Source organism: Monodon monoceros, unplaced genomic scaffold, assembly GCF_005190385.1.
Source record: "Monodon monoceros isolate NGI ecotype Baffin Bay Population unplaced genomic scaffold, NGI_Narwhal_1 Super_Scaffold_14, whole genome shotgun sequence".
NCBI lineage: Eukaryota > Metazoa > Chordata > Mammalia > Artiodactyla > Monodontidae > Monodon > Monodon monoceros.
In genome coordinates, this window is record NW_021703770.1 from 39,576,760 (window position 1) to 39,720,938 (window position 144,179).

The 144,179-nt window shown below is 37.4% G+C and overlaps 3 protein-coding genes and 1 pseudogene across 5 annotated transcripts; 2 read left to right on the forward strand and 2 right to left on the reverse strand.

Annotated features, from left to right (window-relative positions):
* Positions 1 to 7,773: 7,773 nt before the first annotated feature.
* On the reverse strand, positions 7,774 to 50,750 carry TMEM67 (transmembrane protein 67). Its single transcript, XM_029223222.1, has 28 exons — positions 50,454 to 50,750; positions 48,545 to 48,633; positions 46,780 to 46,873; positions 45,747 to 45,846; positions 44,208 to 44,277; positions 44,041 to 44,115; positions 39,123 to 39,185; positions 37,489 to 37,643; positions 37,266 to 37,374; positions 36,344 to 36,430; positions 35,955 to 36,020; positions 34,113 to 34,269; positions 33,617 to 33,740; positions 31,885 to 31,990; positions 29,125 to 29,181; positions 27,960 to 28,058; positions 25,980 to 26,078; positions 25,638 to 25,724; positions 24,031 to 24,130; positions 23,797 to 23,936; positions 22,115 to 22,255; positions 17,857 to 17,937; positions 17,252 to 17,368; positions 13,475 to 13,591; positions 13,264 to 13,368; positions 12,610 to 12,712; positions 9,281 to 9,423; positions 7,774 to 8,343 (listed from the first exon to the last, which is right to left on the reverse strand). Exons 1-28 carry the CDS (start codon positions 50,677 to 50,679, stop codon positions 8,263 to 8,265), a joined length of 2,991 nt encoding a protein of 996 aa, XP_029079055.1. The 5' UTR covers positions 50,680 to 50,750; the 3' UTR covers positions 7,774 to 8,262.
* Positions 19,382 to 19,694, forward strand: LOC114895659 (annotated as a pseudogene).
* A 13,654-nt stretch (positions 50,751 to 64,404) lies between the features above and the next one.
* RBM12B (RNA binding motif protein 12B) lies at positions 64,405 to 72,832 on the forward strand. Of its 3 annotated transcripts, none has more exons than XM_029222690.1 (3): positions 64,405 to 64,539; positions 68,363 to 68,410; positions 68,995 to 72,832. In XM_029222690.1, exon 3 carries the CDS (start codon positions 69,023 to 69,025, stop codon positions 72,005 to 72,007), a length of 2,985 nt encoding a protein of 994 aa, XP_029078523.1. In that variant the 5' UTR covers positions 64,405 to 64,539; positions 68,363 to 68,410; positions 68,995 to 69,022; the 3' UTR covers positions 72,008 to 72,832. The 3 variants fall into 3 exon arrangements, with proteins under 3 accessions (XP_029078523.1, XP_029078524.1, XP_029078522.1); XM_029222691.1 differs by having other exon boundaries at positions 64,419 to 64,771; XM_029222689.1 differs by having other exon boundaries at positions 64,419 to 64,771; positions 68,363 to 72,832.
* A 3,751-nt stretch (positions 72,833 to 76,583) lies between these two features.
* On the reverse strand, positions 76,584 to 101,203 carry FAM92A (family with sequence similarity 92 member A). The gene is made up of 9 exons (XM_029222693.1): positions 101,053 to 101,203; positions 100,282 to 100,516; positions 97,972 to 98,040; positions 96,898 to 96,999; positions 93,985 to 93,990; positions 92,684 to 92,788; positions 83,735 to 83,848; positions 78,772 to 78,891; positions 76,584 to 76,822 (listed from the first exon to the last, which is right to left on the reverse strand). Exons 1-9 carry the CDS (start codon positions 101,076 to 101,078, stop codon positions 76,736 to 76,738), a joined length of 864 nt encoding a protein of 287 aa, XP_029078526.1. The 5' UTR covers positions 101,079 to 101,203; the 3' UTR covers positions 76,584 to 76,735.
* Between the last annotated feature and the right edge of the window lie 42,976 nt (positions 101,204 to 144,179).

The window sequence follows — 144,179 nt, forward strand, 5'->3', positions numbered from 1 at the left end:
ATTATTCCCAATGAGAGCTGGCTTGAGAAAAGTTCAACAGTGACATAAGGGGAAAAAGAGCTCTATAATTTATTTTAAAACTATTTTTTAAATGCCCTGGTCTACTAACAGCTGTTTTTTCCTGCTGTGTTAGTGCTGTCCTTCAGCTCCTCACAACAAGAGTGGCTGCAAAAAGAAAACTGCTAACATGAAAACATGATCGGAATAATAGGCGACCCCCAGCAAGGAGCAGACCTTCCCCAACTAGGACTGGAGCCTTGGCTTTGGCTTTGTGTTCTGAGCTTGGTCTCTCTCTCTTTTAGGTAACAATCCTTTGAAAATATGTGTGATGATGGATTTGAGAAAGGCTCCAGAAAATGAGAACTGTCCAGTGGATGGAACCACATTTAGCTAGCTAAATAAAACAAACTAAACTAAATCTTGCTCTGGTTGCTGCAACGGGGAAGTAGATAGAATCCAGAACTTAAGTTTTTTCTTGCTTTGAAACTGTATGCTTGACTCTAAGCAAATCCTCTCTCTACTGTTGGTAAGTTCTGTCAAATGGCCCACCCCGAGCTCCTGTAAATGGAGTTGCCCCTACCTCAGGGCCTTTGCACATGTTCCTTCTCTCTGGAAATGTTCACCCTCATTCCCACCCCATCATCCTGGCTGACTTCTGCTCATCCTTTATATCTCTGCTACCCTCCCACAACAGGCCTTACAAGGCTACCCAAAATATTTTAGGTGTTGTAGGTTTTATGTTCTTTTACCCTGTACATTTTCTTTTAATTGCTTGTGGTAAGCAGAATAATGCCCCCTTCCAAAGATAGTCATGTCCTAATCCCCAGAATCTGTGAATACATTACCTTACATGGTAAAAAGGACTCTGAAGATATGATTAAGTTAATGACCTTAAGATGGTGATTATCTGGTGGGCCCAATAATCACAGGAGTCCTTATAAGTAAAAGAGGTAGGCAGGAGACTCAGAGGCTGAGAGGGATTTGAAGATGCTACGCTGCTGGCCTTGAAGAAAGAGGAAGGAGCCAAGAGCCAAGGAATCCAGGTGATCCTAGAAGCTGGAAAAGGCCTCGTATCCTTAGGACCTAGCCCAGTACCTGGCATGTATAAGCACTGGATAAATATTTGAAAATTGATTATGCTCCACAGGAGCAAGCAGTAATGGCATCACGAGGTCTCCCCCAGTCTTCGTGATAATAGACAATAACTCTGACCAGAATACCCCTTCATTCATTCATTCATTTTCATTCCTTCACACATTTGCTTTTTTTTTTTTTTATTTTATTTTTAGCTGTGTTTGGTCTTCGTTGCTGCAAGTGGGTTTTCTCTAGTTGTGGCGAGAGGCGGCTACTCTTCATTGTAGGGCGCAGGCTTCTCATTGCGGTGGTTTTTCTTGCTGTGGAGCACGGGCTCTAGGCGCGCAGGCTTCAGTAGTTCTGGCACGCGGACTCAGTAGTTGTGGCGCACGGGCTTAGTTGCCCTGCGGGCATGTGGGTTCTTCCCGGACCAGGGCTCGAACCCGTGTCCCCTGCATTGACAGGCAGATTCTTGTGCCACCAGGGAAGTCCCTGCTATTATTTTCAAGGTGCAATGCCAGACAATTGGGATAAGAGAGAAATCAAAACAGACCTGATCTTTCCCTTAATGATGAGGCTAAGTGGTGCCACCTGCTACCCAGGAGCTTCCTTTTCTGTCACACGGTTGTGCCCAAGTATCCAAAGTGATTGATTGTGGGGCGGGGGGGAAACACAAATCTTTGGTGAAAAATCTTGTTTATATTTGCTATGTCATTTAAACATGGATTTGTAACGGAAGATGTATATGAGAAGGCTGTTTGTAAGCTCATAGTTATAGGATGTAGTTTTAGTAAGCAGCAGGTCACGATATATAAATTCCATCATTCTCTCCCCAAGGAAAAGAAACAGGTACAAGTTAAAGATGATCAGACTGGTAGAGACCAGGCCCAGTGACAGGCTTGACCATGGCTCTCTCAGTCAGGTCAAGACTGTGTGTGACTATTTTTTTCTGATTCCATCAAGTAAAAGAATAAATATGAGATATAAACTAGAAAACTAATAGCATCATAGTATTAAAAAGTACAAATATTGCATAAACAAAAAATAGGGGGGGAACATACACGTGTCATCACACTTATACATGCTGAAAACCTCTCTTGTAATCTTGCTTAATATACAGGCCTCACTCATGTAAAACAAACTCTAAGAAAATCTAAGAAAAGAACGTGGGCTGCATGGTTTTGGAAACTATATTGCCTTTTGATGAAGGTTTATTGCCACATTAAAACATATAACATATAGTATTAACATACAACATAGTATGTCACATTTTACATTATGATATATTGTGTATCATAGCATATAAGGAAAATATCATACAGAGTCCCATTTAGTGAGATTATATTTATAAAAGAGGCCTTACATACTCTGGATAATGTTTTTTATTTTATTTTATGATTTTAATGTAAATGTGTATTTTATTAAAATGAAGGAAGATTCCATAATCATTAGATTTTTAATGAGCTTTTTTTTCCTCGAGACATGACCTGTTTTGTGATTCTCTCTCTTATATTTCTACTTTTAGCATTCAATTCCCAAACCTGGGTTGAAAAAACCTCAGCATTACATATACAGGGAGGGACAGTAGAAGTGAGGAGCGGTGACAAGGTCAAGGTCCTGAAGTGCGGCGCTAGGGAACCCTGTCCCCAGGCTCTGCAGCCCAGGGAGCTCAACACCCTGGAAAGCCGGCCAGAGTTCAGCATGCGCTCTACTGCCATCCGCTGTCACCGTTGCTTCAGTCAAACAGGGCAGAGACGTCGAGTCTTAACATCTTTGAGATGCCTGGAAAATAGTCCAGTCTAATAAGACAAATCCTCTCGCTTTATATAACATAGTATCAGTCATTTGTTCCACTTCCTTACCAACAGTTGGTATTTTAAGTTTTAAGATATTAGCCATTTTGATGGTTGGGTAGTCAGTGGTATCTCTTGATTTTATTTTGCATTCTCACGATGACTAAGGTTGAGCACTTTTCACATGTGCTGGTTGGTCATTTGCGAACCCGGTTTTGGGAGATGCATACTTCAGGTTTTTGCCCATTTTTCCATTGGATTGTCTGTCTTTTCCTTATTGATTTGATGAGTTCTTTATTCTGGATGGAATGCTTTGTCAGATATATGTTTATAAATTTTTTTCCTCATATTGAAGTTTGTCTTTTCATTCTTATAATGCTATTTTCTGATGAACAGAGTTCCTAATTTCAATGTAAATGGAAAATTTACATTTACTGTAAATATGCATAATTGTAAATTTAATGTAAATAGTGAAGTCCAACTTACCAATGGTCAGTGTTTTCTGGGTCTTAAGACATCTTGGCCTACACCAATGTTACGAACATATTTTCCAATGGTATCTTCTAGAGGCTTTATCATTTAAATTTTCACATTTAGATCTACCATCTGCCTGAAACTGATTTTTGTGTGTAACATTGGGGTAAAGATTCATTTTTTTCCCTTGTGATATTCAATTGAACATTGAGAAACCACCCTTTCCTCACTGCACTGCATGTCACCCTTGTCATAAATCAAGTGACTGTATACCTGTGGCTCTGTTTCTAGTCTCCCTCCCAATGGTCATTTGTTTATCCTTGGGCCACAGCCATGTATTTCTTTTGTAATAATAACTATAATAGAAGGAAAGTTACTTATTAAATCCTACAGACTGCTTTGATTGGGCAGTTTGTCTACTGTTCTAGCACTCCCGGCAATGTGACAGTGTCTTAATACAAGCTCCCAGGGGACTAATCTGGGTCTTTCTTTCATAATTAAATATTCATGGGACTTACTACCACTACTACTACTACTACTATTACATAGCTAACATCTACATAGCATTTACTATGTGCCAGGCACTCTTCTAAGCACCGTACACACGTTAACTCATTTAACCTTCCCAATAACTCTATGAATAGGTACTATTATCCCCTTTTACAGATGAGCAAGATACCCCAAACCACCCAGCTACTACGTGGTGGTGCCAGGACTTGAATACAGGCAGTGCGGCTCAAGAGTTTGCGTTCTCAGCCACTATCCTTTACTGCCTTACTGTCTCTCTTATAGGCAATGTATTTTCTTGTGAACCATGACATGCAGCCAGACAGTCTCCTAGCCCATGGACCGTCAATTATACCAGAGCGATCTGACTGTGGAAGGTCCCCTCTTGCGCCTCTGTCCATTCACTTACTCTTCCGGGTACTGAGTATTCATTTGTAGGTAGGCTGGGAAACTTAGCTTGGTTAAACTCTGCATACACTGTGGCTTGATGTAAAAGCCTTTAATGATATGGCTCCTGTTTTCCTTTCCAACCATCTCCCTCCAAAACCCCCAAATGTACTGTCGTGTGTTCCTTTACGGGACAGTCAGTCAGGTTCGGCCACAAGAAGAGACACAGTAGAGGCTCAGGAAAACAAAGTTTATTATACTCACAGGTCAGAAACAGGAGGCACCCACGCCATGCAGAGCCACATGGGGAAGCGCCAGTGCTGGTCAGGAGGCAAAGGGACAGGAGCGAGGGGAGAGCCTAGGCCATGGCCTTTATTAGTTTCTGCATTTCTGCAGGAAAGGCAAGGCAGGGCAGGGTAACAACTTAGGACTGGTTACTTTGAATAATTACAGCAGGCTCTAAGCGATAGGAGTGGTCCCTGGTTGCCTGGTACCTGGTCCTGGGATGACCAAGGCAGAGGAATATTGCTTCCGGTGGGGGTAAGGGCCAGATGGTGCAGGTATGGCTCTGGATTGGTGAGTTTCCATATCAGAGGCCTGCTTCTGTGTGGGTCCTTTGCTACCTCTAAGAATTGGCTAGTCCCAGCAGGGCAGTCTCTCCCCAGTCCGAAAAAAATTTTAAGATGTTAAAACATCATAATATACAGAATATTGTTTTAAATATAAACAATATATGTATTCCGTATTCAAACAATCTGTAGTAGCCAATGGCCATATGCTTCACCTCAGAGCATATATTGTTCCTTGCTTTGATTGCACTTGTCTTGTTTATCTTTAAATCTTAGATCAAATACCACTCTGTCAAGTCAAAGCCCTGATGACCAGAGATGCGCAGTTACGAGCTTTCCGCACATCACACCCTAGTGGCTGCAGCACTTTTCAGATTGCTGTAATTATGGTTAATATACCTGTTTCCTCTACTAATTGTCTTACCCTTCTGAGGGGCCAGGGAGTGGGAATGGGTAGAAATGTTGCTTGAATGAATGTATAAATGAATAAGCAAATGAAATAAACCCTCCCTTCCAGAGACAACATTCCACTCTCTACTCTTTTCTAATCTGTACCACAAACCACACCTACAAAATGGGGTAACAGCTCCTTCTTGCCTCCTTTCACTAAAGGTCTGACATCTATCAAGGCCTCTTCCTTGTTGAGGCTGGGGTGACTGAGGCAGAAGTAAGGTCCAGGATTTTCATTGCTTAGTTACTGAAATCAGTAATCTCAGTTTTAATATCATAGAATTAATTTATTAGCAAGACAGAATATACATTTGAAGGCACATATTTCAAACTAAAATATTTTAAAATTCCAGTGTTCATAGTTTACCATTATAAGCCTATCTTAACGAATTAATCCTTACAAGTGGTAAGCAAAGGATATTATTTCCATTATAAAGATGTGGAATGAAGCTCAAAGATGCCAAACAACTTGGTGTAAAGTCACAAAGCTAGTAAGTGACAAAGGGCAAAATTCTAATTCAAATCCATGGCTTCTGTTACTAAATTTGGAGCATTTTTCCATTAAGCCACACTGCTCTTCAACTTACATTTATTTCCTCTCAGCTTTTATTGTCAATGTTTACCAACAACAAAAAGGTACATGTTTCAAGCACTGTGTTAATGGTCATTTTGAATGCTTCTCAATCTAGGTAAACAGCAGAGCCTTCTCAAAAGCCAGTTTGCTAGGGCAGCAGTATGAAAGAAGTAAGCGAGTATAAACATCTCAAATAGAGAGACTGATCTGCAGAATTATTTCAAGGGCCTATGCATTTCTAAGGAGTATAGGACTTCCCTGGTGGCACAGTGGTTGAGAATCTGCCTGCTAATGCAGGGGACACGGGTTCGAGGCCTGGTCTGGGAAGATCCCACATGCCGCGGAGCAACTGGGCCCGTGAGCCATAACTACTGAGCCTGAGCGTCTGGGGACTGTGCTCCGCAACAAGACAGGCCGCGATAGTGAGAGGCCCGCACACCGCGATGAAGAGTGGCCCCCGCTTGCCGCAACTAGAGAAAGCCCTCGCCCAGAAACGAAGACCCAACACAGCCAAAAATAAATTTATTTTAAAAAATAAATAAATAAATAAGGAGGATAGAAAGCACACAGCAGCTTGTAAAGAACCTCTAGGTGAACCTAGGGTTATTATGAAATGACCAAGAGATTTATCAAATGTTTCTATGTAATCAGTAGAATTAAGGATATAATATACAAAATACAGTGGGTTGGTTTTACAGAAATAGACAAAAGATTATGGGTCTAGTAGAAAATTAAGCACATGATCACAAAGTTTAAATCATGGAAATATGAACACAAGAGTCAATAGTATATGAAAGCCTGTACACCCTTTTATGTATCTAACCAAAATAAAAATAATATTGTACAAAACTACTTTCAAATGATTTTTTAAATGTCTTTTCTCTGTCTTAATTTATCAGCAGGTGAGCCAACAGATCATATTTTTTGAAATTTCCACTTAGATACATTCACACGAATATTAACTTCTTTTATGTAGAATGAGAGTCGTATTTCTTTCATAAGCTTCTGAGTAGGTAGCTTTAAAAATCCATGCTGGTACATTTACTTATCTCTGAGGCTTTTAGAAAGGCATTTCTGTACTGTGACCCTTAAGAAACCAGAGTTTCAAATCCTCAACTTATTAGCCTCCCCTCTTCTCAGTCATCCTCAAGATTCAGAGAATGTAAAGGATTCAGCTTTAGCAATGGCTGGGGACACCCGCCCCAATACTGTTGTATTCCTAAATGCTATTTCATAAAATACATATTAATAAAACAGGAAAGAGAAACACCAAATGTTTTATTCTATATTTTCAATTCAGTAATATAAACAATATTTACATAGCATTACATTTAAGTATTTACACATTAACATAGAAGGCAGTAAGAAATGTTGCTTTGGGGGTTAATGACCATTATACTTGAAATAAGGTGACTTTCAAGTTCATGGTACACAATGAAAAGGATTATTAAAGAGCATATTGAAGAAAAATAATATCACGGAAAACTATTAGCTACATGGCTCAGGATTTACATTAATTATATTTTGGCTCCTCATATTTTTTTCCTTATTTTTAAAAAAAATACTAGCCTACTAACTTATGAAGCCTAAGTTTACTTTCAATAAATCACCTTGTTAACATAACTTACAGTTTGTTATTTACAATCTTTAAACATAATTGAAGAGCAAAGCTTTGGGAGTGCTCTTAAAATGTTAAGTAATGAATAAATGTATAAAAAACTATACTGAGGAAAATGTCACATATTACAGCTCAATAATGTAAATGATATTAGAGAGATAAACATACTTCATGGAAAGAGTATATTGACCTAATAATACAGGTATACAAAGGAATGACTATGTACCATTTCACGAGGTGCCTATTATTCCAATAGTGAATCAGTCCACTGCCAAACAGGGTGAACAATTAAAATGAGGCAAATTGATTCAGCCCATATACAATTTCAAATTTCTAAGTAAACTTGAAAATATTTTCAACATTTATTTAACCATAAAATATGTAAAACAAAATACTGAATTGAAAACTAGGCTTGAACTTGGAATCAAAATTCTTTTTCAGTGTGAGAAAATATAGGCAAAACTAGTTCATAAAATAATCTACAGAGACAAATGATGGGGACTGTTTTGAATATCATTAAAAAAATGTTATGCTGAAAGCAATATTTAGATTTTTTTTTGTCCCATTGTCAGAGCTATCTAGTCTATAAGCTGGTGAATTAAATACCATGCATAATAGGAAAATAATATTTTCCACTGTATCACACTACATGTTCACAAAGCAAGTTATGTATCTACAAGTTATAAAAATAAATCTGTAGATTAAAAAACAAATAAAATAATTTGTATTACAAGTTTTAAAAAATATGGCAAACTAACCTGATAATCATGACTTTGTTTTTGCCATGATTATAACTGTCTTTATCTAGTCAATAAATTAAATCAGAAATCTTTGATCCACCAGTGTTTTGGATGCCAAATTCTTCTGTCCTACTGTATTACGAATAAATCTAAAAATCTGAAAAAAAAGTAAAACAATCCAGAAGGAAAAAAATATATATAAAGGAAATTAATTGTGCACATCAATTAAAATATCTAAATTAAACTAGCTAATTCTCTCAACTATTTTCATGTATCAGACATCTGAATTCCATGGCAATACACAAAATTATTTCAAGACAATTATCATCTTTCATAATACTAAAGCAGTGTGCGTCCCTATTCAGAATATATTTTTATAAATTAATAATACAAATCCCCTTAGGTTCACAGGAATATACTTTTAAATATTTGGCAAGACAAGTTTCCTCTAGCTCTAAAAGCTATGGAAACGTCAAAAGAACTGTTAGGAACAGAAGTTGTTCTAATTCTAGATCCCTATCAAAAACTAATATATCTTATTAACTCATATACTTCTTTGACATAGTGGGGAATATTTGGGTGTTATGAATACTAACATTTCTAGAACAAATTTGGTTTTTCTTGAAGTCTCCATTTCAGGCTCCACACCCATCCACGCAATTGTTTTCTAATCCAAGCAGATAGGGGATGTGTGAGAGTTACAAGTTAAAGTGGCTGAGCCTCGAGCTACATCTCAGAGCTTGCCTTTTTGTTACAGTAACATCTGGTACACAGGGTGAATGGGACTCTAATTACTGCTCACTGCTGGCATGTAGGAGAGATGGATAATTTAAATGTCTTCCTATTAGGTTCCTTTCACATTTGCTCAAGCAACTTATGCCTTCCCCGAGACCTCAGTACTTCATTGACCCTGAAGGAAAGTGTAGAATGAACCTCGTTGAAATGTTTTTCCTTTTTTTGGCAGGGCGAATCATATTCTAAATCTTTATAAATTCCTAGTGAGACTATATATTGTTACTCTCTGCTATAAAAATAAATATCTACTTCTAACATACTTCTTTTAAATGAAACCCAGAAAAAATTCTTAAATTTACCTCTTGCTGTAGGTACGTAAGGAAGGATGCTAAAATAAAATTTTGGCAAGCCAAATCCACAACACAGAAGAACATCAGATCATAAATAAGAAGAGTGGCTTCATTTCCATAATACAGAACACTGCTGAAAGAATAACTTTCATCTATCAAAAAAAAAAGCAATTTGTAAGACATAAATTAGAAATTTAAAAATAGAATAAACCTGTGATAAATTTCTGGTGATAAAACTTGGATATTTAAAAACGACTAGTTACTATAATACTTCATGGCTATTGTATGTCAATTATACCTGAATTTAAAAAAAGAAAAAAATACTTCATGGTTTACAAAAAATAATGGGTATTAAAATTTGCTAATCTAAAAGGTTAATCAAAGAACTCTGCTCATAAAAAGCAGTTTTATCATTTGCACCAAGGGTTGTAATTGCTAGTAGTTTAAGTATACAGTCAATATCTTTCAATGATCAGGTAATGAATATCCCTTCTCTGTTTATATAACTAAAGGCTAAAGAATCTTAGATTCTCTGAGATAGATTAAGTTTAAAAAGCAAAACACACTTTTCTGTACAGCAGAGAATTAACACAGCATTGTATATCAACTATACTTCAATTAAAATAAATAAATAAAAAGCAAAACAAAACCAGCAAGGACTAGAATAGTGTGCTATAATTTATGTCTCAAGTAGCCCCCTAAGGTTCTTCTCTGAGACCTTTTCTCTTCTCACTCCCCAAGTAGGGGTTCATCCTTTTCGGGATGTGAACACCCTTTTAAGATTCTAACGAAAGCTACAGACCCTTTCACGAGAGGAAGTGGGGGAAGTACACATATAGAAATCTTGCACACAATTTCAGGGAGGTACAGAGAATCACTTCAGTGATTCAGCTGCCCATGGATACCCAGTTAGGACCTCTTGTTTTATACAAGAGGACATCAGGCTTGCTGTTAACATTCTTTTTTGATCAGGGAGTTAGTTATAGGAATATATTCAGTTTGTGAAAATTCACTGGCCATTAAACTATATCCTTACAAGATATGCACTTCTGTACATATAGTTGTATACATATTTTAAAAAAATAAACAAGCCAGCAATATACAATCTTCGTGGGTGACCTTTCACTGCCATCGCTCCAGCAATGATCTCATTTGATGAGACTCCCCAGCTTACTGTGTGCCTTTACTTTCTCCTAAGATCCAGTCCCCTAGTTCCTTACATTTAATGGCTTACTGGACATCTCTTCCTAGATGTCCCAAAGGTACCTCAAGACACAACATATTCAAAACCAAATTCATCCTCTTTCCTTCAAAACCTGGTCCTCCATCTGCACTTCCTGTCTCAGAGAAGGGTGGCACCACCACCAACCACCTAGTCACACAAGCTGGAAATCCGGATGATTTTTGACTACTCTTTCTCTCCTACGTTCTTTTCCTTAACATCTCTGGCAATCTCTTCTTCCTCTTTATCCTCATCACTACTGCCTTAGCTCATATTCTCCTAATTTCCCAATAGAGATGAAGAAATTGTTGATGATGATTTTATTATTATTAGAAACGGTAACATCATTTTTCTGAGTGCCTACCCATACCAGGTTCTTTACACAATGATTACACAGGTGTAAATGCAACCACCTTTAGAAGGTTATATTTAATTTTATAGAGAGGGCATTAAAGTTCAGAAAGGGTAAACAACTTTCTCAAGTGCACAAAACTAGTAGTCAGATTTTGAACCCAAGACCAGAAAACTTTATTGTGAAAGCTATATTCCTAATGACTAAGCTATATTCTTTAATATGAAAGCTATGTTCTTAATGACTAAGTTATATTGTTATAGTCTTACATCTGTTTAACTCAACCTATTCACTACTGCCAGAATAATTCTTCCAATTTATAAATCAGATATGCTGAAGGCTTTCTGATGACATCCGTGTTCATTAGCAGTGGTTTCCAAATTGTTCTGATCATGTATCCTTATCAGAATAAAATGCTGAGCATGCATCCCATAATAGGCGTAGTTTATTAATTACTACTACATATAATTTTTCCAAAATATAAATTAAGAATGATGGAATTGCAAATATACAAATAGACTTTTTAATATTTTCTTCTCACACCTCCATGGATCAACCTGCACACACCTTGTAGGACAAAAATTTTTTTAAAAATGTTTTTGGAAACAAGTGCTCTATAGGATAAAGCAAAACTCCTTAGGGTGTCAGACAAGGCCTTTGGGATTCAGTCTCTGCCCTCTTTATTGTTCATGCACTCTCTCTCACTGACCCACTTCATTCGAGGCTTCAATCATAAAGTTCCTTAAGTGTATAATGCCCTTTCCCCCTTCTGTACAAACGTCTTCACCTCTCTTACCTGGACCCTCCTGTTTGACACCACCACCTTATTTTTTAAGACCCAGTTCAAACTTCACCATGTTGCCTCTCTGGCTTCACCCTGTATCTAGTTAGATTTTCTACTTTCCTTTCTGCACCCAGTGCAACCTGCATCTGCACAGACTTCTATCCCAGCATCACTCCACTCACCCAATCACATGCCTACTTTCCACAGTCTACTAAACAAGATGCCCAAGGGAGGGACCATTAGTCTGTGTATCCCAGGACTGACACAATATGTGACACTCAATAACACAAGGGTAAGTGATATCTAGGCCAGGACACTGGTTATACCATTTCCATTCTTCCCAAGCCACACAAGAGGTTATCAGTCACATTGACAGTGACATATATACTTCCTTTTTAATGATAAAAAAACATGTTTAGTCACTATTCCTGTCACACAGATACATGCAATTTTTAAGAAGTTGGATAAAATGAAAAATTAAATGTTAAAGATAAATCATGAACATTATTCTTAAGTGTTTCATAAGTGTGCCACTGAATGAACAGTCCAATAAAATCTGAACTTTATGTATTTGTTTTACTATCTCTTCCACGTCTACCACTGATTTTGTTTTGTTTTGTTTTGGCCGTGCCGTGTGGCATGTGGGATCTTAGTTCCTTGAACCAGGGATTGAACCCATGCCCCCTGCATTGGGAGTGTGGAGCCTTAACCACTGGACCACCAGGGAAGTCTTGTTTGATTTTGAAATTCAGCTTTTTTTAACTTTCTTGTAGAATAATTATCTTTTATATATTTGTTTCTTGCTATTGATACATGACATAATAAAACGGGACACAGAAAACTACTGTAATTCCTTGAAGTTAACTAAGTTCATTATGTTTCCTATATAAAAGTATAAAATCAAAAGACAGGAACTACAAGCATGTTTTTTCAAACTTGGAAAATAATAATCAAGTTCAGCAAAGGCATTTGAAGGATACCATTGTAAAAGATGCTTTTTTCCATTGGTTCCATGAATTCCATTCCAAGAATTCTTTCAAGAAGCAATTTATCTTTTATAAAGTAGTCCATTTCCTTATGAACCTAATATAAAAAACGAGAGTCATTTCAAAAATAGCAGTGAAATGAATGCTTCCCAATTTTTGTAAAGTCAGAAGGAGAGAAAAAGAAAAATGAATAGGACACAAAGAAAATCTGTTCTTCAAAGACAATTTACTACGCTGGACTTTATAACAAAATACTCTTTAGGAATGTTTTAAATTTTAAATGCTATTAGTAGTACTTAGGACTAGATATACTGAAAATCAATTTATAACAAGCTTTTTAGGAATACAATCATAGCATATTTCTACAATAAATAATTGATAATATTTGTAAAGTAACAAAATTCCAGTACAGACATATTTTAAGGTAATCATCATGCTAATAGACAGGTAAAAATCTTTTCCTTTTACATAACTTAACTCCATTCCTAAGCCACAGTATTAGTTTTTACAGCAAAAACAAACAAACAAAAAAACCCCACAAGGCATAAGTCCATTGACTTGGTTGACTGAAGAAATAATTGACGCTCCTCGTTAACTTTTTAAAAATTGCATTTTGATTCTAGCTTAAAAATAAATGATGATACATACATGATCGATGAAAGAGCCAAGAAATTTATTCATAGTATGATATGCTTTTATGCTCTGCTCAAAAGTACTTCCTGATGAACTCAATAGTCTAGCAGGGCCATTTTTCTAACGTGAAAAAGAGACAAGGATAAATGCAACATGCCTTACATCCTTGGTATCTAAATAACATGAAACACTGACAAAATATATGTGAATTGTACTTTATACAAACCCTTGTTAGTGTCTCATGGATTCTGTCATACTGTTGTCTCATTTGGCTAGAAATAGCAATTTGAAAAGTTTGACCATCTGTATTGGGTATCAAACCTCTTTGGCTACACAAATTTTCCTGAAAAGTTAAAAAATTTAAATTAAGATCAAGATTATGAAAATTTTGCCTATCTTAAAAAGAAAATACAATATTTAACATTACAAGATTTGGAAGCCAACTGAAATTGTACTGAACTATTATATTTGAGACAATGAGAGCCCAACAGTATTCAAGGTTCCCACTCCCCTCTAGGTTTTACTAATTTCTATTTCGTCATACTTACTTGCAGGTGCTCTATCATCTCCTTTACTCTGCCTACTTAAAAAAAACCTCATACTAAGTTCACTGTATATTGATATTCTTAGTTTTTTGTTTTTTTTTAAAGGGCTTCAAATGCTTGGCTTTTTAAAAATTTATTTATTTATTTATTTATTTATTTATTTATTTATTTATGGCTGTGTTGGGTCCTCATTTCTGCGTGAGGGCTTCCTCCAGCTGTGGCAAGCGGGGGCCACTCTTCATTGTGGTGCGCGGGCCCCTCACTATCACGGCCTCTCTCGTTGCAGAGCACAGGCTCCAGACACGCAGGCTCAGTAGTTGTGGCTCACGGGCCCAGCCGCTCCGCGGCATGTGGGATCCTCCCAGACCAGGGCTCGAACCCGTGTCCCCTGCATTAGCAGGCAGACTCTCAACCACTGCGCCACCAGGGAAGACCATTCTTAGCTTTTTTATAATTAATTTATTGCTCTTTAATAAATGACAAAAAGTCTAGTCTTAGAATTAGCTACTTTTATAAATGGTCTTTTTTGTTTTCTAAACACTTTAACATGCTTCCTTAATCAATTCCAATAAAAAAGGTAGTGATACATGACCCAATGGTTAATGTTATAGACCAGATTTCTATTTCATCTCTTTCTTTTTTAATTATTATTATTATTTTTACATCTTTATTGGAGTATAATTGCTTTACAGTGGTGTGTTAGTTTCTGCTTTATAACAAAGTGAATCAGTTATACTCAGGTCTCTTTGACACGACTTGAATCCTGAGAACCATACGCCTGTCAGTTTGCCCTACCCCCGACCTAGCCAATTCTCATAGACGCTTTAGGGTTCAGCATAAGTATTCTTGCCTCCATTCTCAATTTTATTTGCCTACTCTGGAGCTTAACATTCTCCTCCTTTATCTAAACCTAAGCTGGAAACATAATATAACACTTGGTTTTCTACTGACTTAAAGGCAGTCTATGTGTAGTGAATTTCTCTATTTAAAAAAAAAATTTTTTTTCCTGATTAAAAAAGCACATGCTGCTACAGATAATTTATAAAATATGGAGAAATACAAAAAAAGAAAAAAAATCACCTATAATCTGAACACCAAGAGATACAGGTATTTTAAGGTATTTCATTTCCAGTTGTTGTCTAGGCATATACATATAGATGGCATAAAACTGGGATCGTACTGATTTCTTTTTCACTTAACATTATATCCTCAGCAACTCCCCATGTCATTAAATGTTCTATAAAACATGATTTTTAATGTTTACCTAGGGTTTCACTGTATAGGTAAACCAATTTACTTAATATTCTCCCATTTTTACATATTTTTTGCCCTTATAAATTAAGCCCTGTGATGAAGATCCTGAACCTAAGTAGTTTTTCACATTGCTAATTATTTCCTTGAGTTAGATTAATAGAATCAGTAAGTCAAAGATAATGAACTCTTTATTTTTTTTAATTTTTGGCTGCATCAGGTCTTAGTTGCGGCACGCCGGCTCTTCCTTGTGGTGCGTGGACTTCTCTCCAGTTGTGGCGTGCGGGCTTCTCTCTAGTTGTGGCATGCAGGTTTTTCCTCTCTCTCGCTGTGGTGTGTGGGCTCCAGAGCACATGGGCTCTGTAGTTTGCGGCATGCGGGCTCTAGTTGAGGCACGTGAGCTCAGTAGTTGTGGCGCATGGGCCCAGCTGTCCCGCGGCATGTGGGACCCTAGTTCCCCGACCAGGGATTGAACCCACGTCCCCTGCACTGTAAGGCAGATTCTGTACCACTGGACCACCAGGGAAGTCCCAAAGATAATGAATTCTTAAAAAACTCTTGCCAAATGCTTTCCAGCAGGTTTGTAAAAATGTATTCTGAGACCAGTGCCCATTTCACCCTGTCCTTGATTCTACTAACTATTAGCTTTTTAAAAAAAAGTTTGGTAATTTGAAGAAAGTAAAAATGTTATTTTTACATTCATTTCTTTTATGATTTATGAGGTGAATATTTTTTAGACATTTATTAGTCTCTTCTGTTTATTTACATATTAAAAAAATCTTTTTGTCATTTTTCCATGGGAGTTTTTTGTTTTGTTCTGTTTTGTTTTTGTTTTTTGGCCGCGCTCTGCGGCATGCAGGATCTCAGTTCCCCAACCAGGGATTGAACCTGTGTCCCCTGCAGTGGAAGTGTGGAGTCTTAACCACTGGACCACCAGGGAAGTCCCTCCATTGAGGTTTTAACTTAATTTGCTTACTGATTTATATGACTTTCAATAGCTATCAATATGTTTGTCATATTTACTATGAGAATTTTACCCCATGTCTTTTATTAATATAATTGTTGTCTACACAAATGTTCTACATTAATAAAGTAAAATCAACAAATACTTTTTTGATGCTTTCTGTATTTTATGCTTAGATTGTCATCTCCCAATCTGAAATATTCTTTTCTAGGTTTTCATAGTTTCATTTTTAAATTTAACCTTTCAGTCCAGGTATAATTTCTAACAGTTAACCAACTGATTCAGTTCAATGTATTAAACAAATTGTTCTTCTCTGAGATGTTGTTATCATCTATTAAGTTCTTGCAAGTCACAGGTATAGTCCCTTAATCAATAAATCCTCTTGGTTTTTCCTCTTAAGTACATATTTTTCTTTTTAAATTCTTATGGAAGTTTTCTAATATACATAGTAGAAAGAACAGCAAACCATCCATCACCCAACTTCAACAATTACCAACATTTTACCAATTTTCATCTATCCTCTCAACTTTTTTCTTTTAAAGCAAACCCCAGATACCATGTTATTTCATCTGCAAATACTTCTGTATGTATCTCTAACCAATAAGACCTTGAAAAAAAATGCCATTTTCACACCTAATAAAATTAATCTTTCCTTAATATAATTTAATATTTAGTCTATCAAATCTCCAAGATTTTTCCCAAAGATTTTTTTATAGTTGGTTTGTTTGAATCAGGATCCAATCAAAGTCTACATATTGTATTTGATTATTTTTTTTTCTTAAATTTCTCTTATATCTAACAGTCTTCTTCCACCACCACCACCACTTCTCCTTTTCTCTTCATGCCTTTGATTTGTTGGAGACACTGGGTCGTTTGTCCTGTGAGACATCCTAACATTTTGCATCTGGCTAATTGCTTCCTGTGGTATTATTTTGTCTCTACCCCCTCTATTTCCTGTAAACTGGTGGTTAGAGGCTTGATTACATTCAGGTTCAATTTTCTTAGGCAAGAATATTTCATGGGTGATATTATGTACTTCCCTACTGCATCATAACAGGAAGTGCATAATGTCAGTTTTCCTAACTTTTACTTGTAGTAAGGTTGAGCCAGTGTGTTCAGATTATATCAACCTGATTCCTCATTATAAAGCTCCCTGTCGTCCTTCACTTAATTTTTAGCATCCCAGATTAAGAGAAACCACCTCTCAACTTAAAAAACAAAAAGATATAAAATACGTTCATACCGCTTCTCTTTTAAGATTCATATTCATTTCTTCCATATTAGTATCAGCATGCCCATGTACTGATCTACCATGAATGTAATAACCAAAACATCTGTGGGATAACAGAAACACTGATATCTATCAAAAGAGAAGAAGAAGCAGTTAGCAACTCATCTGCAAAACAATAAAAATTAAGTTCTTCTTAAAATTGCTTCCTTTCTCTCAAAATAATGAGGGTTGAATTCTTGGAAAACATATAAAGAGAATAGTAAGATAATAAAGGATAATGAGGTTATTTTAAAAAGTAGATGCAAAAGAGACTGGAGACACTCCCAAGAAAGGAAGAAACAGGGTTGATATATGAAAACTTTTCAGGGACTCAGGCTGAGTCAACTGTTTGGTGGCATAAGCAATTCATAATTAAGAAACTGCAAATAAAGAAGGAAAAATTAAGACAGTAAATATTAACTTGTAGCTTGTTATAACCATCTCTGGAATTAACCACCAGTGGAAATCAGACTAAAAATACAATCATAGCAAATCACTTTTAAAGCCTCTCTTAGTGTACTCATGACCTTTAAAAAGGGAGAAATAACAGTTGCAAGATAAAGTCAGAAAGTACTTACATTGCTCATACAGCACAAATCAACAAACTGTCGAATTTTATCTTCTACAAATCTCTCATAAAAGACAGCAAAGAACACAATCTGAAACATTAAGCCAAGTTTATGTTTATTAGATTTTAGGATTTAATTTTCTTTTATAGCCACAGTATAGTGTCATAAGAAAAAAGAAGTTCCAACCAAGAACATAGTGGCCAATAACAATTCCTGTGGAATAAAATCCTACTTATCATTTCTGATTCTTCTGTCAAAGGAAGAGTGCTTTGCAATTGTGTTAAGATTCACTGAGGGAGCTTATTTTGAATTTAAAAAACTCTTCTGTGTCATTAAAATAAGATAGGACAAACACAGGGGGAGGAAGTAAGGGGCTTTAAAAGCTTTAGGATAAACCAATGCATTAATGGCCAGATTTAGGTCTGGTTCTGCAATTCCGCTCATCTCCTAAATTCAAAAAGCCACTAGAAAAATTGCTGTTTTTCAAATTAATCTTCTCTGAAACAGTAGCACATAAAAAGCATATGTCAAGTATTCTGTTTCAACTACAGATGTGTTAAACATTCAAATGGGATGGTTTCAAGTGTTTTCTTAGATAGATTTAATAACAATACTACAAAGGGAAGTTTTATAAATCACAAGAGAAAAGTTTACATTGTAGGCCTTCTTAGATACACTTCAGAGAAGGATAACATTTCCTAACCACCCAATACAAAGCTGTCGCCTGCTGTCGCATTCCTAACTTCCACTCCCCTTCCACTCCCCCTCTACTCACTATCTCATCTCCCTGCTGATGCCCTTCACAGCACTTGTCACAACTGTGACTTGTTCTTGTTACAGCATATCTTTGAGCTCAGCACGGTGCCTCGCACATAACACGTACTCAGATATGTAAACGAATATAGCAGGTGAACACTGAAAAGACTTTCCTAAATACTCAATGTACACATTTTAAAACTCCTTTAAATGACATGAAAAACAGTAACATTCAAAGTTTAAAAACTAAAAGATGCCACTTAAAAATTGAAGAAGCTGGGTTTGGGGAAATATAAGGAGTGAACAATAAAGCCTAATATTATGAGAATCAAGAAGATTTTGTATTGACAAATTTATGGAACTGTAATAGGCTAAAGGAACTTTTATGGATATTTTAGGAATAAACACTGATAGTTTGAGAATGTGACCATGGTATCAAATGACAGCAAAGTGAGAAACAAAGAACGAGGTTAGACGGTAGTGCCCAAGACAGCTAGTTGCTGCCTGAACAATCCTTTCCCTTCCCCTTAGTAACAGACCCCTTCTTTGAGGGGGTCTACCCAGCTGACAGTGCAGTGAAGTGTGGCCATGTGACCAAGTTCTGACCAAGAAGATGTCAAAGACACTTCTGAAAGGGCTCTCAAAGAGGAGAGGGTGAGCGTCCATTGCACTCCCCGGATCGGCAGGCCCACCAATCTGCACACAGGACCAGACCCCGGCCCCTATGGTCCTTGAGTTTGGGCTGCCCTTGCCCCACTGCCCACCTCCTCATCCAGTCATGCTGGAGCATCTGAGCTCGCTGCCCACACAAATGGATTACAAGGGCCAGAAGCTAGCTGAACAGGGGTTTCAGGGAATTATTCTTTCCTGCAATACTTGGATTTATCGATGGGTATGTGGCTGAACAGTCTGGGTGGACTACATAGTTATGGCAGGATTTGCTTTTTCGTGTTTGCTGACATTTTCCTTCATAGCCCATTTATCACTGACACCCCCTCAAGTGGTTCGAGACTTGCTCTGTTTGAGACTCCGGCACACAAGACAAGAAACCAGGGGAAAGACAAATTAAGAGGCATGCTAAAAATAACTGATAGGGGTTTTCATGATTCAGATTTACTACTTTACCTGCTTGTGTTTCATGTGAAATGAGCTAAATTGTTTTCATACCTAAAACGTGAGCTAAAAACCACCTATGCTCAGCTATATATAAATTTTGTTCTCTTTATATTTTACTTCTCAGTTGGGTTTTGATTTATAAAACTTTTAGACTTTCTCTTAATAATCTTCCTCTGAAATGCAGAACAGAAAACAACACAAGTATGCAAACTTTCTTGCAGGTCTACAAAATAAGGAAGAATAAATGCCTCATAAATGATAATACAATTTAACTATTACAGTTTCATAATTCATTATGAGTAGTTAAGCTGTTTTAATGTTTTCAGTTAAAACTCATAGTGAACAAATAAAGAGGAAAGGGTGAGGTCTTCTCCCCTGGCTCACCCCTGCAACTCCATCAGCCATTACGGACTGCGAGGTGACCTTAGAGGTAAAGTCCTGAGGGGCAGAGCAGAACAACAGGCATCTGGGCCTGACAGCAGCCACCCTGCTGGCCCTGCATTGCCGACCTCTGCTCTTCTTTCTCACAGGAGACAGAAAACTCACTTTTATTTCAGCCACTGCTATTTGGGGTTTCTGTATTGTTGTACTCAACCAATACGAAAAGCTTCAGATGGTATTCCTTTAAATTCTCTACACCCAGATAAATCTGATCTATTCACAAAAACTTATATTGGTATATGTAAAAATAAATATTTTCTTACTATTATACTGATGATAAACATCAAACCCCATAATACGGTTGACAGACAGTAACTAGACTTATCATGGTGATCATTTTGAAATGTATAGAAATATCAAATCACTATGCTGTGTTCCAGGAACTAACATAGTGTTGTAGGTTAATTATACATTAAAAGCAAACAGACAAATGAACAAACTCTTAGAAGAAGAGATGAGATTTCTGGTTACCAGAGGTGGGGGCTGGAGGGGGAAGTGGGGGGAACTGGATAAGGACAGTCAAAAGGCACAAACTTCCAGTTATAAGATAAATAAGTACTAAGGATGCAATGTGCAACATGATAAATTAACACTGTTTTAGGTTATACATAAAAATTAAAAGAATAAATCCTAAGAGTTCTCATCACAAGGGAAAAATATTTTTCTTTTTATTTCTTTAATTTTGTATCTGTATGAGATGATGGATGTTCACTAAACTTATTGTGCTAATCATTTCATGATGTGTGTAAGTTAAATCATTATGCTGTACACCTTAAACTTACACAGTGTTGTATGTCAGTTATATCTCAATAAAACTGGAAGGGAAAAAATCAAACCCCATATTCTTTTAATCGAATTTTATTTCAAATCCTAATTTCTGTCTCTCTTTTCCAATTGTCAAACTATCCCTCACTAGCTCTATCCTATAGCTTCAAGTTTGAACAAGTCTCACCAACTTAAAATAAATGCAAATTTAAAGAGTCTATTCTTAAGTTTCAGAATGACACCTGGGTCCAATTCTGTAGGAATTTTGGGATTTCAATCCCAAAGATTTTTTAAAATAAGCTTTTAAGGCAAATATTTGCTCTCCAGTTTACAGGAAGTTCAACCTATTCTTTCTAGAGGTCCCACCTTCATTTGCTTACTTAAAAGTTAGAGAGATCTTAATCAAACAGAAAGCCTTTTTCCACTCATGGGAGTGTCTGTAAGCAAGAGAAAGAAATGCAGAGATCAGAGTTAAGCGCTGTAGCTGCTGCTTCTTTCTTTTCTTCCTTCATTCTTTTTTTTAAAGCTTTAAGAAGATAAGGGAAGTAAGCACAGAAAATATCCTCTGCTAGAGCCCTGGGACCTGAGAAGATTTATTTTTAGTTTCAGCTATTTCAATAAATATTTCAGAGATTTCAGAAGGGGTACTGGTTTTTGAGAGGTTTAATGATATATAAATAAATGTAAACTATAAGTTATATTTCAAAAGAAAAGATTAAGGGTACCTTAGCAATTCCTATCATTATATATAAACTAAATCCTGTGACTAGAAAGCTGCAGACTCTGAAAGACCCTTCAGAGACCCACTATTGAGAAGAAATGGACTCTGAAATCAGATCGCCTGGGTTCAAATTCCAGTTCTGCCAATTTCTAATTGCATGACTTTAGGTAAATATTTAACCTTTCTGTGCCTCAGCATCCTCAGCTATAAAATGAGGATACTAAAAGAATCTATCTCTGAGGGCTACTATAAAGATTAAGTAAGTTACTTTGTGTAATGCAGTAAATTAACACAGTGCCTAGATTATCATACTATGTAAAAATTAGCTATTAGTTATTATTATTGCTGTTCTTGTCACCTTCTTTATACTATAGAAATCATGTTGTGGTCAATATTTGAGGATTAGCATGTAAACCGAGTTAAAAATATAGAGAGGCAATGTTGCTTAAAAGAACAATCTCTTGTTACCTGTATAATTCCAATGACTAGCCAAAGAGCGGTAGACACCGCATATCTCAAAATGCGGCTATAAGGAGCTATGTAGCTAGGTGGGCTTCTGGAAAGACTAGAAGATGAGTCCATTAATGCTAAATTCTTGAATCCCACAACCTGAAATAATAAGAAAAAATAATTTAAACAGACATAAAGAAAACTCCTCTAGTCTGAAAATAAGACCCTCCTCTCTACCCCTTACCTTGAAAAACTAAAGTATTCAAGTTTGTATAAATGGTAGAAAATCTAGATAAAAATAATTATCCAGTATTTTAATTACAAAGTATTTAATACAAAATATTTAGCTAGTTCATTTGGTATTCTCTTCAATATGACTAAAGGCCAAATATAACATTATCATATACACAGACAAAGCTCAAAAATTTCTGTCAAGAGAATAAAGCTTTCTTCAGTAAACTACCAATGAACAACCAGTATTTCATGAGTTTTAACATATGCCAGGAACTATGTAAAATACCTTTTATACTTTAAAACAGTATTTTGCAAAATGTCTTTTGAGGAAGATACCATCTTTGATAAAAGGAAACCATGATCAAATAAGTTAAGTTAGTATATTATACTCACCTCCATGCTTTCCACTCTCATAGAATAAAAGCTCTGGAAAGTTTTATGGTAAAGGAATCTACATGACTTTATTGAATCCAGTGTTTTCCAAACTTACTTCATTATAATACTTTTTTCTCACATAACACCTTTTAAAGCTTTAAAAAGCACTACTATAAATCAATTTTTGAGACAGTGTTCATATATCCTAGGGACACACACATTCCTCTAGGTTTAAAAAGGAAAGGAAGGAGAAAAGTGGGAAAGAAGGAAAAAGGAAGGCAGACAGACATACAAGTTAATAATTCATATGTAACCTTACTTAAGCAGCTAATTCTAGAGAAAACCTGTTACTCATACAGGTTCCATATTTCAGTCTCATATTCAGTACTGAATACTTCTTTAATAATTCTACTCAGACCCATGAAATAACTGTAAAGGGATCATAAGCATGTACCCATTCAGTGTGTCTTGTTAAGCTACAGCTCCAGCTCTTAAGACAGAACACAGTCCATAGTAGGTGTTCAATGATAATTTATTAGAAAATTTCAACCTTCTAATAGTGGTTCTAATACAGGAGTGAGAATATGAATAATGGGGTGGGGGTTTCTTAAAATACAGATACCTGAGCTTGCCTCAGAGCTACGGAATTGAACATAATCTCGAGGGGTGAGGTAAGGCATAGGTATTCTGCAAAAGCTTCCTATGGGGTTCTGCTACAAACCAGTGGTTTAAAAATCACTCCTTACCTACAGTAGACAAATTCAAAGAGACAGAAAGTAGAATGGTGGTTTCCAGGCGCTGGGGAGAGGGGAGAAGACGGAGCTGTTGTTTAATGGGTACAGAGTTTTAGTTTTGCAAGATGAACAGAATTCTAGAGACTACTGCACAACAATGGAAATGTACTTAACAGTACTGGACTGTATACTTAAAATGATTAAGATGGTAAATTTCATGTTATGTGTATTTTTTAATGGCTTGATTACAATATTTTAACCTTTAGAAAACTCTTCCACTGACATGAAAACTTAGCTGGAATTATATTAACATTCATGAGGTACCCATAAGTTGTATACAATTACATCAGTTTATACCTCCAAAAGGAAGAGGACAGTAAGTACTTGAAAGAGTGGGTTAATTTTTCTCACAGTCTGAATTTCATTCCATTCATTTGCCACAAAATATGTTCTCCATATGCTTACTGGAACGGTAGCACTCCGAACACCACCCTCACCTGGTTGGGGAGATAAAATGAGTAAAAGCGTTTCACCTTCTTTGCTCTACAATGGTGGCAAAAGAATCTTGGTACAAATGGTTACTTTCATTACCTTCAACAGCTTTAAGAACCTTTCCTTTAGGTCGCTCCCAATCAATAAAGAATATGTCTATGGTAATCTGGGAGATGAGCTTATGCAAAAATTGCAGAGCCTGAGAATGACAAACAAAGCACCTTAAAGTATCTGCATTAAGCCTGCTTATGAAACCAACAGTGATTCTTTAAGAATGTCCATCGACAGATGAATGGATAAAGAAGATGTGGTACATATATACAATGGAATACTACTCAGCCATAAAAAAGAACGAAATAATGCCATTTGCAGCAACATGGATGCAACTAGAGATTATCATACTAAGTGAAGTAAGTCAGAAAGAGAAAGACAAATACCATACGATATCACTTACATGTGGAATCTAAAATATGACACAAATGAACTTATCTACGAAAACAGAAACAGACTCACAGACATAGAGAACAGACTTGTGGTTGCCAAGGGGAGGGGGGCAGAGAGGGATGGACTGGCAGTTTGGGGTTAGCAGATGCAAACTATTATATACAGAGTGGATAAACATGATCCTAATGTATAGCACAGGGAACTATACTCAATATCCTGTGATAAACCATAATGGAAAAGAATATAAAAAAAGAGTGTCTCTATGTGTATAACTGAGTCACTTTGCTGCACAGCAGAGATTGGCACAATGTTGTAAACCAACTATACTTCAAAAAAAACAAAAGAAACAAACATACTGTAATCACAAGAATATATAACTTTTACAAGTTACAAACTTGTAATACCATTAGGAGATCAACAGAAGCTCACGAAATAGCGGAATCACCAAACTCACAGAATTTTTATATACATATTAATTCGACTTCCGTTTTTCTGTCTTTCTTTGAAATAGGGATATGAAAGGAGACACACTACCTCCTCCTCATACAGGGATCTTGCATTAATTGTCTCTCTTTCCCAAGGTTTCCAAAAGCATACTTTGTTTTCTAGATCATCTAACTTCTTTATAAGTAAAGGTATTTCCAACTATAATTTGCTTGTCCTACTTAAAGTTTTAGTATGCTCTCACTGTTGTTTTTTTTCCCCTATTTCTGGTATTTTCATTTACAGAATATGTTTAAACTAAGGCTTCCTCCTAGTAGGTACATTATTGATCAAACAAGGGATAAAAATCTAAGTATGGGATGATTCCTCTCTTCGTGGAGCTCACAGATCAGTGGGAACATCAGACACTTAATAATCACAACACAATTGGATGAGATCTACCACAGAAGCATGTAAAGAGCTTCACATCCATCGACAGAACAATGAAGTAGGGAGGGGGGTTGCCATGGGAAGAGGAGGAAAGGAATATGGAGGCAGAGAACAAATGCTAAGAGTTCAGCACTTTATCCAGCATGGTACCTTTTACTCTCAATTAACAGGTTAAATTAAATAATAAAAAAATATTTAAGGCAGATCTTCAGAATAAGATATCTATTATAAATAAAAGTAGACTTCCTAGTAAAACAGAATTAATTCATGCTTTCTTCCAAAATTAAACTAAATTTTACACCAAAGATTTTGAAAGCAGTTTAATTTTAAAGACTTATATGCTTATTAGCAGGTCTTTTAAATTCAGTAACCCGTGCTTTGAAACTTACCTTCAGAGCAAAGGCACATCCCACATAAGTAACAAAACGTTCTTCCTGAGCCGGCATTGGTAGCAAAACAGAGACAGACTTCTGTGCCTATGATAAAAATTACGCTGCTAAACATGACCATACAAAGTTTTTACTAAACACAAGTTATAACCCAAAGAAAGCGTAAAAGAGGAAGGTGGTGATGCACTCAATAAACATAGCACACTCAGGGAATGGTGAGTTTAGCATTTGCCCCAATACTCTTGATCAAAAATATCCTCCACTAAAGACAGTTCCTTTATAAAGAAAGCTTACAAGTTATTCAGGTATTGGCACTTAGGTTAAATTCAGAAAATCACTTACTTTGAAGAAAATAAGCCAGTAAAGACCTGTTCCCACAGTGATGATAAAGAAAACATTGGCCAAATCACCAGCATAGTAAACCAAGAATTTCATAACTGTCTGCAATTTAAAAAGAGAATTACAGCCATTATAGACACAATCTATTTATACTATTACTTTTAATAACATGTTATTTACCCAGTTTCTCAAGCTTGAAGCCTTGTTTCATGTATACGTGGATCAGTTAGAAAGACCAACTGCAGCCACTTCCTAGACACCTTTTGGGTCCTAACCTTTTGATCCATTCCCAATAGCCTCTGTCTTATTCAACCCTTCTCATCTTTCACCATCTAAGAAATTTAGAACCGCTTCCTAATTTTCTTCGAGTCTGGAATCCTTCTCTCCAATGTATCCTCTATACTACCATCAGAGTTGGCTTTCTAAAATGTAAATTGGATTGTGTTACTCCCCTTCTTAAAAATGTACAGTGACTCCTTATTAACATATAAATTCCTAACTCACAAGGTCCTCCACAACCTAGACAAAAATTAAATATTTAGCCTCATCTGCCAGTTCCAACCACTTACTCAATAATTAACTATTCCACACTTTCATCTCAAATGTTTTGGGGAATGAAATGGGCACTGATTCTACAAATATTCTTCCCTTTTTATCTCTGGCAAACTCTCATGAGCTCCGAGGGCAGAGACGATGTCTCTCTTTGCTCATTATCACAATCCCCCCAGTGCCTAGCAGAGCACCTGGCACTCAGACAGTAGGCTGTCAGTGACTATCTGTGGAATGCGCAGATAACCCAGCTTAAAGTTCACTTCTCTTGGAAGCTTTTCTTGACTATCCCAGAAAGTAAATCAAGCCCCCCTCCTCTGATTCCTTGGCACATTGGCTCTGGAGTCAGGAAGACATCCCAGCACAAACAAATTTACTACGTGCTTTTCTCATGTTCTTTATCAGTGAAATGGAAATACCACCTATTACTTTGTTGCTATAAAAATTAAATGAATAGGGGCTTCCCTGGTGGCGCAGTGGTTGAGAGTCCGCCTGCCGACGCAGGGGACATGGGTTCGTGCCCCGGTCTGGGAAGATCCCACATGCCACAGAGCGGCTGGACCCATGAGCCATGGCCGCTGAGCCTGTGCATCTGGAGCCTGTGCTCCGCAATGGGAGAGGCCACAACAGTGAGAGGCCTGCGCACCACAGAAAAAAAAAAAAAGTGCCTGGCACATAGTAAATATTCAAAAAATGATAGATAAAAATAAAAACAAACATAAAAAAGATTAATTGAGAAGAGAAACTATAAAGTTAATAGAATAAAATATGGGCGAATACCTTTTTGATCTTGAGATAGGGGAGGCTTTCCTAAATAAGATCCTAAAAGCACATGCCATAATATGAAAACCTACTCAGATGTGACAATATTAAAATCAAGAGTTTCTGTTAAACAAAGTAACACATAGATAAAATAACATATGAATCACTCTTGGAGAATAAATTTCAACATCAAAAACCAAAAGTGGATTTATATTTAGAAAATACATAAAACTCCAAATAAATAAAATATAAAAACTTGTTTAAATAAACAAGAAAAACTGAAAACTTAATTAGAAAAATGGGCAAAGGATACAAACAGGAAGTTCACAGAAGGGGAAACCCAAATGATTAATAAAGCATATGAAGAGTAATCAGAGAAATGAAAATTAAATCAAGAATAACATACTACTTACCCCACCAAATTGGCAAAAAATGGAAAGACTTGAAAAACAGCAAGTATTGGTGAGGACGTGAGGAAACAAGAACAGCTCTGCTGTTGTGTGCAGACTGGCCCACAGCAACGTGGGAGGGAAATGAGCATACACCTCTCATAGTCATATACACCAGAGAAACTCAAGGCAACTTTTGACTCATTCTCTAGCTGTGTTTTATTAGAAGGATATAAAATAGCCAAAAGATAAAAATATACTTAAAAAATTCCTATGATCATACCTGTAAATCGATCATGGGACTCCCAATGCGTCTCTTCCAACCTGCTGTCTTCAAAAGAGACAATAAAACAGCTAGTCCACCCAACACACCCAAAGCAATCTAAAGGAAAAAAAAAATTGGAATTTATGCAATTTCATAATGTAATTTCATCCATGTTCAAAGATACTGTAAATAGAAAGTAAGGAAGTACTCAAAAAATGGTGGTGGAAGGTGGCTAAAAGGACATAGGAGCCAAATCTAAGGAACTCCCAATGGTCAAATCTGGGACAATTTGAGCAAGAAAATAGACAGTAATGAATTATTATTGCTAGAATAAATAAATATCCATGAGTCCATACTGATTTAAATAAATAATTGAATAAATAAATCAATATGGACAAAGGGACAGTCCCTCCTTATAGCAGAACTTGAATTAACAAATATAGAAGAAAAGATGGAAATACACAATCACCATCAGACAAATGTCACAGTAACACTTTTTACTGGCAAGAATTAACAATGGGTGCTAAAATTAGAGGGCAAAAGAATAATGAGGAGCAGGATATTTGCATAATCTCAAGTATCTCCTCACAAGATACAAGATACTTATTAATTGTACGTGGAAAAATACAGTGGAGAACTCTGTGGACACCATCTTAGCCATATGATCGAAGGTGACATCACTGTTAATAAGATACAGTGACATCAAGTATCTTCTGATATGATTTGCTGAGAAGGGTACAACATCATTTCTGTGGCATTTGTGCTAAAACTACCTTTAATCATGGGAAAATATCAGATAAACCCAACTGAGGTCCAAAATACCAGTGTCAGTCATGAAAGACAAAGAACGACAGAGCACCTGTCACAGATCTAAAGATACACACGATGGCTAGAAGTAATATGTGACCCTGGACTGGGTCCTAAAACAGAAGAAGGATAGTGAAAAAAATCTGTAAAATCCGAAGAGTATTTAGATTAGTTAACAGATTAGGACTACATCAATATTAATTTTCTGATTAACATCACTGTACTACCATCATGTAAGATGTTAACATTAGGGGAGGCTGGGTGAGGGATATATGGCAAATCTCTCTATTTTGACAACTTTCCTGTACATGTAAAAACTTTTTTTTTAATTAAAAAATATACTGTAAGTATTTTTAACAGGTTAAAATAAACTCACATCTGTCTGGACATGTGCTTCTCCTTGATCCATTTCATATGTGACCGAGAAAGAAACCTGATATTTAAAAGAAAGTGAATTAGCCATACTGAAGTTATATAATACAAACCTACTTTTACTAGAAAAATACATTTGTAACTGAATTTTACCATAAATGCCATACTTTTGAACTATCAATGTTACTAGAGTTGACCCTTATTTGTATCAATACATAAATGAATACGCTCTTGGGAATTATTCATGCTACTTTAAACATCCCTTTTGAACACATGTTAAAGAAAGAGGGCTCCATTAGGAGCTAGGTTAGGTCCATTAATAGCAGTCAAGCCAAATTAACCATATTTCATTTTCTGATAGGTTTCTGTAACTGAGGAGTGTGACTGATCTTACATATCAAGAATTCAGCAACTGGCTAAACAATCACAGCCTAAGATGGCAGATTAATCAAAGGGCTGAACAAGAATCTTAGGGATACCATTATATTGAGACAGTAGAAAGAAGAACCAGTAAAGGGTTAAGAGAAACAGGGGTATGTGAAGTAGGAGAGGGAAGATACCTAAGTCTTAGCAAGGTCATAAACAGGGAGTTTCAAAAAGGAGGAGGTCACCAGTAGTGTCAAATGTTGTACAACTGGCCCTTGAACAATGCAGGGGTTAGGGACGCCAACCCCTGTGCAGTCAAAAATCCAGATAGAACTTTAGAATTGCCCCTCCGCATCCATGGATTCAACCAACTTCATGTAGTGTTGTGGTACATATTGAGTGAAGAAAAAAAAAAACCCATGTATAAGTAGACCCATGCAGTTCAAACTCATGTTGTTCAAGGGTCAACTGTATAAGTGTCAAGTTAAAGAAATAAAGCCAGTGTATGTGGAATTCATTGCTGACTTCATGAAACAGGTTTTCAAAGAAGCAAATGGCAAGAGTAAAACTGCAAATGATGAAAGAGTAAATGGTTGGGAAATCAAGGAAAGACACACGATAGCAAGCTGTACAGTTGGCAGAGTTGATGGATGATTTTACTGTTTGGTTATGTTAGTTTGTTTTTAAGATGGGGCAACCTGAAGGGTATTATAAGCAAAGGAAAGGGACCAGCAGAGAAGCTGGCTGAATAAAGGGTTGTGGGTGAAACAGGATACTGGAGGAAGTACCCTAAACAAGTACAGGTTGAAAATTAGCTTAAGAAAGTGGGAAGGGTCCTTTTTTCTTAGAAATAGCAACAGGAGTTAGGAAAGATAATGAAACAGAGATACTTAAGTATTAAAGAGGAAATCTGAAGGAATTCATATTGGATGGTTTTGATCTGCTCAGTAAAATACCAAGATAGGTTATTTGTCTTTGGTGAGAGAGCAGAGATGTAGCTGGATACTTAAAATGAATGTAGAACTTTTACAATAGCTGTCATGAGAAATTAAGAAATGATGAAAGAACTGTACATTCTACAATTAGAATGAATTTGAGGTGGACTTCCTCAATATGGTTTTATGATTCTCTCAACTTTTTTTCCAATTTGTCAAGACTTAGTTTAGAATATTTTGGACAAGAAAAATATTTAAAGAAAACACCCAGAAGTGTTTTATGTTAAGATAAATATATTCTTGACTACCCAAGAATGACCATTCCAGGAAGACATAAACCAGGCAGTCTTTTGTTGTTACTAAGCATGTTTCTGGATTTTCTTCTCCTCTCACTATAATGTATACAAATACAGGCAATCGAAGCTAATTTTAACATAAAATCAGGTAATACAAATGAGGATGTGAAATCTTTCAGAGAAAAGTTATTTATGTGCCTACTTTTCACTTAACGAAAGCCTGAATCCAATAGTAGCTGAGCACACGTACAAGTGCAACAGAGAGGCCAAAAGCACTGGCTGAAGAACTAGAATTTTAAAATCAGAAAAGTAAAATAATAGAAATTAAAAGCTATTAGTGAGTCTTGGAGTAAGGAATGCTCACCTTCCAATTCTCATGTTTCTGGAGAGGACAGGGAATGAGGAAGAAGTATAGAAGGATTGGCCTGCTTTTGATCTCTATCCTCTCTCATTTACCCCTCATCAAAGCAGGGATGCTTCATCTGCCTGGCGAGGTAGAAAGGAGGAACTGTGTCGTGCAGCTCGGCCTTTCCCAGGCTCATTCTCTTTGGTGTAGCCCGTTTTCAGTGTGTACATGGTATCGCTTCCATATACAGGTCCTGCCAGGCAGGGGAGGATTTTAGTTCTGTGGTTAAACTTAACTGAGCTGGGAAATAGCAGAAGACTAATTGGCTGCAGGTCCAAACTGCATTCTCTAGCTCACTTTAGCGCTACTAGTTATAAAGCTGATAATTTGATTCTCTTTCTGCCTGTTGAATTGTGTCTCTATCAAGTGGGCAAGACTGGTAAGAAGAGGAACACACATGCCCACTTAAGGTTTGAGTTCCTGGTTTAGTTAGTCAAGGAGGCAAAATCTTAACAGAAGCAAGGTGGCCGAAGAGGATGGGAGCAGATGCTGCATGGGTCAGCATACCCCAGGATACTGACAGGGAGGCCCAGCTGCTGGTGACGCTGTCTACTGACAAACATAATCCTTGCCTTTTTATACCCAGGATCCATAAGAACTCACCTCTTACCACTATTAGTAAAAAATAATTAAGTCTTGACTATATAAAGTGCCATGTTTATTTAAAACTTTAAAAAGGACTAATTGTCTTTTGATCATAACACAAACTCTATCAGCATTATACGAACACATAGAGAGGCAATGATTAGGAAGGAACTCACCTTCACAGACTGGCTGTTGGGATCTTTGATATCAATGTCACTGTAGGCAATGGTAATTAAGGGAGGGTAGATATTTCCATTTTTTGTGTTGGGTACAAGGCGGATACTGTTTAAAAGAAAATTCATTTTTAGTTATAAATACATCTAGGCCCTTAAACATAAATTTAACTTATTGTTTCTTCTGAATTGGATATGGATAGTCTTGGTGATCTCAGAACTACCAGTTACTAAAAACTAGAGGTCAAACATAAACTAATGGTAACAACATAGGCTATTTGAAGTGGTCAGAACTTTATATTGAAATATAACCTCTGAGACAAATTAGAAACTCTTGTTGATCTAGGTCCTATGAAGTTTACAAATGAAATCAGTGAAGTACTGTGCACCACTTTTGAGGACTACTCAAAAGAGAAGTGTTACATGAAGCCTAGAGGAAGGCAGATAATATCCTAATTTTCAAAGAAGATGAATTCTTAACAAAATACTGTGTCATATCTAATACTGTTTAGGGCACATAATGGGGTACATTTTGCTGAATTCAATGCATTAGTAATGTAGTTTGTAAACTCAGAAAGGAAAATGCCAAGCACCAGTGGCCAGCATAGTTTCTCCAAGAGCAAATCAGGCGTGACTAGTTTCAATTTCGTTTTCACTAGGGATACTACATTAGATTGAGGGACTGCTAAAAACAGCACAGTTGGGTTTCAGCAAGGTATATGACAAAACTTCTGTACTGCCTACCTGATAAGATTATCATAAAAATCAAAGTGAAAAAAATAATGTATGTTGAAGTGCCAGAAAGAAGATGGTGTTGATTTTCATCAGTGTATTCAAGGTGCACATCATAAAATATTGGAGTGGGAAGGCTGGTTAAGGTCTCAGAGATAGGAATCTCACACTGGAGAAGACGCATGAGGGCTGCAAGGCACTACCCTAAGGCAGGGTCATCATTAAAGTATCCTAGGAAGGGACTTCCCTGGTGGAGCGGTGGTTAAGAATCCGCCTGCCAATGCAGGGGACACGGGTTCGATCCCTGGTCCGGGAAGATCCCACATGCCGCAGAGCAACTAAGCTCGTGCGCCACAACTACTGAACCTGTGCTCTAGAGCCTGCGAGCCACAACTACTGAGCCTGTGTGCCACAGCTACTGAAGCCCGCACACCTAGAGCCTGTGCTCCACAACAAGAGAAGCCACTGCCGTAAGAAGCCTGCGCACCACAATGAAGAGTAGCCCCCGCTCGCTGCAACTAGAGAAAGCCCGTGCACAGCAAGGAAGACCCAACACAACCAAAAATAAATAAATAAATTTATTTTAATAAAAAAGTATCCTAGGAAGAGTGAGGTGTTGATAATTAATGAGGGCCAACCTAGAACAGTAGCTGTTAAAGGAGATGGAGCCGCAGGAGGCCTGCCTATTGCAATCACCTGGCAGGCTCTAACATACCTGCTTCAGCCCACTGATCTTCACTTTCCCCCTCTCAACCAATTCTAATTTAGCAGGTCTAGAGTGGGCCTACAATATGAATTTTGGCAAAAGTCCTTAATCTCTTCTGACGTAATTTTCCCCTCTATTAGTGTATCCCAATCTATCGGGACATCTAAAAACACAGTATGTATTGTTCCAGTTCAGGTGTTCTTATTGTTTTCACCTGATAATTACAGGTCAATACTTTCACTACCACGTTTTCCCATATACTCCAAGCCTCATTTAGTGCATTAGACGTTTGTTTACCTCAGTGATATTTGGGTAGCAACTCGAATTAATCTTGGCTGACTTCCTAAGTCATTTTCTCTTCCACTTAGTGCATCCACTAAGAAAATGCGCCGAGTCAGAAGCCACTTGCCAGAGCTACTGTCTTTTATAATGATAAAAAAAAAGAGATGGCATTTAAAAAATATCTTCAATTCTTCAAGATGGCTCTCAAGGAGAACTTTTTCCATTCTACTAATTTTTCTATTAAAATTAGCCCTGATTTTACAGTTCTACTAATTTTTCTCAGGATACACTTTTAGCAATAACATAATTTCTTAGTAATAAGCCTGATATATTTAGTAAAAATTTCTAAATATACCAGCAACCTTACTGTTTTAGGCATGCTATATAGAAATTTATACTCAGAGAGAATCTATGACCATTCTTATAATCTGTGATTTATTAAATTATCATGTTGGTTGACTGGTTAATTGATTTCAGCTCAGAGAAAGAGTGGTATGTATGGACGCCTTACCTTGGTTCACAAATATTTTATTGTGCTGAAGATTTAAGTTTAACACAGGCACAGCCCAAATATATTGGTGTTGATTTTCATCAGTATATTCAAGGTACACATCATAAAATGTAGGCATGGGGAAGTCAGTTAAGATCTTAGAGATAGGAATCTCACACTGGAAAAGAAAACGAAAAATGAAAGTATCCAAACTGAAAATTAGAAAGCATATTTATTATCTTTAAAAGTTTTTTTTAATTGTAAAATGAAATATCTTTCAGTTACCTTGTTTATCCACATTTCCATGTGTCTTTCAAAACATGAATACTATGTATGATTCTTTTATAAGGGCCAAAATAACTAACAGTAAAGAACCACCTGGATCTTGTCCTACAACCCATTCATTCTCAACAGTAAGTGTACAGTGAAAAGGTTTAAAAACTCCTATCCTATGGGATGAGGTCCCAACTCTTTCTCCTGATGTACACTGCTGTTTATGATTTGGCTCCCCTTAACAGAGCCAGCTTTATCTCCCACTGCTCCCTCTCTGTCTATGGTCCAGTCACACTAATCTACTTACAGTCTCTAAATATGCTATGCTATTCTACATCTCTCTGACATTGCAAATGGTGTTTCTGCTTGAAATTCCCTTCCTCACTGTGCTCTCCTGGCAAACTCATATTCATTCTACAAGCTCAAGTATCACTCACTCTGTAAAGCCTTTCCATATTTCCCTAGGAACTGCTAATGAACCCTCCTTTGGACCAACATGGTACCTTGTTCATATCTATAGAACAACACATCACATTCTTTGCAATTCTTTGTCTGTCTATATAGCTGTTTTCTCTACTAGGCTATGAACTCCTTGAGAGGCAACCAGGTTCAATGGAAAAACCATGATTTTCAAGCCTAACAGAACATTTACTTGATGCAACACCTTGAGTAAATTACCTAATCTTACTGAGCACCATTTCCTCATTCATAACACACAAATAATATGTATTTCACATAGTTATTTCATGGATCAGATGAGATAAAAATGATAAAATGCTGAGCAGACAGCAGCGGGCATTTAACAAGTGTTGATTCTCCTGGCCCAAGGTAGACACACAATAGCATTTTTTTAAAATAACACAGAAGTCATTTCTGATAATAAAAGTAAATTCACATTCATGATAGAAAATTTGGAAAATATAAAAAAGAGAGAAAATCACCTGTAATCCCACCATTCAGAGATAACCACTGTTAAAAATGTTTATCTTCTTCTAATCTCTTTTCCCTGATAGTATTTTTCATTGTGGTTTTAACAAAACTGGAAGCACAGTTTTGTTCTATGGTGTACGTATATGCATTTTATCAAGAAGTATTTTTGTAGACTAGTGAATTTCTTTCAAACGTTTAATGGCTCATAATATTCCTTTGTACCATACTGTAGTTTTAAAATGCATCACCAAAGGAAGGAAGGTCAGGGAGGGAGGCAGGGAGGAAAGCATGGAAGGAGAGAAAAGGAAAGCATTTTTATTTGTTTCTGGAGGGTAGAGGGAGGAGGGAGTGATAACACTTTATTGTTCATTAAAAATGAAGTAATACTTTTGCTTTATTCTAAAATGCTCAAAAGTAGAGATTATTTTTATGACCTATATGCCTAGAAGTAAATAAACAACTGATGATGATGTTTAAGACTCTATCTATGACAAGGTACTCTTTTCATGCTGATTAGATTAATAAAAACTATATCAATCGGTGAAATTATTCATTACTACAAAAAAATTTCCCATTTCAAAAATTCAAAGATATTCCAAATATTGCTGATGTGAAAAAATGAAGCTAAAGTACAGACTGCTTAAAATAGTTCCAACTTACATTCTGCTGATAGGTTGTTCCAAAGGAATAAGCAGCATTTAATCTTGTCTCTGTGTCTGGACAAAGCTACAGCAAAAGAATACAACTGATAAATATCTCTCACAAATGTTTTCTTTGCTTATAGTCAAGGGTTATCAACACTCAACAGGGACTTATACTTTATATAATACTCATTCAATGTATTAAGGGAATGAAAAGTTAAGGGAGCATCTTTGTTATAAGTCATAACTTAAAGTAGTTTTAAGAAATTCCAATTTAAAACACATGAAAAAAATCAACTCTACCAAGCAACCAATGCTCTATCCAAGCAATAATCTAGTTTTTTTCTCATCTTTGCCTCAGTCAAAAATAAGACACGTTAGGAATCCTCTAGCTAGAATCATACTCACCTGTAAAACACCTCCTTCTAAAGTTTGCCACTTGAGAAAATTTCCTTTTACATCATAAGAAGCAGCAACAAACTTAAGTTTTGTATTCTGATTAAAGAAAAACAAGAATAAAATAATGTCACATACTCTGAACCTCTATAAATATATATATTACATATAACAGTCTATACAAACTTTCAGAGTTTAGACTTCCAGAGTATATATTCAGTAAAATAGTCTATAAAATTTTTTTCATTGTTGATTGATCTTTTCTTTTTCCAGAGATCAAATATTGAATTTAACTATGTTTACTTTGAAGCAACATTAAACTAAGTATCTCTATGATTAAACACACCAAAATAAATGGACTGGGTTTTCGCACAAAAACTATTATTTCAGAATTGAGAGGCAGTGCTGGTGACAGATAACTTCTTTTGAAACCTGTTAAATGTGTGTGTGTTTGTGTGTGTGTGTGTGTGTGTGTGTGTGTGTGTGTGTGTGTGTGTGTGTATGGGGGGTGAGTAGGGGAGGGAAAAATCTGTTCTTTCATTCTAGAAGGTCAAAAAGTTGAGGTAAGAATTTGGAGCTGTGAAGTGCTAAGGAAAGGCATAAGAATCCCAGTCAATCTTTGGAAGCCCTTTTTAAACATGTGGAGATACAGGACAGAGATGGCCTTGCATTTGGTGATGAAAACTGTCCTTCCCAACCCCACAAGTACTACTTGCTGCCATACGATGCCATACGACATAATCCAGAGGTATCATGTACTCAAGTAAGGCAGCTAAACTTTATATTTTTAGTTCCTCAGCAGCTAATATTTAGATTTAGTTTAGTAATTAAATTTTTAAAAGCCTATCAAGAATTATGACTAGTAATATTCTTGTTACCTTTTAAAATTGTAAATCAAAATGTAGTTATCCTTTAATAATATAGTGACTTGTACCTGGTTTTCCCCTTTAAAACTGAAATTTGTAGGAAGAGGTGTAGTACTGAGTACTTGAGGTGCTAATCCTAGCTGGTCTCCATAGAACAGCCATGGAAGATTCTGTCTCCTATAAACAATCACAATTGTTTTAGTAATGGGGAACAATTCTTAATATGTATTTGTGAAAGTAATTGCATTGAATTTCGTCAAAATGATGGTTCGTCAATTAGAATAGCCTTACCAAAATGAAACAGAATGAACAGTGCCCAGTCCAGCAGTATTTTCAAAGATAAACTGAAACAGTCGACATGCATCAAAAGTGGTAGAGTCATAAGAATTCATATTCATCACACACATATTTCCAAGAGCTTGGCAAGATGTTAGATTGGCATACACCTACAAGAGAGCAATGACAAGGAAATGTATGGACTTTAACATCCTAAGCAAAAGCTGACATAAAAATTATGCTTGGTTTTAACTTTACCTATTCTGCAAATTCTTTTTTTGGATATTCTTTTGCTTTTAATACCTTTCCTCTAATTTAAGTAGAAAAGAACTTTCTATATGGCAGATAATTTGTACATTTTAACTGTAAATTTTAGGTGGAAATATAAAGACAAGCAATTAAAAGAAGAACAGCATGACATTTAAAAAAACTATTATGCAGAATAATTATTTTTGAAAGAATAATAATTTGTTCCTATATTAGAGCTTATGCATATAAATCTAATCCATTTTAAGTAATTTGTTTATGAACAGCAAAATAAGATCATTTGTTGAGTTTGCCCCTCAAACTTCTTTTTCAGTTTTCCCTTTCAGGAAAAGACCACTCCATTTTTAGTTATTCAAATAAAAATCACTGCAGTAATATTCTTTCTCTCCCTTCTTGTATCCAGCTCATCATTAAATCCTATTGGCTCAATCTTCAAAGTATATCCAGAAGCTAAACATTTCTCACACTTCCATGGCACCACCCTTGTCCACGAGTCCACTTTCTCTCACTTGGATTACTCTAATGCTCTCCTAAATGGTCCCCCCGCTTCTGTCTTTGCCCCAACAAAATGTGCTCTCCATATTAGAGTGATCTTTTCAAAACCTGAGGTCAACCATTGTCTTCCTTTGCACAAAATCCTCTACATCCCTTCCAGTAAACTCCAAGTCCTCACCATAGTCACTCCCTTCACCCGTGAACTCATCTCTCCACTTTCCCTGCTCACTCTGCTCTAGCCACTCAGGTCTCCTTCCTGTTTCTTTAGCATGAACACCAGAGAACTTCTGCTTTGGGACCTCCGCACTTGCTGTAGTCTCTGCTTAGAATACTCTTCCCCTAGATATTTACAAGGCTCTCTTCTACTTCCTTCAGATCTTTACTCAAATATCACGCTCCCAGAGATGCCTGTCCTGACCACCCTCCATAAAATAGCACCACCTTCCACTCTCTATGCTCTTTATCCTGATTTATTTGTCTTTATAGCACTTAGCACCACCTAACATTTACTTACAATATGATTCCACGAGGGATTTTTTTCTGCCTTTTCCTGAAATAGATAACTTAAAGATTTGAGAACAGGGCCTGGCATACAGTAGGTCATCAATAAACATTTACTAAATGATAGTATGAATCCGTTTCCCCTAACATTCAATTTCTGCTGAATAAGTTTGGACACATTCAAATTACGAATAATGAAATGTGAAATGAATAACATTTTCTTTAGTATTCTCTTTCAGTCCACTTAGAAAGGGTTTATTTTTCTTATAGAAAATGACCAAGGAGATATATCTACTTAGAGAGAAAAGTTTTATTAAGTGGGGAAAAAAATGGTATCACAATTCTTTGAAATGGAATAAAATTATTTTCTAGAAATTCAGACATACCCAACAAGCAGCTGCTGCCGATCGCAAATACTCTGCAAACCATTCTGAAGTGAAAGACACGCCCTGTAAACACGAAGATGAATTTTAGTTTTAAGTTCAAATAGAAATTCCTTAACCCTACACTGTTTGGAAGACATTAATATGCATACTGCTGCGTCGGAAATAACTAACATAACTTTCTCAATATTATCAGAAAAATAGATTCTAATGGCAATATAAGAATTAATTCTAAGCAATGTCAGTAATTACAAATAGGACTGAATTACAAAATCACATCACTTAGGCAAAGGATATAAGGAAACAAAGTATGTCTATAAGCAAAAAAAAAAAAAAAACAAACAACAAGAAAACACTATTATGCCCATTTCACTAAAACAAAAATCAAAGTGCAAAAAAATAAAAGAAAAACTAGATTCTGACTTAGTATTGGTTAATATTTGCTGATTTAGGATTATTACACTGTATTAAATTGGCAAGTAATAAAAAAGAAATATTTGTGAATGATTTCTGAGCAACTGGAGACTGGGGATATACAGAGTAACTAATATGTAAAATCTCCAAAGTGGTGATTCTCAAACAATGATGGGTATCAGAATCAACTGTGGAAGTTCCTAAAAACAGAAAATGCTTGGCTTCATTCTAAACCAAATGAAACAGAATGTCTAGCATGAGACCAAGGCATACATGTGCTCTGAAAGCTGCAGATACAAGCCTCTAGTTAAGCACCACTGCTGTAAAGTTCATCTGCATATCTTGCTAAAAAATGAGACACCGAGAAGCACCATTCAGAATAAATTCTCTGAACATGGACAATGGAGATAAAACCAAATTATATGAATCGTGACACCACAACTGTCAAAGAAATCTAAAATAAAATTATGAGTCACTTCATTATTCATTATTTTCATCTCTTCAATAAGCAAAAATTCTCATTTTGTAAGAAAAAAACCTATGCATAGAAGGTTGACTAACACACACAAAAAAGCTGAGCAAAAATGGAAAGCAATAACAACAGTACTGGCAAATGCATGTAAAATGAAGCCACAGACAATGCCAGTGATAAAGTTGTATGATCCTTTGTAAAACAATATCCACGGAATTTTTAGAAACACTTAGGAAATTTGTCTTAAGGCAATAATCTCTCCAAAAGGAAAAACACATCTTTGTGCATAAAATGGTTGACAGCAATATTATTAATAACAGAAAACCTAAATAGTCAATAGACATACGATTACATGAATTTCAATGCATAAACTAGAGTATTACGTGACTATTTAAAATTATAATTACATTGGTTGAGCCTGGAACACAGTATAGAGAAACTAAGGTAGTGCCTAAAGACTGAAAGAGACATGTCAAAATAACACAGGGGCTATACCAAAGGGAAGTCCAAATTTGAGGCAATTTGAGCTTTGAAAAGAAGAGTAACAGTGACAGATTATAACACACTCATGATACCTGGAGTTAGTAAAGCTAAAAAAAAATAAAAGCACAGAGAGAAAAGAAAGCACTCTTTATAGAAGACTGCTAACTAAAAATATAAAGGGAACAACAGAATTGTGAAATCATTTTGAAATAACCAATTTAATAATTGATTCAGGTAAGGTTCATCAATGGCTGCTAAAACAGATATGTACATAGTCTCAAAGTAAAATCTCAGACTAACTTATTAGTCACAGTACCTTTCCAATGGAGAGAAGTGGCAGACAGCACCATGACCAGGCAGTCAATTTAGCATCACCACTAACTGGACATCCTGACCTTATGTGCTCCTTGTTGATGCAATGGGCTATTCCCAACACCTATATCATATTTTTGCAAAAAGACATTTCACTGAGTCTAATCATGAGAAAAATACAGAGTGTGGGATGCTCTACAAGAAAGCTGGCCTTGACTCTCCAAGAGTCAATGCAAAAACAAAACAAAACAAAACAAAAAGCCGAAACAAAAAACCCAAAAAGCAAAATAGAACAAGGGTCTCTCTGTTCTAAATTAAAGGAGACTAAAAAGATTAACTCAGTGCGGGGTCTTTCACTGATCCTGGGTCCCCCTTGCCAAAAAAAGTGGGGAGGGATAAAAGACTTTATTGAAACAAGTGGGGAAATTTGGGTATGAACAGTATATCAGGTAATTCTATTATATTAATTTTAATCTTATTAGGTGTGATACCAGAAAAATGCCCTTGTTCTTAGGAGCTACATAATAAAGTATTTAGGAGTGAAATGTTATATAGCTACAAATTATTTTCAAGTGGCTCAGAAAAAAATATGGATGTGTATGTGTGCATATGCATACGTTCACATACACAGAGAGAGATAAAGCAAATGTGGCAAAACATTAATAATTGGTTAAACTACTAAAAGATACATGCACAGTTATTATTTTTTTCAACTTTTCTGCAACTTAAAAATTTTTCAAAATTAAAGTTGGGAAAACAAACCAAGATATAAGCTGTTTTTGGAAAAAGGGAATGGGAAGACACTGATTCATATATTTGGAAAGTTTTTATTGATTGGTATATTACTTGAGGAGGATTGGCTGTCTCTTATACAATTATATAAAACTATAGGATAAATACAGAAATAGTTATAGACATGTGTATGTATATACATAATGTGTGTATATATTTTCTAGCTATGTCTGCTAAAGAGGGCATACTAAGCATGGTAAGCTTGGTTTCTAAGTATTATCCTTAAGAGCTTCTTAGAGAAATAACTGTTTCCAGGGCTGAAGCAGGAAAAGTACAAGATGAGCCTGGAAATCTTATTGTGCCAGAAAGTAAGGAAATGCTCAAAGAATGATAGAGGTACGTCAAAAAGACATAGGAACCAACTCAACGGGGCTTCTAATAATGGCCAAATCTATGACAATTTGAGCACCAAAACAAATAATAAATATACTGGATCATAAAACATGAATAAAATAGGAACCCACAAATCCATACTGTCCTTACTGAACAAATAAATGTATAAAGGTGAGGAAGGGAAAATTCCTTACAGTAGAACATTAATAATGTGGAAGGAATGATAGAAACATTTGGCAACCATCATACTAGTGGTTGATGAAGGCAACTGACATCAGTGGAAACTAAAGCTACTTACTTCAGAGAAGGTTTAGAGAAGAAGAAATGTAACCTTGGAAATTCTCCTCAAAAATACTACCAAATACAGGGGCTTCCCTGGTGGCGCAGTGGTTGAGAGTCCGCCTGCCGATGCAGGGGACACGGGTTCGTGCCCTGGTCCGGGAAGATCCCACATGCCGCAGAGCGGCTGGGCCCGTGAGCCACGGCCGCTGAGCCTGCGCGTCTGGAGCCTGTGCTCCACAACGGGACAGGCCACAACAGTGAGAGGCCCGCGTACCGCAAAAAAAAAACAAAAACTACCAAATACAAAGAGAAAATGGTAACTTAATAGCAGATGTGGTGAGTTTACAGCAGGGGCTGATGGTTAGGTTGACACCACCAGTGGTGGGACAGATGGACAACATGTGTCTCCTGATGTGACGCAATGGATTGAGAAGAGCACAACATCTTTTTTGTGGTTTCCTGCCAGGCATGTCCTGATTATGAAAAAAAACTGGATGGACCCAGGTTGAGGGTCACCCTCTGGATTGTAAGGCCTGTAGTCTTCAAAACTGTCAAGGTAGGGGACTTCCCTGGTGGCCTAGAGGTTAGGATTCTGGGTTTTCACTACTGTGGCCCAGGGTTCAATCCCTGGTCAGGGAACAAGATCCTGCAAGCCATGTGGCATGGCCAAAAAAAAACCATAGTAAAATGACAAAACTGTCGAGTTCATGAAAGGCAGGGAAAGACTGAGGACCTGTTCCAGACTGGAGGAGACTGAAGGGGACGTGACCTCTAAATGACTGGTAATCTGAGACCAAATATGAAAAAGAGACATTGTTGGAATTTTTGGCAAAATTATTTTTACTTATTTTGAAAAGGAAAACATGAAAATTAAAGGCCTGCAAATTTGATAATGGTATATGTCACCATAATCAGAGACTGGAGAAGAATGCCCCAGAAAACATGAATCTTACTACAAACGAGCCAATATTTGGATGATCTTAAGCTCCCTATGTATATGTCTATTTTAGTGTTTGTTTTTCTGCAAATATTTGGTACTTGCCTATAATCCCACAAGACTATACTGGAGGAGAGGAATTTTTGCTTTATTCATGAGGATTCCAGATTCCACCCTCATCACGGCTATCCTTACAGCCCCCCTAGTCACTCCCATTTATTCAGTGATGATTGTAGCAACCAGATCCTAGCCTATCCACACAAGCTCTACTCATTAACTGACTCCTAGTTAGTCATCTAACTCCTATTCTCTTGGACTGATGACCTCTTCAGTTCCAATTCATCCACTTCCCATTTTACATCCCAGATCTTGTTATCACCAGATTCTGTTGCAAAAGCTCTATCTGCCATCACACTCTCATCTATAAACAAGGAACTTGGCCGGATACAAATAATCCTCAAATCTCCAGTGACTACCATGTACAGGCTCTGGGAGGTAGGTATTATTATACCCAACCTACAGACAATAAAACTGACGTTTAGAAAGTTCAAAGGTATAAAACTAATGACTGGTAAATCCAGGGTTCAAACCTAGAGTCTCTGGTGCTCTTAACTATATTATACTGCATTCTTTATAGGATCTATAAAAGACCTTTCCAGCTTAAACATTCTGAGATCCACTGAAAAAGAAATGAGCTAAGGTAGAGAAGAGAGCAAACTGTACTTATAAATTATAATGCTGAGTTGTTGTCTAATGTTTCTTATTGACTGATCATTTCTATTTTAAAGTGATTTACACATAAATGTTTCTCATTTTAGCCCCAAATTAATTACCAAAGGAAGAAATGCAGAAATATCCTTAACAATAGAACAAAAAAAAAACTGAAGCATACTCACAAGATCTCCATAACGTGCAGCTGAAATCATACGTGGAGGGAAATTCCCTGTGCTGCTGAAACATAATCCCCCTGTCTTCATTAATAAATAAGAAAAAAAAAAGTTTATGGAAGAATATAAGTAATTTAATTTAAAAGTATATACATTACCAATTTGATTAGACTTACTAAAATGTTAGGTTCTGAACACACACAGGACCTGCTGGTATTAATGAATGTTGGTTCACATTGGACACACCTGTCAATATAACAAAAATAATTTGTTAAATGTTAATAAATTACACTAGCCCTAATTTAATTGAGAACTTGTCTTCCTAACTGATTATATTAGAATAGATTCATTCAACTAAGCAATTACTTGTAATAAAGTAAACATATTAAAAGTATTAATGCTGATATACTACTCTTCGTATTACAAGGCAAGGTATAAATAAATAAAATTAACCAATAATAGGCGAATATTCTTTTGAAGCCACAGGTAATATAAAATAAATAGTATTGAATAGCAAAGATGGTTAAGTCACTCAAATAACAAAAGAGCCCAACAAACTCATATAAATGAAACCAAATCCATTTTTATAAGTAGTTATTATCGAATATACTTTCCTTATTTTTCTGCCACAAAGCAAAAAGGTAACATATGCTGAAAAGAAACGAGTATCTATACCCTCATCAAACCTACAACAAACACTCTTAAAGTCTTTTCATCGTCTTTATTTATTTTAGGAAAATACTTTATATTTTTCATTAATGAATGATATAGAGGGAGGGAGGAAGGGCAGTGGACTAGTGGGGACACTGATAGGTTTCTATGGGTACTCATTACAAAACAGAACAGGTAGGAGGAGGAGCTGGGGCACAGCACAGAACTCAAACTAGGCTTAGGGAGGTATAAGAGGGGAGGAACGGGGGATCAACCCAGTAGTCTGTATTAGGATGCTACAACCTAGGTCAGCCTGAGAGAAAAGATGATCCAACACTAAGTATCCCCAGGAGAAACTGCTCAAGTATTTTCTATCTCAAATTTGGGAACTGAAGAGAAAACAGTATTTAGAGGGAGGTCAGCATGTGGGCAACTAAAAAAATTGAAGAACTGGAATAGGGATGATGTATTTGAGTTAAAGAAAGGGAGGGGTGTGTGTGTGCTGTGCAGGTATGCATGCATAAACGGGGAACAGGAAGTGAAGGAGAATAAGGCTATAAACCAGGATACCTGGGTTATGATAATTCATCACATTTATTAACATATTTTTATGTAATATAATATATAAAGATAGTACCTAGTATATAATAAGTAGATTGCAAATAAAAGTTACTATTAAATACTATGCATTATATCATAGATTATGTACAAATTACATGACAAACAAAAATCGCTACCTTTTACTGAGCACTTACTCTGTAGTACTTAGCTAAGAACTTTAGATATGTAAAGTATGTTTCTGAGCTGTGGTAACAGCCTATGAAGTGGGTGATATGTCCCCATTCTGAAGACAAGGAGACAGACTTATCAAGCGAGGTCAAACAACCAACAGGACACCGAAACAAGAATTAAACCCTATTCTGTCTCATTTTCTGGGCCTCAGCTTCTTTACCTGTTTATTTGTATCCTTCCTTGGGTTATTGTGAGGAGCAAGGAATCTGATAGGAAAGGCACAGATTCTACATAAATATATTAATGAAGTCAGCACCCAGCATACCGCTTACCTGTTTCCTAAAGCATTTGCTATCGTAAAAGAGTTTTCACTTTCCTCACAGAGCTTACAAGTTGCTTGAGACAACAACGTTCCATTAACATCTCTTTCCACTAAACAATTTAGAAACAATAAGATGTTAACTCATAGTCAATATATAAGCTTCTATACACTTAGTAAAACCCAGTTGTAATTATTATTCTAGTAATTCTCAAAACAACTTGTTTGCATAAAGACATGTCAAGCACCATCCATAATAAAGTATCAAAAAGTGAAGCCTTCCCCATTCCCACATAAAAAATACAGAAACCAATTTCCAAATCATCATCATCATCTTAAATTAATATATTTTCTCAGAGAATTTCTTACCTCTTACCTGCATGTTCCTGTTACACTGGATTTGGGGAAACAAGTACTTTCATAGACTTCTGATAAGTTTCACAACTTAGAGGGCTTTTGGTGGTATCTATTAAAATTGTAAATTCACATACCTTATAATACTACAGTTTCATTTTCAGATACCTAACCCACAGAAACACTTGAAGATGTGCATAAAAATATTCATCAAAACATTATTTGTGGGCTTCCCTGGTGGCACAGTGGTTGAGAGTCCGCCTGCCGATGCAAGGGACATGGGTTCGTGCCCTGGTCCGGTAAGATCCCACGTGCCGCGGAGAGGCTAGGCCCGTGAGCCATGGCCGCTGAGCCTGCACGTCCGGAGCCTGTGCTCCGCAACGGGAGAGGCCACAACAGTGAGAGGCCCACGTACCGCAAAAAAAACCCAAACATTATTTGTTAGAAAATAATCTAAATATTTTAAATAGCACAATGCTATGAAATACCATGGAGTGGATTAAAAAGTATGTGGTAGATCTAATAGATCATACCATTAACTGAAAAAAGTATGCTGGAGAACAATGTTTTTGGTATGAAATATTTACATAAAAAATACCACTTATATTTCCTGTGGTTACAATGTATACAATGTACATTAAAAACAGGAAAAAAAAAGTCTATAAGGACACATTCTAGAATCTATTTCTTACCTAAAATATGGCCAGTGGGACAGTGGCATTTTCCTTCTGCAGTTAAACCATCAGGGCAAGAAATACAGTTCCAGCCATCTCCAGTAACACCTTTCTAAATTAAAAGAAAAAAATTATTTTCCCTTTCTTAATTAATGTTCTCCTTAATTTATCATGTAAGTCCAAAAAGCCACAATAGTGTATAATTTGTAGGAGATATGCAAATAAATTACATAAATATGAGCCACATAAAGGTTTCCTGGATAGACAATTTGTGCTTATATTCAAAAATCAAGCTATACGTTATTACTGTAAGTACTGACTACTATATTATTATTACTATAAGTACTGACTACTGTTAACTCCAGGCAATAGTTCTTTTTTCCTTATGATTTTCAATTTAAATGAGTCCTTACTCTCATAATTAATAGTCATTCAGTTTTTCCATTTACAAAGAAAAAATGCAACGAAACTCCACACTATTTAATCAACAGATAGCCAATTAATAGTTTAATCTTACCTGTTCTAAAATAGTTTTTCTAATTTTTAAAAATTCAAATATAATAGCTTTTAACAATTAAGCTATGATTTAAAATGGATGAATTTTATCGTAAATATATATACTTAAAGTTGTTTAAATTATGAGATCTTTCCTTTTATCCACTAATAGTTTGTACTAGTAAAGGTTTTTGATAAAATATGACATCACCAAAAATTGGGCTTATAATATTATATGGTTTAGAAAAAAACCTGGGGTAAAAATACAGTAATTTTATTACAAATATGGATGTAACCAAAATTAATAGAAAACAATGGTAACAACAAAACAATGCCACAAATTATTTTAGGTTTTGGTTGAAAAGACTGGATATATCAAGAAATGCTCCTATATTTGTTAGTACATTTATACATGTAGGACTATTTAAAAATTATGATAGCTTAGTAATGTCACTGAAAAATAAATATGCTTTGGCACCATTTCATATTAGCAGCTTTTTATCACTGTAATTCAGCTAGGGTCAATATTTCCAAAAATATAAAGTTTCAAAATGATCATCAAACCTGTAAGTACTAGTCATAAACAAGGACTGGTTTATATATTAAATATTAAATTCCCAGACTCAATTTTTTTAATACAATAATGAGAAGAAACATTACTATAAAGGCAGAACTGGCACACTGACTCCTAATTACCCAAAATGATTCAAAGATATATTTCTGTTAATTAAGAATCATCATATATAGTAACTATTAATTTACTAATTTTCCAAAAATTATGATATAATGCAATGATTAACAAAACAGCAACAGATATTAACCTATTTACTGATGAAACTGGCATTTCATGAACTTATCACTCAGATATCATTATGAACATGAATCATTACATAAAACTGTTGACGCTAAATCTAAGACACTGAACTCACTCTGTACCAAATGATACAAAAATGAAAAACTGCTCTATATATGTATCATTCACTCATCTATTGATATTTGCTTTTATAACGCAGTTTCTCTATGAAATAAAAATAAAGACACTCAAATTATCACAGCTTTGTGTTTTTTCAGATTTCAAAAAGTAAAGCAATATCTTTGTTTTTTTCCAAGTTTGCAAAATTTCACTGATCTCCCAAAATTTACTCTAGTAAAAACAAAGTTGGCTTAATAATTTTAAAATCTGTGGGAAAATATTAGAGTACAGCATAAAATTGTAGTTTAAAAAACAAAGGTATTTAATTTACTATTTTTTACAGCAAGATTATTTTTTAAAATAAATACTCCATACCATGTTTTCTGGGCACTTTTTACAAATAATATCAGGTCCTCCATTATTAGAGATCATCTGAAATCCTGGTAGACACACACATACAGTTCCTAAAAAGAAAAGAGCCAATTTTGACCTTGATAAATAAAACTCCAAGATAGGAAAATTTTAATAACTCTTAAGATCTTGAGAAGTAGTAGTTAAGAGCAAGACAGCAGAGGGACTTCCTGGTGGAGCAGTGGTTAAGACTCTGTGCTCCCAATACAGGGGGCTGGGGTTTGATCCCTGGTCAGGAAACTAGATCCCACATGCATGCCACAACTAAGAGTTTGCATGCCACAACTAAGGAGCCCATGAGCCGCAACTAAGGAGCCCTCCTGCCACAACTAAGACCCAGCGCAACCAAATGAATAAATATTAAAAAAAAATAAAAAAGCAATACAGTGGAGCCAGTACTGCCTAGGTTCTAATCTTGATTCTGCTACTTAGTTGTGTGACCCTGAGCAAGGTACTGAACTGCTCTGTGCTTTGGCTTCCAATTTGGTAAAATGGGAACAACAAACAGTACCTACCTCACGGGGTTAATATAAGTTAGTTATTATCTGTAAAGGTCTTAGAATCCGTCTGGCACACAGTAGGTATTGTGTTTGCTACCATTTTAAGTGCAAGCATAAATAAACTATGAAGTTATAACTATTAAACTAATAACCAAACTACTGATTAACTGCTATGGGAGATTTTACATTTCTATTTCATCCAACCATACACATACATTCAATGAATTCAAATTTACTTTGTCAAAACAAAACCTTATTAGGAAAGTTATCTCGATTCGAATAAATCACTGTTTTCCTCTGTTTGGAAAGATAGTAAACTTTATAAGATAATCACTACTCAATTTGCTGAATAGGTAATGACAGCATTCTCTAAGAAGGCATTAAGTGGATACAGCACCCATAGGAATCCATGTAGTAGAATGTTTATGATATCAGGGTTCATAACTATGAACCTTACACTTTAGAGTCTGGGAAATGCTTTCTCATTCATATTTCCTCACCTGAGAATCCTGACCTGTCCTACACAGTGACTTAAATAAAGATACATCAAATTTAAAGATGGCAGAAAGTTAATACCTGGGTGCCCAAACCGAGATTAAAAACATTCTAAACTTTATAATATGGGAAAAGTCTTATTCTGAGCAGTTTCAGGGAGGACAACTAGGACCAAACGATGAACGTCTCAAGAAAAAAAAAGTTAAGTTTAATCTAAAGAGACTTTAAGGGCAATCAGTAATATTCAACAATGAAAGGGCTAAATCCTAAGGAAATCTATATTACGGACAGACTGCATAGTGGAAACACATAGGTCAAGACTGAGGGCAAAGAGACAGGAGTTCTTCCTGTCCCCAATTTAGAAGACAAAGAAGACATTACGACCTCATCTGGGCTTCCATTTCTGTATCTGTAAAACGAGAAGACTGGACCTGATTACCGTTAAGGTCCCTTCCAGCTCTAAATTCTGGGATTTGAAAAGATCAAAAACTATCAAAGTTTACAAGCGCTAATTTGCATTTCCTCCCTGACCTGTTCTGTCACCTGCTCCTCTGCACCTCAGATTACTTCTCTATTTTTCTTCCTTCGGTAGTCAGCTTTCCAGGTGCCTCCCTAAAGACCCCCCGGATGAGGAGTGGGGGACTGGAGCCGAGAAATTAATTTCGACAGCTTATGAGGTAGCGGACTCAGGGTTTCCCCAACCTCACTCGTTGTGTGCAAACTTCAATCCTCCAAGAAACCCTCCTCTCAGGCGTTGGCAGTTGACCCTTCTGAAACATTCTTCCGCAGACGAAAAGATATTTTAGTGACGAGGGGTCTGGGGACAGCATCAAGGCGGAGTTGTTACTTTGGCTAGGGCCCATCCCGTACCGTCTCACCTCGAGCATCCTGCCTCTGATTGGCTCCACACGCGACACAGGAGAGCGCGGAGATATCGAAGTACTGGTTGTGGCCGCATGTCTCCGGCTGCCGGAAAGGGAAGAAGAAGGTCTGAGCCTGTGAGACGCGAAGAAGGACCAACAAGAGGAACAGAGTCACACCCGCAGCGTTTAAGGTGGACCAAGCCGCCATTGCCACCACAGTCCCGCGTCCGCCCGTCACCATGACGCTCTCACTCGCGGCCGCGCAGTCTCCGGCGCCCCATCAGCCTCCGCGATAACTCTGCAGAGCTGATTGGACAACTGCGGTCCGGAAGTGTCTGCCTGCGTTGCATGGTTGCTAGGTTACCAAAGCCGCGGGAAGCTGGCTGGTCTGGGAAAGGATGAGTTAGAGACAAGCTAACCCTGGAGCCTGGCAGGTGGGACCGGCTATTTAAAACGTTTGCTTCAAACTCTGCTACTCGACCCATTAGCGGGACGTGAAATCAATTTAGGAGGTCGCAAAACAGATAACCACAGAAAAGAAAATATCTGATTTTTATCACACAAATTAAGTATTGCTTCATTAAACTGTTAAATCATATTTACATCAAAATTTACACAGACTAGGTCATTTTCGTGTTAAAGGCGACATTCCAACAATGTATTTGTCAAAATACATTGGTCAGAAAAGTAGGAAAAACACTGATTTGAAATAAGCAATGTTGGAAGATTGACTCAAGCACTAAAAACAGATCTTTCCTGACAGACCTTTCTTTGTGTTTCTATGTTCTGTGTTTTAAGCATAGACATCATGTTTACAAAATGAGATCTTTAGTCCAGTTGTGAATAAAAAAGTGACTTATTTTTTTAAAATCAAATATACACATACACGATTGTTGTCTTTCAAAATGGGCACTCTTGGAAGCTGTTAACCCCAAAACATTTTAGAATTACCTTCAAAGCCAGTTTCTGGGTCATAAAAGAAAAAGTTATTTCTTAATATTTAAATTTCACTTCTGCTTTTGTTGTATTCTATTTGTTTTGTTGTATTTTGTTCTCCCCCCCCAATAAAATCTGGCATATTTTGAAGCCACCTTATTCATCAATGGTATCTTGAAATGACTTTTGGCTTTCCAAAGAACCCACAAACTTCATAATAAAAATGATGATTTATCACTATTAAGGAAAATACACACACACGTATAATGTTCTGAATACGTGTGGGAAAATGCATCTAAGGAAGTTAGATAACTTTAACTATTAGCCACCATTAGGCCTATTATTTGTCATATGACCTTCCCCAAAAGACCAGCATTCACTCTGTCGCTAATACCTATGACACAGAAGATGTATGTTATGAAAACTGTTCCTTAAAGAGGCATTATAAAAAATGTTTTTTGAGTAATTACCATATTGTTGGAGTGTCTAATTTGAAGTAGAAATCACTTATCTGGATATAATTTTTGAAAAACATATGACTCCATAAATGTTAATGGGGGCTCAGAAAGAGTATGGTCAGAATAGTTGAGATTAATCTTCAAAAGCTTCCTGTGGGTGAATGTTAACTCTAGTCCTCCTTAATGCTCTGTGGGAGTGGTCAGGGCAGTAAAATTTACTCACTGTCTACTATATAATTGAAGCAATAAAAGAGCAGATTCTTTGTATTCCACACTGTGCATTATGCTAGGCACTTGACAGCATTAACCTTAGCTCTTCATAATAACCCTTTGTAGGAACACTATCCCCTTTTTAGGCTACTTTTACAATTAAAGAAACTGAGGATCAAAAAATTTACATTTTAGGAAGTGGTGAAACTAGACTCTGTCTCCATCTGGCCAACTCCAAAATTGTTATCTTTTCATACTCGTTATGTTGAACGAGTTGCTTTAGTCAATTGCTATCTTCTCAATCTATTTAGTGGCTTCTTTGCAGAATAGATGGAGAAAAAAGGCATATTATATATGTAGGACAAACCTATTGTCTTTAGTTAACAAGATGATACTGCCATTTTATACCACAGACAGTGGAACTATGTGGTTGTCTAAGACTTTTGGGCACTGCACCTAAAAAAACTTCCCCAAAGAGCTAAATAGTTTATTTGTAGCACAAGGATTCAAAATAGATGTAGTTAAGTTGGAAATAACTGTAGATACTCTCAGTTCATCTTTATAAACTGCCTAGAAGGGTAACAGAAAGACTGTTAGCTACAACTGTTAAGCATAAATTGGGACTGTATCGTTAGGAATATTTTCATTGCAAGTAATAGAAGATCAGGTAGTTTAAACCAGTTCACAGTGGCTTAAACAAAACCAAACATAGGAATTCTGGAGGTAGGGGCTTCTGGTGTTCATTCAATGATATCAGATAGTCATCTCTGCAGTTTTCTTGGCTTTTCCCTCCTACCTGCAATGTGATTGCCTTACACCAGATATCAACATTCAGATTTAAGACAGGAAGAAGGAAAGTTACGGAACCAGAGATGTTTCCTCTGTCTCTTTAGTCAGAAAAGCAAATGTTTTCTGTATGCCAGATATTGTGCTAAACTTAAACTTCTTACATGTATCATTCCAATCTTTTTATGAATAGGTAGTAATCGCCACTTATCAGGCTTAAAGACATGCCCAGTATCACCCAGCAAAGAAGTGAAAGAGTTATACATAGAAGTGGATGAGAAGAAGAACATGTTTTAATGTCAGCTTAAGAAGAACTTTACCCCCCAAAAGTGAAACGATGGGTTCAAACACTATCGCAAATGCTTATTGAACACCTAGAATGAGATAGGCACTGCAACATGCCTTACCAAAATTATCATCCACTCAACACCCTTATGAAACCTATACTGCTATTATCATCTCTTTTTTTATAGATGACAAATGGAGACAGAAGATTTTTAAAACTTACCAAAATTCAAGGCTTGCAATTTACAGAAGCAACTTTAAATTATGGCAGTTTAACTCTTGGGGCTGCTTAACCACAATGCTGTGTGTCCTAACAATATAAATGCTACAAAAAGTCAAGGAGGCTGAGGATGGAGAAAAAGTCTTTGGATCTGGAAATTAGGGGATTATTAGTTATCTTTTAGAGCGCAGTTTTATTACAGTGATAGGGGTAGAAGCAAATCATAAAACAGCACTGAGAAAGAGCAACCACCAGATGTAGACTATTTTGGCATTGAAAGGAAGGCAAAAGAAGGGACTGAGCTAAAAGAATTTTAATTTTTTCTTTAGGATAAGGAGAATAGGTCTAGAAGTGGAGAGTAAAGGAAAGGAGTAGTAGAAGAGAGATTTCAAATAGAGGAATAATTGACTCTCTCTTGAGCTCCAGGGAAGGGGTCAAGGACTTAAAGTAAGAGTGGGAGGAGGACCATCTAAGGGGAAGAAAGTCATTCTGGGATTAGAAGGAAAAAAGAAAGATGAGTGAAGCCATCAATAAATCTTGGGCTAGGGATCAGAGAAATTGAACAAGATCAGTTTTCTAAGTAAAGAACATAGGTAAAAGTAAGAAATATTTTGAAAAGGTAGAGTGGATAATTGGAAGGGAAATCATTTAGAGTTGAAAATTGGCAGCAAGTCTAGATCTTACCTGCAAAAAGGCTAGATCACGTTGGAGTGGGAGCATCTAGAGGATAGGCTAGGAAAGTCCTAGGGTCAAAGTGAACAGTTTATGGAGAGGACAAGTATAGTTTGGTTATGTTGAACAAGTTGCTTACTCAGGTAGAGAGGTATAACAGAAATGGATGTGGAGGTCTAGGGCTTGATGAAGAGTTTGGAGCTGGAAATGGGAATCATCTTGAGTGTTCCAAAGACTATTGTGTTTTTGAATCCCTAAACTGAGTTACAAGAGGCATAATTGCCAGGAAAGAGAGCCCTATGGGAAGTCAGAGGGCATCTCATCTTTGGTGGGGAGTTCAATCATTTTTCAAACATTTACTGAGCACTTCTATGAGTAGACACTGGTTAGGGACAAGAGCTATCCCTGGCACTTTCCCTCAGGGGCTTCATAGAAAGAAATACATAGAAACGAATCATTAAAATATTTTGAGATAACTGCTCTAATTGAGACTGTGCAACTTGAAGATGGGATTACCCCCGCCTTGGTGGGTAGGAGGGAGATCAGTGAAGAAGTCGCAGAGTAAGAGACACTGTAGGACAGGACAGGTAGCGGGACCAGCAGAACAGACCCAGAGGCATGAGTGAGGAGGCACACCAGTGAATGACACATATCTCCGTATCCCTGAGATGTGGGGTGTGTATGGTCAGTGGCAGAAGATGAGGCTGGAAAAGTAGGAAGAAATACAAATGAATGTTCTTGAATGCCTGTTATTTGCCTACCACTGTTGATCAGATTTGCATTTTAGAAAATATTCTAGAAAAGAGGTATATGGAAACCTCTAGAGGTAGAGACCACTTGGGAAGCTAAAGCAGAAATCTAGAGTCTAAATAGGGCAGGGGAAGAAGGGAGAGGCAGGAGAAGATAAATGAAAGAGCTGTTTAGGAGGAAGAATTGTGAGAATTTTATGACTTGGATAGAGGAAGTAAACAGGAATAAGAATCGTTCCCAGGTTTTCTGATTTGGGTGGCTGGGTGAACTGTGACATTAAAGGAACAGAGAAAATATTTGGGGCAGATAAAGCCTTCTTACTGATTAAAGAAAAAAATTTAAAGGTAGAAATTCAACTTATAGGAATTATCTAATATGTTGGTGGGAGTTAAGACCATGGCTAATAATTGAAATAACTGATATTAATTTCTTGCTTTCAATGTGTCAGGCACTGAAATATCTCATTTGATCCTACATTGGGACCATTATCATCACCTTTACTTTACAGATGAGAAAACCAAGGCTCAACAAACATCTATGACTTCCTAGGGTCACACTCAGATCATGATTCTAACCCTGAAAATTTGACACCGGAGGCCACGCTTTTTTAACCCTGATTCTTTTGTGGCCTCTCACATTGCGGAGCACAGGCTCCAGACGCGCAGCCTCAGCGGCCATGGCTCACGGGCCCAGCTGCTCCGTGGCACGTGAGCTCTTTCCGGACTGGGGCACGAACCCATGTCTTCTGCATTGGCAGGCGGACTCTCAACCACTGTGCCACCAGGGAAGCCCTAACCCTGATTCTTTACTGGTGCTCTTGAGTCCCTGGATGTGCTTTCCTGGGCATTAACAAATAAAAGGGAAAGGTAAGTGAGTCCATGAGGGGATTAATGAACTAAAATACTACAAAGAACATGAAGGCTAAATGCAAAGTGCAGAAATGGAGGTTGTGGTCAAAAGGGGAATTAGGTCAAAATCCTACAATTGGGGCCTTTTGTGTGGTGAGTCTTGCACTTTTTCCCAATCTCCAGATTCTTAGACAAAAACAACTAGATATAAACAACTGCTGCTTTGTATTCATTATGTTCCAAACTGAACTTGGCCTCCATGATGGAACACTCTCCTGGTTTTCCTCCAGGTTATTCTTAGAATAAACTTTCTGGTTATTCCTGCTCTCTGCCCTTTGTAGGCCCAGACTCCTTCACTTGGCTATTAAATGTGGAATCCCTGAGGGCTCACTCCTAGACTTTTGACTCTTCTCATTCTTTGGTTTTCCTCCTAGGGAAAGTCATGTCCATGACTTCAATGACCACTTTTTGTAGATGACTCACATATATATGTATATCCAGGCCAAATAATTTTTCTGAGCTCTGAATCAGTATTTCCACTGTTTTCTTGAAAAACTCCATTTGGGTGGAATGGAGTATCTTTAAATCCAGGTGTCCAAAAACAGCTCATGATCTCCATCCCTTCTCCCACCCCCAAACTTGCTCTCCTCTAGTGTCCTCTATCTCAGTTAATGGCAACATCATCCAAACTGTAATAAAGGCCAAAACTCTAGGAGTAACTTTTGATGCCTTCCTTCCCTTCAACTTCCCATTTCAGTCCATTAGCAAGACTTCTTGATTTTTATCTTTTAAATATCTCTTGACTTTATTGCCCAAATATCCCTTGAATTCTTTTACTTTTCTTAATCTCTGCCATCACTGCCACCCTAAATACAACTTTCCCCCACCCCTTAATTACTGCAATGGCCTGTCTTAAACTTAATTTTTCAGCTGTAGGCATTATCAGTTGTCTGCCTGCTATGGAAGATGAAGATTGGCTTTTTATCACATTTTCTGAACCTCTCCATCTTTTTAATATATTTATTTTAAATTTTCAGTTAGAGTAGTAATCACTTTTACATTACTATGACTACTTAAATGCTGTTCACATTTGAGTCATGTACCGTACCACAATTTTTATCTTTCTCTTATTTGAGTGTCTTCTTTTCTTCTTTAGTTATCATATGCTATCATTTAAAAAAATCCTCAATTCTTCCTCAGAACTATGAATCTCCTTTCAATATATTTAACACATTTACTATGGGCCAGGTTCTCCTCCAAGTGGTTTTAATCTGTACAGTGGCCCTTTGGAGTAGATACTGTTATCCCCCATTTATAGATGAGGAAATTTAGGAAGAGAGAGAGCCAATAAGAACTTGTATTAGGATCCAGGCATCTGTGTTCCTTTTCTCTTCTTATTTTTTTAGGAAAATATTTTATTTTATTTATTTATTTTTATTGAGGCACAACCGACATATAACATTAGTTTCAGGTGTACAACATAATGATTCAATATTTGTATATATTGCAAAATGATCACCTCAATAAGTCTGGTTAACATCTGTCACCACACATAGTTAAAAATTCTTTTTCTTGTGATGAGAACTTTTAAGATCTGCTCTCTTAGCAACTTTCAAATATACAATACAGTATTATTAACTATATTCACAATGCTGTACATTACATCCCCATGACTTATTTATTTTATAACTGGAAGTTTGTACCTTTTGACACCCTCCAACCATTTTGCTCACCCCTTGCCTCTGGCAACCACCAATCTGTTCTCTGTATCTATGAGTTTGGCTTTTTTTTTTTTTTTTTAAAGATTCCACACATAAGTGAGACCATATGATCATATGGTATTTGTCTTTCGCTGTCTGACTTATCACTTACTATAACGCCCTCAAGTTCCATCCATGTTATTGCAAATGTCAAGATTTCATTATTTTTTGTGGCTGAATAATATTCCACTGTGTGTGTGTGTGCACAACTTCTTTATCCATTCATCCATTGATGGATGCTTAGGTTGTTTTCATATCTTGGCTATTATAAATAATGCTACAGTGAACATGGGGGTGCATATATCTTTTTGAGTTAGCATTTTCATTTTCTTCAGATAAAACCCAGAAGTGGAATTGCTAGATCATATGATAGTTCTATTTTTAATTTTTTAGGAAACTTCATATTGTTTTCCATAATGGCTCACCAATTTACATTTCCACCAAGAGTGCACAAGGGTTCCCTTTTCTCTATATGCTGGCCAATACTTATTTCTTGTCTTTTTGATAATAACCATTCTAACAGGTGTGAGGTGTTATCCCATTGTGGTTTTGATTTGGATTTCCTTAGTGGTTAGTGATGTTTAGTTCCATTTCACATGCCTGTTGGCCATCTGTATGTCTTCTTTGGGTAAATGTCTATTCAGATCTTATGCCCCTTTTAAAATTGGATTTTTGGGGGCTTTTGCTACTGAATTGTATGAGTGATTTATATATTTCAGATATTTACTCTTGTTAGATATATGATTTGCAAATATTTTCTCCTATTTGGTAGGTTGCCATTTTATTTTATTGATGGTTTCCTTTGCTGTGCATAAGACTTTTTAGTTTGATGTAGTCCCACTGGTTTATTTTTGTTTTTGTTGCCTCAGGCATCCATGTTCTTAACCACTATAGTATGTGATCTCTCCTCAGGGGAGTAAACCAAGATTGAAGAGAATATGCACTCTATTAAGCTGGAAGAGGAAAAGAGAGATCTCAGGCTTAGTGGATTGTATATCCTCTTATTTCCTGGTTTACTTCTTTCTTTGGGCAGAGCATATACTCCAGCAGCTTCCTGAGAGGGGTCATAAGATGGAAATTTTAGAGACCTTGGATATCTGAAAATGTCTTTAGTCATCCCCCACACTTACATAGTAGTTTCCCCCCTGTTGTGCTGATCGAATTCCCCTGAAATAATCTTCTCCCTGAAGGATTTAAGCTTGGTTACCAGTTTTAGTGGGGAAAAGAGTGTGAGTTTCATCATTCAGTTTCATCATTCACATGATGCCCTTCTTTTCTACATAGAGCCTCTGATCTCATCTGTACCCATTGTCCCTAAGTCGTACTCTCTCCAGAGAATAAACCTTCAATCTTCTGCTATAGTGGGGGAGAGACAGGTTTCTTGTACTGGAAGGAAAGAGCCTTAGGTGTATGTCTTCAGTGCTTTGTAAATTGGTATTCAATCAACTCTGTTTTCACTTCCTTCCCCAGCAGAAGATATTGAGGCCTCTTAAGCCTTTGAGGACTTATTTGGTGCATATAAGGTTGCTTCTTAGCTTTTTCCACTGTCAATTCAGAATCCTCTTGGATTCACAAAAGAAACGATCACCTATCCATCTCATTCCTGCTTGCAAAGTTTTATTGCTGTTGTCTCCTACCCTATCATCTTCATTCTTGTCAGAAATCCTTTGAAAGTTCCCTTTTTGATATTTTATTTGGATTTCTGAAAGGAGTGAAAATAACTACAGTTCAAACTGTCACCTTAAACTGGAAGTCAAAATAACCTGTTGACCTGTCTTCATGTGCATACTCTTGCCACAGTCTAATCCATTCTCCAGACCTCAGCTGGAGTAATCTTTTGAAATGCAAGTCTAGTATGTCACCTCTCTGTTGAAAATAGTTCATTGGCTTTCCACTGGAGAGCTCAAAGTCTTTAACGTGAACCGTAACCCCCAGCAGGGTCTGACTTCTTCCTGCAGCCTTTCATTGTCCTGTGCACTCTGCCCACACTGGTCTTCTTTCAGTTCTCTGATTGCCACTGAGCCTGTGCACTTCTCTGCCTGCACCACCTCTCCTCCCTTCCCCTTCCCAGCAATTTCCCTTTACCTTGTTAATTCTTCCTTTCCTTCCAGCTCATCTGTCACTTCTCTTCCTGTCTTCCATGAGCAGGCCAGGCCCTCCTATGAAATACTCTTAGAGGAACATGTATTCCCCTTTTACAGCTCTTATCCCTGTTGTAAATTTACATTTAGCTGAATAATTCTTTCACTAGTTTTCTCTCTTCTCCTGAACTACAGTCTTCACGAGAATAAATACCATGTCCATTTTTGTTCACCATTGTCTCCTGGAGTTGTGTGTAATACATTATAAGCATTTAATACACATTTGTTGAAATGGAAAAGATCAAAACTTGCTTCATTCCCTCATTCTCTAGTTTATTGTCATCTTCCGAACTCTGAGGGGAGCTCAATGCTCTCTTCCCTCATTTCATCCCTGGGAAGGGAGCAGAGGACCAATGTGGGTTAGACCTAGACCACGAGGCCTCTGGCCATAGTCCTTACGGACAGAATTTTTTGGTGTCCACATGGCATGGTGTCAGGCAGAGTACAATGCACTAATTATCGATCCTGGGGAAAACTCCAAACACGTCTGCCCATTGCATCTTGGTATTGATTGGAGTTTCAAAAAAAAAAAACAAAAAACAAAAAACAAAAACAATGCAGTCAAGCCCTGGATGGGACAGCACTTAACTTACATAGAGAAGAGGCACAGCAAGCTCAGCTTCAATATGGCATCGGCACCCCATAGCTAGCGGGTCTCTCCCTGCTGCTGACACAGGGTAATTAGCCTAGGCGCTGCACCTGTTCATGCTGCAGTGAAAGGAACCCTGTTCCCTCACCTTAGAGGACAGTCATAACAGTGGGGTTGGTCAGGTACCATATGAGGCACATGCTTTAAGCAGAGACAAAAGAGTACTCATTGAGATTGAAACAAGGAAACATATTCCCACACAAGGTAATAAACCAGGCACGGTCTGTGTGGGCTCCTTAACCCTTGGTAAGGAAGTGTTCCAGACCCAAGGTCCATTCTTATGCAGCTGAGTGGGGGCTCCATGAGACTGCCTTTTCCAATGCAAGGTCTTCTGGATTCTCTCTCTCTCTCTCTTTTTTTTTTTTTTCGTTTTCTCCTTTTGTTCTCTCTTCAGAATTTCTCTGTAGATTCTTAGGTCTTCCTCTTGCTTCTTCCTTTTGTTTTATGTTCCTGGGACTGGATGGAACACAGGGGAAGGAAGCCTAAGCAGAAGAAGACATCCTGTTTCACACATGGTCCTGCCTGTTCACTAGAAATAGGTTCTACAGTGAGATTTGGGGGTCATAGCTTCATCACTGAAACCCAGAGATTTTATCCAGTACCCTTCCTGCACGCCTCCTTTTTGTTAACTATAGCATCCATAGACTATTCAGGATCTCAGTCTCCTCCATATTTCTACCATGGAGACAAGACTCTCATTTACATCAGGCAAGAAGTTATCCAAGTTAGAATGCTGGGGTCCTGTTCAATTCTAATTGACCACACATCATTCATTTGTTGATTCTGTTAAGTCTTTTGGATCTGACTTCTGTTACACACAACTGAGCAACTTCCTTTATTTAATTAGTAGTATCCATACAGTGCTCCAGTGATTCCTGGAGGTTTTGTAGGTGAGCCCCTGAGAACCACTGCAGGGGACAAACTGGAAAGGAGCATACAGGCCACCAGAGAGACATGTAAGATTTTCATGTTATATGCTTTTCCTGGTGCTTTACTGTGGGTCTTTAATGCTTATATATATAAGACCATTTTATCTACACAACAACTCTACTATTGTCATCTTCATTTGATGGGTGAAGAAACTGAAGTTCAGCAACTAAAATGATACAGCTAGCAAGTGGCAGAATTGGGCTTGGAACTATGGTATTCTGATTTCTGAGCCTACCTTCTTGATTTCTAAGTTATACAGTTGGCTCTTCATATCCATGGGTTTCACATTTATGGATTCAACCAACTGCAGTTTGAAAATATTTGGGAAAAAATTCCAGAAATTTCCAAAAAGCAAAACTTTAATTTGCCACATACTGGCAACTATTTACATGGCATTTATACTGTACTAGGTATTATAAGTAATCTAGAGATGATTTAAAGTATACAGAAGCATGTGCATAGGTTATATGCAAAGACTATGACATTTTATATAAGGGACTTGAATATCCTTGTATTTTGGTATCTGAAGGGGTCCTGGGACTAATCCCCTGAGGATACCGAGGGACAACTGTAATGGAGTTTACTGTGTCTTAGGGACTGTTCTAAATGCTTTACAAACATTATTTCACTTAGTCCTCATAATGGCCCTGCATGGTGGGTACTGTTAACTTCCTCTACAAATGGAGAAGTTTAAGGATAAGGAATTTGTCCATAGTCACGAAGTGGAAGAGCTGGGATTTATACTTGAATCTGGCTGATCTAAGAGCCCACGGTCTTAATCCCTATGCTCCACATGTCCTCCTGTATGTGATGACTGGCTGCACACGTGGGCTTGTCTCTTCTGCTACAGTATGAGCTTCTTGAGGAAAGAGGACCGTGATTTCTTCAGCTTTGTCTGTCAGGAGCCTTAGCAAGGTTCTGGACACACAGTCCATGCTCAATAAATCCCAGTTGAATTGAATGGAAGTCAGGGTTTGCAAGAGGGTCCTTGGAGTTTAGAAGATGGAGGAACTCTGAGGCCAAGTGATGAAAGGCTGTTCTTGTAGATGTTGAAGACCTAGGAAGGACAGCTGAAAACTGTCTGATAGCAAAATCATGCAGGAAGGTAAGTAGTGCTGTAGTCGTGGTAACATGCCTAGTAAAGTTGACTAATTGCCCAGGCAGAGCCAAAGAATGGTCATGGCTTGGTGTGGTTACCATGTTTCAGGGTACAGTCTTCTGTTTTGCTGTTCCAGAAACTTTCTTTCTGTTTTCTAAAATGATTACGTTTTCATGTTGACACACTAAAGGCTCAAGAAACTGTTCAATAGCCAGAATACCATATAGGTAAACTCAATTACCTGGACTGGAATTTTCTTCTTTTGATTGTAATGGTGTAGTCATCAGAGAAAGGCAGAAGGCAGACGAGAAAAAAACAGCCATTCACTATATTGTTCTGTTTGGAGAAAATCTATGTGAATAGAAGGGGGATGGTCATTGTCGAAAAACAAGGGCAGCTGGCAATATCTGTCTAAGCCTGTCCAAGGGAAGGAGTCTGATCTAAGCACACTTGCTCAGATGAGCCTTATAGTAAGTGCTCATTAAATGACAGCTGTATTTTTGTTAAGATGGGTTAGATGGGTTTCTTAGGTACCCTTAACTGAAAAACAGTTTTTGACATTAGATAACTCATGCTCTATTTTTATGCTTAGTAAACAATCCTCTCATCATTTGACTTCATATAGAGAGTGTTTACAGCCAGTAAAGTGCTGGTCAGTCTGAGTTGATCTCAGTTTCACTTTACTAGTGTTTCTTCTTGTGAATTGACATTTTGGAGCATTGTTTCTGTGTGCTTGTTTACATGGAGTCTGCCTCAGAAGATAGCATACTCTCCCTGTATAATTCAGAGCAGTGTTCTCTGGAAGCAAACCACTAGGGTTCAATTCCTGGTTAATACTATCTCTGTAACCTGGGGCAAGCTACGCAATCCTTTATGCCTTAGTTTCTCTTATTTGTAAAATAGGAAAAATAATAGTACCTACCTCTAAAAGTAATTGTAAGAATAAAATGAGATAATACACAGGGGCTGGCACATAATAAACTCTCAATAGATGTTAGTTTTTAAGTTCAGCTTCTTGAGCTTGCTAGGCTAGGTCCAAACCCTGGAGTTTTGGAAATAATCAAGGTAAATGCTGCCTAGTCATTGAGCCTAGCTCCCTGAGGTGACATCTTCTGCTTGTCTATGGGATCACCTTGACATTTGAAACAAGTCACTAATACTTATGTAGTCTCAGATATTTACATATATTTGCTCATTCAACATTTCTGGCAAACTTAAGAGGCAGGTACTAATATTATCCCCATTGTACAGATGAGGAAACTGAGGCATAGAGAGGCTAAGTAATTTGCCCAAGTGAGTAAATGGTGGCTCACTCAGAGAACCACCTTTTATTCACTCGTTAAACTACCTCTTCTTTCTCAAAGAGAATGGGTATTTTGCAGTGAGAGAGATATTGAAAACTCATTTTTTTATCTCATATGTAACAATGCTTTAAAGTAATAGTTTCTTAGTGAGCTTTGAATCCACCCATAAATGTATCCTGTAATTATAAAACGTGGTGGGCTGCTTTGTTACTTGCAAATAATAAAATAAAACACAAGGTTGTTCACCAGTTCTTACAAAGCAGGCACCACAGAACTTGCCTGTAACTGTGCTTTTCGCTTCTCAATTTGCAAAATTGGCTTTATGGGTTCTGTTTCAAAAAACCCAAAGGTAGGAAGAACTGTATAAAGACATTAACAGACTTCATAAATGTCTCTAAAGTTGAATATGCATGCACTTATTAAGCCCCTTGGGTGTTGGCATTGTACCTGTAACATCTAAGGCAGCAACACTAACATTTTTCTGGTCTTTTAAAAGTATTTACAAAGAGGCTTTCGTTAGATGCTTAGAACACATAACTGCAGCGCTGAAAAGATGAAGAAATCGTAAAATTTTCTCCGCTTTTGCGTCTCTTTTCTTAACTCCTGGGAATCACGAACGTTTGTTCAGTGTATTTCGGCTGTTATTTACTGAAGCCTCTCACCGCAGCAACGGGTTAACCCCGAACTTTGTCTCAGAAGCTCTCTCCGGACCCTTGTTCAGGTTCCCGGCTTGGTTGGAATCTGAGCATGCGCAGGAGCTCAGCGACTCCACGGCGAGCGAGCGCGCTTATGGGAGCCACCTCCCTTCCCTGGACGACGGGAAGTAGGTGAGCGTCTGGGCGCGTGCGCAAACGTGGCCGGGGCGCCGGGGTGGTGGGTTACGCCTGGAGAGCGCATGGGCAGATAAACTGTGCGTCCGTTTGTCCGGAGCAGAGGGGAGAGTGGGCGCCATCTTCTTCTAGGCTCGCTCAGGGGTCTGCCTGTTTTGGGGAGGCTGCTGCGACGAGGAGTGCACCCCGCCCCCAGCCTTGTGGTTCCGACTCGGCAGCAGCGGTGTGTGTTTATTGCCAAGTGCGAAGCAGTTACCCCTGGGGCGCCGGGGGCTGGGAGGGGTTGGCGGCCGGGACGGAAGCACAGGGAAAGGCGGGGCCGCGCAAGGAACTAGCGTAGCTTCTGTCGTTAGGGCACCCTCTTTCCTTGCTAAATACCGACTCCCCCGTCCATGTGGTGGTGTGTGTGCACTTGCCAGTCTGCTTGAGAGTGAAGATCTCGAAGGATTGCATAGGTATTTTTTTTCTTTGCTATGTCATCGTAGTCAGCGGTGGCAGAAAAGCGCTGAAGGCCTGGCTCATTAGGCTTGAGGGGAGCTAAAGTGTTTCAGTTAGATTTGGGGACAGTTCACGCTTTGGCTAGTTAGGGCGGAATGTTTGCCCTTGGGACGGTGTAACGGAAAGGCACGGAGGTTGGGCGGTACAGGTTAATATGAAGGCTGATTTTTGGCTGAAGGTCTGGCTACAGCATCGGATCCCATGTAGCAACTTTGGCCTGGTGCGAAAGAAGGAAGCTCTGACCCCTGGGAGTATGGACAAAGGCTTTGGGCTATAGAAGCAATGCCTTCGGATGATCCGTTTGAGGATGATGGATGTTATGGGAATTCCTGTGCCGTGTGGATTCATCTTCATTTACGGTTCCTACTGGGGACTTGGCTCTGTGTCGTCATGCCTTTAGTTTTTTATTTTAACCATCTACATTATAAAAGGATAAAAGGCAGATCGTCATAAAGAATCATTGTGGACTGGGGTAGATTATTTTCTGCAGGGGAAACTCTTGCGTTTGTGCTTCAAATGTGCTTCATCCTAACTTTAGGTTTTAAGAAATAGTGGCAGTGTTCTCCCCCTCACCATGTCTGGAAAATGACTTGCTATTCTCTAGTTAAAATAAATGGATCTGAAATAATACCATTTAAAGTTAGCCTTCCTACCTTTTCCCTTTCAGTCTTGATGAGAAGATGCACATTTCGTGGGTTTTTTTTTTTTGATAATGATGATTAAGTGGGATGAATCGTTGGATAAAATTAGCAAAATTATTTAAAATGAGCTTGTTAATTTCAGCGACTTGCCCTTAAATGAGCTCTTAAGGACCCACTTCCTTCTTTTCATAGGTTAGAAGTTCTAACAGATCACTGTCTTTAAACGAACACAGCCACAAAAATACTTTTGTTGCATTTGTAAGTAGAAAAATTTTAAGTGTAGAGTATTTTAGGGTATTTTTGTGTTTTACTTTTTTGTGTAATGTTCTAAGAATAGAATTTCTGGGGAATTTGCTTAAGGAAATAACATGGGAACCACAGGAAAGATGCTCATTTTCAGAGCTGGTTTCTTATAGGTGGTCTCCTAGGTGTGTTTTTTAGAGGGATAAATGGTACATTACCTTTCTATCTCAAGGGCAGAAAAGTTTAAGCAGTAGTTATATTTGTGGCAAATTAGAAGAAACATTTTATATATTCTACTTGAATTGCAATTCACGAATTTGTACTCGTGGAACTACTTAGAATATTGTTTACAAATTAGGGAGGATAAATTATAAGCTTTTTTTTTTTTTTTTTTTTTTTTGGTGGTATGTGGGCCTCTCACTGTTGTGGCCTCTCCCGTTGCACAGCACAGGCTCCGGGCGCGCAGGCTCAGCGTCCATGGCTCACGGGCCTAGCCGCTCCGAGGCATGTGGGATCCTCCCGGACCGGGGCACGAACCCACGTCCCCTGCATCGGCAGGCAGACTCTCAACCACTGCGCCACCAGGGAAGCCCCTATAAGACATTTTTTGTATTTGGCATTAATTACTCCGTGAAATGTTCTCAGCTTTTTCTGTAGATATATTTCTGTTCCTTTTTGAATTTTTAAGAAAGTTTAGGAGGGACAAAATGATGTTTATTACACTGCTTTCTAAAATATTTTAAAAGCGAAAAAGGAGCTAAGTCATTTTGCATAGGAAGAAGTCTTGGAACAGTAATGTGGACAACTATTCCAGAAGCCATTTGTAGTTTTTGTTAAAATGTTGGTGTGGATGTTGGTTTGTTGAAGAAACTAAGCTTATACACGTTTTTTGGCGGGGGGTGGGGGGGTGGGGGTGGGGTTGGGGAGACAGTGCAGATATTTTCTAATAGACTATTTTTTAGAACGGTTTTTTAGTTTCACAGTAATATTTAGTGGAAGGTAGAAAGATTTCCCATATGTCCTCTGCCCCTCCCCCCACATACCATGCAAATATTTTATAGTAAAACTCATTAATATTTTTAATATCAGTTTGGCATTGATAATTTAGATGTGTAAAATGTGCCAGTTAATTTCTTGCTATCCTTGTTAGTTTAGCTTGTAGTTTAAAAAGTAATCTATGGACATTTTTCAAAGGAAAATAAGTCTTGCAGACCTCAAAGAACATGTTTTCAGACACCACTTTTGTGGATGAGTGGTACTTAGGTGTAAGTACTGAATTAAAACAACCTTTATTTGCACACTAAAAACATAAACTTATAATCATTAATTTAGCCAGTCTTAAAAACTTACTTGGTTAAGACTACTTTGTTTGGGTACATCTGAAAGTATTAGATGTAATTTCCTTAAGGAATATTAAATTCAGATTTTTCAGTTGTTAATACTGATATCCCCAAACATTCCAAACTAATATATTCTTTTTTTTTTGCGGTACGGGGTCCTCTCACTCTTGTGGCCTCTCCCATTGTGGAGCACAGGCTCCGGACGCGCAGGCTCAGCGGCCATGGCTCACGGGCCCAGCCGCTCCGTGGCATGTGGGATCCTCCCGGACCGGGGCACGAACCCGTGTGCCCTGCATCGGCAGGCGGACTCTCAACCACTGCGCCACCAGGGAAGCCCCAAACTAATATATTCTTACTATATTTTTACCTTTCTACATTTTCATTTGGGTTTCCTTGGTAGAATGCAGGATAGTTGTTTGAAATGGAATAAACATTAGCATCATAAGATTCTGTGTTTATCTGAATGTTTTCTTTCTGGCTTAAGATGAATTTTACTAGTTTTTTAGGAGTTTAAGATAAGGAGTAGCAATAGTTGAGTGTAAGAGTAGTAGTAATTGAGATTTTAGATTTTAGGGATATTTTATTATTTGTCTTATTTATAGTGGAATCAGGAAATTTGGTTCCATGTTTAGAAATGTGAGGTGTATATGTAGAACGTAAAATTGTGTCCAAATGGTAGCCATTGGTCTTGGATTTATTGCTTTAAAAATTGGTTTTTGAATTTGAAACATTAGTGTTCACTGTATCATTTATTAATTTGATTTGGTCTTATGTTTTGAAAGGGAGGAGATTTGCAGGAGAGTTGGACATAATGAATTAGATGTTGGTCTTTTCATGGGTGGAAATGAGTAGAAGGTGTTTTGGGAATTTTGGGTGTTAAATTGTCATTTTACTTGTAGAACAGTTGTTTTTTTAAAGTGGATATAAAATTCATATACAGTGAAATGCACAGACCTTAAGGATAGAATTCATTTAGCCTTGATAAATTTATACAACCATATAACCAACACTCCAATCAAAATATATAACATGTCCATCACCTTTTTCCTCACGTCACTTCCAATCAAGGACCGATTGTTAAATTTTCAGGTTTTTTGCTTCTAAATAATTTGCCGATGTCTACTTGGAATCTGTACCTTCTTTTTGCTGAAGGATGATTAATTTCCCCTTGGAACAAAGATAACCATTTCGTAATGCCCTTAGTTGTGCTTCTTATATTGCTTCACTTTTAATAGGTAATTCTGAAGTGAATATCCTAATCTGGCGTTGTTTAAGATCAATTGCAGGGTCCAAGGATTAATTATATTTCATTTTCTTTCCACAGTTAAGTTGCTTTTACAGAATTAACAGGTCTCCAAGAAATAAAAAAAAGGTAAGATATCCAGAGCTTAAGGCGTTTCACAGAAGCTTGACAAAAAAAATGCAAAGTAGAATAGTACATCTAGGTACATATGGCTTCTGTACTTTATGTCTGGTCAGTGGTGCGCTAGTGGTAAGCAGTTTATTATCATGAGCAGCAATTATATACTGACCATAGATGCCTTTTCTAAGTATGTAAAATTCGTTGTGGTTGGTAAAATTCTTTAATCACCAAAGCTCTCTCTCCCATGTTTCAGTAGAAGATATGTCTGAAAATAGTTTGGTCTTGTTGTGAAGTAGCACTTGGCAGACTTACAAAGAAGATGTGATATTTTTGATGCTCATACTGTATAGGATAGGTGATAGGAAATGTTTCTTCAAAGTAGCTGGTTTATTTATTTGTATGTTTAGTTGGGAGAAAGTTTATTCCTTTTTTTCTTTTTAAGAATTAGATACAGTCAGTATCTTTGTGAACTCATGTCTTATTTTCATTTATAAATGCTGAAGAAGGTAGGAACCAAGTAACTATTAAGCTTAGTTTGGGATTAGGTACTTCAAAAATAAGACTTGCTATTATGTGTACCTTTCTGTCTGCAGGTCATTATTGCTGTGGTTTGAGCTCAGCATGGCTGTAGTCATCCGTTTACTGGGGCTTCCTTTTATTGCGGGGCCTGTGGATATTCGTCACTTCTTCACGGGATTGACTATTCCTGATGGAGGAGTGCATATAATTGGAGGGGAAGTTGGGGAGGCTTTTATTATCTTTGCAACAGATGAAGATGCAAGACGTGCCATAAGTCGTTCAGGAGGGTTTATCAAGGATTCATCTGTAGAGCTTTTTCTTAGTAGTAAGGCAGAAATGCAGAAGACTATAGAAATGAAAAGAACTGATCGCATGGGAAGAGAGAGACCAGGATCTGGGGCACCAGGGGTTGGCAGCTTATCTAATTTTGTTGAGGCTATTAAAGAAGAAGCAAGTAATTCTGGATATGGCTCTCCGATTAATCAAGATGCTGGGTTTCATACTAATGGTACAGGACAAGGTGATTTAAGGCCAAGAAAGACACGACCATTGAAGGCAGAGAATCCTTACTTGTTTCTACGAGGCTTGCCTTACTTAGTAAACGAAGATGATGTACGTGTCTTTTTCTCTGGTTTGTGTGTGGATGGAGTAATTTTCTTAAAGCATCATGATGGCCGAAATAATGGTGATGCCATAGTAAAATTTGCTTCATGTATCGATGCTTCAGGAGGTCTTAAATGTCATAGAAGTTTTATGGGTTCAAGATTTATTGAAGTAATGCAAGGCTCGGAACAACAGTGGATTGAGTTTGGAGGTAATGCAGTTAAGGAGGGTGACATTTCTATGAGGACTGAAGAACATTCTCCACCAAGAGGAATTAATGATAGACATTTTTGGAAACGATCTCATTCAAAATCTCCCAGAAGAACACGTTCTCGTTCTCCTCTTGGATTTTATGTTCACTTAAAAAATCTGTCCCTAAGTATTAACAAAAGAGATTTAAGAAATTTCTTTAGAGATACTGATCTGACTAATGAACAGATTAGGTTTTTATATAAGGATGAAAGAAGAACAAGATATGCCTTTGTGATGTTCAAGACTCTGAAAGACTATAACACTGCTCTGGGTTTACATAAGACTGTTTTACAGTATCGTCCAGTTCATATTGATCCAGTTTCTAGAAAACAGATGCTGAAGTTCATTGACTGTTATGAAAAGAAAAGACCAGCGTCAACAGAGAAAGAGAGGCTTGGACACGTTTCACAAAAATACTCTCAAGAAGGCTATTCTGGCCAGAAACTGTGCATATATATAAGAAATTTTCCATTTGATGTTACAAAAGTTGAAGTGCAGAAGTTCTTTGCAGACTTTTCTCTTGCTGAGGATGACATTTACTTGCTTTATGATGACAAAGGAGTTGGTCTAGGAGAAGCATTGGTGAAATTCAGATCAGAAGAACAGGCCATGAAAGCTGAACGTTTAAACCGACGAAGATTCTTGGGGACAGAGGTATTGTTAAGGCTCATATCTGAGGTACAAATGCGGGAGTTTGGTGTAAATTTTTCTTCAATGTCCAGTGAGAGAATGCATGACCATTCACAGTCATGTGACAGAGATGATCATTCCCATTCATTTGACTCAAATGATCTACCATTATACTCGGTTGGCCCTTCTGAAAACTTTAGGCATCAGCAGGAGGACTTGAGGCAACTGGACAATTTCAAGCATCCCCAGGGGGATTTCCGACCTCCTGAAAGGCGCCCTCCAGAAGACTTTAGGCATTCCCCAGAGGATTTCAGGCACTCCCCTGAAGACTTCAGGCACCTTCGGGAGGAACACTTCAGGCGGCCTCCTGAGGAGGACTTCAGGCGCTCTTGGGAAGAGGACTTCAGACACTCTCCGGAGGAGGATTTCAGGCACTCTGGGGAGGAGGACTGGAGGCGGCCACCTGAGGAGGATTTCAGGCGGCCTCCCAAGGAAGACTTCAGGAGACCCCCTGAGGAGGACTGGAGGCGGGCCCCCCAGGGAGACTTCAGGAGGCCACCTGAGGAGGATTGGAGACGGCCTCCTGAGGAGGACTTCAGACGGCTTCCCCCGGGGGAATGGAGGCGGCCACCTGAGGAAGACTTCAGGCGGCCCCCTGAGGAGGATTTCAGGCGACTTCCAGAGGAAGACTTCCGGCGACCTCCCGAGGAGGACTTCAGGCGGCCCCACGAGGAGGACTTCAGGCGGTCTCCTGAGGAGGATTTCCGGCGTTCTCCTGAGAAGGACTTCAGGCGGCCACCTGCGGAACACTTCCGGCGGCCACCCCTGGAGCATTTCCGGAGGCCGCCCCCGGAGCACTTCCGTCGGCCACCTCAGGAGCATTTCCGGCGGCCGCCCCCAGAGCATTTCAGACGGCCACCCCAGGAGCATTTCAGACGGCCGCCTCAGGAACATTTCAGGCGGCCATCCCAGGAGCATTTCAGGCGCCCCCGAGAGGAAGATTTTAGGCACTCACTGGATGAAGATTTCAGGGGTCCTCCAGATGAAGACTTTAGGCACCCTCCTGATGAGGACTTCAGGAATCCCCAGGAGGAAGATTTTAGAAGCCCTTCCGATGAGGACTTCAGGCGTCTCCCGGAGGAAGACCTCAGGGAAGCTCCAGAGGAGGACCCTAGACTTACTGACAGTTTTAGGCTTCCTGGTGAGGAGTTTAGGAGCCCCCCTGATGATTTTAGAAGTCATCGCCCTTTTGTGAATTTTGGTCGCCCAGAAGGTGGCAAGTTTGATTTTGGAAAGCGTAATATGGGAAGTTTTCCTGAGGGGAGATTTATGCCTGATCCAAAATTAAATTGTAATTCAGGTAGAGTAACACCCATTAAGATAATGAATCTTCCATTTAAAGCTAATGTTAATGAAATTCTAGACTTTTTCCATGGTTACAGAATCATACCTGATTCAGTTTCAATACAGTATAACGAGCAAGGATTACCTACAGGGGAAGCCATTGTTGCCATGATAAACTACAATGAAGCTATGGCTGCTATTAAAGATCTGAATGATAGGCCAGTTGGCCCCCGCAAAGTTAAGTTAATTTTGCTGTAGAGAGCATTTCTAAATTCAGAATTACTTCCCCACAGTATTGATGCAGTAAAATGCAGTTTTTTAAGTGTTTACTTTTAACTAATGAAAAGAAACATTTTAATTTTACCTGTGAATAGAACAAATGTAAATAGTAGAATGTGAATCTGGTTTTCTTTTGCTTGCAAATTGCCGTTCACTTTTTCTAACTTAAAAATATATATGCCTTTTTTTTGACCAGTGGGGGAGAGAACTAATTCCCTGAGTGCATTAATTTTTGTTGATGTCATGGGTAAACGTCAAGACTTGTATAGTAGAACTGTATTTGGGGAAGATAAGTTTTCTATTCACTTTTGTTTCCATTCTGTAGTCTACATCTTTTTACTCAAACTGTATAAGGAAATGGTCAGTGACTGATTGTTCAGGGTTAGCATTTTCATTGCTAACTGCCTGCAGAATTAATGCCCTCTTCCTTGTCTGAGATATTACTGTTAAGCCTCCCCTTAATCATAAATAGTTCAAAATTGACAGACTGTGAACTTGAAATTTACTTATGTAAAAAGCTTAGGAAATTCTTAAAACTTCGATGATCATAACTTTCAAAATTTTATAAAAATAAAATTGCAACTGAATAAACCAACTAATTGTATTTGTATAAAGAGAAAAAAATATTACAGCTTCTTTTGTGAAGGTTTCCAACAGCTGTATAAGGTAATATGACAGGAGAGACCAAACATTCTGTAATAATAGTGTATTAGTGCTGTGTATAGTTCTGTGGTTTCTTCCAACATCTCATCAACCAAACTGATAAGATTTACTCAAAATACTTAAAGACAAAAAAATAAAAAAGTAATTATAGGTACAAGGGGACTTTCAGGCTTATGCTGGTAAGAATCTGATAAATGGACATAGTTTGTTTCTAGGAAGAATTTACTGATGATTCATATAACTTGTATTTTTCAAATTAGGTTCTCATCTCTTAATTTCAAAACTTTTTATCCGAAGACTCAATGACTAAATGTAACAAGACTTTTGTGAGGTTGAATTTTGACTTCATTGATATTTGACATTTAGACATTTTGCAAATACTGGATTTGATTTTCTATACCATCATAATGTTAATGCTTACATTGGGCACTTACTATGTGCTAGGCAGTATAAGTACTTTACATGCATAATGTCAATCTTAATTATTCCCTAAGAAGCTTAAGAGTATTTAGCGCTATTTCACAAATGAGATAATGAAATTCAGAGAGTTTAAGTTACTTGCCTAAAGTCATAGCTAGTAAATCATGGAGCCAGTTTCAACCCAGACAGACTACACACTCCAGTTCATGCTCTTAATACTTTTGCCTGCTAACTTTGTTAAATGCTGTTTTTAATTTTAGTAAGACCATGCTAAAAATATTTTCAAGAGTAAAGGATATTTTCTTACCTCCATTTTTGCTTTAAAAATAGCATTAAGAAAAGATAAAATTAGTATGCCCAAACATTGTTAATAAAAGACAAAGTAACTACAACTTCCAGGGTTTCTCTGGGAGACAAACATTATGTATTGGCTTCTAATTTAACATTGTTCATCTTATGAAACATGATTTGACTTTGGTTGGCCTTTTATAGTTTACATAAAACAAGGTTAATTTTCCTCAATTCTGTGATTTAGATATTTCCCACAGTGAGCAAATAAGAATAAAGTTTGAATTTATGTCAGTAGTTTAGTCATTTAATAATAGGGTATGGCAGAAGTAGAATACTTTGTCAGTATTTAGCCAGTTAGTGCTATAAGTATTTTGGATTAATCTTTAGTGATTTAAAGAAGTCTAAGAAAAACCAACCGAAGTTTCTGCGTTTTTTTTTTTTTTTTTTTTTTTTTTTGCGGTACGCGGGCCTCTCACTGTTGTGGCCTCTTCCGTTGCGGAGCATAGGACGCTCAGGCTCAGTGGCCATGGCTCACGGGCCCAGCCGCTCCGCGGCATGTGGGATCCTCCCGGACCGGGGCACGAACCCCTGTCCCCTGCATCAGCAGGCGGACTCCCAACCACTGCGCCACCAGGGAAGCCCTCTGTGTTTTTAATTATGTTGAGTGTCGTTCTTGCTAGTGGAATGAATAAATTGGTAAATTTGGTTCAAAAAAGCACATCAGTATGGCTCTTGAAACTAGTAAGCTTACAAGCAGCTAGGAAAATGACAATAGGAAGAAATGATATTTTTAACTGCTCAGAGATTACTTAATTTATTGGAGGAGTATATGGGAAGACTTAAAAATGCTTCTTAAATATATATCAGTAAAAGCTAAGATGAAGCTTAAAGTGCAGTATCAATATTGAACTGCTTCTCAGTCTAGGCTGGGATGGTCGTGGTAGATAAGAGGCTATCACAATAGTAAACACAGGCTTTGTATTTTGATTGTAAAATTAATGGATTGATATGAATAGTTAATTTACTCCATAATCTTCGGTTTAATATATTTTTTAACTTTAAAAAGTTTATTACAGAAAGCTGGCTTCTACTGCTTGGGAGCCATTTTTGCATATCTGTTCCCAACTCTGCCTTCAGTGACATGTTGATAACTTAAATTGGCCGTAGTAGGAGTATTCACACCATGGAAATTGGTAAATGCAGAAAATCAGGGCATTTTCCACCCCAGAGAGCCAACTACCAGCACACCACCAATTTCAAACAGGTAAGAGAATAATGTACTAAATCCTCATACACCCATCGCCCAGCTCCAATAATTATCTCATAGCCAGTTTTGTTTCCTCTCCTAGATGTATCAGGTATAGTGGCATATTGGTTCTCTAGTTTAATACCCAGTGGCATTTTAATTATCTTAAAGCCAAACATTTTTGACTCGAGGTATTCTGAAAAATATAGATCATGCCTAGAAAGTAAACTTATTCCCAAGAGATAGTTAAGAATCATTGTGTTAGGAGCACACGCTTACCACTTACTGAAAACACTGTCAAGAGCATTGGCTCTTGGTCCATATATCACCTATTAAGCAGTGACCCTATCACTTCCATCTTTGTATTAAATGTAAGCTAATATTTACTGAGCTGTAATAGATACTGTGTATGATCTTTAATTACATGTGAATTAACTATATCATTTAGTTCCAATAACCTTAATAAACCCGTTTTGGAGATAAGAAATGGAAGCCTATAGCCTGTCTTTTTATAAGGAAGCTAAAAGAGGCTTTTACATTTTTAAATAGGGTTACATAAGTACCTATGTAATAGCCTTGATTTTGTCTCTCAGCTCACAAATTGTAAAAATATTTACTGTGTAACCCTTTAAGGAGTTTGCCAACCTACGTCTGGTCTAAAATTTAATTTTACATCGAAAGTATTTTGTATATTCCTTTTGTCCTTAGAATATTTTTTTTGAAGTGGCCAAAGCATACATTTTATATCAGAATTATTTGCTGATTGCTTTATATATCAGGCACTATTTTAACTTTATAAATAGGGCAACTGATGCTCACGAGAAGTGAATTGCTATCATAAGCAGCAAGAGCAATACTAGAACTGTGTTTTTTTTCTCCCAGCTACAAATACCAAGATTAAATACTGAGAAAATAAAAATGCAATGATATCCTCAGTTTTTTAAGAATATCAAATTATATTTAGGATCTTAAAATGTTTTGAATATTTTACTTAAAAACTTAAGTAAATTTATCACTTAGGGCTATTTTCATGAAGCAGTGCTTTGTTAAGAACAGAACCATGAATAACAAAGTCATAAAAGCTTTCTGGAAAGTTTTATTTTTCTGTTATCTTTTTGTGGTAATCCCAAATGATCATTTCCTAATTTTTATATGTCTGACTGGGATCTATGAAATAACAGAAGTACAATTCCCCATCCAAAGAAGAAAAGCATCAGACATACTGAAAGGCTCTGATTAAATTGTTTTATATATTCAGGAACAAGAGTGACTGTACACTCTTTTATTGATTAGATGGTAATTTGGTAAAAGTTTTATAGAATTTTTACTGATTTATGGTTTTCCATGATGTTTTTTAGGGCAACATTCCACCAAATCATAGCTTTGCAAAAGATGCAGTGCCATATATAGCACTTTGGTATGACAGTGGCTTCGTTTTAAAACCAGAATCAAGCTGAATGTAGCTTTCTAAAGCTAAAATTTATGCTTTATGTATAGTTGTAAAACACCAATATCCTAGTGTCCTATTATTGTTAAGAGTGACTATAATACTCTCGTTGAAAAGTAAATTTATATATTGAATGATGAAACTTCAGGTTGTAGTAGAAGTGAAAAAAAAGTAAAAAAAGAAAACTTGGCTTTTTGATGAAAGCTTTATGGAACAGAATTTGTATTTCATCAGAATGACTATCTAGGACCCTTTTCTGGTATTGAAAGCATGGTGTCTTAACCTAAAGGAAGCAAGTGGAATTGTTAGATTTTTTTTGTTGTTGTTATCTATTTAACTAGTGTAACCTCAAACTAGGTATAATGCATTAATATGAAATACTTCTGAAATACATAATCTTTTTTAAAAAATGGAACTTATACAAAAAGATCACATGCTGCTAGACAGAATGTTGAAATGACTGGTATGTAATATTTTTTAAAACTTCATTTTTGGTCAGCATAAATTTCCTTTAATAATTTCTCCATTTCCAGTAGGATTTCATTTCGTTTCAAGCCAGTATAAAGTTTTACAGTAAAAGTCATTCTGGATTCCAAGTCATTTAAGATGAAAATGGAAATGCAAAGTTTACTTAAGAAATTTAATTTTCTTCTTCTGTAACATCTAAGTCTTCATCCTCTTCATCATCTTCTATTTGTTGATCCTTTCTTAGTCGACAGGTGGATACCTGTTAAAAGTTAAAACATTTTAAATAATACTAACTAAAAAATATTTTTACATGCTTGGTATCTTTTTTTTTTTTTTTTTTTTTTTTTTTGCGGTACGCGGGCCTCTCACTGTTGAGGCCTCTCCCGTTGCGGAGCACAGGCTCCGGACGCACAGGCTCAGCGGCCATGGCTCACGGGCCCAGCCGTTCCGCGGCATGTGGGGTCTTCCCAGACCGGGGCACATACCTGTGTCCCCTGCATCGGCAGGCGGACTCTCAACCACCGCGCCACCAGGGAAGCCCTTGGTATCTCTTTAATACGCCCTGATAGAGAAGTACACGTAGAACAAATATTTCAGAAAAATGTCCATAAGTAGTAAAATTCCCTATGAATTATTGTATTTTAAGGTTTGAAAACAGACGCAAAATTTTTTCATTCATATTATTTTTTGAAGAAAAATGTGAAATTAGCCATTTGATTCCAGTTGGGTACCAGTACTTCACTAACCGACTTTCAGAGAAAAGTATAGTCTCCGTATATTATAAATGTCAAAAAATATTTTAAGTTAAACAGTTCTTAAGTCACAAAAACAGGCATCTGAATGAGAGTCATTAAAGGGATGGCAAAAACACAAGGATATTTCAACTAGGCAACTGAAATATTAAACTTTAAAAATAGTGTGATTTAAATGTAATGAGTTGAGAATCTGAATTCACTACTTGGCTTTAAGTCCTGACTGTTGCCACTGGATCATCCTGCTTCAAACTTTTCTGAGGGTGATTATACCCAGGGGACATCTGGCAATGTCTGGAGACACTGTTGATTGTCAAAACTGGGGTGTGTGTTTGTGTGTTACTGGCATCTTGTGGGTAGAGGCTAGGGATGCTGCTCAACATCTGTACAATGCACAGGACAGTACCCCTGCCTCCCTCCCCACCTCCAAATTATCTGGCTCAAAGTTAATAGTGCTGAGGTTGAGAAACCCTGGGATTATGTATTCTAAAGTGCAACACAGATCTTGGCTAACTTAGGTGATATTATTAGCTCTAAAAGGTCAAAACTCTGCATACTATAATACTATAGTACTATAATACTAGTACTATAATACTAGATTTATGGAATTTATGTGCAAGGCACTTAGTACTGGAATAATAAAAATATTATTTGGTTAAGGGGAGAGATGCATAAATAAAAAGCAGTAAATAAATGCTTAGAGGAGAATCAAATGTAAACAGAAGGTACTGCGTCACACTTACCTGAAAGTTATATTTTGAAAATATTTTGCTCAATTTTGAATTCTGAAGGCTAGATATGAAAAAGGCCATAGCTTTCTAAATCAGGAGTTGGCAAGCTATAGCCCAGTTTGTGGCGTTTCTGTAAATAAAGTTTTATTACAACTACTGATTTGTTCATGTATTGTTTATGGCTGCTCTTGGTTGGGGCAGAGACCATATGGCCCAGAAAACCTGCTATTTTCTGTGTGGCCCTTTAGAGAAAAAGGTGGTTGACCCCTCCCTGTTCTAGATACCAGGTACTTCAGGCTTTCTGGATATAGAAGAAAAGAAAATTGATTCTTTACCCTAAAGATATGTGCTTCTGGATCTATGATAATGTTCAACAAAAGGCCTTTTTAGGTATCATTTCCAGTAAGCTGTGATAGTGGGATTTAAACCCTAAATAGTTTGATTTCAGAATCTGTGCTCTTCATGCTATACCAGAGAACAAATGTAGATCAGCATTTTCCTGTCCCTTCCACCTCTGCTCCCAAGTGTTCTGCTTCAGAGAGTAATATCTTACAGATGATATAAGAATTAAGAGCCGAACCTAGTGTAGTCTTCTGTTATTTTACATAAGAGGGTAAGAGAGGGTAAGTTATTCGAAGTCCTGTGACTTAAGGGAAACATTTTTAGTACTGAACAATTCCAAAGGCAGTAGCTCACATTCCTTTAAATTATGGTTTCTAGCTCACCTGTCCTGTTCCAGATACACACTTAGCTGACAGTGATCTCTGAAGAGGTGACTTTGAATTTGCTCTTACGATATCTAAACGGGATGAATAATCTGGTGGATACAGAGAATTTCGGAAAACCTGTTGCAATGATAAAACATTATAAAGTGATACTAAACAATGGAAATCTAGAAAATCATGTTAAGTTCCCCTTAGTTTATCATGTTAAGTTCCCCCTTAGCTTAGAATTTTTTTAAGCAACTCCCCTTCCCACACTGGGGACAAAGTTTATTTATTGTAAATTTAAAACAAAAATCAAAAAAATTAAATAAATATTTTAAGTTGGAAAGATGTAAGCTAAAAAATTCTATTGAACCACCTAAGATGATGACGGGCCCTGAAACAACCACTTAAGAGCTTTTGCTGGTGAAACATGAAAAGTTCCTACATTCAAAGAGTATGCAAGCCAGTGGGAAGACTAAGTCACAACTTTGATTCTTTCTGTTCTGCTTATCCTCAACTCTTTATCAGTTTAAATTCACTGATGGCTTTCATAGTACATCACAGAAGAGTAAATGGAGCCACTCTAATTTATGGATTCCAGTCTCACTAGGATCTGGAATGCCATCGCTTGGCAGTAGTTCCAAATCTTACTGTGGTCTTAAGCTTCCCTACCTGTAGCTTTTCCACCATTTCTGTAACAAAGAAGGCAAGTCTGTCAGATGTGAATTTCTTCATATTCCCTCTTTTTTCCCTCAACCCTTCACCCTATCCTTTTCCTTTTTTTTTTTTTTTTTTTTTTGCGGTACACGGGCCTCTCACTGTTGTGGCCTCTCCCGTTGCGAAGCACAGGCTCTGGACGCGCAGGCTCAGCGGCCATTGCTCACAGGCCCAGCCGCTCCGCAGCATGTGGGATCTTCCCGGACCAGGGCATGGACCCGCGTCCCCTGCGTTGGCAGGTGGACTCTCAACCACTGCGCCACCAGGGAAGCCCCCTTTTCCTTTTTTAAAGCAAATGTCATTCTGATTCTCTCCAAGGTGCATTTTCCCTTTAGCGAAACTTCAACAAACAAAAGCTCTCTTTCTCCAGTCTTCCTCCCCCACAAACGAGATCCGTTAAAAAAAAAAATTACTTCAAGGTATAACTTTACTTTTTAAAAATCTTCTCAAACATTCTACTTCATTTGTCAACAAACTACAATTAGGCTTTCCCCTTCCACTGAAATTGGTCTTGCTGTCAGTCACCAAAGTTGTTTTGTCTTCAGCTGACCTTGTCCTGAAATTTCTTTTCCATGCATGCCATCACGAAACTTTTCATGTGCTAGCTGCTCTATTTCTTCACATCCCTTTTTCTACTGCATATACCTGAAATATTTTTAAAGGGTTTCCCTTAGGCCACGTTACCTTTTTTGACAACTTTCTCTGACTAGAAAACTTTGGCTCCTGACTACTGAGAGTCTAAATGCCTTAGGTGACATTCAAGGCTTACAATCACCCCAACCTACCCGTTATACTTCACTTTTAGCATATATACCTGTATGCAGAACATGTAATACTACTGTGACTTTGCAGTGCTGGTTCCTCAGCCTGGAATTTCAGCGCACTTACTCATCCTTCAGGAGCCAAGTCAAATGCCATCTTTTTTCTGCTCTCCCCTGTTCTCTAGTCAGTAGCTCTTATTGTTTATACCCTCAGTACAGCTTTTATCTCACTGTTTTGTAATTACATGTCTGTTTCTACAACTAGTTTTAAGTTCCTCTAGAGCAAGAAGCCTTGTTTTATCTTTGCAGTTCCTTCCAGCTTAAGATAGTAGCGTGGTAAATGAATGATGTTAACATGAACTTAATCTGAGTGTTTTGAGAAAAAACGACCCAAACTAGGGGAGGTCTCTACACATTTCTTTAAACCTTAAAGAAGTGCAGGACACAAAAGGAATCAAGGGATGAAACTTAACGCAAGAGGTATGACTTGGTTTAAGGGCAATTCAGGCATGCTAATAATTAGGTTATTGAACAGTTTACTGAGGACCCAATTATATTTTGGTGCCAGACGTGGAACCTGGCATCCTGGTATGATATCAAAACTGGACGACTCAATCCACTGGTATTTGGAAGAAATATTTTTGTTAGAACGACATTCCTTTTTAAGCTTTTCTAGCAAAGATAAAAGTGGGAAGTGGAAGATAATTTACAACCCTTGGGGTAAAAGTCTAAACCAGTTGAATATTAGTCTCCTACTGCAAAACAACAGATTTACAGGAATATTAATTTATTGGCAATAATGCATTTTCCAATATGGTCCAAGATCTCTTCTAGGAGTGAGTCTCAAGATCTGAAATATGCTCTGAACTGCATGTACAGAGGTGATCTTTTGAAGGGGAATATGGGCCTGACAGTACTTTTTATGTGAAGAACAAATCAGGTAAGATGGTTTCTGATAACTAGATGCAAAAAATTAGCTGCTGCCTGAGTAAGTCAGAACTGCTATCTAAGAAGAACAGCAAATTATTTCTCTGTTCCTCTCTGCATATTTTCTCTACTTGTTTCCAAGAAACTTGTATTTAAAGGGTCCTTCCTCATCTTGGTAGCTGTTTGATGTAATTTTACTTCGACTTGTCCCACACAACTTTCCCCAGACTGCTCTCTTCTCCTTTCCACAATTTCTGTATGGCATTGTAGTGATAGCTTAGGCCTATAGTTCATGACATCTCAGGACCTTTGTATACCTATCTGAGCTCTCTGCCTGAAAGCTGTTGCCACGTACCCTACTTATCCCTCAAACTTCTGATTAAGAAATCATTCTTTCTCTAGACTATTTAGAATCCTCCATCACATACACTTGCAGCACACTATATTTTTTTCTTTGTATATTTTTTTCTTCTTCACATTATAAAACGTAAATAGTTACACAGTATATTTTTTAAATGTCTGAACTCCTTTTAAGTTTCTGCTTTTTTGACAACTTGGACCAATTCTTATAATGCAAAATCCTTGGCACTTAGAGTGGTGTCTGGCATATAGCAGGTGCTCAATAAACAGCTGATGAATGTACTTTTTATGAGGTAAGCACTGTATCTCCATTTTACAGATGAGGAAGCTGAAGCATGAAAAAGTTAACTTGCTCAATACTGCCCCATTAGAAAAAATGGGGAAGTTCATACTCAAAAACACATCTACCACACAGCCCTGAGATCTTGAATTTTTTTTAATGAATCCTACAACCTACCTAGCTAGCTGATGAAGAACAGTGGTAAGAGAAGTGGTAAAGGAAGTGGCGTGACAAAAAAGATATCTAGGACCTCTGGAATGAGAAGGAAAATCTTGGGGTCCAAAGGGCTTGAAGGAAATTTTAGTGACTTTAGTGACAAGTGTATTGGGTCAAGGGTATTAGAAAAAGGAGAATGAAAATACTTGTAAAGGAAACTTAAGTCTTGTAGGAAAAGCGAGGGATCAATTTTGAACCTGCCACTCAATATAGTGTTGTTTCTTGTAGGAAATGGTTCATGTCACTCATCAAGAACCACGCTTCTGGCAGTATAGATAGGATAAAAACACAATGTCTATAGTCAAACTTCTGGGTTTGGCTCCCAGCTTTGTTACTTACTAGCTATGGGATCCTCTGGGAGGTTCCTTAACCTCACCATGCCTCAGTTTTCTCATCCACAGAAGTGAGGATAATAAATACTTTTATTAAAGTTGATGGTAGGGTTAAAATAATACAATGAAAATGCATAGATCAGTAGCTGGTTCAAAGTAATCACTATATAAACATTTGCTACTTTTACAAATTACAGATAAAAGCTTGATCTATTTTTTTAAAAAATAGGATATAAAAAGGAATAAAAATTTAGAAACCTTAGCTTTAGTATTTGGAGGGAATAGACACTTAAGAAGCCATCTATTAACAAACAGTAATAGAAATACGATCATGTATGCTTAACTGAGGTAAAACTGAGATCAGATTTCGGCACTGGAAAATGTATATACACATACTAAAACATGTACTTTTCTTCATTTTGGCCAAGCTATAATCTGGTTTTACTGAATTCAAGTTTCTTGGAACTAGTAGAGTAGTGGAAAGTGAAGGCCCAGGGGATCTCTTTATAGATACTTCAGTTAAAAAAAAAAATGGAATCTTCAAAATTATGAAATGACAGACACTCTCAAATTCTATCACTTATTAATACAAAATTCTGGTTATATCTTGAGAGTACGTGGCCTTTTTCACTTCTACTGTAGACAGAGTAATATCTCGAATTTTATCTATTTCAGCAAAAATACTTTGCCTTTTTTTCCCCTTTTGGAAGGTAAGCTTGTAGGACATTAACTCCACAGGTGAGCTTGTTGAAACCAGGCTTTGATATTTAATTGCTCTAATGTTAGCTGGCCAGTAAGATTTATTTGCGTTTAACTATCAGTACAAAGCAAACCTACATTTATTTCATAGCTTACTGATTAAGTCCCACAAAACTAGTTAGAAGCCAGATTCTGCTATTTACTAGCTAAGTGGCCAAGGGCAAGTTAAGTTACTTAAAACCTCTACACCTGTTTCTTTAGTTGTAAAACGAGAATGATAACAGTACCTACATCAAAGGAGTGAGTGAGAAAATGCCGGTAAAGCTTTGGGTGTTGTGGCATAAACACTCAAATGTTAGCTCAAATCAATAAATGCTATTTTTAGCACATGTAAGTGACATATCACTAGTCAAAATGATACATTATTTCATGTAATGGCTTTATTTCTATGTTTTACTAGGTATTAATCCTTGGATTAATCCTTGGAACTCTACCATGGTTAATTTGAACAGTTAAAAAATAAATAGAAATAAATAGGAAGTCATACAGGTTCAGCTATTTGGAACTGCATACAATAACATCTAAACCATGTAGTGTTCTAATTTAAGATATTTTTACCCAAACTAATGCTTTCTTTTAAACATTTCCATATCAATAGAAGAACTGAGCTTAGATGGACGTAGTCTTACCTCTAAATCTTCTTCTTCATCAATCTTTTGTATATTTTGGTAGGCAGCAGTGTAGACCTCTAAAGCTTTGCCGTGAAATAACATTTCGATAGTGATAAATTCTGAAAATATAGTCTAAAAGAACAAGGATTTGAATTTAAACAATCATATAAACTGCTTCATGAATTTAGTAAATTTATTCCTTACTATATAGTCTTGGCATTTTATGAGATACAGAGGTGTCTTGTTTTTCCACAGGGCAGATGAAGTACAAAAGATAACTGGAATAAAAGTAGTTGCAAAGACCTTCTGCAGCAAAACTTTAAAATTACACAAAATATTTCCTATCTTATTATTTACTTCCCTTTTTTAGTCGGTTCTTCTATTAGATATTTATGATTTTTAAAAAGATTTGACTAAAATGTATGTCATTATGTACTCTGTTGCTCAGTGCCTATAAGTATTAGCTAAAGCAGTTTAGTACTGAAGCTGTTTTTTTTTAGCAACTCCAACTGATGTTTAAAAGAATGTTTTTTAGGCAAGAATTCTATCCCATCATATTTATATGATACTTGTATTCTCTAACCACAAAGGGATTACTTGGTAATAATGATATTCCTACTACTGATAATAGCACCGTACATTTGCATAGAGCTTTCCAGTTTACAAATATATGACTTGTCCAGTGTTGCTCACGGCTATAATGTTAAGACTTAGATCTGATTCTTCAAAGTTATAGCTCTTGCTCATTGTACCGTGCTGTTCTCGCTGGAATCAATCATTTCCTTTAAAAATAAACTACAGGTAAACTCTATGAGCATGATGATGACAACTTACAGTAGGGAAGGTCACGAGCAAAGAGAAATGAATAAGGATGTGCATGTTGATCTAAGGAGAGGTGAGATAATCGGTGGGTAGGGAAAGTATACAAGCCAGACAAGTTTTCAATAAAATAGGATCTATCCTTTTGTTATCTTGTCCCTTATCAAAATAAAAAATCAGAGCATTAATGTAAAGAGAAGTGGGCAGAATAAGAATAGGATAGAAAATATTCAAGCATTGTCCTTTAAGGGGCAATAGAGATGAGATGGGTTAGGCTAGAAGGCAATAGTCAGATACTCATTTTCCTTCATTTCTGTTCTCCTGTGTTAACCACCCAGATAGGAGTGGTCCTGCACCTTGCAAAGTAGCCATACAGATATCCCTTAGTGTCCTGTGATTTTTTTCCCCCCTCTCCATCTCCATTCTTAAGGATTAGAAAAATATTTAAGGGAGAACTAACAGGCTTCTGATTGCTACTCAGTGGAAATAGATCTGTAGTTGAAAGTAACCCTTCTGAGCTGCCAAGCACATATGTAGGGCTAAATGCAAAGATTGGGCTCTGGGATAAATGACTTATAACTATAACTGACAATGACCTTTACTGTCACTTCATATAGGTCACAAAGTGCTCTGGTATACTGGACTGGCAACTGACTAATAAACAGCATTATGCCAAGATGCAACTTTGGATTCCACACCAAGAATCTCCAGATAGGAATACCTTAGAGGTAGAATGGCTTTTGACTAGGGCTGGTACTTCTCTTGTCAGTCTTCCTAAGATAGTTGACTAGCTAGAAAGTAAGGGGTTAAGCTTAAATCACTCAAGTAAATTGGGTATTACTCCTCTTTTTAAATAGTTCTACAAATGAACATTCTAAATCTTTAAGAGACTGGCACACTATTCAATAACTAATGAAATCCAAACATTTACAGCCTTATTACACCTAAATCTGTAGGTTTAGGCTTAATTCAAGTCTATTCCACTGTGGTAACTGAGGAATATGGAAAAAATTCAAAATAATTTAAAATATTTTTTGAATATTTGAATACAGTTATTAAATCCCTGATGCCAAAATCTCTGAATGTGATGTCATCTCTGAACTAACAATTTCTTAATAATAGCATTTTATAGGAGTTATATTCCCCTTAGCTCATAAGTAAGCCCTGAAAATATGTTGGTATGTCTGTCACTGAAGAATGATACATTATTTTGGTTTATCCATATCCTCTGATAAAAGAATCTATTACACTCTCATTTTAAAAGACAGAGCTCAACTTTGAGTCTGTTAGCATTCTGCAGTCTCAAAATTTAGTTTCACTTAGTAATAGAAAACATTTTAAGAAGTAGCTTTAATTAGTAAATGGCTATTATTTACTACTTGGAACAATGAGTGAAAAATCACTCAAGTTTTGTGATACTTTGGTTTAATCCTTTATGGTTTGACCTTTTATTTCTTGACAAAACATATACTATACATCTATTTAAGATGGGAATGGCCCTGTTAACTCTTCTGTCAAAAACAGTGATGGAGAATCAGTGGCATTGCTAAGGTAGTATTCCAGACTTGGAATTTTTGACCCAAGAACTATGAAGCCTTAAGATTATCAGAGAGGACAGTTATATCCCTGAGTATAGTAAGAAGGAAAAACTACCAGTTATACTTTTTCTTTCTAGCTATTGATAGAATTTCATAAAACATGGGAAAATGGGCAGAAAGGAGGAGGATAATAGCAAGGAAGAATCAGATGACAACTGGTATAAGAAAGAACATAAAAACATTGTGTTTTTAAAATAAAATAATTTCAGTGAGTCACCAGAAAGGTGGTGGAACTTTGAAAGATCCATTCATATTTAGAAAAAATTTTCCTCAAATAAACATAGCTTTCAATGATCTCATGTAATCTGCTAATCTGGAATGGGTCAGTATGGTCAGGGACAGAGGCATTCACACATTACTTTTTTTTCCTCATTTTCAATTTTATTTTGTGTGACTAGAAGGCCATTTGGGTACGTACTTAATTTTTATTGGTGGGGGTGGTGGGGGAGCTAATATGAAATTCTCTACCCATCGGCAAGTATTCTGCAAAGTAGGTAGCCTAGTAGTTTAAAATAGGGGCTCTGGATTAAGATAAACCTGGGTTCAAATCAAGACGGAAACAAATCAGCTGTGTAATATTAAACAGTTTGTTCTTTTTTCCTTAATTTCAACATCTTAGGTTTTGCCTTAAGGATTAAATGTAATCCAAGAAAAGGTACAGTATGGTAACTGGCTTAGAGTAAGTGCTCAGCACAAGTTTGCTGTTTTTATTGTCCAAGGAGTAAACCAGCTAAATTAGAAAATGTTCCTTATCATAACATTAAAGCCTCCATCTGGTTTAATTAGAAAGCAGGATATTTAACAAAAAAGTCATAAAAGGTCTTGTTAATAATTTTGGCAAATGGGAAATGACAGCTCTCCAGAGTAGAGGCTATTTAATAAATGATGTCAGGAGAACTTTCTATCCATTTGAAAATAATAAAGTTAGACATCTACCTCATACCATAAGCAGAATACAACTGCATAAAATGAAATATTTAAAATATTAAAAAATCATACAAACACTGGAAGAAAATATAAGCAAATAATTATATAATCTTGGGGATGAAAACTCCTTTCTAAGCATGACACCAAGGCAGAAATCAAAAAGGAGAAGATCAATAGATCTGGCAGCAAGAATAAGACTTTAAGGTGGTAAAAACATACCATAAGCAGCAAAATGGGAAAATATATTTGCAACAGATCTTCTCTTTAATATGATGGGTTAATATTCTCAATATAAAGAATTTTTACAAATTAATAAGAAAAATGCCAACACTCAATAAAAATATAGGCTAAGGTCAAATGTGAGTAATTTACTAAAGAAAAATGTGTCATTAAATATATGAAAAAATACTCTGCCTCAACAGTAGTAACTGTAGCAAATTAAGATGATACTGATTTTTCACCTATTAGATTATTTTATTATTAAAAATACTACTACTCGTCATTGTTACATTGGTGTGCTCACGTAAGGTTCTGCAGAAATGTTAACTAGTTAAAGCTTTGTGGACAGAAGTTAAAAACAGCTATCCAAATTGAAAGTGTGTATGCTCTTTGAATGAGAATGCCACTTCTAGTAATTTATCCCAAGAGAATAACTGGACCAGAAAAAAGGCTGATGTTTAATGATGCAACGAGATCTATAATTGCAAAAATAATCTAGATGTCCATCAATGAGGGCTGGTTAAATAAACTGATATATCCATATAGCAAAATGCTATATGAGGGTGCCATTACGGACAATATGGATCTTTGTTTCCTCAGCACAAATATATCCATGATATATTAAATTTTAAAAAGATGCTACATATAGTGTGGCCCCATTTAAATAAAACTGTATAGTGGTAATAATATTACCTTTCTCATAGGACACTGTGAGGAGGAAATGAGTTAATCCATATAAAATGCTTAGAATGTGTGACATAGTTAATGTCTAAGAAATATTTGTTGTTATTATTCTTATTAGTATATTTCTTGAGTATATTTCATAGAAAGAAAGTCTGGAAGGATAGAAACCAAAACGGCTTATTTCTGAGCAGTGGAATTATTACATTTTTCTCAATAATTTTATGAAAAAAAGTCATGGTGATTTCATATTTATTTATAAGAAAAATAAAGTTACTAAAAATTAAGTTTTGAAGCTATTTCTGGCTCACGTCAGCGACTTTACCAATACTGAATTCCTGTCCCTATCTGTTCCAGGAGTGACCCCTGGTCAAGATCGTTTTCATAGGTCAGAAATTCCCTTGACACCATATAACTGATGACTTTTTCCATTACATGGGAAACAAACAGGATTGTGAGTTTTCTTCCACATTCTATACAACTAAGTTCATACCAGCTTTTCCCAGAAAGATTCTTTGCAAGGTTCCTATCAAAAGTCTTTTCCTAAAAATTGTGCTACCTTACTAATTAACACTGCTGCTAAAATTCAGATGGACTTGTCAATTAAACCCCACCTCAAACACAGTTAATACAGTTATGAGCAGTGCTCACTACTGCCAATCATTTCTACCCCCAGGGAGGTTAAAGAAAGACCCAGAAGCTCTGCCTCCATCTGAAGCAGTAGCCTGATAACAGGTACAATAAGAATGTTCTTAAAAAAAAAAATGTTTTGTGTCTGATTCTCCCAAAACATGAGCGGGATCAACAGTTTTGACTTTTCCAAGAATTTATCTCACAAACAGAGGTGTTTGTCAGACATGGTAAAATCAACATGGCAATATCTAAATATTGTTTTTGTTAGAAATAAGGGGGTGGTAAAGTAACCCTTCTGACTGATTTTCGAGGCTTTTGGGTACAGGATCTGTGCATCCCTCTTTATCATAAAACATCTCAAATGAGGCCTAACTTGGAAAAGGAACAATTTGACAGTAAGGAGGAAAGACATACAGAACAGAGATTCATAACCTTAACAGACCCTGGTATTAATCTCTGGAACTCATATTTCTGGGAGTTTGCTAGAGTCATGGGGGCCTGTATTAAAAGTGTACACTTTCACAGATGACATGATCTTGTACGTAGAAAATCTTGAGGAATCTGCAAAAAACTATCAGACCTAATAAATGAGTTTTGCAAGGTTGCAAGATATAAGATCAATGCACAAAAATCAACGGTATTTCTGTGCACTTGCAATGAACAACTGGAATGAAATCAAGTAAACAATTCCATTTACAGTAGCATCAATAATCATAAAATACTTTGGAAAAAGTTAAAGAAAAGCACAAAACCTACACTTTGAAACTTATAAACATTGTTAAAAGAAATTAAGGATGATTTAAATAAATGGAAAACCAGCCCATGTTCATGGATTGGAAGAATTAATCTTAAGATGGCAGTACTCCTCAAATTGACCTACAGATTTGATGCAATCCCTGTCAGCATCCCAGCTGACTTGTAGAAACTGACAAGCTGATTCTAAAATTCATACCGAATTACAACAGATCCAGAATAGCAAAAACAATCTTAAAAAGGAACAAAATAGAACTCACACACCCTGATTTTAAAAGTTACTACAAAGCACTGTTAATTAATCAGGACACTGTGGTACTGGCATAAGGATAGACATAGATCAATAAGAATGGGAGTTCAGAAACAAAACCACATCAACTGATTTTCAACAAGAGTGCCTAGACTTCAATGAGAAAAGAACAGTCTCTTCAATAAATGGTGCTGGAACAACTGGATAGTCAGTCACTTGCAAAAGAATGGGGTTTAACACCTTCAGCTCACATGATACACGAAAATTAAATGCATAAAAGACTTAACAATGAAAACTATAAAAGTGTTAGAAGAAAACATAGGGATAAATCTTTATAATCTCAGATTTGGCAATGGATCCTTAGATATGACACTAAAAGCACAAGCAACAAAAGAAAAAGATAAATTGGACTTCATCAAAATTAAAAAGCTTTGTGCTTCAAGGGACACCATCAAGATAGTGAAAAGAACTCACAGAATGGAAGAAAATAACTGCAAAACATATCTGATAAGGGATCTGTATCCAGAATATATAAAGAACTCTTAAAATGCAATAAAAAACGATAACCCAATTAAAAGATCTGAATAGACACTTTTTTCAAAAAAGATATACAAATGGCCATAAGCATCAGCAGGAAAATGCAAATCAAAACCACAATAAGGTACCACTCTACATCCACTAGGACGGCTATAATGAAAAAGTCTGATGAACAACAAGTATTGGTGAGGATGCAGAGAAACTGGAACCCTCATATACTACTGGTGGGGAAATACAATGGCACAGCCACTTTGGAAAACAGTCCGGCAGTTTCTCACATAATTAAAGACAGAGTTACCATATGAACCAGCAATTCAACAGGTTATATGGTTGAACTGAAATGAAATGTCCAAGAGAAATGAAAATATGTCTATACAAAAACTTGTCCATGAATGTTTATATCATTAATCATAATAGCCAAAAGGTAGAAACAATCCGAAAGTCCATCAACTGATGAAAAGATAAACATAATGTGCTTAATATCCATACAATGGAATATTATTCCACCATAAAAAGGAATGAGATACTGATACATACTACACTACGGCTAAACCCTGAAAGCATGCTAAGTGAAAGAAGCCAGTTACAAAAGCCATGTATTTTATGATTCCATTCATATGAAATGTATGTTCAGAATAGCCAAATCCAAAGAGACGTGAGATTAGTGATGGTTGCTTAGGCTGGGGGTGAGGGCTGGGGGAGCAGGAAGGTAAAAGTTAAAGTGTACTAGGCCTCACTTTGAGATGATAAAAATGTTCTAAAATTGAGTGATGATGGTTGTACATATCTGAACACACTAAAAACCACTGAGCTGTACATTTTAAATAGGAGAATTGTATGGTATATGAATTCTCTCTCCATTTTTAAAAAAGTAGGTTTTTTCCTGTCTTCTTTTTTTGTGACCACCACAAGACTTCCCTCTTCCAGGGTCATGATATAGCAGGCCAAGAGAGAAGCTTGGAAGCCCTTTTCTTCTCTGTGCACCATCCACTGTGCAGTCCCTTACTCCGTGTCCTACTGCTTCAGGAAATCCCAGGTCGTAGGAATTGTAATTGGGAATTCTGCACTCACTGTCTCTGCCCGTTTTGTAATTGGTGATGCTCATGGGATTAAAAACACCTGTAGAGTTGGCCAGCATGCAGATGGAACACTGAAGTGAGCCTAAAGATCAGAGACACAGATTGCCATGTGTAAAAGAGAAGTTTTTAGGCATGAAGAACAGTGGTAAAGTGAGGAATCAGGCTCCCAAGTCACTAAAGAAGCCCTTACTTAGGTGGCAATGAATCAGACATACCTCACAAGTGTCCAATCTCATTTTTCAGATTAAAGCCAATTATTTTAATCTTCCTTCCCTTCTCCCTCAATTTGAGAGAGGATGTCAGCAGTTGTAAAATGTAATGCCCTGCCCACACTCTTCTATGTCGGTAAAAGGGTTTGTCTCAGGGCAGCTCCTGAGGTGCTCTTCCTGAGTAGCAATCTACACAGCAGGGTGCAGAGTGAATTGAAAGGCTTACATTTTTTAAAAAATTTTTTTAATCTTCAGGACCAAAGTAGAGACGTTTGAGCCTGGCTATCAGAAAAATCAAAGTTCTGAAATCCTATGAAACTATGATAGGAAATTAAAAAAAAATAAAAGGGCAAATGAATGTTGTTTCATGGATTGTAGAGAGAAATGATACAATTAAGTGGCAGATAATGCCTATTTTATTGATAAGAACGTAACTTTTGAAGGCAGGATATTTTCTTTGTTAATAAGTTATTAAAATGACAAAAAATACTTTTCTTTAAAAGCTGTTCCAGGAAAATTTGCAGTGAGCCAAAAGGCATCCTTAGATGACTTGTTTTAAAGGCCATAAACGTGATCATAAGTAATCCTCCAAATCTTTCCAAGATGCCTATGAGAAAGTCACTGAAGACCTTCTCAAGTCCATGATCCTGAATATCTACTGATGTGTTATAATAAGTCAATTCTTGTGATACCATACCATGGTGGATGCAAGTTTATGTGGTTAGCTACTCTTAATTATTTGATAATATGTACGTATTAGAAACCTATAAGCTGTAAAAATTAGTGATAGTGTATCATAATGGAAAGCACAGATTTTTAAAATACATTAATTGGTTTATAGTTCAGACTTTTGGCTATGATACTTCAGAAAGGTTACTTTATATCTCTGCTTAATTTTTTTTTTTTTTTACATAATATATGATAACACCACCTCACTTTCATGGGGTTGCTGTAAAGATTAAAAGATAATTTATGTAAAGTGCCTGGAGCCGTACCTGATACATAAAAACATAATAAATGTCATTTTTCTGTGATTAACACTATTTGTAATAACATTTGAATATCTGGCCTTTGGTTGGGAATGGAGCTCCTTTAAATACCATTGTTTCCGTAAGAAAATAATATTTGATATGTTTCTGTTTACATCTTTTTCACACAGACTATTTATGGACTCAAAAAATCAGTAATTTAAATTTGTCATAAATTTAAATAAAAAATAAGGTTAGAAAACATATTTTGAACCTTAACAGTTACTTTGTTACCTTTATATCCTTTATTTTCTGCTTTTCAAAGCTGTCAATAGTCTCCTCCAGATGGCGAGTTGTTCGAGCAGCATCCATTGTGGCCCTTTGTAATTCAGTTTCTGCCTACAAAAGTGTCCCCGCCAAAGTACAGGAAAAACTCAAGTCAGAATCCATTTGACTGAGTCTTTTTGTAAACGCTACCACTGCGGTACTGGCTTTTTGCCATAACAGCGTCAATCATTCAAAATATATTTTACCACATAAAGTAAAACGATCTATACGATAAGCACATGCAGAATTTTAAATCTTTCAGGTGACATGATTCATGATCTCAAACAAAAGAAAACAAAAATTCCTTCCCTTTCTGCATACAAAATCATTTTATTTCTATATCACCCTTGGATGATTTACTGTAAAACAATTTTCTATATTTTCTACTGCTTTCACATATTTCACTGTCTCTGCCATTTATCATACTCTTTTCTCCTCACTATCTCTCTCCCCTTTAACCCTTTCTCCCCCCAAATACTTAAGTATTTTCAATCTTCTAGTTCTCCAAATGCATGAAATGTTTCTACTTCTGTAATATCCTAATCAGGTAGAGTAGAATATACACTACAAATATTTATTTCAGCATGGATTTTCTATTTGTATATTCTTCTTATAAGCTAACAATGTTACACTATTACTTAGTTAATGCTTATTACAAAAAATATATACCAGCAACTAATAAATTAGATGGAAAATCTAATACTTTCCTTCAAAGTACTCATACTATCTAGATCCATGTTGTACAATCAATACGGTGGCCACTAGCAACATGTAGCTATTTACATTTAAATTAATTAAAATCAAATGTAAATTAAAAAACTGGTTACTCTAGTTGCCATTTCAAGAGCTCAATAGTCATATATATAGCTAGTAGCTACAGTGCTGTAAAGTGCAGAACATTTCCAATCTAATCATGTATTTCTCTTTAAAAAAATCATCTCTTTAAGGACAACAGTTTGCCCCAAAATATTTAAAATTTTTTGTTAAACAATAACATATTTTTAAAAACATGGCCCAATTTTCTGATTAAACTCTTTCTAATAATGTTGTTTCCTATGTTAGTATTATGTTTACTCAAAAGTATCACATATCATCATCTTAATATTTACTCCATAGGAAAAATTTGCAGTTGTGAATCAAAGTTTTGTGAAACATAATATTATGACATTTAAGCCTTTGCTTTCTTTTTCAAGAAAATGTATAAATTGAAATAAGTAAAAAGGTTTACTATAGGGGTCCATCTCTTCACACATCACTTTATTACCCACCTGTGACTGAAATTTTTCATAAAGGAAAAAAATACATTTCAAATAGAACAATTTCTTCCAATAAATTAAAATCATATGCTATTATAGAATTATATCTCCTTGCAATTAGATTATACATTAATCATAACTTTATACTGATTATATACTCTTACAACTAGGTTAATTCAGATATACAATTTCAAGAAACTAAGCATTTAAAACTTATTTATATATATCTCTGTGTGTGTACATTTGCTATATAGGGTATAAAGTTTTCTTTAAATCCATGCAAACTTTTATGCTTTTAATCATAACCAGTAATCAAAAACAATTCTCTTTATTACTGATTTTCAGAATTTTAAAAATATAACTATCACAGGATTTATTATGAAAAAATTTCTAACAGTTATGATGCATGTTAACCTTTTACTAATGATAATATTCAAGCAGACTATTTTTCTAATACTGTTCAGTACATGTGACTTGTGAAATTCTTTACTGTGACTACTTACTTTTGACTTAACGTCTTTTCCCTCCCCGTTTACTGACAGTTTCATTTTAAAATCTGGAAGGGTAGGTAGAGTTGGCTAAATTAGCAAAGAGCAGGGAAGCAGAAGCCACAGCTGGGACATGGGTATCTTAACCTTCTACCACACTCCAGCAACTACGATTCATTTCTTAGTCTCAAATCCTTTTACTCGGGCATAGCCACGTGCCCAAATTCACACAGCTATTTTTAGCAAAGTGGATACAGATTTGTTTCTTCCTTTTGTTGAAAATTCTTCAAAATCCTATAACATACCAATTTGGGTAGGAGATACTTTTGATTAAAATACTGTGATACAACTTTATGAATAAGGATATCAGTATATTTAATGAAATTAGTCATGAGTGCAAAATGGCTTATAAAAGAGTGAGCCAGATTGGTGTTTTTCTAACTGTTGCAAGAAGCTTTTTCAGAAGCCACCAGGGGCCTTAGGGGGTCCAGGCAGAACACTGGGATTCTTCTTTACCCCATCCTCTTATACCAGAACTACTCTTTTATTTTATATACTAAACTTTAATGTACTTCTTTTGAAGATCAGATGAATTTTAAGGGTCTATCCTGGTAAATATTCTATGATGCTATGATAGAATATCTTTATATTTATAGTGAATGCATTTATATGTAGACTGTCCTTTATTTTCTGGTTTCAGGTTGTCAAAATCCACTGGAGTCCTACACCTTTCCCACTGAGTGTGGCAATTCATCTACAGCCATAATCTATTCAGTTGCTGCTTTATCTCCCCCTGTGTGAACTCCTGACCTGCTCTGTCTATGGTATAAGACAGCCTCCTCCACAGCAGTGTTTACAGCAAAGTACCAAAGTCAGAGGCGTCTGTCTTAGGAAGACATTTATTTCCACATCGAGTGTCCATAGCAATACCCCTGAATCAATCTTACCACCTCCTCAAGATTCCAGATGTGACATTTTTTCTGCCCTTATGTACTCTCCCCTCCTCCAAACAAAGCAGCAAAATTTTGACCTCTGGCTTGATTCTTAAAAACTGGTGATATTCCCTAGTCTCTGCCTTAGTCCATAGTTGTCAGTCAGATTTTCCAGCATTCTGTAGTTTGTCTGACTTGCTTGAAACCCAGACTCTATAATCTCCAGTTTGTAGATACCAGACATGTGGCTGCCCATTTTTATTACAAGGTTGGGCGTATCTATATTTGGTCCAAAGGAAGGAGGACCAGGCTGTTGGTGCAGCCCAAAATCACTAATCAAGGGATTCCCCTCAGAAATGGAGGTGTTCTGGAACCTCAAATGTCCCCAAAGAGTCAATCCTCATGTGGTTTCTGGCAAAGGTGGGCTGTAAAAAACCTTAAGGAAGTAGGGAGGAGACACAAGGAATGGGAAAAAGAGGCAGTGGGATAAGTTAGTACTTTATATACAACTGCACCTATCCCAGTTGCTGGCAATTAGCCAGATGCTATTTTCTTTATTTAGTTAATTTATTTATCTAACTATTTATCTATTTATGGCTGCATTGGGTCTTCGTTGCTGCATGTGGGCTTTCTCTAGTTACAGTGAGCAAGGGCTACTCTTCCTTGTGGTGCACCGGCTTCTCATTGCAGTGGCTTCTCTTGTTGCAGAACATGGGCTCTAGGTGCGCGGGCTTCAGTAGTTTTGGCTCATGGGCTCTATAGCGCAGGCTCAGTAGTTGTGGTGCACGGGCTTAGTTGCTCCGCAGCATGTGGGATCTTCCCTCACCAGGGATCGAACCCGTGTCCCATGCACTGGCAGGCGGATTCTTAACCACTGCATCACCAGGGAAGTCCCTGTTTAGTTTTGAACAAGGCACATTCTAGTTTAACAAATAATCATTCTGAACAGAAGAACCTTGTTACAGTAGACACTCCTATTTAGATCTGTGTCCAGCTGTGGACCTCAATTATACTCTTGAATCTCCTGAGGGTCTTTGGCTGGAAGTCATAATTGTGGTTTCACATAGCTGTTGTTTTTTAAGATGAAGGGAATTTTACCAGGAAAAAAATTATTGTTCCTTCCTTTTCTCAAATGCAGGGCTGAGAAGGCACTGATATATTAGGATTAATGATAGGTCTTTAACTTTATAATTAATATTTAGTCATCATTTATGTAAAAAATCTTAGAATTTTGTATTTATTCTTTATAAAAACATCTACACTTATGAGTGTTTTATATTTTGAATATCTTGTGGAAAACAACATAAGACTGAATTAAGTTGTGTATTCTCTTTAAAATTAGCTAATTTCCATAGTGAGAATTTGTAAATGCATGTGTTTCTTTTCAAACTTTACATTCATATTTTTGCACATTTAAAGTAGAAATACATCATTTCCATATATATTTACTTCTGTACTGCATACCTTACAAAATATCTTTTTAAAGACCCAAATTCAAAGGATACAATAACATGTCGATCAGATGGGTTTCTCTGACGTGTTCTTTCTAACTGAGTTAACTGTTTAGCTTCTCGATTCCTTGCTGTTAATGTTGCTTTGAGGTCATCCTGCAAACAGGCATTTTTTTTTTTGTTAATAAAAATCTCTTATTTAAGTAGTAAAATATACACTTCTCTGTTTTAAGAAGGGAAGAACACTCCCTATTTGATCCAGGCATCATTACCACAGGAATTATTACTACTGCATAATCAGTGTGTGTCTTTTTGTGTGAGACTGTGTGCATGTGTGTAGTTTAATATCCTCTCAAATAATGACACAATTTCAATGCAAAACTATATATATATTTATATATATGTATATACACACACATAAAATTTTGATTGTGGTGGTAGTTACAGATGTATACACATTTATTAAAACTCAGTGTACATTTAAAACAGGAGCATTTTACTGCATGTAAATTATACCTCAATAAAGTTGATTTAAAAAATAGAACTTTGGGAATGTAATGTATACCCTGGTGACTAGAATTAATAATACTGTACTGCATTTTGAAAGTTGCTAGGAGACTAGATCTTAAAAGTTCTCATCACAAGAAAAAAAAATTTGTAACTATGTATCATGACAGATGTTAACTAGACTTATTGTGACTATTTCATAATATATACAAACATCAAATCGTTACGTTGTACACTTGAAACTAATATATGTCAATTATACCTCAAAAAAATTAAGAAAAAAAAACTTTGTCACATTCATTTTTAGTTTACATGTTATCACCTGCTTTAAAACAAAAATATAAACAAATTCATTTAGTAAAATAATTTCTGTCCATATGTTCTTCATGAATATAAATATTAAATATTTTAAAGTTTCCATAATAAACAAAACTGCCTTTATGATGCTACAGTAGTATATAAAAATACTTCCTTATTCTCAAAGTTCTAAGAATACTTCAGAGTATGTAAAAAGAATGACTAAACACTACTCTGTACCTTTTATTAAAAGGACAGTTATTGGAAACCTCATATGTTTTGCCAGAATACCTAATAATAGTAGAAAAAAATGAATTTACTTACTCGTTTCATTTTTACAATGGTTCCATAAGCTTTCAAAGGTTCAACTACTTTGGCTTCAAGTCTTTCAACCTATTGAAAATTATTATAAAATATAACTGAAAAGAATCATAGACATATCAAAATGTAAATTCTGAAATAAAACCTGTGCTGTCAAACCTGAACATAATTACTACACCGATTAATATTTGAAATTTTTTAAATTAAAATGTCAGTTACCTTTATAAATAAAAGAATAACCACCAGAAATTGATAAGACTCAGAACCTAAACTCAAATACATTAAAAACTGTTAAGCTGTGCAGTAGCAATAAAAGCTTTTGGTAAGTTTTAAGACACCTCAAATTTTATTGCAGCTACCACTTTCAGTGTGTTTAATACTTGGATGGATACTTTACATACATTATATCCGAAATGTAAAAGCCCAACCTTCCAGATAAGAAAATCAAAGCTGAAAAATATAGCATATTGGAAACATTTAAAACAACACAATCCTCAAAAGCAAAAAAGCCTACAGACCACTTAGAGAACAAGATAAATAGTGTTTCTGAGCTGTTATACTGTATGGTGGATCTCTCTTTTATTTAGAATTAAACCGTTTTTCTTAAACATTACAATATTTATCAGATTTTGAGTAATTTCTCCTTTTACTAATAGCATTAGTGGAAGGCACTAAAGAAACAGATTTTTTTTTTTAAGGCAAGTATGTAACTATAGCATAAGAAAAATAACTCCTGGACATTAAAATTTTCTTTTTCAGGATAGCTAATACAAGATGACATGTATTTAATTGTTTAAAATGAACATGTATTACTTTTGTAGCAGGAAAAAGGCTTTTTTTTTGATGATACAGGTTTATATAATCAGTGAGTGTATATCACTTCATATTCATTTTTGTTTAGTTTCTATAAACAGAATGTATATGAATGTTTCATTTTAAAAAATTTTAGGAAAATGGAAAAGATCAAGTTCTCATTGAGCATTTAAATATTAGGAATCCTAAAATCAAATCCATGAATACTCAGGATTATTTATTCCATTTCAAATAATCCATACACTGATTATTCAGTGTAAAGATTAGCCAAGTCTTTTTTTCTGTTCTCCTTTTTGTAGCCTACCTTTTGTTCATTGTTCTTTAGCACCTCCACCATTTGGTAAGCAAGTGAAATAAAAAAAACAAATGTAAATCAATTCAGTTTGCTATTTGATAAATAGCATAAACGTTTTCTAGAAAGGGGCACTGAAATTATTGGCTAACGTAGGGTTCTAGTATTATCTGTGAGTATAAACTACTTTTGAAACATTAAGTTCCCAGTTACACATAACTGAGAGTTGCTTATTACAGAATAAATATCATATGACAAGAACGAAACATTTTCCCCCAAAGTAGCCCCAAAAGTAATTACTACTCAAATTTCTGTATGATTAGCAGTTATAGGTTCAAAGATCATTATCTTCTTTTTGATTCTGAGGTTTTTTTGATAATTGAAATTTCTGTTTTAGGCTTTTAAAAAGGAAGAAAAGCACTGATGAGAAAAGTACAAAAGAAGCAATGCAGCTCTAATTGGGCAACTTCTGACAAGTTAAAAGTTAAAGTGAAAATTTCTGACCTGTATCTTGAATCCTGAAGTAAATATAAGTGAAAGTACTGATGAGGTATTAAAGTAAATGGGCTTTAACAATTTAAACAATTACAACACCACCTTCTTCCCTCCCCCACCCCAAAGCAAAAAAAACCCACAAAAAAACAAAAAACTCCACAAAATTTCACTACTGGTTTGTATGCATAATACCATGGTGACTAGAATTAATAATACTGTACTCCCCCTCTGCCCCCGCCTCCCCCCCGCCTTTCAATGAAACATTGGTCAACTTTCCAGAGCATGGAAGCAGCAACAAAAATCTTTTGTTCATTTACTACTTATTCACTCACATTACCACTTCCAACATCTTCCATCTCCATATATACTTTAAAATATACCTACCTGCACACAAGACACAAATCATGCTCCTTTTCTTGCCCTGGGGTACTACGTTTACTACGCCCTGCAAATAGCCACCCCATGGCCAAAAGTTGGCAAGTAAGGTGGGGAAATTCAGTACTTCAAGGCACCCTAGAGTTTAGTTTCAAAACGGTAAAATCACAGGAAGCGTCCCTTTAATAGACTTACACAATGTTACCGACATGAAAAGGTACGTTTATCATCAAGAGTGTGTTCGCCACTGCAGTTAGGTAGATTACAAGTCTTCAGGGCTCCTCGGTCCACTACGTCAGGGCTCATTCATAACATGACGGTGTGACTTCACTCCATACCTCTGCTTGTCGATAATCCTGAAGTTTGGCAAACTCATCAGCAAAGGTTTTCAGGCCCTGCTTTAACTTCGGGGTCTCTGTAGAGGCATACACGTTGATTTCATTCACCAGGAGGTCTGCTTTGTCTCGCAGTCTGGCAGTTTTCCGCACATAAGCAGCAAAGATTTGGCACAGCTCTCCAAAGTGCTTCTCCACATTTGTGACAGCATCTTGCAGTTGTCTGGTTTGAGCATCCCTAGAGAAAAAGGTGACACAAAAAGCAAATCATTCTCATTTGAGATGAGATGGCTTCATCTTCACGTTAATTTGATTATGCCAATACTCCCGGGGTATTCTGCAGCTTCGACGGCGCAAACCTTCAAAGATCCCACCATCTCCCAAGGCCGATCCTCCTCCTCTAGGTCCCCATTCGGGGCCTGGCCTCCACATCCCACAGTGCAGGCGCACGAAGAGGCCTGGCTCCGGCCGGCGGCGCCACTGCGGGGTGGCGGCTCCCGGGGCAGCTCCGCGCCATAATGCCCGGGCGCCCGGCTGCCACCCGGCGTCTGCACCGCCCGCGGCAGTGCGGGGGCTGGCGCCTGGGGAGCGTGAGGGCCGGCCACCGGGGCTCGTCGCAGCCCAGGGAGGTAGGCCCCAGAGCGCGGCGGCTACTGTCCAGCCCCCGGCCCCGCGCCGCAGCTCGGCGCGGAGGCCCACGGAGGAAGGCTCCACTCCCCAACCCGAGCCCTCGCGTGTGGCGGCCCTGGGCAGCTGCGGCCCCGGGGCTGTTACCGGTTTTCCAAGCTGCGCCTCAACATCTTGCCTCGCGCACGGTCGGAGACCCGGGGCTGGGGCCCAAAGACAGGGGTTCCGAAACGCCCGGGCGTGCGCGGGGTCGCGAGAGCCCGAGAGCCCGCCCCACGCGCCGCCGCGGCGGCCCCGGCGTTTCCACGGCAACGCGGCGCGCGCCCGCGCGGTCGGCGCCGGCTTCCCGGAGCGCGGAAGCGAGAGAGGTGCACCGGAGTGCACCCGCGCTCACAGGCCGGCGCGTCCACCTGCGCGCTCCTGCCCGCGCGAGCGTCTGGAACGCGGTGGAAGGCTGGGGGCTGCCGGACCTCTCCGCGTCCTGCGGCAACGCGCCACCAAACTCCCGCCTCCGTCCCTACATGCTGGACTGTGAGCAAAACAGGAGAAAAGCGGGTCAAACGGTAACGAGCAGGGAGGGAAAGCTGGAGGCCAGTGGGGCCAGTCTCTGCTTATGCGACGCTGAGTCTTAGAAACTGCTCATCTTGTCCACTTCTCTGTGTTGAAGCCGAACTTGTGGGCTCTTTCCGCCTTATTCATTTATTCAGCTTTTCACTTATTCAGCAAATATTTACCGAGTTCCCATTTTGTGGAAAAAATAATGTTCGACACTGGGAATAATACAAAGATAAGAATCCCCTCCCCGCCCGTAACCTTCCCGGCCCTGAAGGGCCTTAGAGTTTGATGAGGAGACACTTAAACCTTTGCGATATAACCCGAGATAAGTAACAAACGAAACCCCCTATCCTTGGCCTTCGCTTCTGCTGCTCTTCCAAGTAAACACCATCAGGACTAAATCTAGGCTTTATTTCTTTCAAGAACCCTCCCGTGACAACTTGCACCCTTCCCTCTTCCAGACAGCGTTAGGGCCCCCTTCCAAAGTCGTGTATTCTGTTGATTTTGTACTGTGTCCCGTAGTCTAGACTCTTGAGCTCTTGGAGGCAGAGGCAATGTAATCTTGGCCTTGTATTCCTCAGCACTTGGTGCTGATAAAAGTTTGTTTTGGACAAACGGATGTCCCCAGTCCTATGTTACCTCTCTTACAGAACTTTTATTCTCTCATGTTACAGTGTATGCCTCTCTTCTCCCCTTGCATTCATTCAGGAAGTTATCCATTGACTGCCTGGTGTGTTCCAGATGTTATGCCGAGCTCTGAGCATGGAGTGGTAACTTAAAACCAGAATAGTCTTTACTCTTACAGAGCCCACTTGGAGGGATAGACACTAATCAGACAAATATTGATACATGTAAGATTGTAACTGAGTTGTGTGCTACTGTATCAGTTTTTGCTGTGTAGGAAACCACCACAAAACCTAGTGGCTTACAGCAATGCTTTAGCTAACTCGGGATTCTTTGAGTGAGCTGGGTGGTTTTTCTACTTTGGGTCTGCTCAGCTGGGCTCTTTCATACATTCCTGGTCAGCTGGAGGGTCTGCTGGTGGCTGGATGATCTAGGATGGTCTCGCTACCAAGTCTTCTGGTGGGAAGGCTGTCAGCAGGGGCAAAAAAGGCAACATGTTAGTAGCCACTTCTGCAATGTGACACAAGTACTAAGGAAAAATAGATGACACCAAGAAAGCATATACTGAATATAAACGTTTGTTTTGAACTATTTGGGGAAAGGACTAAAGTGACGTTTGAGCTGAGATCCAAAAATTGGGAAGGGGGTAACTAGGTGAAGAGGGAAGGAAAAACAGTCCAAAGAGAGGGATAATACAGGCAAATTGCCCTCCCCTCTCCACCCCATTCCCATCTATACCTCAACTTCATGTTTCAGGAAATGGTACCAACCTCCAGCTGATTGTTCTAGTCAGAAACCTAGCAGTCATCCTTTCTTTTCCCCAGGCATGCTGGCAGTTCTCACCTGTTCTACCTCCAAAACGCATCCTGAACCATTCCTTCTTCATTTCTACATCACCGTAATCCAAACTACTGGCATCATTCATCTTTACTGCAAACCCTTCTTACTGGTCTCTTCATGTCCATAGTTACACACTGAAATGCAAAATAAAAGATGTGGGTCAGATCATGCCAACCTTTCAGAGCCTCTGCTGGATGTGTCTGAATGTTTGTGTCTCCCAAAAATTCATATGTTGAAATCCTACCCACTAAGGTGATGGTATTAGGATGTGGGGCCTTTGGAAGGTGCTTAGGGCATGAGGGCAGAGACCTCATGAATGGGATTAAGTGCTCTTATACAAGAGACTCTGGAGAGCTCCCTAGCTCCTTCTGACATCGAGTACTGAGCAGACGGTCTCAGCAGGCACTGAATTGGCCAGTGCCATGATCTTGGATCATGAATTGTGAGAAGTAAATTTCTGTTTTTTTTTTTCTATGCTACCCAGTTTGTGGCATTTTTGCTATAGCAGCTCAATGGACTAAGACACACTCCCAGTGTACTTAAAATAAAATTTTAAATTCTTACTCTGGCTATTAAGGCTGTATCTCACTCTTGCCTACCTTCTCTCACTGCCCCAGTGTGCTATAGCTACAATATCTTTCTTTCTGTCTCTAGCATATATCTAGCTCATTTCAGAGTCAGTTTTGTGTTTGTTTTCTCTGCCTAGAACACTCCGTTCTCATATCTCCACATGCCTGGCCCCTTTTCATCATATAGAATTCTACTTAAAAGAGACCTAGAGAGTGAGGCTTTCTCTGATCACCTAGCTATTACCATGTCACCCTTTTTTGTTTCCTTTGAAGCACATGCTACTCTCTATTTGTTTATATGCTGTTTGCCTCCCATGACTAGAATATATTCTCCATGAAGCCAAGCACTTTGCTGTCATGTTCATGTTAGATTTCCCATACCACCACAGTCCTTGACTCATAGTAGGAACTCAGTAATTAGCTGAGTTTGCCAGTGAATGAGTAAGTGAAAACCCCATGACAGAGGGAGCATGGTGTGTGTGAGGAAATGGAAGAAAACCAGTGAGGCTGGAGTAGAGGAAGTGGGCATGATGATATGTGTTGCAGTGGGAGGGTAGGTTGGGCCAGGTCTTGTAGGGCATCTCGGCCATGCTAAGGAGTTTGGTCCTTGTAGCCTTAGTCAGGGTTCTCCAGAGAGAACCATATATATCGTTTTCTTATAAAGAATTGGCTCCTATAATTATGGAGGCCAATTCCCAAGATCTGTAGTCAGCAAGCTGGAAACCCAGGAGAGCTAATGGCATGAATTCCAGTATGAAAGCTATTAGGCTCAAGACCCAAGAAGAGCTGATGTTTCTGGCTGGGTCTGAAGACTGGAAAAAACCAAAATCTCAGCTCACACAGTTAGGCAGGAGGAAATCCCTCTTCCTCAGCCTTTTTGTTCTTGTCAGGTCTTAAATTGGTTGGATGAGGCCCACCCACATTAGGGAGGGCAATCCCTTTTACTCGGTCTACCAATTCAAATGTTGAGCCCATCCAGAAACACCCTTACAAACACACCCAGAGTAATGTTTAGCCAAATGTCTGGGCATCCTGTGGCCTAGTCAAGGTGACACAGATTAACCATCCAAGTCCTTATCTTGGTATCTATGTGAAGATATTGATGTGCTATAGCAAGGACTATCTTATTCATCATGTAACTCATATCTTTTAGCAGATGCCTCATATATAGTATAGTAATTGTTGAATAAATATATATTGAAGTGCACTCTTTCAGTCTCCACCCAACGTATGGGATGGATGTGTTCTAGGAACCCTTCTCCTGAGGTTTAGGCTCTTTGATCTTATTCTCCTGTCAACAGACATTTCAAAACATGCATCAGTACAATTGTTCTCCAGTCTTTGCACTGCTTGGAGAAACTTTCTTTCTTATAGGCTATACTTTCTCCTAGGACACCTCTCATAGAAGAGGAGCTGGGGGCCTGGGGAGGCCAAGTGCCATGGCCAAGGTCACATGATGAGATAGTAGGGGAGCTGGAATTAAATCCTTTGTCTTCCCTCTCTCTCCAGTGCTCTTTCCACTGTACCAGGATTCACTCACCCCCATTATGCTTTTTTGAAAAGTTATTAAACAAATGTAAAAATAAATAAAGTACTAAGTAGTCAATGAATGTCATTTCATGTTTGGAATAAGGAGAGGGTGTGCCCATCATTGGCTGTAGCATTCCAAAATCTCTCGGGATTATTGTTCCAGGTTACAAGCAGTGTAACCTGACTTTTCTTAAACTACAACTGCCTTTTCATAAACTACTATATGATATTTGTATATTTATTGTGAAAAACAGCACAATCTTATTTTGTATACAATTGAATAAATTCCAGTGCGGGATGGCTTAAGAAAGGTCCAGTGGAGACAAAGTTACATTAACATCATTCACTCATTTATTCAGCCCTACTTACTGAGAACTCATCATGTACCAGATGCTGGATTTACCAATCTTTAATCCAAGTGCTCTGAATAACGTGGAAAGAGACAGCTATACACATAACTTGATCATTAAAAAATTTTTCTATTCTTTCTTTAGAACTTTAGAGGTGATGATGTTTAAATTAGATTATTTTATTTAAATTCTGTTATTATTTTGTTAATCTTTCTCCTCCCCTATCCTTTTGTCCCATTTTATTTTTTAAAAAATATTTATTTATTTTCCTTATGTTTTTCTTTTGGCTGCGTCGGGTCTTAGTTGTGGCACACGGGATCTTTGTTGAGGCGTGCAGGATCTTTTCCTTACAGTGCACTGTCTGCTCAGGTTTTCTCTCTAGGTACGGCATATGGGCTTCTTTCTAGCTGAGGCGTCTCGTTGAAGTGTGCGAGCTCAATAGTTGTGGCACGTGGGCTTAGTTGCCCCACAGCATGTGGGATCTTAGTTCCCTGACCAGGGATGGAACCTGCATCCCCTGCATTGGAAGGTGGATTCTTTACCACTGGACCACCAGGGAAGTCCCTGTCCCATTTTAGAAATGAAGAAAGATGTTAAATGACCAACCATGATATATTGTATTCATTTGCTAGTGTTTATGCCTAAACAATATCACTTCAGATGCAGCTGTCCCACGTTAAGAAGCTTAAGCAAATTGTTTTAATGCTGATGCACAGAAATAAAACCTCTCTCCAGTAAAATTTTAGGCTTTTTTTGGTTTGTATGATTTTATTTTTTGCTTTAAAGATTCAATACTTGAGGGGATATAGGGGCTCTTTCTAGTGGTGAATTTAGTATTTAAAATTACTTGGTGAAGCACTAGAAGCCAAGAGTATGGAATGAAACTACCCCAGAATCCTATCTCATTTAACACCAGTTTTTAAGTAGAGATCACCTATAGCCGGTTTTCTTTTTAGTAATTAAGGGGGGGAGTATTATTAAGTGATAAAGCACATGGGCTTTGATGGACTCTGAGGTCTCATACCTGGAAGTAAATTCTGGCTCCATCATTTTCTCAACTGTTAGCATGCCTCAGAACCACCTGGAGGGCATGTTAAAACACAACCTTCTAAGCCCCACCCCAGAGTTTCTGATTTGGGAGGTCTGGAGTGAGAGCCGAGAATATGCATTTCTAACAAATTCTCAGGTGATACCGATGCTGCTGGTCCAGGGACCACACTTTGAGAAGCACCATCCTTGACTCCTAGAGTGATGAAACTAAACCTTATATTCCTCAAGGTTTAGCCATAGGGTTATTGTGAGGGTTAAATGGAACAGTAGATGTTAAGCGCTTAGCATGGTACCCGACATAGTCAGTGCTCCACAGAGGTTAACTCCTAGTAATAGATCTATCAGTGTTTTCCAATGTGAAAAATTCAAAAAATAACGTAGAACTTTTTAATAATATTGTTGTTGAGCTACTATTGTTAGCTAAGTTATATCAGTAATTTTACTTATGATTGAGTTGCTTGACAGCGTACTAAGCATTATTAATATATCTATTAGCGTCTCTCTCATTAATACATTGATCTTTATGCATATTGCTTTGAAAAATTGATACAAAACAAAACAAAAACCACACACTGAGGGGGCTATGTCAAAGAGACAGAGCGGCCAATTGAAAGGGATCCCAATGACCAAAGTTGGGACAATTTGAGCAATAAAATAAAGTGGTAATTGATTATAACCCACATTAAAAAGTAAATATCCCTGAGTTCATGCTGAGATAAATAAATGATTGAAGGAAGGAAGGAATAAACAAACAAATAAATGGAGAAGAAGAGACAAATCTCCCGTGTTAGTAATTCCAAATATTCTCTGTAGACGCTATGCCCTCAAAGACGTGGGGGATAGCTACCCACTCCTTAAGTGTGAGCAGCACATGGTGACTTCCTCGCGAAGAGGGAAAAAAGAGTAACTTTACAGCAGAGAAACATGACACACACCACCTCAGCCAGGTGATTAAGGTCAATATCAACAGTGGTAAGTCATGTTACTAGTATGTACCCTTTATATGATGTACCTTAAACTTATGGTCTTCTTCCTGATAACCCATAACCCCAGTGTAACCATGAGAAACACATCAGATAAATCCCAGTTCAGGGATACTTTACAATATACCTGACCATTACTCCTAAAATTTGTCAAGGTCACTAAAAATAAGGAAAGTCTGAGAAACTGTCACAGCCAAGAAGACCTTAAAGAGACATGACAACTAAATGTAATGTGATATACTGGATGGGGTGGGTCCTGGAACAGGAAATGTACATTAGGTAAAAACCAAGGAAATATGAATAAGGTATGGAAAAATATAAAGCAAAACTCTTTGACTTTTAGAAAAAAAAGACATATATTTGTTATTAGAAGTAGCATCAAAGCTTGAAAAGCATAGTAAAGAAAATAAATGCCAATGCTATATGATGTTATGTTAATATTAGGTGAACATTTTTCTAGATTGATCTATCTGCCTATCTAATAAATAGAGGTAGAGCATATATATGCATATATACACATACATATGTATATACACACACATATATAAACACATAGGCATGAAGACAAGCAATCTTATAAAAATAAGATCTTTATATGTGTTTTAAAATTTTATTTGGGGCATTATTTGAATTTTTTTTACATTATGAAATATATCAAACATACAGAAAATAATTAACTGACCCCTTTAGTAGTATATTTACTGGGTGGATTTTACCATATTTGCTTCAGTTTTTTTAAATAAGCAAAAGTTCTAGATGAGTTAAAGCCCTACCCCTTCATCTTATTCCCTCTGTCCCTTTTGTCTCATAATAATTGCTATCTTCAAGGTGGTGTGTATTCTTTCCATGCCTGTTTGTATATTTCTACTTTACATGTATGTGTTTATTAATGATGTACTATTTTTATGTTTTTGAACTTTACATAACTGGTATAATATTTTATATACCTTTTTGAAATTTACTTTTTAACACAGCATTATATTTTAGAGATTTATCCACGTTGTTACATTTCGTACTGTATAGATTTCTTTTGTATGAATAAATGACGGTGTTTTCGTTCTTCTGGTAAATATTGGTGGGTTTTTTTCCTATTTACAAAATATGCTGCAATGTATATGTACTTTATTTTCTCTAGAGTATCTGTATAGAAATGGTTTGTCTTTTCATGTTGTTTGTAATCACTTTTGCAGAGCAGCAGTTTTTAATATTAGGTCTTTAATCTAGTTGAAATTTATTTTTGTATATATTCTGAGGTAAAGATCTAATTTTATCTTTTTCTAAATGGATAACCACTTGTGCCAAATTAATGTATTGAATTTTTGGTTCAACACCCCCCCATCCCAACTGATTTTTTTTTTTTTTTTTACTACTTCTGTCATATACCAATTTCCCATACATAGTTTTGCCTGTTTCTAGGCATTCTGTTCTGCTGGCCTATTTGTTTATAGCTGACCAATTCTAAACCATTTACATTAGAGATATTCTGAATGGATCTAATTACTCGAAACAAGAGAAACTTGTTTGTTGATTTTTAAGATAAATCAAGTTGGCCTTAACGTGAAAAAAATTTTTAATGGCTGTAACCACAATTTATTTTCCTAATCCACTTTTTGGGGACAGCTTTATTGCGATATAATTTATACACCGTACAATTTGCCTATTTAAAGTGTACAATTCGATCTTTTTTAGTACATATACAGACTTGAACATCTATTACCACAATCAATTTTAGAACATTTTTATCACCCCCAAAAGAAACTGTGCACACATTAGTGGTCACTCTCTATTTCTCCTCAATCCTCCCAGCCCCAGGCAATCAATAATCTACTTTCAGTCTCTATAGATTTACCTCTTTGGGACATATATAAATGAAATCATACAATATGTGGTCTTTTGTGACTGACCTTTTTCACTTAAGATAATGTTTTCAAGGGTCATTCATCTTATAATATGTATCAGAACTTTGTTCTTTTTATTGCTGAGTAATATTCCATTGTATGGATATACCAATTTGACTTATCCATTCATCTGTTGATAGACATTTGGGTTATTTCCACTTTTTGGCTATTACAAATCATGCTGCTATGAACATGTGCCTTCAAGTTTTTGTGTGGACACATGTTTCCATTTCTCATGGTTATATACCTAGGAGTGGAATTACTGGATCCTTTGATAATACTATGTTTAACTTTTTGAGGAACTTCCAGACAATTTTGCAAAGTGGCTGCACCATTTTACATTCCCACTAGCAGTGTGTGAGAGCTCCAATTTCTCCACATCCTCACCAACACTTGTTACTATCTGACTTTATTGATTCTAGCCGTCCTAGTGAGTATGAAGTGGTATCTCAAAATGGTTTTGATTTCCATTTCCCTGATGGCTGGTAACGTTGAGCATCTTTTCATGTTCTTATTGGCCATTTGTAAATCTGTTTTGGAGAAGTAACTATTTGTATCTTTTGTCTATTTTTAAACTGGGTTGTTTGTCTTTTTATTACTGACTTATAAGTGTTCTTTATATATTCTAGATATAAGTCCTTATCAGATATATAGATTTGCAAGTATTTTCTCCTATATATGGATTGTCTTTTCACTCTCTTCCTTTTTTTTTTTTTTTTTTTTTTTTTTTTTGCGTTATGTAGGCCTCTCACTGTTGTGGCCTCTCCCGTTGCGGAGCACAGGCTCTGGATGCGCAGGCTCAGCGGCCATGGCTCACGGGCCCAGCCGCTCCACAGCATGTGGGATCTTCCCGGACCGGGGCACGAACCCGTGTCCCCTGCATCGGCAGGTGGACTCTCAACCACTGTGCCACCAGGGAAGACCTTTTTTCACTTTCTTGATAGTATCTTTTGAAGCACAAAAGTTTTTAATTTTGATGAAATTCAGTTTATCTAATTTTTCTTTTGTTCCTAGTGCTTTTGGTGCTTAGTTTAGGCAAAGCCTTCTTTGCCTACCTAAGGTCACGAAGAATCACTCCTAAATTTTCTTTTAAGAATTTTATAGTTTGGGCACTTACATTTATGTCTGTGGTCTAGTTTGAGCTAAGTTTTGTGTATGGTGTGAAGAGGGGTCAAAGTTCATTCTTTTGCATGTGATTATTCAGTTGTCCCAGAACATTCATGGAAGAGACTATTTTTTCCCCACTGAGTGTCTTGGTACCCTTGTTGAAAATAATTGATCATTAATATAAGGGTTAATTTCTGGATCTCAACTTCTTGCCATTGATTTTTATGTTGATCCTTGTGCCAGTACTATACAGTCTTATAATTTTGTAGTTGTTTTGAAATTGGGGTAAAGATAGGATATTTTTAAAGACATTGTTTTTAATTAAAATGTTAACTTTAATTTTATTGAATTTAATAACAGAGAAAAAAGAAATAAAGTACAATATAAGGAGGTCTTGAAATTTAGAAAATAATATTCCTGTTCCACAAGATATTAGTTCCTAAAAGATCTAAGATTAAACAAAGGGAAGTCATTAAGAATAGAAGTTTTCACATTTTGTAAACATGTGCTTAAATTTCAGGTTCTATGTTTAACTCTCCTATGAAAAATAAGGAAATTAGCATCTTCATAATTCCTACCTCTTCCCTTTCCTCACATTTTGTTTTTATTAATAATATTTTCATGGTACCTTATCAATGTTACTAATAATATATTTGAAACTACAACCCATACAGTGGTTTAGTCTTGGTTATACATTTACATCAACTCGATGCTCCCTACCAGTCCATGTTATCTAAGTTGTTGACTATAAGCTCAAAGTTGTGTGTAATATTATCTTTTTTTATTGAGTTATGGTTGATGTACACTATTATATAAATTGCAGGCGTACAATATAGTGATTCACAATTTGTAAAGCTTATACTTCATTTGTAGTTATTACAAGATATTGGCTATATTCCACGTGTTGTACAATTTATCTTTGTAGCTTATACATAATACTATGTACCTCTTAATCCCCAAATCCTATATTGCCCCTCTCCCCAGTGGTAACCAGTAGTTTTTTCTCTATATCTGTAAGTCTGCTTTTTTGTTATATTCACTTTTTTGTTATATTCAAAATAGTTTGTTATATTTCTTAGATTCCACATATAAGTGATGTCATGCAATATCTGTCTTTCTCTGTCTGACTTATTTCACTTAGCATAATACCCTCCAAGTCCATCCATGTTGTTGCACATGGCAATATTTTCTTTTTTGATGGCTGAGTAGCCTTCCATTGTGTATGTATAACACATCTTCTTTATCCATTCATATGTTGATGGGCACGTGAGTTGCTTCCATATCTTGGCTATTGTAAATAATGCTACTGTGAACATTGGAGTGCATGTATCTTTTTGAATTAGTGTTCTTGGGGTTTTGGGGGGATATATACCCAGGAGTGGAATTGCTGGGTCATTTGCCAGCTCTATTTTTAGTTTTTTGAGAAATCTCCATACTATTGTTCAGTGTGGCTGCACTAATTAACGTTCCCACCAACAGTGTACAGGGGTTCCCTTTTCTCCACATTCTCACCAACATTTGTAATTTGTGTTCCTTTTGATGATAGCCATTCTGAAAGGCATGAAGTGAAATCTTATCATGGTTTTGATTTGCATTTTCCTGATGATTAGCAATGTTGAGCATCTTTTCATGTGCCTGTTGGCCATCTGCATTTTCTCTTTGGAAAAATGTCTATTCAGTTCTTCTGACCATTTTTTAATTGGGTGGTTTGCTTTTTTGATGTTGAGTTGTATGAGCTGTTTATATATGTTGGATATTAATCCCTTATTGTTCATATCATTTGCAAATATCTTCTCTCATTCGGTAGGTTTTCTTTTCATTTTGTCAGTGGTTTCCTTTGCTGTGTAAAAGCTTTTAAGTTTAATTAGGCCCATTTGTTTATTTTTTTCTCTTGTTTCCTTTGCTTTAGGAGACAGATCCAAAAAAAATATTGCTGTGTCAGAGTGTTCTGCTTATGTTTTTTTTCCCCTAGGAGTTTTATAGTATCTGATTTAGGCCTTTAATTCATTTTGAGTTTATTTTTGTATATAGTGTTAAAGAATGTTCTAATTTCATTCTTTTACATGTAGCTGTCCAGTTTCCCCAGCACCACTTATTGAAGAGACTGTCTTTTCTCCATTGTATATTCTTGCCTCCTTTGTGATAGATTAATTGACCATGAGTGTGTCGGTTTATTTATGGGCTCTCTATTCTGTTCTATTGATCTATGTGTCTGTTTTTGTGCCAGTACTACACTGTTTTGATTACTGTAGCTTTGTAGAATAGTATGAAGTCAGGGAACATAATTCCTTCAGCTCTGTTCTTCTTTCTTAAAATTGTTTTGGCTACTAGGAGTCTTTTGTTTTTCCATACAAATTTTAAAATTATATTTTCTATTTCTGTGAAAAATGCTATTGGTATTTTGATAGGGATTGCACTGAATTTGTAGATTGCCTTGGGTATTATGGTCATTTTAACAATATTAATTCTACCAATCCATGAGCATGGTATATCTTTCCATCTTTTGTGTCCTCTTCAATTTCTTTCATCAGTGTCTTATAGTTTTCCAAGTACAGGTCTTTTACTTACTTAAGTAGGTTTATTCCTAGGTATTTTATTCTTTATATTGCAATGGTAAACAGGATTGTTTCCCTATTTTCTCTTTCTGATAGTTCATTGTTAATGTATAGAAATGCAACAGATTTCTATATATTAATTTTGTATCCTGCAACTTTACTGAATTCATTGATGAGCTGTAGTAGTTTTCTGGTGGCTTCTTTAGGATTTTCTAAGTATAGTATCATGTCATCTGCAAACAGTGACAGTTTTATTTCTTCCTTCCAATTTGGATTACTTTTATTTCTTTTTCTTTTCTGATTACTGTGGCTAGGACTTCCAGAACTATGTTGAAGAAAAGTGGTGAGAGTGGGTATTCTCTTCTTGTTCCTGATCTTACAGAAAAAGTTTTCAGCTTTTCACCATAGAGTATGATGTTAGATGTGGGTTTGTCATATATGGCCTTTATTATGTTGAGGTATTTTCCCTCTATGCCCACTCTCTGGAGATTTTTTTTTATCATAAATGGATGTTGAACTTTACCAGAAGCTTTTTCTGCATCTATTGAGATGATCATATATATGCCATCTAAGTCTTCTTTTGAAAAAAGTCAGCTCAGGTATTCTGCCCATTTTTAAAATTGGATTATTCATTTTTTGATATTGATTTTTATGAGCTTTTTATATATTGTGGATATTAACCCGTTATCAGACATGCCACTTTCAAATATCTTCTCCCATTCAGGAGGTGGCCTTTCTGTTTTGTTGACGATTTACTTCACTGTGGAAAAGCTTTTAAGTTTAATTAGGTTCCATTTGTTTAGTTTTGTTTTTGTATCCCTTGATTGAGGAGACAGACCCCCCTGCCAATAATATCACTAAGACTTATGTCAAAGGGTGTACTTCCTAGGTTATCTTCTCGAGTTTTATTATTTTCAGACTTACATTTCAGTCGTTAATCCATTTTAAGTTTATTTTTGTATATGGTATGAGGAAATGTTCTAAGTTTATTCTTTTAGATATAGCTCTCCAGTTTTCCCATCACCACTTATTGAAAAGACTGTCTTTTACCCATTGTATGACTTTGCCTCCTTTGTCATAGCTTAATTCACCATATGTGCATGGGTTTATTTCTGGGCTCTCTATTCTGTTCCATTGATCTACATGTCTGTTTTTGTGCCCATACCATACTGTTTTGATTCCTGTAGCTTTGCAGTGTATTCTGAAGTCAGGGGCAGGGCACTTCCAGCTTTGTTCATTTTTGTTTTGAAGATTGTTTGGCTATTTGTGGGTTTTTTTGTGGTTCTATACAAATTTTAGGATTATTTGTTCTTGTTCTATGAAATATGTCATGGTTATTTTGATAGGGATTTCACTGAATCTATAGATGGCTTTGCATAGTATGGACATTTTAATGATATTAATTCTTTCCATGAACATGGGATATCTTTATATTTATTTGTATCATCTTCAATTTCCTTCATCAGTGTTTTATAGTTTTCAGAGTATAGGTCTTTCACTTCCCTAGTTATATTTATTCCTAGGTATTTAATTCTTTTTGATGTGACTGTAAATAGGATTGTTTTCTTAGGGGAATTACCTGGCAGTCCACTGGTTAGGATATGGCACTTTCACTGCTGGGGCCTGGGTTCGATCCCTGGTCGGGTAACTAAGATCCTGCAAGACGTGCAGTGCAGCCAAATTAAAAAAAAATAAAGCAACAGATTTCTGTATATTAATCTTGTACCTGCAGCTTTACTGAATTCATTTATTGGGCTCTAATAGTTTTCTGGCAGAGACTTTAGGGTTTCCTATATGCAGTATCATGTCATTTGCAAATAGTGACAGTTTTACTTCTTCCCTTCCAGTTTGGATGCCTTTTGTTTCTTTTTCTTGACTGATTGCTGTGGCTAGGAGTTTCAATACTATGTTGAATAAAAGTGGCAAGAGTGGGCATCCTTGTCTTATTCCTGAACTTTAAGGAAATTCTTTCCAATTTTCTACATTGAGTATGATGTTAGCTGTGGTTTTGTCATATATGGCTTTTATTATGTTGAGATATATTCCCTCTATACCTACTTTGTTGAGCATTTTTATCATAAATGGGTGTTCAGTTTTGTCAGATGCTTTTTCTGCCACCTATTGAGAAGATCGTGTGATTCTTATCTTTCCTTTTGCTAATGTGGTATATCACATTGATTGATTTGCAGACATTGAACCATTCTTATATCCATGGAAGAAATCAAACTTGGGACTTCCCTGGTGGTCCATTGGTTAAGACTCTGCACTTCCACTGCAGGGACTGCGGGTTTGATCCCTGATTGGGGAACAAAGATCCCACATGCTGTGTGGCATGGCCGAGAAGAAAAAAAAATAAATAAAAAATAAAACATTTTTTAAGAGAAAGAAATCAAACTTGATCATGGTCTATGAACCTATTTATATGTTGATTTGATTTGCTAAATTATTTTTGAGGATTTTTGCATCTGTATTCATCAGGGATTTTGGCCTGTAATTTTCTTTCTTTTCTTTACTTTCTTTCTTCTTCTTTTTTTTTTTTTTTTTTTGTAGTATCTTTGGCTGGTTTTGGTATTAGAGTAAAAGTGGCCTTGTAGAATAAATTTGGGAATTTTCTCTCCTCTTCATTTTTGGGAATAGTTTCAGAAGTATAGTTATTAACTGTTCTTTTTATGTTTAGTAGAATTCCCCTGTCTGATCCTGGACTTGTATTTGTTGGGAGTTTTTTGATCACTGCTTCAATTTCAATACTAGTAATTGATATTTTCAGATTATTTATTTCTTCCTGATTCAGTCTCAGAAGATTGTATGTTTCTAGGAATTTATCCATTTCTTCTAGGTTGTCCAGTTTGTTGGCATATAACTGTTCATAGTACTCTCTTATGATTATTTGTATTTCTGTGATAGTGATTGTAACTTGTTTTTCATTTCTTATTTTGTTCATTTTGGTCCGTTCCCCATTTTTTAATGAGTCTCACTAATGGCTTATCAATTTTGTTTATCTTTTCCGAAAACAAGTTCTTGGTTTTATTGATCTTTTCTACATCATTTTCTTGTCTCTATTTAATTTGTTTCCTCTCTGATCTTTATTATTTCCTTCCTTCTTCTGACTTTGGTGTTTGTTTGTTCTTTTTCTAATTCCTTTAGGTGGTAGGTTAGGTGGTTTATTTGACATTTTTCTTGTTTCATGAGGTAGGCCTCTATCATATAAACTTCTCTAGTTTTGTTGCATTCCATAGATTTTTGGAAGGTTACGGCTTTATTCTAATTGGTTGCAAGGTATTTTCTGATTTCCTCTTTGATTTCTTCATTGACCCATTGTTTTTTTTAATTAACATATTGTTTAGTCTTCATGTGATTGTGTTTTTCCCATTTTTCTTCCTGTAATTGATTTCTAATTTCACACCATTGTGGAAAAAATGCTCGATACAGTTTCTATCCTTTTAAATTTGTTGAGACTTGTTTTGTGGCCTAGTATGTGATCTCTCCTAGAAATATTCCATGTGCACTTGAAAAGAATATGTATTCTGCTGGTATTGGATGGAATGTCCTGTAGATGTCTACTAAGTCCAACTGGTCTAATGTGTCATTTAAGGCAGTGGTCCCCAACCTTTTTGGCCCAAGGGACCGGCTTTGTGAAAGACAATTTTTCCATGGACCAGGGGGCGGGGGCGATGGTTCAGGCAGTAATGCGAACGATCGCCAGTGATTGGGAGCGAGTGGTAGATGAAGTTTCACTCACTCGCCCACTGCTTACCTCCTACTATGTGGCCCAGTTCCTAACAGGCTGCAGACTGGTACTGGTCTGCGGCCCGGGGGTTGGGGACCCTGATCTAAGGCCAGTGTTTCCTTATTGATTTTCTTTCTGGATGATCTGTCCATTGATGTAAGTGGGGTGTTAAAGTCCCTATTATTATTGTATTATTGTTAATTTCTTCCTTCATGTCTGTTAATATTTGTATATATGTTGATGAACATTATATCTGCTTCTTGTATTGTTCTTTATCATTATATAATGCCCTTCTTTGTTTTTTATTATAGACTTTGTTTTAAAGTCTATTTTTTTCTGATATGAATATTGCTACCCAGCTTTCTCTTTGTTTCCATTTGCGTTTTTCCATCCCCTCACTTTCAGTCTGTGTGTTTCCATTTGCGTTTTTCCATCCCCTCACTTTCAGTCTGTGTGTCTTTAGCTCAGAAGTGAGTATCTTTTAGGCAGCATATAGATGGGTCTTATTTTTTCATCCAGTTAGCCACTCTGTGTCTTTTGATTGGGCATTTAATCCATCGACATTTAAAGTGATTATTGATAGGTATGCACTTATTGCCATTTTTTTTTTTTTTTCTGTGTTCTGGTTGTTTTGTAGTTCTCTGTTCTTTTTTTCTTCTTTTAGTCTCTTGTTTTGTGGTTTGAAGATTTTCTTTAGTGTTATATTTGTGTTCCTTTCTCTCTAGTTTTGTATATCTATGGTAGGTTTTTTGATTTGTATTTACATGTTGATCTATAACCATTTCTACTTATTAAAAACTGGTAGTCATTTAAGTTCAAACACATTCTAAAAGCTCTACATTTCAGCTGCCCCACCATGTTTTGTGTGTGTTTTTTTTTTTTTTTTTTTTTTTTTTGCGGTACGTGGGCCTCTCACTGTTGTGGCCTCTCCCGTTGCGGAGCACAGGCTCCAGACGCTCAGGCTTAGCGGCCATGGCTCACGGGCCTAGCCGCTCTGCGGCATGTGGGATCTTCCTGGACCAGGGCACGAACCCGTGTCCCCTGCATCAGCAGGTGGACTCTCAACCACTGCACCACCAGGGAAGCCCTGTTTTGTGTTTTTGATGTCATATTTTACATCTTGATGTCTATCCCTTAACTGTTTATTGTTGTTATAGTTGATTTTACAATTTTTGTCTTTTAACCTTTGTACTACCTAATTTAAGTGGTTGATCCATAGCCTTTACCAGCAGGATTTTTCCCTTTCTGTAATTTCTTATTTCTTGTTGTAGCCTTTTTTTTCCACTTAGTAAGAAGACCCTTTAACACTTCTTGTAAGACTGGTTTATTATTGATGAACTCTTTTAGTTTTTGCTTCTCTGAGAAGTTCTTTATCTCCTCTTCAATTCTGAATGATAACCTTGCTGGGTAGAGTATCCTAGGTTGTAGGTTTTGTCCTTTCAGCACTTTAAATATATCTTGCCATTCCCTACTGGCCTGCAAAGGTTCTGCTGAAAAATCAGCTGATAGCCTTATGGGGTTCCCTTGTATATAACTCGTTTTTCTCTTCCTGTTTTTAGAATTATTTTTTATCTTTAACTTCTGCCATTTTAATTATGATATGTCTTGGTGTGCTTCTCTTTTTGTTCATCTTGTTTGGGACTCTCTGTGCTTCATGGACCTGGATATCTGTTTTCTTCTTCAGGTTCGGGAAGTTTTCAGCCATAATTTCATCAAATACCTTTTTACCCTTTTCTCTCTCTTCTTCTTCTGGGTCTCCTATAATGCAAATGTTAGTATGCTTGATGTTTTCTCAGAGGTCCCTTAAACTATTCTCATTTTTTTAAATGTGTTTTTCTTTTTGCTGCTGTGATTGGATGATTTCCATTATTCGATCTTTCAGATTGTTTATGTGTTCTTCTCTATTACCTAATATGCTGTTAATTCCCTCTAGTGTGTTTTTCATTTCAGTTATTGTATTCTTTGGTTCTGATGGATTCTTTTTTTAAAAAAATATTTCCTAGTTCTTTGTTAAAATTCTCACTGTGTTCATATATTCTTTTCCCCAGTTCAGCTTATTATTGCTTTGAGCTCTTTTTTTTTTTTCCATAAATTATTTCTTTCTGTTTCATCAGGTTTTTTGTTCAGGGTTTTTCTTTTTCTTTCATTTTAAACATATTCCTCTGTCTTTTCATTTTGTTCAACTTTGTCTCTATGAAATTAGGTGACTCAGTTACCTTACTTGGTTTTGAAGTCGTGTCCTTGTGTGGGAGCATCCCTTTTCAGTCTGTGTGTGCCCAGTGGCTTTGGTCAGAGAACTGGATCTGAAGTAGGCAGGGATCATGTCTTCCCCAGGGTGTGCTGGCAGCACCACTTTGGTGGTGGGTGGGTCTGGAGGTGGAGTGGCTAGAGCAAGAGCCAGGTGCAAGTTGGGGTTTTTCTGTGATCAGTGGCTGTTACTGCCCTATCAGGGGCTAGAGCAGGGCCCGTGGGGCTGGAGCAGGAACTTTGAGGAAGCTAGGTTTCTCCCAGGTGTGATGGTAGTCTTTGCCTTGGTTTGGGATGTGGCCTGAGCCTGGGGCTTGGGGCTGTACTTCTGTGTTGGTTTCATTTTTCCTCTGGGGTAAGCGCCTTGGTTAGAGCCTGTGTTTGGGCTGGAGGGGTTGGTGTCACACCACTGAGCTAGCCTTATACAGGGATGCATGCTATGACGATGGTGGTCTCTGCTCTGGAGTTAGCCTCATTCCCTTCCAGTTGCGTGCAATCAGAAGGCATGTGCTGGCAATGGCTGCCTCCATGCTGGTCAGAGGCAGGGCCAGAGTCCAAGCTGGCTCCATTCCCTCCAAGTTTGTGCACTCTTGTTGGCAATGGCGGACTCCCTCTTAGTGGGGAGCAGTGTTGGAGCAAGAGGGGCTGGAGCAGGAGCCCAGTGCGGGCTGGAGGAGTGCTCTGGGGCAGCCCTGGCATGCTGGGGAGTGCTGCCTCAGCGCTATGACTGGGAGTGAGCCAGGCTCTGGGCATGCTCTTTAAGAGTGGAGTCTCAGTTTCTTACAGCCCTCTGATAAGCCCCAGTGGGTTTTAGACCAGCTAAGGTGCTTCATCTTCATGGTGTCACACCCCAGGGCTGGCATGTCTAATATGTAGCTCGGACCCCTTACTCCCCAGGGAGGATCCCCAAGCTTGTAATGTCCTCTCCTCTCTGTTTCCCCCACTAGGGGTGCAGGTCCCGACCAAACTGCTTCTCCTCACTTCCTACCAGACTCTGTGTGGGTCTTTCTTTATAACCTTAGTTGTAGAAGAGCTGTTCTGCTAGTCCCCAGGTCAATTTCAGCAAGAGTCATTCTATATGTCATTGTAGTTTTGATGTGTTCATGAGGGAAGGTGAGCCCAGCATTCTCCTACTCTGCCAGCTTGATCTCTCTCTTTTGGTAAATATTCCTTTTCTATTGACTAGAGTTTTAGATGGTACATATACTTATATATATGGTGTGGTAACTATTTTATATAAAACTCCAGCCAATAAAAAAGAAATGTGTGTGTATATATATATATATATATATATATATATATATATATTTCTATTAATATAAAACATACAATGACACAAGTTACGTTTTTATGGAATTGTAAATACTATATAGGCTATTTTGTAAATTGTTTAAAATATATTTATAATGTATTTGGAAATTTTTGTATAGCAGAATATACGTCTATCTCATTCTATTTAGTGGCTATGTAGTACTCCATGGTATGAATGTTTCATTATGCATTAACTATTAACCTATTGTTGGATATGTAGGTTATCTACCATTTTTTGCTATTACAAACAATACTGAAGTGATGACTTTATACCTTATCAATGTGCACAAGGTGTGTGCAATCTTTAAGAAAAATTCCTAGAAGTTGAACTTTTGGGTTTAAAAGGTTAATGGTTTAAAGTTTAAATTTCTGGGCTAAAAGATTTAAGTGCCAAATTATCCTCTAAAAAGACTTATAAATTTCTGTTCCTTTCAACAGTGTGTGAGAAAAGTATTACTTTCTCTACACCCTTGCCCTTACTGAATATTATCTATTCTTTAAAATTTTGCCAATAGTGAATAATGCTTTCTCCTTGTTTTAATTTGCATTTCTGGGAATAGCAGTGAAGTTGAGCATCATATGTATATGTATATATATACACACACACACATATATATGTATATATATTTGTCCTTTTAAAAACATTTCATTTGGAAATAATTTCAAAACTGCAAATATAAAAACAGTACAAGGAACATATGCACACACTATTTACCCAGGTTCATCTATTGCTAACATTTGACCCCATTTGCTTTATCATTTGCTCTCTGTGCATATGTTTGCGTGTGTGTGTGTGTGTGTGTGTGTGTGTGTGTGTATGCGTGCAGAATTTTTTGCTGACCTATTTGAAGGTTACATATATTATAATCCTTTAAAGTATCTTCATGTATATTTCCTAAAAATAGGAATACTTTTTTATATAGCCATAATGAAGTTATCAAATTCATAAGTTAATATTGATACAATATCTTAGTCTATCATTCATAGTCCAGTTTTGTCCATTGACCTAATAATATCCCTGATAGCAGTTTTTCCATTCTAGTAAAAGATCCAGTCTAGGATAAGGTATCACATTTAATTGTCACATTTCTTTAGCTTTCTTTAATATAGAACATTTCTATAACCTTTTTGTCTTTTATGACATTAATATTTTGTAAGAATGTAATCCTCTGTGCCCCGCTTTCTTAGTAGAATGTTTATCATTTTGTGCTTGTCAGATGTTTCATAATAGCAGACTGAGGTTATGCGTTCTTGGCAAAAATACTGCATAGTTGATGGTGTGTTCTTCTCAGGGTGTCACATATGGAGCACACGTTGTCCATCTCTTCCTTATTGATTATGATAATAGTCACATGTCAGTTGTTCAATATGCATCCCTTATATGTTAAGTACTGGGTTCAAAGATGAATAAGATAATCCCTTTGCCAAGGAGATTATGGTCTAGGGAGGAAGCAGAAATATAAACAGAAAAAGTATGTTGAATGTTGTAATAGAGGCATGGACAATGGAATAACTAATTCTACCTTTAGGAGTAACTCTGGCCAGGGAAGTTGGGGAAGCTTTACAGAGATAAGTTACTTGAGAACAGGGACTATCATTATGAATGTTTGTTTCCTGTATAGCATCTGGCCTTATTAAATGTGTTAAATAAATATATGAAAAAAAATCTATGTACCTCAAAATAAAACCGTCAGAATATGGTACAAAATATGATTTTGTCTCTCTTTTTAGCTCACTATTGATTACAGAATTGAATGTTTTACACACTAAAGAAATATAGTTACATGCTGAGAGAAAATGTTCTTAGTAAATTATGTGCAAAAATGTGGTTTATAAATTTATGATATAAGCTTTTCTAATATAGTTTTATATTCAGTTAGAGACCTTGATTACAAAATTGAAATATGTACAGAATCATAGATCTTGATGCAGAAAAGGATTTCAAGAGTGCATTCATTCCAATCTCTTCTCTTCAGGCAAGGCCAATTTTACATGCAAATCCATGAGACTCAGAGAAGTTTAATGGTTTGACAAGGTCAAAGTTATACAGTTATCAAGGAGTCTATAGTCCTGATCAAATGCCAGGCATGTTCCTGGCAATAATTGGTGCTAAATTCGTATTTGCAGAATGAATAATGTTCCTTCTTCCTAGTGTATTGTGTTATCTACTATTCACACTGAACTTTTAGGAATCCCTATGATTGCAGTTTCTATTTGTGGTCTCCAAGAGTCACAGCTAATCCTTCAAGTCATATCCTAAAGTTACAAGTTCTGTTGCTGTGAACTAATACCACTGTCTAATAAAAATGTAAAATGAGCCGTGTTTGTAATTATAAGTCTTGTGGTGGCTACATTAAAAAAATAAAAAGAAAGAATAAAGTTAATTTTCATAATATATTTTAGTTAATGAATATATTCAAAGTTTTAGCATTTTAGTATGTAAACAATATAAAAATTATTGAGATATTTTACATTCTTTTTTCATAATTTCTTAGAAATGCAGTGTGTATTTTGCATCCCAGTCTTATTTTGGACTATCTACATTTCAAGTGCTCTACAGCCACGTGTAGCTACTGGTTACCATATAGTCCAATACTAACAATATGGAGTGTGTGTTGGACAGTGCAGATCTAGCATGACCTTTGGTAATCTACCCTTATGCTTTGCATTGTTCAGTGCCAGCTGCCAAAGGACAGATGTCCCAATGAAAGGTCTCTTCTCCCACCAGACCTGACTGTGACATAGTCTCAGGGTTGTGAGTACAGGTCTTTATATTGTTCTTTCCTAGAATTGTGGAATTTTAGAAAGGAATGAGAAAATATAGTAGTACTTTAATAAAAGCATACACACACACAACTGCTTGCTTCTCATGCTTATGGTATCAACAGCTAGTTGTGATGTTTTCAGAATTAGACCATGGTTAATGTGTTCATCTAAACTGATCTCCATGTTCCTTTTATAGATCGATACATCATAGCATCAAGATATACTTGCTTACTCCTAGATTTGAGGGGAGGAAGAGAAGATAGCTTTGATGAAAATTTGACATTCAGATTTTAAATACTTTATTTCATATGTTGATAGTGAACATTTTTCTTCGCTATTATTAAAGACGGAAACCTTTGTAAAAGGTAACATTTCAAATTAGTAGGTAAAGATAATGGACTTACTACATGATCCTGGGAAAACTGAGCATACCTCTGTAGAACTGTAAAATAATAAAGCTGGATCCGAACTTTATTTCTATATCAATATGGTGCCGTATGAGACATTCTGTTTCATGTGCTGTTGGTGGAGTGGAAAATTGGAGAGCAATTTGGCAATGTCAATTTAAATTGTATGTTTCTACCTCTAGGAACATATCCAAGATATATGTTCATACATGTACAAAAAGAAGTATGTAAAATGTAATTTACTTTATCAATTATTTATAATAACAAAAAATTAGAAAACAAACAAAATGTATATCAGTATAGGATTGGCTAAATAAATTTTGATACATCCATACAGTAGCTTTTCATATACTTCTTTAAAAACGAGATCTTGCTAATATTCTGATGTAAAATTCACTCAAAGACATATACAGAAAACAAGATACAGAGATGTATATAGATTGGGGTCAGCAAACAATCCAACTTACTGCCTGTTTTTGTAAATAAAGTTTTATTGGAACACAGATTCTCCTATTTGTTTATATTTTGTCTATGGCTGCTTTTGTGCCACAATATGAATACGTTTTTTTTTAAACATTTTTATTGGAGTATAATTGCTTTACAAAGGTGTGTTAGTTTCTGCTTTATAACAAAGTGAATCAGCTATACATATACATATATCCCCATATCTCCTCCCTCTTGCATCTCCCTCCCACCCTCCCTATCACACCACTCTAGGTGGTCACAAGCACCGAGCTGATCTCCCTGTGCTATGTGGCTGCTTCCCACTAGCTATCTATTTTACATTTGGTAGTATATAGAAGTCCATGCACTCTCTCACTTCATCCCATGTTACCCTTCCCCCTCCCCTTGTCCTCAAGTCCATTCTCTACATCTGCATCTTTATTCCTGTCCTGCCCCTAGGTTCTTCATAACCTTTTTTTTGTAGATTCCATATATATGTGTTAGCATATGGTATTTGTTTTTCTCTTTCTGACTTACTTCACTCTGTATGACAGACTCTAGGCCCATCCACCTCACTGCACATAACTCAATTTCATTTCTCTTTATGGCTGAGTAATATTCCATTGTATATATGTGCCACATCTTCTTTATCCATTCATCTGTTGGTGGACACTTAGGTTGCTTCCATGTCCAGCCTGTTGTAAATAGAGCTGCAATGAACATTGTGCTACATGACTCTTTTTGAATTATGGTTTTCTCAGGGTATATGCCCAGTAGTGGGATTGCTGGGTTGTATGGTAGCTATATTTTTAGTATTTTATGGACCTCCATACTGTTCTCCATAGTGGCTGTATCAGTTTACATTCCCAACAACAGTGCAAGAGGGTTCTCATTTCTCCATACACTCTCCAGCATTTATTGTTTGTAGATTTTTTGCTGATGGCCATTGTGACTGGTGTCAGGTGATACATCATTGTAGTTTTGATTTGCATTTCTCTAATGATTAGTGATGTTGAGCATCCTTTCCTGTGTTTGTTGGCAATCTGTATATCTTCTTTGGAGAAATGTCTATTTAGGTCTTCTGCTCATTTTTGGATTGGGTTGTTTCTTTTCTTGATACTGAGCTGCATGAACTGCTTGTAAATTTTGGATATTAATCCTTTGTCAGTTGCTTCATTTCGAAATATTTTCTCCCATTCTGAGGGTTGTCTTTTCGTCTTGTTTATGGTTTCCTGTGCTGTGCAAAAGCTTTTAAGTTTCATTATGTCCCATTTGTTTATTTTTGTTTTTATTTCCATTTCTCTAGGGGTGGGGCAAAAAGGATCTTGCTGTGATTTATGTCATAGAGTGTTCTTCCTATGTTTTCTTCTAAGAGTTTTATAGTGTCTGGCCTTACATTTAAGTCTTTAACCCGTTTTGAGTTTATTTTTGTGTATGGTGTTAGGGAGTGTTCTAATTTCATTCTTTTACATGTAGCTGTCCAGTTTTCCCAGCACCACTTATTGAAGAGGCTGTCTTTTCTCCATTGTATATTCTTGACTCTTTTATCAAAGATAAGGTGACCATATGTGCGTGGGTCTATCTCTGGGCTTTCTATTCTGTTCCATTGATCTATATTTCTGTTTTTGTGCCAGTACCATACTGTCTTGATTACTGTAGCTTTATAGTATAGTCTGAAGTCTGGGAGCCTGATTCCTCCAGCTCCGTTTTTCGTTCTCAAGATTGCTTTGGCTGTTTGGGGTCTTTTGTGTTTCCATAAAAATTGTGCAATTTTTTGTTCTAGTTCTGTGAAAAATGCCATTGGTAGTTTGATAGGGATTGCACTGAATATGTAGATTGCTTTGGGTAGTAGAGTCATTTTCACTATGTTGATTCTTCCAGTCCAAGAACATGGAATATCTCTCCATCTGTTTGTGTCATGTTTAATGTCTTTCATCAGTGTCTTATAGTTTTCTGCATACAGGTCTTTTGTCTCCTTGGGTAAGTTTATTCCTAGGTATTTTATTGTTTTTGTTGCAGTGGTAAATGGGGATATTTCCTTAATTTCTCTTTCAGATTTTTGATCACTAATGTGTAGGAGTGCAAGTGATTTCTGTGCCTTAATTTTGTATCCTGCTACTTTACCAAATTCATTGATTAGCTCTAGTAGTTTTCTGGCAGCATCTTTAGGATTCTCTACGTATAGTATCATGTCATCTGCAAACAGTGACATTTTACTTCTTTTCCAATTTGGATTCCTTTTATTTCTTTTTCTTCTCTGATTGCTGTGGCTAAAACTTCCAAAACTATGTTAAATAATAGTGGTGAGAGTGGACAACCTTGTCTTGTTCCTGATCTTAGAGGATATGGTATCAGTTTTTCACCTTTGAGAGCAATGTTGGCTGTGGGTTTGTCATACATGGCCTTTATTATGTTGAGGTAAGTTCCCTCTATGCCTACTTTCTGGAGGGTTTTTTATCATAAATGGGTATTGAATTTTGTCTGAAGCTTTTTATGCACCTACTGAGATGATCATATGGTTTTTCTCTCTGAGTTTGTTAATATGGTGTATCACATTGATTGATTTGCGTATATTGAAGATTCATTGCATTTCTAGGATAAACCCCACTTGATCCTGGTGTATGATCCTTTTAATGTGCTGTTGGATTCTGTTTGCTAGTATTTAGTTGAGGATTTTTGCATCTATGTTCATCAGTGATATTTGCCTGTAGTTTTCTTTCTTTGTGGCATCTTTGTCTGATTTTAGTATGAGTGTGATTGTGGCCTCGTAGAATGAGTTTTGGAGTGTTCCTCCCTCTGCTATATTTTGGAAGAGTTTGAGAAAGATAGGTGTTAGCTGTTCTCTAAATGTTTGATAAAATTCGCCTGTGAAGCCATCTGGTCCTGGGGTTTTGTTTGTTGGAAGATTTTTAATGACAGTCTCAATTTCAGTGCTTGTGATTGGTCTGTTTATCTTTTCTGTTTCTTCCTGGTTCAGCCTCGGAAGGTTGTGCTTTTCTAAGAACTTGTCCATTTCTTCCAGGTTGTCCATTGTATTGGCATATAGTTGCTTGTAGTAATCTTTCATGATCCTTTGTATTTCTGCAGTGTCAGTTGTTACTTCTCCTGTTTCATTTCTAATTCTGTTGGTTTGAGTCTTCTCCCTTTTTTTTTTTATTTTTGATGAGTCTGGCTAATGGTTTATCCATTTTGTTTATCTTCTCAAAGAACCAGCTTTTAGTTTTATTGATCTTTGCATTTGTTTCCTTCATTTCTTTTTCATTTATTTCTGATCTGATCTTTATGATTTCTTTCCTTCTGCTAACTTTGGGGTTTTTTTGTTCTTCTTTCTCTAATTGCTTTAGGTGTAAGGTTAGATTGTTTATTTGAGATGTTTGTTGTTTCTTGAGGTAGGATTGTATTACTATAAACTTCCCTCTTAGAACTGCTTTTGCTGCATCCCATAGGTTTTGGGTCGTCATGTTTTCATTGTTATTTGTTTCTAGGTATTTTTTTCATCTCCTCTTTGATTTCTTTGGTGATTTCTTGGTTAATTAATAGTGTATTGTTTAGCCTCCATGTGTTTGTATATTTTATAGATTTTTTTCTGTAATCTCATAGTGTTGTGGTTGGCAAAGTTACTTGATATGATTTCAGTTTTCTTAAATTTACCAAGGCTTTATCTGTGACCCAAGATATGATCTCTCCTAGAGAATGTGCCATGAGTATTTGGGAAGAAAGTCTATTGTGTTGTTTTTGGATGGAATGTCCTATAAATACCAATTAAGTCCATCTTGTTTAATGTATCATTTAAAGCTTGTGTTTCCTTATTTATTTTCATTTTGGATGATCTGTCCATTGGTGAAAGTGGGGTGTTTAAGTTCCCTAGTATGATTGTGTTACTGTTGCTTTCCCCTTTTATGGCTGTTAGCATTTGCCTTATGTATTGAGGTGCTCCTATGTTGGGTGCATAAATATTTACAATTGTTATATCTTCTTCTTGGATTGATCCCTTGATCATTATGTAGTGTCCTTCTTTGTCTCTTGTAATAGTCTTTATTTTTAAATCTTTTTTTTTCTGATATGAGAATTGCTACTCCAGCTTTCTTTTGATTTCCATTTGCATGGAATATCTTTTTCCATACCCTCAGTTTCAGGATGTATGTGTCTCTAGGTCTGAAGTGGGTCTCTTGTAGACAGCCTATATATGGGTCTTGTTTTTGTATCCATTCAGCCAATCTGTGTCTTTTGGTGGGAGCATTTAGTCCATTTACATTTAAGGTAGTTATCGTTATGTATGTTCCTATTACCATTTTCTTAATTGTTTTGGGTTTGTTATTGTAGTTCTTTTCCTTCTCTTGTGTTTCCTGCCTAGATAAATTCCTTTAGAATTTGATGTAAAGCTGGTTTGGTGGTGCTGAATTCTCTTAGCTTTTGCTTGTCTGTAAGGTTTTAATTTCTCCGTCAAATCTGAATGAGATCCTTGCTGGGTAGAGTAATCTTGGTTGTAGGTCTTTCCCTTTCATCACTTTCATTATGTCTTGTCACTTCCTTCTGGCTTGCACAGTTTCTGCTGAAAGATCAGCTGTTAACCTTATGGGGATTCCCTTGTATGTTATTTGTTGTTTTTCCCTTGCTGCTTTTAATACTTTTTATTTGTGTTTAATTTTTGATAGTTCGGTTAATATGTGTCTTGGCTTTTTTCTCCTTGGATTTGTCCTGTATGGGACCCTCTGAACTTCCTGGATTTGATTAACTGTTTCCTTTCTCATATTAGGGAAGTTTTCAACTATAATATCTTCAAATATTTTCTCAGTCCCTTTCTTTTTCTCTTCTTCTTCTGGGACCCCAATAATTCAATTGTTGGTGCATTTAATGTTGTCCCAGAGGTCTCTGAGACTGTCCTCAATTCTTTTTATTCTTTTTTCTTTATTCTGCTGTGCAGCAGTTATTTCCACTATTTTATCTTCCAGGATACTTATCTGTTTGTCTGTCTCAGTTATTCTGCTATTGATTCCTTCTAAAGAATTTTTAATTTTATTTATTGTGTTGTTCATCATTGTTTGTTTGCCCTTTACTTCTTCTAGGTCCTGTTTCTGTATTTTCTCCATTCTCTTTCCAAGATTTTGGATCATGTTTAGTATCATTACTCTGAATTCTTTTTCAGGTAGACTGCCTATTTCCTTTTCATTTGTTTGGTCTGGTGGGTTTTTACCTTGCTCCTTCATTTTCTGTGTGTTTCTCTGTCTTCTCATTTTGCTTAACTTACTGTGTTTGGGGTCTCCTTTTCGCAGAGTGCAGGTTCATAGTTCCTGTTGTGTTTGGTGTCTGCCCCCAGTGGCTAATGTTGGTTTAGTGGGTTGTGTAGGCTTCCTGGTGGAGGGGACTGGTGCCTGTGTTCTGGTGGATGAGGCTGGATCTTGTCTTTCTGGTGGGCTGGTCCACGTCTGGTAGTGTGTTTTGGGGCATCTGTGACCTTATGATTTTAGGCGGCCTCTCTGCTAATGGGTAGGGTTGTGTTCCTGTGTTGCTAGTTGTTTGGCATAGGGAGTCCAGCACTGTAGCTTGCTGGTAGTTGAGTGGAGCTGTGTCTTAGCATTGAGATGGACATATCTGGGAGAGATTTTATCATTTAAATTAGGTGGAGCCAGGTCTTATCGTTGAGATGGAGGTATCTGGGAGAGCTTGCATTGTTTGAATTACGTGGAGCCGGAAGTTCTCTGGCGGACCAATGTCCTGAACTTGGCTCCCCCACTTCAGAGGCACAGGTCTGACACCCATCCAGAGAACCAAGACTCTGTCAGCCACACGGCTCAGAAAAAAAGGGAGAAAAAAATGAAAGAAGGAAAGAAAAAATTAGAATAAAATAAAGTTATTAAAATAAAAAATAATTATTAAAATTAAAAAAATTTAAAAGTAATGAAAAAAATAAAAAGAAAGAGGAGAGCAACCAAACCAAAAAACAAATTCACCAATGATAACAAGCACTAAAAAGTATACTAAAGAAAAATAGAGAAAAACAAAAACCAAAAAAAAAAACCAGCAACAAAACAGACAGAATCCTAGGACAAATGGTAAAAGCAAAGCTATACAGACAAAATCACACAGAGGAGCATACACATACACACTCATAAACAGAGGAAAAGAAAATAATTATATATTGTTGCTCCCAAAGTCCACCATCTCAATTTTTGGATGATTCATTGTCTATTCAGTATTCCACAGATGCAGGGTACATCAGGTTGATTGTGGAGAATTAATCCGCTGCCCCCGAGGCTGCTGGGAGAGATTTCCCTTTCTCTTCATTGTTTGCACAGCTCCTGGGGTTCAGCTTTGGATTCGGCCGTGACTCTGCATGTAGGTTGCCTGAGGGCATCTGTTCTTCGCTCAGACAGGACAGGGTTAAAGGAGAAGCTGATTAGGGGGCTCTGACTCACTCAGGCCGGGTGGAGGGAAGGGTTCGGAATGCAGGGCGAGCCTGCGGCGACAGAGGGCAGCCTGACGTCGCAACAGCCTGAGGTGCTCTGTGTTCTCCCGGGGAAGTTGTCCTTGGATCACGGGACCCTGGCAGTGGCGGGCGGCACAGGCTCCTGGGAGGGGAGGTGTGGATAGTGACCTGTGCTTGCACACAGGCTTCTTGGTGGCGGCAGCAGCAGCCTTAGTGTCTCATGCCCGTGTCTGGTGTCTGTGCTGATAGCTGCGGCTCACGCTCGTTTCTGGAGCTCATTTAGGGGGTGCTCTGAATCCCCTCTCCTCGTGCACCCCGAAACAATTGTCTCTTGCTCCTTAGGCAGTTCCACATTTTTTCCCGGACTCCCTCCTGGCTAACTGTGGCACACTAGCCCCCTTCAGGCTGTGTTCATGCAGCCAACCCCAATCCTCTCCCTGGGATCTGACCTCCGAAGTTAGAGCCTCAGCTCTCAGCCCCCACCTGCCCTATGGGTGAGCAGACAAGGATCTCAGGCTGGTGAGTGCTGGTCATCACCGATACTCTGTGTGGGAATCTCACTACTTTGCCCTCTGCACCCTTGTTGCTGCACTTTCCTCTGTGGCTCTGAAGCTTCCCCCCTGCCCACCCCTGTCCCCACTAGTGAAGGGGCTTCCTAGTGTGTGGAAACCTTTCCTCATTCACAGCTCCCTTGCACTGGTGCAGGTCCCGTCCCTATTCTTTTGTCTCTGCTTTTTCTTTTTTCTTTTGCCCTACCCAGGTTCGTGGGGAGTTTCTTGCCTTTTGGGAAGTCTGAGGTCTTCTGCCAGTGTTCAGTAGGTGTTCTGTAAGAGTTGTTCCACATGTAGATGTGTTTCTGATGTATTTGTGGGGAGGAAGGTGATCTCCACGTCTTACTCTTCTGCCATCTTGAAGGTCTCCCACGAGTAGTTGTAACAGAGACCATGTGGACTGAAAAGCAGAAAATATTTACTATCTGCCCTTTAGAAAAAATCTTTCTGAGGCCTGTATGCTAATATCTGTGTTATATAACTTTGACTAGTTAAAAAAGAATATAAAAGAATTGGAAATTATCCCACCTCCAACAAAGATATCATTTCACAATTGTAAATCTGAAAAATTCTCAATGGCATGTCATTGAAATTCCCTGCCTTCAAAGAGGTTTCAGTAAAAATCATCAAGCATACATTTTTATGTGGTTTTTAATATGATCAGTCGATGGAAGGAAATTACATTTCCCTATGACAGGATCTGCATTGTGCCAGAAGAGCGATTGAAAAGGTGGAAAAATTTAATCAATCAATTCATCATTTTGTGTACAAAGGAAGTAGTTTGAAGGGTTCTTTTCCTTGCCTGAACTCACTGTAGCAACTGCCTTGCCACCAGGCAAGTTGGCAGAGTAGTGAGAGTTACCAGCTAGCCATGTAACTAATACCAGGAGCTCTCAGAGTGAGAGGACTGGACATAATGATGTTTTTTTGGGTGGGGGGAGAGGTATAGTTGCTTTACAATGTTATGTTAGTTTCTGCTTTATAATGAAGTGAACCAGCTATTTGTATACATATATCCCTCCCTCTTGTACCTCCCTCTGCCCCCCGCCCACCATCCCACCCATCTAGGTCACCACAGAGCACCAAGCTGAGCTCTCCGTGCTATACAGCAGGTTCCCACTAGCTATCTGTTTTACACATGGTAATGTATATATGTCAGTCCCAATCTCCCAATTCATCCCAATCCTCCTCCCCCCGCCATGTCCATATGTCCGTTCTCTGCATCTACATCTCTATTCATGCCCTGCAAATAGGTTCACCTGTACCATTTTCCTACATTCCACATATATGAGTTAATATATGATATTTGTCTTTTTCTTTCTGACTTACTTCACTCTGTATGACAGACTCTAAGTCCATCCGCGTCTCTACAAATGACCCGATTTCATTCTTTTTATGGCTAATATTCCATTTTATATATGTACCATATCTTCTTTATCCATTCATCTGTTGATGGACATTGAGGTTGCTTCCATGTCCTGGCTATTGTAAAGAGTTCTGCAATGAACATTGGAGTGCATGTGTCTCTTTGAATTATGGTTTTCTCTGGGTATATGCCCGGTAGTGGGATTGCTGGATCATATGGTAGTTCTATTTTTAGTTTTTTTTTTTTTTAACATCTTTATTGGGGTATAATTGCTTTACAATGGTGTGTTAGTTTCTGCTTTATAACAAAGTGAATCAGTTATACATATACATATGTTCCCATATCTCTTCCCTCTTGCATCTCCCTCCCTCCCACCCTCCCTATCCCACCCCTCCAGGCGGTCACAAAGCACCGAGCCGATATCCCTGTGCCATGCGGCTGCTTCCCACTAGCTATCTACCTTACGTTTGCTAGTGTGTATATGTCCATGACTCTCTCTCGCCCTGTCACAGCTCACCCTTCCCCCTCCCCATATCCTCAAGTCCGTTCTCCAGTAGGTCTGTGTCTTTATTCCTGTCTTACCCCTAGGCTCTTCATGACATTTTTTTTTTCTTCTTAAATTCCATATATATGTGTTAGCATATGGTATTTGTCTTTTTCTTTCTGACTTACTTCACTCTGCATGACAGACTCTAGGTCTATCCACCTCATTACAAATAGCTCCATTTCATTTCTTTTTATGGCTGAGTAATATTCCATTGTATATATGTGCCACATCTTCTTTATCCATTATTTTTAGTTTTTTAAGGAACGTCCATACTGTTCTACATAGTGGCTGTATCAATTTACATTCCCACCGACAGTGCAAGACGGTTCCCTTTTCTGCACACCCTCTCGAGCATTTATTGTTTGTAGATTTTTTAATGATGGCCTTTCTGACCGGTGTGAGGTGATACCTCATTGCAGTTTTGATCTGCATTTCTCTAATAATTAGTGATGCTGAGCATTTTTTCATGTGCCTCTTGGCCATCTGTATGTCTTTTTTGGAGAAATGTCTGTTTAGGTCTTCTGCCCATTTTGTGATTGGGTTATTTGTTTTTTTGATATTGAGCTGCATGACCTGTTTGTATATTTTGGCGATTAATCCCTTGTCCGTTGCTTTGTTTGCAAATATTTTCTCCCATTCTGAGTGTTGTCTTTCCATCTCATTTATGATTTTCTTTGTTGTGCAAAAGCTTTTAAGTTTCATTAGGTCCCATTTGTTTATTTATGTTTTTATTTTCATTACTCTAGGAGGTGGGTCAGAAAAGATCTTGCTGTGATTTATGTCAAAGTGTGTTCTGCCTATGTTTTCCTCTAAGAGTTTTATGGTGTCTGGTATTACATTTAGGTCTTTAATCCATTTTAAGTTTATTTTTGTATATGGTGTTAGGAAGTGTTCCAATTTCATTCTTTTACATGTAGATGTCCAGTTTTCCCAGCACCACTTATTGAAGAGACAGTCTTTTCTCCATTGTATATTCTTGCCTCCTTTTTCATAGATTAGGTGACCATAGGTGCATGGGTTTATCTCTGGGCTTTCTATCCTGTTCCATTGATCTATATTTCTGTTTTTGTGCCAGTACCATACTGTCTTGATTATTGTAGCTTTGTAGTATAGTCTGAAGTCAGGGAAGCTGATTCCTCCAGCCCCGTTTTCTTTCTCAAGATTGCTTTGGCTTTTCAGGGTCTTTTGTGTTTCCATATAAATTGTAAAATATTTTGTCCTAATTCTGTGCAAAATGCCATTGGTAATTTGATAGGGATTGCATTGAATCTATAGATTGCTTTAGGTAGTATAGTCATTTTCACAATATTGATTCTTCCAATCCAGAAACATGGTATGTCTCTCCATCTGTTTGTGTCATGTTTAATTTCTTTCATCAGTGTCTTTTAGTTTTCTGCATACACGTCTTTGATTTCTTTCAACAGTCTCTTATAGTTTTCTGAGTACTGGTCTTTTACCTCCTCAGTTAGGTTTATTCCTAGGTATTTTATTCTTGTTGTTGCAATGATAAATGGGATTGTTTCCTTAATTTTTCATTCTGACCTTTCGTTGTTAGTGTATAGGAATGCAAGATATTTCTGTGCATTAATTTTGTATCCTGCAACTTTACCAAATTCATTGATTAGCTCTAGTAGTTTTCTGGTGGCATCTTTAGGATTTTCTATGTATAGTATCATGTCATCTGCAAACAGTGACAGTTTTACTTCTTCCATTCCAGTTTATATTCCTTTTACTTTTTAGATTGCCGTGGCTAGGACTTCCAAACTATGTTGAATAATAGTGGCAAGAGTGGACATCCTTGTCTTGTTCCTGATCTTAGAGGAAATGCTTTCAAATTTTCACCATTGAGAATTATGTTACCTGTGGGTTTGTTGTATATGGCCTTTATTATGTTGAGGTATGTTCCCTCTGTGCCCACTTTATGGAGAGTTTTTATCATAAATGGGTGTTGAATTTTGTCAAAAGCGTTTTCTGCATCTATTGAGATTATCATATGGTTTTTATTCTTTAATTTGTTGATATGGTGTATCACATTGATTGATTTGCATATATTGAAGAATCCTTGTATCCCTGGGATAAATCCCACTTGATCATGTTGTATGACCCTTTTAATGTGTTGTTGGATTCTGTTTGCTAGTATTTTGTTAAGTATTTTTGTGTCTATGTTCGTCAGTGATATTGGTCTGTAGTTTTCTTTTTTTGTCATATCTTTGTCTGGTTTTGGTATCAGGGTGATGATGGCCTTGTAGAATGAACTTGGGAGTGTTCCTTCCTCTGAAATTTTTTGGAAGAGTTTTAGAAGCATGGGTGTTAGTTCTTCGCTCAGTGTTTGATAGAATTCACCTGTGAAGCCATCTGGTCCTGGACTTTCGTTTGTTGGAAGAATTTTAATTGAAGTTTCAATTTCATTACTTGTGATTGGTTTCTTTATATTTTCTATTTCTTCCTGGTTAAGTCTTGGAAAGTTGTACCTTTCTATGAATTTGTCCATTATTTCCAGGTTGTCCATTTTGTTAGCCTGTAGTTGCTTGTAGTACTCTCTTATGATCCTTTGTATTTCTGCAGTGTCAGTTGTAATTTCTCCTTTTTCATTTCTAATTTTATTGATTTGAATCCTCTCCTTTTTTTTCTTGATGAGTCTGGCTAAAGATTTATCAATTTTGTTTATCTTCTCAAAGAAGTAGCTTTTCTTTTCTTTGATTTTAGCTATTGTTTTCTTCATTTCTATTTTATTTATTCTGCTCTGATTTTTATGATTTCTTTCCTTCTACTAACTTTGGGTTTTGTTTGTTCTTCTTTCTCTAGTTGCTTTAGGTGTAAGGTTAAGTTGTTTATTTGAGATTTTTCTTGTTTCTTGAGGTGGGATTCAATTGCTATAAACTTCCCTCTTAGAACTGCTTTTGCTGCATCTCATAGGTTTTGGGTTTTCATGTTTTAATTGTTTGTTTCTATGTATTCTTAAATTTCCTCTCTGATATTTTCAGTTATCTGTTGGTTATAGTAGTGTTGTTTAGCCTCCATGTGTATGTGCTTTTACAGTTTTTTTCCCCTGTAATTTATTTCTAATCTCATAGTGTTGTGGTTGGACAAGATGCTTGATGTGATTTCAATTTTCTTAAATTTACCGTGGCTTGATTTGTGACCCAAGATGTGATGTATCCTGCAGATGTTTCCATGTGCACTTGAGAAGAGAGTGTATTCTGCTGCTTTCAAATGGAATGTCCTATAAATATCAATTAAGTGTGTCTGGTCAGTTGTGTTATTTAAAGCTTGTGTTTCCTTATTTATTTCCTGTCTGGATGGTTTGTGCATTGGTGAAATTGGGGTGTTGACATCCCCCACCATATTGTGTTGCTGTTGATTTCCCCTTTTATGTTTGCTAGCATTTGCCTTATGCATTTAGGTGGTCCTATGTCGGGTGCATAAATATTTACAATTGTTATGTCTTCTTCTTTGATTGATCCCTTGATCATTATGTAGTGTCCTTCCTTGTCTCTTATAAGAGTCTTTATTTCAGTCTGGTGTATCTGATACAGTAGTGCTACTCCAGCTTTCTTTTGATTTCCATTTGCATGTAACATCTTTTTCCACCCCCTCACTTTCACTCTGTATGTGTCTCTAGGTCTGAAGTGGGTCTCTTGTAGACAGCATATATAAAGGTCTCATTTTTGTATCTATTCAGCTAATGTGTGTCTTTTGGTTGGAGCCTTTAATCCATTATTGATATGTATATTCCTATTACCATTTTCTTTATTGTTTTGTGTTTGTGTTGGTAGGTTTTTTCTTTTCTTTGTTTCCTGCCTAGAGAAGTTCCTTTAGCGTTTGTTTTAAAGCTGGTTTGGTGATGCTGAATTCTCTTAGGTTTTGCTTGTCTGTAAAGCTTTTGATTTCTCTGTTGAATCTGAATGAGATCCTTGCTGGGTAGAGTAATCTTGGTTGTAGGTTTTTCCCTTTCGTCCCTTTAAATATATCCTGCTGCCCCCTTCTGGCCTGCAGAGTTTCTGCTGAAAAGTCAGCTGATAACCTTATGGGGATTCCCTTGTATGTTATTTTTTTGCTTTTCCTTTGCTGCTTTTAATATTTTTTCTTTGAATTTAATTTTTGTTAGTTTGATTAATATGTGTTTTGGCATGTTTCTCCTTCAGTTTCTCCTGTATGGGACTCTGTGCGTTTATTGGACTTGGGTGCCTATTTTCTTTCTCATGTTAGGGAAGTTTTTGACTGTAATCTCTTCAAATATTTTCTCAGATCCTTTCCCTTTCTCTTCTTCTTCTGGGTGCCTATAATTCTAATGTTGTTGTGTCTAATGTTGTTCCAGAGGCCTCTGAGACTGTCCTCAATTATTTTCTTTCTTTTTTCTTTATTCTGCTCCTCGGCAGTTATTTCCACCATTCTATCTTCCAGCTCACTTATTGGTTCTTCTGTCTCTGTTATTCTGCTATTGATTCCTTCTAGTGTATTTTTTATTCCTGTTATTGTGTTGTTCGTCACTATTTGTTATTTAGTTCTTCTAGGTCCTTTTAAAACATTTCTTGAATTTTCTCGATCTGTGCCTCCATCCTATTTCTGAGATTTTGGATCATCTTTGCTATCATTACTCTGAATTCTTTTTCAGGTAAGTTGCCTAATTCCTCTTCATTTATTTGGTCTTGTAGGTTTTTACCTTGCTCCTTCATCTGTAACATATTTTTGTTGTCTCATTTTTTTTGTTGTTTTAGATGGGTGGGACTGTATACCTGTCTTACTGGTTGTTTGGCCTGAGGCATCCAGCACTAGAGTTTGCAAGCAGTTGGGCAGAGCTGGGTCTTGGTGCCGAGATGAGGACCTCTGAGAGATCTCACACCGATTAATATTCCCTGGGACCTGAAGTTCTCTGTTAGCTCAGTGCGTTGGACTCAGCACTCCCACCACAGGAATTCAGGCCCGAACCCTGGCCTGGGAACCAAAACCCTGCAAGCTGTGCAGCATGGCAAAAGCAAAAAAAAAAAGCAACAAATAGAAAAGAGCAGAACAATAACAAAAAGTAAAAAATAAAATAAAATTAGAAAAAGTAACAATAAAAATGAAATAGCAACAACAAAACAAAACAGAACCACAACAGCAAAAAAATAAAGAAAATAAAGAAAAAGAATAAAAAAGAATAAAAATAAGGAAAAAATAAAAAAATAAAAAATTCCCTGGTGCCTCCTCTATCAGCGTTCTTGCCCCCACGATGAGCTACAGCCTACCCCTGCCTCCTCCATAGGCCTCCGAGACCTCTAGGTAGGTCTCTGGACCCACTGTGTCAGCCTCACCTCTGTTTTCCTTTCATCAGTGTCTATTCCTGAAGCTGGCCTGGAGCACATGTGCCCACACAGGCCAGCTGGGGTGCAGGCCTCCACAGGCGTGCCTGTAGGGCCCGGCACAGCTGGAGGAGACCTTGGAGGGGGGTGGTGCTCCGGCCTGCCTGGACCTGTGCTGCCGGAGGAGGCCCTGTTGGGGCGGCACTCAGTCTGCCAGGACCCATGTGGCCAGAGGAGGCTTTGGTGGAGGCGGGGCTTAGGGCTGGGACCTGCACGGCCCGGCCCTCGGAGGCCTTGTAGGGGGTGGTACTCAGGTCTGCTGGGACCTGCACAGCTGGAGGAGGCCCCAGCTGGGGTGGGGCTCAGGCCTGGGACTCATGTGGCTGGAAGAGGCCTTGGGGGGGGCAGGGCTCAAGCCCCAGGGACCCATGGAGCTGGAGGAGGCCCTGGGGGGGTGGGGCAGGCCTGGGATCCATGCAGCTGGGGGGACCCTGGGGGGTGGGGGTTCAGGCCCAGGACCCCAGCAGGCTTGCTGGGGTCCAAGCAGGTGGGGGAGGCACTGGCCGTGTTCACCTCTGATCCCCTGACGGTCCCTCCCTGTCCCCACTGATCCCCTCGCTGTGAGTGGGCCCCTCGGAGTGTGGGAACCTCTCCCCTCTTCCAGGCCCTCCTCGGGTAACAGTCTTGTCCCGCCTCCACTCTTCTCCCCCGCCCCTTCCCTCCCATATGGGGAAGGGGATTCCTCCCCGTGTGGGGATTCCTCCCATCCCCTTAGGTGTCCGAGGTCCCCCACCAGCACCTAGTAGATGCCCTAGTTGTGAGGAGGTGTGAACTCCGCATCCTCCTAGTATGCCATCTTCTGGACATGATGATTGTTAAAGCCCAGTGCTGGACTAACATGCTATCATCCTTTAAGTTCCAGCTGGCCTTCTTGTATACCATGTCAGCATGCTGGCCTACTGGATGCATTGCCTGAACTTCGAAGGGGATAGCACACCCAGGCAAAGAGAATCTGTTTGGACTATCCACTAGCTAGTGTTCTGTAGCTGATTTGCCCTCTCTGGACACTAGGATGGTGGCTGCAATGCTAGGCAGGGTCGCTCAGTTCAGGTTCCCCTTCTTAATATCAGGAGAAAAACTGCATCCACACTGTGGAATGCATTATACTAGGTAACCAGGGAACTTAAATATTAAAATACACACACACACACATACACACACACACACACACACACACACATACAAGTTTGTGACTCTACCCAGGCATGACAATATGGTGACTCTGGATTAATGTTAAATAATTCCAATTGTTCTGGAGAGGCCACTTAGCTAGGTTCTCTTCTGGTCCAAGGCTGGGTACTTTAATTCTTTTGCCATCCCAATTCTGTTCAGCCTCCCTCTATATCTGGTGCTAGTCTTTTTGACACATTGATCCATAAAACTTTTTAATTTAACAAAACATTTTTATAATACTTTGGACCCCCATACAGTATAGAGCCATAGTTACCTTCTTGACCTCTTCCCCATGACTTCCTCTGACTCATGTCTTTATATTTCCTGGTTCCTTGCTTGCTCTGACCTTGATTATCCACCTTTAGCAACCTGGCCTTTCTTAGCCCGGTCCCTGCCCCTCATCGGTACCGTTTCTCTCGGCTTGTAGCGTTGCCGGCTCAAACCAAACCAAAGCAAAAAGTCTGTTGACATCCATAATCACAAACATGGCCCTTGCACACCTAAGGGCATGTCAGCCAATAATTATCACAACCAATCTCCTTTCCCCATCATCAGCACCCTGTGCTCCTCTATGTCCCCCAGATACTGTGCTCTTTCATGGTTCCATTTTAAGGTGCTCCCCTGCTGGAACACACCCTGTGCCCTCTGCCCGGAGCGTGCCTCTCACCTCAGCTCAGTTGTCTCTGACTCCTCTGGAGAGATTTACACGCTCTCATTTTAAATCCTCAACATTTTTTCTTAATGTTGTTACTGTATTGAAATTGTACGGAAATCATTTGTTTTTGTGCTTGTTTGCTCCTTGATTGCAAATTGTGCAGTAGTCATTTTATAGACCGTGCCCCTTGAACAACATTGGTCACAAGTAAGTCTTCAACAAAAGTCTGATGAATGAATGTGCTCTTCTTGAAAACTCCTTGCAACCTTAAGTCTAAGGTTTTATGAATATAGACAAAATTATGGCCACAAATTCATTCAATAGCAATATTTATTAAGTACCTATTATGTACCAGACTCTGATGTGGTGCGTGATATGCATCAAAGAGCAAAACAAACATCCCTGTGCCCTTGGAGTTTACTCAGTGGTGAGATGCCAGCAAAGAATAATAGATGTCATAAATAATCCAATTCTACAGTATGTTAGATGGTAATAAGTACTACAACAAAAGGAAAAAATGGAGCAGGGTCAGAGAGATTAGCAGTGTTGGTGTCAGGGTGGACAATTTCCAGTTACCCACTGTTGCTTTTAAATATGGCATCTACTAATACCTAACACCTGTGCAAACAGTTGAAACACTTTATGAGCTTATTTAATTCTCTTACTAATCATAGGAGGTAGGCATTACTATTCTCATTAGCTTTATTAATATGGATTAGGAAACTTCAGAGAGAGGTTCAGTAATTTGACTAAGGTCACGCAGCTAATACATGGTAGGCAGTCTGATCTCAAAGTTTAGGTTCTTAATCAGTATTAATTAATACCCTGATACCTATGGGAGGTGATACATTTTCTATATTCTCCACTTCATTTTCTCGATATACAGTAATTTTTTCTTTTAAAGACAATAGTTTTATTCGAAGGTAAGGAATCTCTTTACAGCCAGGGGGCAGCAAACGATCGCTTTTGAACTATGTATAGGGCAAGTGAAAAAATGCAGATAGCTTTTTAAACTGCTTAATTGTAGTTAATAAGCCCCCAAATAAGAAAATGCAAGTCTTTCCTGGGCTTTTCTTTATGCTTTTAGAATAAAATTAATTACTTTCATGTTAAAGGAACATTTTAAAATAATTACTTTAAAGTAATAAATTTATATAAAGACTAATCACCATCTTGATCGGAATCTTGATCTAAATATCAGCATCTCTAATATTTTTCCACTTTGATTTTATAATGTTTTTAAATGCCAGAATATGTGTATTCATTACAAATATTTTAATTGCTGTTTTCACAAGAGAATGGAATAAAATTAGAAATGGAATTTAAAATTTATGTATAAAGATATATATATATTTTTTTGTGGTACGCGGGCCTCTCCCTGTTGTGGCCTCTCCTGTTGCGAAGCAACGCGCAGGCTCAGCGGCCATGGCTCACGGGCCCAGCCGCTCCGCGGCATGTGGGATCTTCCCGGACCGGGTCACGAACCCGTGTCCCCTGCATCGGCAGGCGGACTCTCAACCACTGTGCCACCAGGGAAGCCCTAAAGATATTTTTTAAAGATTCAAAAAGGAAAAAAGTGGTGTGGAAATATGACCACCAACTTAAGTATTAATTTAGGTTTTCTGCGTTGTAAAAAGGTACAATTGCTAGAGACTGTAAATGAAGATTCGAGGGTGCTTTTAGGGCTTTTTAAAGGGATAATACATAGAATAGCAGAATGGGGCATTTGCTAGTAAATAGCAACTCAGTAATTCTTAGATAACCTAATGGGGAAACTGAGACAGATCATATTTCTACAAATCGATGGAAAGAAATGGAATTGGGGCAGAGGGTTATTAACATTCTGATGGACATGAATTTTAGAACTGAGAGGATTCATATTCATTTATTAACCATCAGACAGATACTAATCCAAAATGAGGAATGCAAGCATTCCCCTTGGAATGACTGTGGTGTGAAAAGAAACAAGGCGGGAGACAGGACGGCCAGTGCCAAGCGGGGGTGGGTGAATTTTACCCCGTAGACTGCTGGTTCTGCGTGAGTTCTTCCTCAGGCTGGGTTACCTGCCCGAGGCCTAGACCCCCAGCCTTACCGCTGGGAGGGGGCTCCAAAGACCCCTCTCCAAGAGCCTCCTCTCAGGAGGCCACCACCCGAGGTCGGTTTCTTTTAGTTAGAACAGCCTCTTAAAAATAGTAAGTGTGCTCCGAGGGAAAACACATTATACTACCAGTTAACGCTTTTGGATAACTGATTTCCTCAGCTAACTTTCTTCAGAATAGGGAGCAGGTTTTAGCCTTTCTCCCAGGGCTCAGGTCTTGCTTTATGAACCCCTTCCTCCTGGGGCCTTCCCTAACCTCCCCCACGTCGAGGCCACAGACGACAAGTCTTGCTCTCGTTTGAATCCTTCCGACCCTAGCAGAGACCGAGTGGCTGGAAGAAAAGGGGAGTGGGGGGGGGGGCGTGTTGGGAGGAAGATGTTTCCAGAGAGTGCCGAGCAGGCAGGGCTTCGATCCCTGGAAGGAGAAGGCAGAGGATGAGGCCTGCAGGTGGAGGGTAGGGGGCCGTGAAGGAAATGTATTGTATACACTTCAAGATATTGTTAAAAGGTGGTTGTTTGCAGAGGTGAGAGAAAATAATCATCTGGACTTCTCCGGGTTCTAAATTAAAGCTGGATCCCACATCCATTTATAAGGCTTCATATTTGACAAAGAACTTTCCACTTCTTTTTCTCAAATAGCAAACATAAGCAGAGGCCCTTTTGATATATACTTTTGAGGATCCCGAGGAAGGTTCTATGCACAGGGAAACATGATATATTTAGTATATGTCCAAACGTGTTTTATATATAATATAAACTGTGGAATATTTATATTTATAAATTTATATCATATCCGTATACATATATATCTACATAATATTTATATTTCCCCCATTATGGTCCTAACTCTAGTTGGCCCCGTGGGTGCTGCTTCACCAGCCCACGTCCTTTGTACAGACTCTTCTCAGATTTGAGCTCCTTTAGGGACTGCCCGCCCCCCACCCCCCCACCCCACCTCCCATAACCCCAACCCAGCCTTCCCCTGCCTGCTGAGATTTTCCAACTATACTGTTGCTGTGGCATCTAAACTGCCGTGGAATCATGTGTGTATCTCTCTTCCAACACTTAAAACAATCTATTGGATATTAGTTTTAGTACATTTGTATTGTCAGCTTCCTTACATGATTTTAAGCTCTTTGAGCTTCTTCATCTTCATATCCTCTGCAGTGCTCAGCACTGCATGTGGCAGTGTTCCTGCCTCTATGCCTTTGCACTTGCTGCCCCCTTTGCCAGGAGTGCCAGATATCTGCTTGGCTAGCTCTTTCACTTCCTTGAGAGCTCGACTCAAATACACCTTGTCAGTGCCTAAAATCCTCCTGCCCCACTGCATTTTGTAGCTCACTTTCCTACTTTATTTTTTCTCTTTAGTACAAAATACATCTAGTATTCTATATATTTTGCTCATTAATCTGGTTCATTTTCTGTCTAAATTGCATGTTCCATGAGGACAGAGATTTTCATCTATTTTGTTTAGAACTGTATCCCCAGTGCTTAGCACACAGTAGGTGTCCAATAAGTATTTAGCAAATAAAGGAATAAATAAATAGCAGCATTAAATAAATGCAGTAGAAATGAATCAGAGTATACAGGCATTGGATCTGAGCCTAGAACTGATGTCAAGGGAAATGAATGATTTTTTTCCAACATGTGTAGAAGGGCATTAGTTAAATTAATTCACAGTTACCTGGATCTGTTAAGTTTATGAAATGCCAACTAATTGTTTCATTAATGTTTCATATATATGTATATATATAAAATTAAAAAAATAAAGAGTGGGTATATAAAGATTTCCAACCTATTTTTACAGACCAAAGGGAAACATAGGTCTTTGTCTCCTGGATTGTCAGAGAAATGATTATGCTTCTAAGACATCTGTTCATCTCATCATTTTTGTTTCCTCCTGTGGTTTATGCAATTGAGCCCAATGTTATGTATTTGTTTACATAATATGGCATATGGTATTGGTCAGTTCTGACCATAGAAATGTCCTGAAGATTTTCAGTAGTGCTGGGCCTCACAATGTATGGTTTTGTCACTGAAAAATTAGATTTTTATTCTGGTAAACAAATGAGTACTGAGCAATTTGACAGGAATTTTGAATAAAGATGTTTAGATTTCTCACCCCACTGTACAATACTGAATTGCAAGATTT

Excerpts from the sequence above, each read along its gene's own strand:
- FAM92A (XM_029222693.1), bottom strand. The coding sequence starts at position 101,078 with ATGTTGAGGCGCAGCTTGGAAAACCG. Across the intron at positions 97,000-97,971 it reads CCATTGTAAAAATGAAACGA|GATGACCTCAAAGCAACATT; the intron begins GTAAGTAAATTC and ends GCCTGTTTGCAG. Across the intron at positions 76,823-78,771 it reads GTGTATCTGGAACAGGACAG|GTATCCACCTGTCGACTAAG; the intron begins GTGAGCTAGAAA and ends AACTTTTAACAG.
- TMEM67 (XM_029223222.1), bottom strand. The coding sequence starts at position 50,679 with ATGGTGACGGGCGGACGCGGGACTGTGGTGGCAATGGCGGCTTGGTCC. Across the intron at positions 36,021-36,343 it reads TAGAAGGAGGTGTTTTACAG|CTTTGTCCAGACACAGAGAC; the intron begins GTGAGTATGATT and ends CTTTTGCTGTAG. Across the intron at positions 24,131-25,637 it reads GATGTGCCTTTGCTCTGAAG|GCTCTGCAATTTTTGCATAA; the intron begins GTAAGTTTCAAA and ends TGTCATTCTCAG.
- RBM12B (XM_029222690.1), top strand. The coding sequence starts at position 69,023 with ATGGCTGTAGTCATCCGTTTACTGGGGCTTCCTTTTATTGCGGGGCCT.